At 44.8% G+C, this 144,179-nt stretch overlaps 1 protein-coding gene across 1 annotated transcript; it reads left to right on the top strand.

Annotated features, from left to right (window-relative positions):
- The first annotated feature begins 47,575 nt into the window (after positions 1 to 47,575).
- Positions 47,576 to 143,041, top strand: SPRED2 (sprouty related EVH1 domain containing 2). Its single transcript, XM_073553779.1, has 6 exons — positions 47,576 to 48,017; positions 93,319 to 93,493; positions 108,563 to 108,731; positions 111,503 to 111,567; positions 132,530 to 132,676; positions 133,464 to 143,041. The coding sequence occupies exons 1-6, from the start codon at positions 47,992 to 47,994 to the stop codon at positions 134,109 to 134,111; spliced, it is 1,230 nt and encodes a 409-aa protein (XP_073409880.1). The 5' UTR covers positions 47,576 to 47,991; the 3' UTR covers positions 134,112 to 143,041.
- The last annotated feature ends 1,138 nt before the right edge of the window (positions 143,042 to 144,179 follow it).

Here is a 144,179-nt window from a genome sequence, read left to right as displayed (position 1 = left end):
GGCTCAACAAACCTCTTCAACAGCAATTTGTGAAATATGTTATGGATCTTAAACGTAACTGGAAGAGCCAATCGAAAAGAAACAGGATTAAGAATCTCCAAAATCTTATAAGGTCCAATAAATCTTGGCTTGAACTTTGGAGACGCAACCTTCATAGAAATATTCTTGGACGACAACCAAACCATATCACCCACTTTAAACCGGGGACCAATGGTCATATGCCGGTTGGAAAACCGCTCGGCCTTTTCCTGAGAGAGTGACAAATTATCCACCACTTGGTCCCAAATCTGCCGTATTCTCTCTACCACAGTGTCCACACCTGGGCAGGCCGAAGATTCCACTTGCCCTGAAGAAAATCGAGGATGAAACCCAAAGTTACAGAAAAAGGGCGACATCAAAGTGGCAGAACTAGCTCAATTGTTTAGCGCGAATTCGGCCAAGGACAAAAATGAGACCCAGTCATCCTGATCAGCAGATATAAAACATCTCAAATAGGACTCCAAAGTCTGGTTTGTTCTTTCAGTCTGCTCAAATTGGTCTGAGGATGAAACGCAGAGGAGAAAGATATCTGAATTCCCAGATTGGAACAAAAGGCTTTCAAGAATCTGGAAACAAACTGGACTCCTCTGTCCCACACAATGTTCTCAGGAATCCCATGCAACCGAACCACCTGTTGTAAAGACAAGGGCACCAACTCTGAGGAAGATGGCAACTTTGGGAGTGGTACAAGATGGACCATCTTAGAAAATCTATCACAAATCACCCAGATAACAGTCATTCTCTGAGAGACAGGAAGATCAGAATTAAAATCCATTGAGATATGGATCCATGGCCTCTTGGGCACTGGCAGGGGCATCAACAACCCACTAGAACGAGAACAGGGTCTAGACCGAGAACAAGTCACACAGGACTGCACAAAATTCCTGACATCACGAGATAAGGCAGGCCACCAAAAAGACCGACTCACCAAATCTCTGGTACCCAAAATACCTGGATGACCAGCCAATGCGGTGCAATGAACTTCAGACATCACTCTCTTCCTCCACTGGTCAGGAACATACAATTTTCCCATAGGACAACGCTCAGGTTTATCCTCCTGAAATTCCTCCAGGGCTCGTCTCAAATCGGGCGAAATGGCAGAAAGAGCTACCCCCTCACCTAGGATGGTAGTAGGCTCGGTCACAATAAGAGAATCAGCAAAGAAACTCCTAGAAAGGGCGTCTGCCTTAACATTCTTAGTGCCTGGAAGAAAAGAGACCACAAAATTAAAACGTGTGAAAAACAAGGCCCACCTAGCCTGTCTAGGATTCAAGCGTTTGGCCGACTCCAGATAAATCAAATTCTTGTGGTCGGTGAGTACCACAACTTGATGTCTAGCTCCCTCCAACCAATGTCTCCACTCTTCAAATGCCCATTTCATGGCCAACAATTCCCGATTCCCCACCTCATAGTTGCGTTCAGATGGGGAGAACTTTTGAGAAAAAAAGGCACAGGGATTCATCTTAGAAGTCACAGGATGTTTTTGGGACAAAACAGCTCCTGCACCAATCTCAGAAGCATCTACCTCCACCTGAAATGGAAGTGAGACATCAGGTTGCCGTAAAACCGGAGCAGAAGTGAATCTTCGCTTCAGCTCCTGAAAGGAAGAAACAGCCTCCGGAGACCAATTCAGCACATCAGCACCCTTCCTAGTCAAATCCGTCAATGGCTTGGCAATACCAGAAAAATTAGCTATAAATTTCCGATAAAAATTAGCAAAACCCAAAAACTTCTGGAGGGCCTTCAAAGAAGTGGGCTGAACCCAATCATAAATGGCCTGTACCTTGGCCGGGTCCACTTCAATAGTCAACGGAGACCAAATAAATCCCAAAAATGAAATCCTCTGTACACCAAAGAGGCATTTCGATCCCTTAACAAACAGGGAATTCTCCCTCAAAATCTGGAACACAGTCCGGACATGTTCCACATGAGAATCCCAATCACTGGAAAAGATCAAAATATCATCCAGATAGATGATCAAAAACTTATCCACAAAGTCCCGGAATATATCGTTCATGAAGCACTGGAAGACAGAAGGGGCATTAGTGAGCCCAAAAGGCATCACCAGGTACTCAAAATGTCCCTCTGAAGTATTAAACGCCATCTTCCATTCATCCCCGTGCTTGATGCAAATAAGATTATACGCCCCCTGAGGTCAAGCTTAGTAAACCAGCAGGCACTTTTAACTTTGGAGAATAAATCAGACATCAGGGGTAACGGGTACTGATATTTAACCGTCATCTTGTTAAGGGAATGATAATCAATACAAGGTCTTAATGAACCATATTTCTTGGCCACAAGAAAAAAACCAGCACCTAAGGGTGAAGAGGATGGTCTAATATGACCCTTCTCCAACGACTCCTTAATATAGGATCGCATAGCATCATGTTCGGGTACTGATAAGTTGAAAAGCCGACCCTTGGGAAATTTACACCCAGGCATCAACTCAATTGCACAGTCATAACTCCTATGAGGAGGCAAAGACGCAGACTTACTCTCACTAAATACATCAGAAAAATCGGACAAATAATCAGGAATATCATGAGACTGAGGAGAGGTGGAGAAAACAGGAGTGTCCCTAAGAACACACTGACAACCCCAACTCACCACAAACACAAATTTGCAATCCAAAACTGGTTAACAGCAAGTGATCTTCTAGCTAGAAGACTCTATCTATACCAGCAAGCTAGAAAAATACCAAAAATAAAACTAATCTACTTTATTCAAAATTGAATTAAAAAGGACTTAGTCCATTCATAAAAATGTACATGTACAAAAAGACAAACACTTACAAAAACCGCTCAATCTGACGCGGTAAGACCAAATTTTCAAGCACCCTATCGGTATACCCTTGGTGTCTTTATCCAACTCACCATAGACACCCCCTCGGAGTATCCGCTTCGTGTGAATTTGTTTCAAAAAAACACTCTCATGGTGCTAGAAAAATGTCTTTCACAGATCTATTGTACTTTATGTGCCACTTCTGTGTAGCATACATAATCATCACTAACAATGATCTTGAACAAATATCATATTAACAGCCTTATATCAAATAGCCACCTAAAAAATAAGAAATGGCATGATAGACAATCTGTAATTATATATAACCAAGGTGTGAATCAAGGCATTTCCCTTTTTTGATCATACAATTCACCACCTTTACAGATTTTTTATGTCATTTGGTATATCATGGAAAGATCTCACCCGAATCTAGAGAAGGGAGCGTCACATGGAGGAACCCATGAATGTATAGATTCGGGTGAGATCTTTCCATGATATACCAAATGACATAAAAAATCTGTAAAGGTGGTGAATTGTATGATCAAAAAAGGGAAATGCCTTGATTCACACCTTGGTTATATATAATTACAGATTGTCTATCATGCCATTTCTTATTTTTTAGGTGGCTATTTGATATAAGGCTGTTAATATGATATTTGTTCAAGATCATTGTTAGTGATGATTATGTATGCTACACAGAAGTGGCACATAAAGTACAATAGATCTGTGAAAGACATTTTTCTAGCACCATGAGAGTGTTTTTTTGAAACAAATTCACACGAAGCGGATACTCCGAGGGGGTGTCTATGGTGAGTTGGATAAAGACACCAAGGGTATACCGATAGGGTGCTTGAAAATTTGGTCTTACCGCGTCAGATTGAGCGGTTTTTGTAAGTGTTTGTCTTTTTGTACATGTACATTTTTATGAATGGACTAAGTCCTTTTTAATTCAATTTTGAATAAAGTAGATTAGTTTTATTTTTAGATACAATCCAAAACTGGATTATGAGTTTGCAACCAGGGAAAACCCAGAACAATAGTATCATGCAAATTGTGCAGCACCAAAAATTTACAATTTTCTTGGTGGTCTGGGGCAACTCGCATTATCACCTGGGTCCAAAACTGAGGTTTATTCTCCACCAAAGGAGTAGCATCAATACCCCTCAAAGGAATAGGAGTCCGCAGAGGTATCATGGGAAAACCACAACGTTTAGCAAAGTCCAAATCCATCAGATTCAAAGCTGCTCCTGAATCTACAAAAGCCTTAGCGGAAAATGTGGATAAGGAGCAGATCAGAGTAATTTCCAAAAGGAACTTAGGTTGTACACTGCCCACAGCAAGTGTGTGCAAAACATTTCTCTCGTTTAGGGCAGACAGAAATAGTATGAGAGGCGTCTCCGCAGAAAAAACACAGCTTAATACGCCTTCTAAACTCCTGACGTTGCGCCCTAGACAAAACCCTATCACATTGCATAGGTTCAGATGTTTGTTCAAAAGGTGGCAATGCCTCTTGTGTAGTTTTACATTCACGTAAACACCAATCAACTTGAATGGCTAATGACAGAATCATCAAGACCAGAGGGAACAGGAAATCCCACCATAACATCTTTTATGGTCTCTGATAAACCCTTCCGAAAGAGAGCTGCCAATGCACCATCATTCCATGTAGTAAGGACTGCACACTTTCAGAATTTTTGACCGTATAACTCTGCAGAATCCTGACCCTGGTTCAATGCCAACAGGGTTTTCTAAGCTTGATCAACAGCATTAGGTTCATCATACTACAACCCCAAGGCTTGAAAAAATGCGTCCACATTAGTCAGGTGTCACAGAAAAAGCCCAATCCTGAGGTTCGCTGCGCAGCAAGGAGATGACAATTTTAATGTGCTGCACAGAGCTCCCTGATGAGTTAGGCTTCAAGGCAAGAAATAGTTTACAATTATTCTTAAAATTCAAAAATTTAGACCGATCCCGAGAAAACACATCAGGAGTAGGGATCTTTGGTTCAACAGCATGTGACTGAGTGAGATAGGCGGAAATTACCCGCACTTCAGCAGCGAGCTGCTCCACACGATCAGACAATTGCTTAATCTCCATTAGAAAAAAATCCTCCTGCGGCCCCAGAGAAAAAGAGGAAAAAATACATATAAAAAAAAAATTCTGACACTTTTTTTTTTTTTAACAATTCTTTCCTGCTTTTGAGTACCCTAGAATCTGCGGTATGGCTGGTGATTCTGTTATGATTGGGTCACCGAGGAGGAAAACAAGACCAAGCTAAGTCACAGAAAACCAGAGAGGATGGTAACTATGTGGATTGCAGACCCCTGATCCTAACCACACAACTAGCAGCAGCCGTGGAGCGTACCTACGATGATTCTAGATGCCTCGTCACAGCCGGAGGACTAAATAAGCCTAAAGCAAGAAAAGGGGAAATCTAAACTGCCCCAGAGCAGACCCCAAAGGAATAGACAGCCCCCACACAAGTATTGACAGTGAAACAAGATGAAAGCACAAACACAGGTAGGAAAATAGGCTGAGCAAACGATGGGGCCCACACTTACTAGAAAGGACAGGAAAGGAAAGATACTGTCTGCAATTACGCCAAAAAACCCTGCAAAAAATGTCCAACACTTCTGATAGCAAAAAAGAACCCTGAAGTCACTAGACTTCACCCACTATATCAGCATTTTGGAATATTCTGAAAACAGAGCAAAAAGAGGCCAATCTAATAAGGGACAAAAAGCAAACTGGCACATACAATAACAGCCGGGGCTGGCTGACCACACAAAAACTGAATACACAAAACCAAATCAAATGTGAACATTAACAGAGAAAACTTAGCTTGAGAAGACAGGAACTGAGCTGGAAACCAAGACCTCAGGAGGCAGGAAAAAATCACCAGCATGGAAATAGGGAGTCGGCTGTCTTAAATCCAGTCTGAGACTCCAGATGTCCAATCGTCGTCCTCATTATCAGGTGGCAGGTCTCTGTTAATTAGATCAGCTTCATTACATCCTGCCACCACCAGAGGGAGCCCGGAAAGAGAACTCACGACTCCTCTGTCAGCACAAACAGTTCCCTCACCAGAAACCAGAGGCAGACCAGAAAATGAGTTCACAACAGGGTTGGTTATACTGTCACGAAGTGACTGGCCCTGTGTGACACGACCCAGCAATCGGTCCGTCACCAAACAGCAAACAAGGGAACACCGGGGACACAATTACAATGTTGGGCCCTGCGTTAGGGAATGGGGAAATGGACACTTCCTGTACTTTCCTGAGGCTATGCCCTGGTCTATCCTGACGTCCCTATATGGCTTCTTTCAAACCGTTGATGAGCAGTATACCTTAGCCCTCACTTGCCCTGCACCTATCCCTCAGTAGGGAATTGGCAAGTGCAGACACTGGTCCCACTGCTGCACCAATACAACACCAAGGGAAAATATAACAGACAAGGTAAGACAAACAACACTTAGCTTTCTCTGCTGCAATGCACCACACAGCAGAATAAGGCACCCGATCACAGCATTCAACTGAAGCACCACTGCACCAGAAAGCTCCTGTCTTCAGCACAGTTGGTTTCCGAAAGGACCTGTATAACCAACAATCATCTGATGCACCAGGTGACCTGTTAGAGGAATGTGGGAGTCACGACCTGCATCAGCAAACTCACCTAACAATGCAATTACACCAACAGGCCACCGGAGGGAAAAACTGATATTAACCTCCGATGGCCTGAAAGGAAAAAAGTTTATATGTGAGAATACAGATCTGCCACAAATCCAAAAATGGATTGTGACAGTTGGGTCTGGTGTCTCTCATCTTCCTCTTGACAATACCCAATAGATTCTCTATGGGGTTAAGGTCAGACGAGTTTGCTGGCCAATCAAGTACAGTGATACTGTTGTTTTTGAACCAGGTATTGGTACTTTTGGCAGTGTGGACAGGTGCCAAGTCCTGCTGGAGACTGAAATTTCCATCTCCAAAAATTTTGTTGCCAGAGGGAAGCATGAAGTGCTCCAAAATTTCCTGGTAGATGGCTGCACTGACTTTGGTCTTGATAAAACACAGTGGACCTACACCAGCAGATGACATGGCTCCCCAAACCATTTCTGATTGTGTAAACTTCACACTAGACCTCCAGCAGCTTGGATTGTGGCCTCTCTAGTCTTCCTCCAGACTCTGGGAGCTTGATTTCCAAATGAAATGCAAAATTTACTTTCACCTGAAAACAACACCTTGCACCACTGAGCAACAGCCCAGTTCTTTTTCTCCTTGGCCCAGGTAAGATGCTTCTGGCATTGTCCATTGGTCATAAGTGGCTTGACACAAGGAATGTGACAGTTGTAGCCCATGTCCTGGATAGGTCTGTGTGTGGTTGCTCTTGAAGCTATGACTCCAGCAGCAGTCCACTCCTTGTGAATCTTCTCCATATTTTTTGATGACCTTGTCTTAACAATCCTTTCAAGGCTGCGGTTATCCCGGTTACTTGTGCAAAATTTTCTACCACACTTTTTCCTTCCACTCAACTCTCCATTAATATGCTTGGATACAGCCCTCTGTGTACAGTCAGCTTCTTTAGCAATGGCCTTTTGTGACTTACCCTCCCTGTGGAGTGGGTCAGTGACTGCCTTCTGGACATCTGTCAACTCAGCAGTCTTCCCCATGATTGTTGATCCTTCTGAAACAAACTAAGGGACCTTTTTAAACACTTAAGGGGGCTTTACACATAGCGATATCGCTAGCAATATTGCTAAAGCGTCACCGATTTTGTGACGCAGCAGCGATATTGCTAGCGATATCGGTACATGTGACACTTACCTCCGACCGGCTCCCCCGCTGGCTATCGTTGATCGCGCGAGATCGGCCTGGTCCATTTCTCGTCGGCAGCTTCCTGCTGGCGCCGACGAGCGACGCGTGGACACGGGCGGAGGACGTCATCAACGCTGCGTCTGACAGGTAACGACCGCTGCTGCGTCGCTGTTGAGATCTGACTGTTTGGCAGTTCATAGCGACCATTTAGCGATGCACCAGTGATCCTGACTGGGTCATATCTTGGTCGGGATCGCTGGTGCATCGCTAAATGTAACGGGGCCCTTAGGAAGCCTTTGCAGGTGTTTTTGCTAATTATTCTAATTTACTGAGATAATGACTTTTGGGTTTTCATTGGCTGTAATCCATAATCATCAACATTAACAGAAATAAACACTTGAAATAGATCACTCTGCTTGTAATGACTCTATATAATATGAGTATCAATTTCTGCATTGAAGAATTGAAACAAATTAACTTTTTGATTATGTTCTAATTTTTTGAGGAACGCCTGTAACACATGCAGATTCATAACCAAATCTGCAGCGGAAATTTTCTACAATGTGTGAACATAGCCTTACTACAGTCTTGATTACCTGTTACCTTCTGCTTATCCTTTTCAGACAACCCTCTGCTTTTTCCTTCTCTTTTTCACATCGAATGTAATAAGCACAGTGACGCAAAACAGCAGAGTGACTTTTCAGGTTTGTGTAAGTGTCAGTCACTGAAGCAATAAAAATGCCTTTCTAACAAGATAAAAACTAGGAAGGAAATTTCTGTGTGCCTTATCTCAGTAATCACACCATTTATTGTCTGTTCATTTGTTAGGCCATTTCCAGTGTAAGTGCACATTATATATTCCACGTGTTTAGAAGTCTTTTCAAACTTTCAGACTGTGGATCTGGAGTATAGGTTAAAGGTGGAGAAAGGTGCGGTCACTATTGGAAAGTTCCACCTATAAATGTCAATATGTGCCATTAGCCTCAAGATAAAACTCCTCTAGGGATAATTAGAGATTGATGAACCAGTAATAATGTTCACAGTCTTACTTTTCATATTTATACTGGTGTTTTATAATATGGGAATACCGTGAATCTGGCCTAGTGTATTTTTAACATTCTTGCGTAAAATAAAATAATCTTTACATAATAATAAATTTGGTTCCCATTAAGTTTTGTTTTACAAATTAGTTAAATTAATATAAGTGTGTGGACAGGTGTCTTTTATACTGGTAATGAGTTCAAACAGGCGCAATTAATCCAGGTAATGAGTGCAGAGTAGGAAAAATTAACAGATCCGTGAGAGCCAGAATTTTTGCATTTTGGTAGGTGAGCAACTACTTATTTCTTGCAATAAAATGCAAATTAATTATGTAAAAATCATGCAATGTGATTTTCTGGTTTTAAGTTTTAGATTCTGTCTCTCATAGTTGAAGTGTACCTAGGATAAAAATTACCAACCTCACCATGCTTTGTAAGTGTAAAAACTTGCAAAATCAGCAGTGTATCAAATACTTATTTCCCCACTGTAAATCTACATGTAAAAATGTATTTAGGACTGGGGTGGCTCGGACCATGTGTTGCATCGGGGCCCATCAGACTCAGTGAGTGCCGGGGTTTGATCTCTACACTTGGATTTTTGTAGTGAACTAGACATAGTCAGTCTTGTAGAAATTCTGCAGAGAATATAGGTTATTCTTTTGCAGATCAATTCCATCTTCTGCTGATGTCCCAAAAAGCCTTGCACCCATGGTCCAGGGGTTGGGACTTAGGTATGATTGTGTCCCACTGCAGACAGGGCACCGCAGCAGGGCCGGTTTTAGGCAAAGTGGGGCCCTAGGCAAAGTTTAAATTGGGGCCCCAAATGATAACATATAGCACATCACAGAAGCATTTCGATTGTATTTACATGTGCTGAGTTCAGTCCGCTAAATGAGTGTGATCGACAATACTAAAGAAGTCATTCAACACTTGTTTCCCGGCCTCTTTCCACCGTCTGAGAAAGAATGATGGGAACAGAACGATCACTAATGGATTGCTAAGGGTGTGTGCACACGTTGCGGTTTTTGCTGCGGATCCGCAGCGGATTTGGTCCTGCGGATCCGCAGCAGTTTCCATGCGGTTTACAGTACCATGTAATCCTATGGAAAACCAAATTCGCCATGCACATGCTGCGGAAAATTCCACACAGATTTGCTGCGGTTTATTTTCCACAGCATGTTACTTCTTTTTTGCGGAACCGCAGCTGCAGTGTACGTTCCGGGACATACAAATCAATCTCTCTCTCTCATCCGCACTGCCAAACCGCACTAGAACCTGCATCAAATCCACTGTACACATGCTAGGAATCCGCAGGAAAAATGCATGTGTTTTACCCTGCGGTTTCGGCCAAGATATATGGATTCTCTGCAGAAAAAGTCACAGACTAATCCCAAACGTGTGCACACACGCTAAGGGTATGTGCACACGCTGCGGATTCTGCTGCGGATTTGACCCTGCGGATCCGCAGCAGTTCCGCAGACAGCGTACATTACAGTGCAAGTCAATGGGTTTTCCAAATCGCAGTGCCCACGGTGCAGATTTTTCCATGTGGATTTGCTGCGGTTTTAAAACCGCAGCATGTCAATTCTTTCTGCGGATTCCGCAGCGGTTTGTCACCTGTTCCATTGTCCAGGTGTCAAACCGCAGGGGAAAACCGCAAGCAAATTTGCAGATAAACCACAGGTCACTTTACCAGCGGTTTTATCTGCGGATCCGCGCGGAAAAATCCGCAGGTGAATCCGCAGCGTGTGCACATAGCCTTACAGATACAGTACAGTATCATGTTATCAGCAGCACATCTACAGTTTACACCCCATAGTCCTCCATATAATATAATCTGCCCCATAGTCCTCCATATAGTATAATACACTCCTCAGTCCTCTATATAGTATAATAAACTTCTCATAGCCCTCCATATATTAAAATACACTGCTCAGTCCTCCATATAGTATAATACACTCGGCATAGTTCTCCATATAATATAATGCACCGCCATAGTCACCCATAGTTCTTCATATAATGTATTCCCCATAGTCCTCAATACAGTATAACGCAGCCCACATATAGTATAATGCAGCCACCCCATAGAGCATAATGCAGCCACCCCACAGAGTATAATGCAGCCCCGCCATAAAATATAATGTAACCCCCATAGAATATAATGCAGCCCACCTCTTATAGTATAATGCAGCCACCCCTTAGAGAATAATGCAGCTACCCCAGAGTATAATGCAGCCACTCCACAGAATATAATGTAACCCCCATAGAAAAAAATGCAGCCCCACCCCCATATAGTATAATGCAGCCCCTCCACAGAATATATGGCAACCCCCTCATAGGATATAACGCAGCCCCTTATATAGTATAATGTAGCCCCTCCATAGAATACAATGTAGCCCTCCTCATATAGTATAATGCAGCCTCCATCGAATATAATATAATACAGCCCCCCCATAGAATATAATGTAGCCCCAAATAGAATATAATACAGCCCACCTCCCCATAGAATATAATGTAGCCCCCCCATATTATATAACACAGCCTCCCCCTATAGAATATAATGTAAAATGTACCCCATGGTATATAACACAGCCACATAGTATATAGCCCAGCACCACATGCTATACAGCCCAGCCCACCATGGTATACAGCACAGCCCACCATGGTATACAGCCCACCATGGTATAATACAGCCCAGCATGGTATATAGCCCCCCAGAATGGAATAATACAGCCCAGTAGTATAATACAGCCCAGCATGGTGTATATCCCCCCAGCATGGTATAATATAGCCCAGCATGGTATATAGCCCCCTCAGAATGGTATAATACAGCCCAGTATGGTATATAGTCCCCCAGAATAGTATAATACAGCCCAACATGGTAGAATACAGCCAAGCATGGTATATAGCCCCCCAGAATGGTATAATACAGCCCAGCACGGTATAATACAGCCCAGCATGGTATATAGCCCCCCAGAATGGTATAATACAGCCCAGCATGGTATAATACAGCACAGCATGGTATATAGTCCCCCCAGAATGGTATAATACAGCCCAGCATGGTATATAGCCCCCCTAGAATGGTATAATACAGCCCAGCAAGGTATAATACAGCTCAGCATGGTATATAGCCCCCCAGAATGGTATAATACAGCCCAGCACGGTATAATACAGCCCAGCATGGTATATAGCCCCCCCAGAATGGTGTAATACAGCCCAGCATGGTATAATACCGCCCAGCATGGTATATAGCCCCCCAGCATGGTATGATACAGCCCAGCATGGTATATGGCCCCCCCAGAATGGTGTAATACAGCCCAGCATGATATAATACAGCCCAGCATGGTATATAGCGCCCCAGAATGGTGTAATACATCCCAGCTTGGTATAATACGGCCCAGCATGGTATATAGCCCCCCAGCATGGTATGATACAGCCCAGCATGGTTTATAGCCCCCCCAGAATGGTGTAATACAGCCCAGCATGATATAATACAGCCCAGCATGGTATATAGCGCCCCAGAATGGTGTAATACCTCCCAGCTTGGTATAATACGGCCCAGCATGGTATATAGCCCCCCCAGCATGGTATGATACAGCCCAGCATGGTATATGGCCCCCCCAGCATGGTATGATACAGCTGAGCATGGTATATAGCCCCCCCAGAGTGGCCCCACAGTCCAACACTCACACTGATTTAAAAAAAAAAAAAACACTCCTCACCTTCTCCTCGTGCCCGCGCTGCTGGCTCCTCCTGTCTCTTCCTGCTCTGTCTGGCACACAGTGAGAGCGCAATGACGTCATCGCGCCCCCGCTGTGTCAGAGGCAGAGCGGGGAATGATGGGAGAGGGAGCGTCAGCTGACGCTCTCTCCTCCATCACTGCCTCCTTCAATGCGGCGGCGGGAGTCGGCGCTGGGGGCGGGCAGGCCCCCCTGCCTCACAGGGGCCCCATAGCGGCTGTGTGATGTGCCGCTGGCTGGGGGCCCCTGGAGGAGCAGGGGCCCTAGGCAGCTGCCTGGTCTGCCTGCCCCTAACGCCGGCCCTGCACCACAGGAAGACTTGTGCTGCAGCTAGATGTCTTACAGACAGACACAGATCAGTGAGGAAGAGAAGGAGGGGGAACATGGCTGATCTCAGGAAACCAAAAAGATTTCTTTAAATATTTCTAAGTTTTAATACTATTAAAGGGAATCTGTCACCTATTTTTTGGACTATCAGCTGCCGGCACCACCATCAGGGGCTTATCTACAGCATTCTGTAATGCTGTAAATAAGCCCCCCCCCGGTGTAACCTGAAAGAGAAGAAAAACGAGTTAGATTATACTCACCCAGGGGCGGTCCGGGTCCAGTCTTGGTCCGATGGGTGTCGCGGTCCGATGCCTCCCATCTTCTAGCGGTGACGACCTCTTCTTTGCTTCCCATTGCGGCTCCTGCGCACTGCAGTACTCTGCTCTACAGGGCAGAGCAGTGCGCCTGCACAGGAGCAGCAACGGGAAGCAAAGAAGAGGACGTCATCATTAGAAGATGGGAGGCGCCGGACCAGACAACGTCACCCAACGGACCAAGACTGGACCCGTACCGCCCCAGGGTAAGTATAATATAACTCATTTTTCTTCTCTTTCAGGTTACATCAGGGGCTTATCTACAGCACTACAGAATGCTGTAGATAAGCCAGTGATGGTGGTGCCGGCAAAATAGGTGACAGATTCCTTTTAAAACACAAGAAAGGATCAAAGAAAACAGGAAAAAAAAGAGAGAAAGTACTTGGATATTTTTGTGCATCTTCTATGTTCACTATTCATTATAATATAGAGAGAATAATCAAGAGAATTAATGAGAGAAAAGGTTTTTGTTTTGGTTTTTTTTTTCAAAAAAGTATCACAAAAAATGTCAAACAGGGCCAAAAGCAATGCAATCATTTCCTAAACTTGGCAACGTCACAAGTTGTAGAGCAGGTGTACAGTCATTTCTGATTTCTACTTCCTAAATGTAGCCCACTACAGAGCTTGCACATCTGCTATCAATGGGAAGGTTTAGTCAGTACATGGAAATAGGGTCAAAGGTGCAAAGATTTTGACAGTTGAGAATATATTCGCTGTACAAGATTTTGATTAAGCAAAAAAGGAGAGAAGCCAGCGCTGCTTATGGTCAGAACTCAATACATAAAGTGCATATGCACATATCAATTTCTAACTGAATTCAAAATTAGATATTTGGCAAAAAATTGATCAATCATTTGAGCCACCCCGCCGCACCAAGGCAATCTCATATGGGGCAGTCCTACTCTACGTTTTTTATATTTGCTGAGCCATTACGGTCTCCAAAATGCATCAAAAACAAGACCATATTGAATGCAATCTGTACCTGAAACATTACTGAATCACTCCCATGGAGCCAAAAGAAGTGAGTGCAGCTAAAGGCCAACCAGGTCTGGATATAGACATCTCAGGTTTAACGTCCACACTCACCTGACCAGCAAACACAGATGAAGGGTGACACAGGTGCAGACACAGGTGCACAATTAAATAGAGCTTGGGGCAGGGCAGGGCTGCTGTGTGTGCAAGATTTTGATTGCCAGTAGAGTTGTGAGTATATTGAAACCAAAATTTTTTGATTGCCTCATTACCCTGATGAAGCCCGTAAGGGTGAAACATATTTAATAGCGATTTGCTCCTCTGACCATTAGACAGTACAAAATAGGATGCAATCGCTGATGGTTAGCTAATGGACGGCAGTCCTTTTGCTTTACGTTAGTTATACAAGTTGAGCCCATTAGAGTTGCACACCTATGTAGCTACAGATAGGTAGATCTATACATATGTACATTACAACTGAATGTAATATAAAACTAGTGCAGCAATTTGACTACTAGAGATACATCTAAACATAGGGCCAATAAGGAACAGATTGTAATTTTATTGTGCGCTTTAATATATGAATTTCAGTAGTTTAACAATTAAAAGCTATGTTTTATTTTTTATTGAATAAGGTTACAAGTATATACATAAACACCTTAGGTCTTAGGTTTCCAGATTCCAGATGTTGGGAATCGCTGGATGTCCCAAAGGTCAGATTACCAGCGATCATTTATCCACAGGACAAGGGATAACTTGTTATTTTGGCAACCTGTTAGTAGGATCAACCCACCTAAGCTGCCTATATGGGCACGTAGGTCTCACCGTATGGAAAAAAGAAGCAGAAAAAAGTTTTCGGTGATGAGGAGCCATTAGTGATTACATTAAAGAAACAACATTTTTGGGCATGTTTACATGTTTTGGTCATATTGTACTATTGCCCTGGTTTTTACAAACGTTTTCTGACAAAATGACAAAATAGTAGTATTTTACTGCAATCTTGGCACAAAATGGAATATCAGCACAATGTGTGACTAGACAAATTGGAGCCAATTCATAAAAGGGTTTAAGTGACGTAAAACAAGTTGAAAAGTGGCAAAATTTTTGCACAACGTGAAGTTGCACAAGAATTTGTGACTGGTGGCATTGCCATTCCTGGCCATCTCTGCCTCAGTGGACGAAGCATGAGTGGAATGGTACGTGGCAATGCCGCCTGGAAAGTTACAGCATAACTTACATTGGAATGGTTACCACAGTCGCTGAATGGAATATCATTTCTGTCGAGGTGCTCCCCACTGAGATGTGCTGAATTCATTTAGCTGCGTGTGCAATTCCCCTTAGTTAAGACTGTTGTCTACAATGCCAGTCTTAATTAATCGGGCCCTTAAGGGCCTGTCACACTAAGAGATATCGCTAGCAATATCGCTATAACTTGTGACGTTATAGCGATATTGCTAGCGATATCTCTGTGTCTGATACTTACCTACGACCCGCTCCCCCGCTGATTATCGCTGATCGCGCGAGAACAGGCTGGACTGTTTCTCGTCGTCAGCTTCCTGCGGCGCTTCCTGCTGTGACGACGAGCGACGCGTGGAGCCGGGCGGGAGGACGTCAGGATCGCCTAGTGTGACAGGTAAGTAGCGACCCCCGTCCCCAGCGATGTCGCTGGTGAGATCTGCCTATGTGGCAGCTCACTAGCGACTACTTAGCGATGTACCAGCGATCCTGACCACGTCATATCGCTGGTCGGGATCGCTGGTACATCGCTAAGTGTGACAGTACCTTCAGACTTTGAAGCTGATTAGTTTCAGATATTAGCTTTACATTATATGGCTGATAGTTGTTTAAAAAACTGAACAAAAGATCACAAAGATCGAGCTTACAGGAGACAGATCAAGAGACATCACATACTGTAAGAAGCACCGTCAGGTTTTGCGTTTTTTTTTTTGGCTACAGGTACATTCTGAAAATGATTAAAATGGATAGTGTCCCATTTCTTTCTCACCTGGGTACAAAGTGTCCGTGAACTAGTTTTCATCCCTAGTTGATGAAGCGAAGTGTAAAATCTAGTTCATATCGATGTCAATAGTCATACAGTACTCTTTCTGCAGCTTCAATGTTACTCTTCAAAGCTGGAAAAGATATCTAATTGTAGTCTGGTAATGAAATAGCTTTAGGTTGGAAAAGGGTCGGATGTTGAGACTGCCTCCAATTGCTAAAATAAAGTAGAATAAACGTTAAAGAGGTTGTTCACTACTTTTACATTGATGGCCTATACTTAGGTCATCAATGTCTGATCAGCCTGGGTTGCACATCTCCCTATTATTGATTTGTATTGGAGGCAGAAGTGTTGTGCCCTACAGCAGCCACTCCAAGAAGATGGCCAGCTCCGCAAGTAAGTACTTCTGGTCGGGGCAGGCACCAACAACAGCTGATCAGTGGAGGTGCCGGACGCCAGCCAATCAAACATTGATTACCTATCCTAAGGATAGGCCATCAATGTAAAAGTAATAGATAACCTCTTTAAGTTTAGAGCTGTTCTCCCCCAACACTGACTTCTCCCTGCCCCACTCCAGATTAACAGGTCTCTCCCATTTGTGAAAATGTGTGTACATTTAGAAAGACCTGTCAATCACCTGGAGTGATGCGGAGAGAATCTGGCCAGCTTTTCAAACTATGTTTTCTATAAAAAGCTGCAGTGGTTCAGAGATCAACCCACCTAACTTTAGTCGTGCAGCCAGGCTCTGGTTCATGATCATGGTCTGTAAGTAGACGTATGGAGCATCCATAAACACTGTATTTACCTCCTTAATACCAGAGATGATAACCTCTATATGCCAATCTAAGGCTGATACTTGATTTGGGGTTCACAGTTCATAACCATATGCTTGCTTTCCTTATGGGAAAACCATCTTGACTTATACTGAGGTCCATTGGGTGTCCATCTTGAGATGTCTTGCAGAGGTTCAAGACAGAGTTTTCCGACACAGATGTGAACAGAGTATAATACGTGCACACATACTGTAGGTGCAGTATGGGCCATTGGCTCAGTAATAAAACAAATGATACATTCATAATCAGACAAATTAGATTCTTGGTACTGAAGACATATTCACACTAAGATTGGTCAAATTGCAATTTATTTCTACTACAGATTTTTTTTTTCCAAAACTGTGGCAAACTTGTGCATTTCGCTGTGATTTCACAATAATTTTGCCAATTTGACAGTATCAAGTGAATATACCAAATATACCATAAAGGTCCAAGTGAACCTTATTTAGTCACAGAAGGATGAAGCAGGGAGAGACAACTTAAAACATTAGGGGGACAAGTCTCAAAGTATATGTCTCCACATAACCCTCCCCGTCACTACTTCAAATAAAATTATATATATACAATACATATATATAGCGTGGTTAATTGGCTCACTCGAGTGCTCACAGCGATAGACACAGGAACGTTTCTCATGTTCTACTGGTTTATTTAAAAGGTATGACATAAACCAGTGCAACGTTCAGCGAAATAAACACTGCCTTTCTGGCATAACAGCAAAACAAAACATAACATATAGCACAGTCCATGTGGCTTTGAGGATCAACCCGATCAGGGTAAACAACAAGGTTCAGCTCTCTTTCACATAAACACTGTCCTGGAACTTTTGTCTCCAGGCACACCGAACACTGAAGGATTCAGAAGGCTGACTATTTACCTTCTAAACCCACCCTACGGTGAAGTGATTACCCCTAAACCTAATAACTGGCCACCCTTAGCAGAAACAACTACAATCAAGCATTTGCAATAACTGGCAATAAGTCTTTTGTAATGCTCTGGAGGAAATATGGCCCACTCATCTTTGTAGAATTGTTGTAATTCAGCCATATTGGAGGGTTTCCGGGCATGAAATGCTTTTTTGAGGTCATGCCACAGCATCTCAATCGGATTAAGATCAGGACTTTGACTAGGCCACGGCAAAGTCTTAATTTTCTGCTTCTTAAGCCATTCAGAGGTAGACTTGCTGGTCTTGCTGTATAACCCAAGTGCACTTCAGCCTGAGGTCGCGAACAGATGGCAGGACATTCTCCTTCAGGATTTTTCGTAGACAGGAGAATTCATGGTTCCATTTATCTTCTTGAAGCAGCAAAAAGGCCTCAGACCACCACCATATTTTACTGTTGGCATGATGTTCCTTTCCTGAAATGCTGTATTACTTCTATGCCATATGTAATGGGACACACACCTTCCAAAAAGTTCAACTTTTGTCTCATCAGTCCACAGAGTATAGAGAAGTCTCCCAAAAGTCTTGGGAATCATTAAAATTGCAAAACTGAGATGAACTTTTATGATCTTATTGCTCAGCAGTAGTTTTCGTCTTGGAACTCTGCCATGCAGGACATTTTTGCCCAGTCACTTTCTTATGGTAGAGCCATGAACTCTGACCTTAATTTAGGCAAGTGAGGCCTGCAGTCTCTTGGATGTCGTTGTGGGGTCTTTTGTGACCTTTTGGTTGAGTTGTCGCTGCGCTCTTGGGGTAATTTTGGTTGGGGGCTACTCCTGGGAAGGTTCACCACTATTCCATGTTTTCGCCATATGTGAATAACGGCTCTCCCTGTGGTTAGTTGGAGTCTCAAAGCTTTAGCAATGGCTTTATAACCTTTTCCAGACTGATAGATCTCAATTGCTTTGTTTCTGATTTGTTTCAGAATTTGTTTGGATCGTGGCATTATGTCTAGCTTTTGAGTATCATTTGGTCTACCTCACTTTGTTATGCAGGTCCTATTTAAGTGATTTCTTGATTGAGAACACATGTGACAGTAATCAGGCCTGGGTGTGGCTAGGGAATTTGAACTGAGCTTCCCAAAGATGTGATAAATCACAGTTAATTTATGTTTTAAGGGTTGGAGGGGCAATCACTTTTTCCCACAGAGCCCTGTAGGTTTTGATTTCTTTTTCCCTTAATAATAAAGACCTTCATTTAAAAACTGTATTTTGTGTTTACTTGTGTTATCTTTGTCTAATATTTAAATTTGATTGGTGATCTAAAACATTTAAGTGTGTCAAACATGCAAAAGAATAGGAAATCAGGAAGGGCGCAAACACTTTTTGACACCTCTGAATCTCCCCTCCAGTACTTCGCCAGTGATTTTGTAACGCATTACACCTCTCTGGCCAAAGCCGGGGGTTTTGGCACCTTCAGTCAAAAAAGAAAGTATAGACAAGGCATCTGCATTACCGTGTAACTTCCCGGGCCTGTTCTCCACATGAAAGCTGAAATCCTGGAGCGCTAGAAACCACCTAGTCACCCTGGCATTCTTCCCTTTCCTTTCACTCACTCAAGGGCGCATGATCTGACACTAGCCTGAATTTCCAGCCTAACAGGCAGTACCTTAGCATGTCAACTGCTCATTTGATGGTCAAGCATTCATTTTCTAGGATAGCATAGTTTTTTTCACAGGTGGAGAGTTTCCTACTTAGGTATAGGATTGGATGTTCCTCCCATTTATCTCCTGGGACAACATGGCTCCCAACCCGACCTTAGAGGCGTCCGTCTGGACCACAAACTCCTTACTGAAGTCAGGTGCGTCCAAGACCAGCTGCTTACACAGGGTGAGCTTCAACTCCCTTCATGCCTCCCAGGCATTGCGCTCCTGCGCAGGAGCAGGATACCCGGGAGGTATGAAGCAAGCAGGAGGGCGGCGTCGCAAGAAGATGGGAGGCGCCAGACCTGACCTGAGATACCCATCAGACCAGACCGCACCAGACCTCCCCCGGGTGAGTATAATGAAACTTATTTTTCTTATCTTGCAGGTCGGATTGGGGGCTTATCTACAGCATTATAGAATGCTGTAGATAAGCCCTGAAAGGCGGTGGCTGCATCTTATTGCGGCCAAAACAGCTGACAAGTTCCCTTTAAGCATGGACTTCAAAGTCTTATTTAACCTCTTCACCAGGCCGGCCGTCTGCGAATGGTACAATGGCGAGTTGGGTTATCTGGAAGGCCTTATATAACTGTCACATTACTTTGGATATGAACAGCGTTCCTTCTTCCATCAGGATCTCTTTTGGCTGGCCCATTCGGTAGAAAATGTGAAACAGCTCTTGTGTCATACTCCTGGTGAAGGAGTTTGTTAGTGGTACTGCCTACGAGTACCGTGTTGCATAGTCCATGACAGTTTGTTAGTGATACCGCCTATGAGTACCGTGTTGTATAGTCCATGACCTCAAGGATATATTGGTGCCCTCTGGTGGACTTATCTAAGGGTCCAAGAAGGTCTGTTTCAATCTGGTCAAATGGGACCTCTATATTGAGTAGCGGCATTAGGGGACTGCAGAAGTGGGAGACAGGAGCAGTTAGCAGACAGGTAGGACAGGACCGTCAATAATTAACAATCTCTTGGTGACATCTAGGCCACTAGAACCTTTGCAAGACCCGATCTCTGGTTTTGTCTATGTCTAGATACCCACCCAAGACATGATAATTGGCCCAGTGTACTATTCTATGCCTATACGCCTATAGGGTCCTGGTACTAACAGCTGCTCTAATACTTCCCCTCTCCATTTAGTGACACAATATAGAAAATCCTTATTTACTGCAAAATATGGAAATCTGGTGTTGACCCTCGGATCTTGGGCAATCCCATATATCACAGTAATGTTGTCCAATGCCCCTTTTAACATAAGGTCCTTCATTTGAGCAATCCCCAAATTCCCCCCAGAAACCCCTATCTCAGGAATCTTGGCCTCATGGGTCACCGTCTCATCCTCGTAGCCGGGAGGGACACACATGGGGAATTCATCTGCCTCCAACTGCGATGGGGATTCTCCATAGTTGGATCGTCTCCTGTTTGAGTAACTTAACACCCCTGCCTTTCGCCATAAGTCCCAAAACAAGCTAAAGTCCCATACTATTATCACTGTGTGTGGTAGGACTTTAACTACTCTGACATCATGAGACTCAGTGTCACAGTTTGTTTTTATAGTTACTCTAGCAACAGTGTAGTCCTTGGCGTCCCCGTGAAAACAGCAGACACCCACGACTTTCTCGAGTATAAACTGATGGGGGATTGTAGCCCTTACCAGGGTCACCAAACTCCAAGTCCAAGAGTCCAGGCACCAGTACACCATTTATTGTCATATTGTCATAGGGCATGCCTGTGGCCCCTCCTCGGGTTGAGAGTCCACATTGTAGTCTGGATAGACATAATACGAACAGCGCTTCCCTACGCTGCAAACCATCTGTTCAGCAGAAGTAGGACAACGGACAGCTGTGTGACCTCGGCCATGACATCTCCAACAAATTAATACCTTACCAGTTGCCTTTGGCAACCCCTTAGTGACCCCTTAGGACTTTGGACTCTCCCCAGTTGTGGCTCTCTTACCCTTCTTTTGAGTGTCAGGGTCCTTCTGGGTACCCCAGTATGGGGATGCAACAATGCTTGGTTTCCTTCAGGACTTCTTGACTACCTGGTACCTATCCACTAGGCCAACTAGGTAGTCTGCATTCTGGCAAGCCAGATCTGCACTGGCCTAGGAAGTGGAAAAATCTGTCAATGACAACATGCTCAACTATCTGGGCTGGGGTGGAGGACTCCGGCTGCAACTGCTTTTGTACGAGATACAGTAAGTTGAACATTTGGGAGCTCGGGGGTTTGTCACCGCAATACACCCTGTGGTGGACCCTTTGTGCTCTAACAGACATAGTCACTCTTGAGCGTGCTAATATCTCAGTTTATAATTTGGCAAACTCTGGTGCGTCCTGTAAGGCCAGGTCATAATAAGCCTTTTCGAGCTCACCAATTAGGTGACTAGCACCTCCTCCCACTGCTCTGGAGGCAGCTTCTCCTGCTCTGCTATCCTTTCAAACACAGTCAAAAATGCCTCAACATCATCACCCAAGACATGCCGGTTATCCACAGCTATCACACGTGCTCCCTGGGTAATTTGCCCGAACTTCTAGCACCAACTGTGCTCAATTGGCTCACTCCACTGCTCATAGACGTAGATACAGGAACGTTTCTCGTCTTCTACTGCTTTATTTAAAAGGTATGGCATAAACCAGTGCAAAGTTCAGCAAAATAAACACAGCTTTTCTGGCATAACGGAAAACAAAAGATAATATATAGCACAATCCATTTGACTGTGGGGATCCGCCCACTCAGGGTAAACCACAAGGTTCACCTCACTTTCACATAAACACCTCTCTGGAGCACTCATCTCTAGGCACTCAAAACACTGAATGATTCAGAAGGCAGACTATTTACCTCAACCTGGGGTGGAGATATGGTGAACATCCTCCCACCCACTCTTCAGCTGTTCACTAAACCTGACCTTAACATGGCTGAGTAACCCCTCTCGCACTTAGTATGCCACACAGGTATGGTGATGCTTACAGCCTATTAATGATGCCCATAGTGTTAGATCAGGTGGGCTGTCCTGCACTATATGAGCGCACCCCACAAGGACAGATGCCTCAGTTCACCCAGCCAACAAAAAAGTGCCCAGGCACTTATTTTTCATTTTTTATTGCAGATTTTTCCATTTTTGCAGGATGTAGCCAGCTACATCCTGCAAGAATGGAAAAATATGCAATAAAAAATGAAAAATAATGTGTATGATAAATACATTAAATGAGGTATTGGTCAACATTCAAATCAAAAACAGCAACCTAAAGGACATAAATTTGAAAAATCCTGAAAAAAAAACAGCCTTACCAATATCAAGTCAGATCACAAAAGCACAAGCAAGAAGCAGCAGACCACCAAACATGCCGGTTATCCACAGCCAACACAAGTGCTCCCTGGGGAAATTGCCTGCGCTTCTTGCACCAACTGTGTTCGATTGGCTCATTCAGCTGCTCACAGAAGTAGACACAGGAACATTTCTCGTCTTCTACTGGTTTATTTAAAAGGTAAGGCATAAACCAGTGCAAAGTTCAGCAAAATAAACACAACGAAAAACAAAAGGAAATATATAGCACAGTCCATTTGGCTACGGCAATCCACCCGCTTAAGGTAAACAACAAGGTTCAGCTCTCTTTAAAGTAATCACTGCTCTGGAGCTCTCATCTCAAGGCACACCAAACAACGAATGATCCAAAAGGCTGACTATTTATCTTCTAAACCTCACCCTGGGGGTGGAGATATGGTGAACGGCCTCCCACCCACTCTTCAGCTGTTCAACAAACCTAGCCTTAACATGGCCAATTGACCCCTCTCAGAATTTAGTATGCTAGAGCATTTTCCTATGTTCATATCACTGAAACTAATAACCTCAGTGACACATATCTCCCCTCAAGTACTTTACCAAGGACTTTGTCACAATAGTTATCATATAATTGTGCTGCAGATAAATCAGGGCTAAATATTACCTACATTCTGTTATGAACAAAACCCTCTATAATTGGCCCACATAATGCAGCCACATCATGGACACTATCACTACATAGTCAATATCTAATATTACCATACTTCTACTGAACAAAACATATTGTACAAAGATCAATATTACCAATAAAAACACCACCATACACCTGCCACTATATAGTGACTGAAGTGTACTACCAAACTGTCGCTAATTAAAAATATACACTGTTGTGCTGGGGTTACATGGTGACTTTGGCTACGACATAGACTACATGGCCGCAGATTGCTGTATGCTGCCACAGCATAACGTGAGGGAGTGGGACCGCATTGCATCCTGCTGGGACCTGAAGTGCAACAAGCAAGTCTGAAAGAATGCAACTGGTTCTGACTTTTTGTTGCAGTGACGGTACCCAGCAAGTCACAATGCGACCCCATCCAATGGCATTATACTGTGATGTAACTCGTAGTACCAGCACAGAACAATCTGTGGCCACACGACTTGTGTTACAGCCAAAGTCACCGGGCGTATAGCTTGATGTTAAAAATGACCAAAATTTCCAATATGCAGCTCTGCCCACCATGTAAGTGATTGCAGTACAGCATGTACAGTGAGTGACACACATGTGACGTTCCTTCTCATTGGAGTTATTCACTTTTCCCATCTTCTCCATCTGGCTCAAACCATGATAACTTCTACCAAGCACAAGAAGGGCTGCTAACCGTTCAAAATTTCCCAGTCTGTAAAATTAGTGCACTTTTTTCTCCTGTCCATACACATTTTTTGATGTATCCGTGATTTTTTCAAAGCTTGAGAAACTTACAGAGATTATTTTGGCTGTAAACGGGATTTTACAGTTCACGGTGAGTGCGGATAAAGTTTTCAAATTCTGAGCTGTAGACATAAATCACTTAAAGCGGCTGTCAGGTGTCCATTTTTGATGACCTATCCTTAGGGAGGGAATGAATCCCGGTACCCCCACTGATCAGATGTTACTAGCTCTAGTGGCAGTAAGATGTCAACATTGAATAAAGCTGATCTGCAGTAGCTGACAATGGCTGTTACACAGTGAATGCCACTCTGTGGCTCACCTCCAGAGCTAATAACTGATCAGTGGGGGTACCGGACAATCCATTTAAAGTCTTAATTATGGTTTCCCAATGTGTACAGAAAAATGTTGGCTGTCTGATTTTTTTGATAAACTGGTAAAAAAAAAAAAATCAAGTTGGTAGCACTGACCACGTGCCTGTGCTGTACCATTTGCCCTATACTGCACCTGCTGTGCGGCACAGTGACCCCAATACTTTAAAAAGTGTGTCATTAGTAATAAATACTCATGTTCGAAAAAAGTATAATATATACAGTACCCCTGAAAACAATAGTGCCAGACAGACTGTGGCCCAAGAGGCGCAGTCAGACGGCTGTATAACGCGACAACGTGCACGGACTAGCCGGCAGCTCTCCTGACCGATCCTGACATCTGCATAGAAATACAGGCTGTCACCCTTGGGTCAGGAGAGCCGCCAGCCAGTCCTAGCATTGTAATGCTATCATCATCTGTGTTATACAGCCGTCCGACTGCGCCCCAAAAAGTAATAGTAGAGCATAGATCATATGTAATAATGCACCACACAGAAAATGGTAATGTTTGTACCCTAAACAGTAAAGTGTCATCTTTTCTGCCCCACACTTTAATAGTGCTCTCTACTGTCTGTTCTAGACACTAATTATCCCTGTGTGCCCTATATAAAGCATTAATTCCCCACTGTGCCCACTTGAAAGTAATAATGCCCCATGTGTGCATCCTATAGAGTAGTAAGGCTCCATGTGTGCATCCTAAAAAGTAATAATATCTCACGTGCTGTTTTAAGTTTATAATGTTCTGAATGCTCCATTAACCCCTTCCCAACATGGACAGTTTCCATTTTCATATTTTCGCTCTTTCCTCCCTTTCTTCCAAGAGCCATAACTTTTTTTTAAATTTTTCTGTCCACATAGACATATGAGGGCTTGCTTTTTGTAGGACGAGTTGTACTTTTCAATGACACCATCTATTCATCCATATAGTGTACTGGAAAATGTGGAAAAAAAAAATCCAAGTGTGGACAAAATTGCAAAAAAAACAACAATTCTGACATTTTTTGGGAATTTTTTTCACTGACTACATTGTGTGGTAAAAATGACCTGTCAATATAATTCTTCTCATCAGTGTGATTGCAGCGATACCAAACTTGTCCAGTTTTTCTCTTTATTTTATTGGTGAAACAAAATTTTAAATTTTGTAACAAAACAAAAAAAAATATATATATATATATCTATATATTGTACGCCATTTTCCCTGATCCCTAACATTTGATACAGCTGTGTGAGGGTTTTTTTTTTATTGCGGTGCAAGTCAACAATTTTATTAATGCCATTTTTGGATAGATATGATATTTTGATTGCTACTTATTCCATCTTGCGGTGACCAAATAAAAATGCAATTGATCAAGGTCAAATCCTATTGATCAGTTCATGGTTATAGGAAATGGGACAACCTGTCACTGGGATAATCATTGAATATTCACACGTGAAATTTTAAAATTGTTTTTCATGTTTTCAACTGTCTTAAACTTTCGGCTGTCCAATGTCTGGAAACGTGTGTCAAATCTGTACCATCTATCACTACTACTTGAACCAAATTCACAGTCATCTGTGCACGTTTTGGATTTGATGTAAATAAAAAGCATTTTGCAAAATTCCTTCAGTTTTTCTAGATACGGTATTTCTTTTTTAGAAGCTCCATTTCTCTCTCTCTATATATATATATATACCTTTATATATATATACAGTATATATATACAAATGTACATATACAGATACACTGTGTTGCTCAAATTGCTGTTTATTGAGTTGTGATGACCATTGTAATGCAGTAGGGGGCGCTGACATTATTTTCAAATGATGTACAGCGCAGGTTCCATGTTGTCCTCAGTAAAGGAGTTGTACTCTCTTTGCAAGAGGGTGAAATAAAAGAAGCAGTGTGTATGCTACATATTGCAGTTCTCCCAAGAAAGAAGTTCACTGGGAGCCATCTTTTCCCAGTCATGGGTCTCTTGAGCAGGCAGGTTTATAATCCGTATTTCATCTGTTGTTTTTTTGGCGAGAAAAAATATGGTGCTAATGTAAACGTGTACAGCCATTTTTTTATTCCCATTTTGTAAAAACGCAGCATGTGCTATTTTCATCTGTTTTCCGTATAACATATGCCCATTAAGGTCTATGGAGGTCTACCGCTCCTTCAGTGTATCGTTTGCTGGCTGCACTTCGTCTTCTCTTCCTCTCACTGTTGGGGTCCCTCAGGGCTCAGTCTTTGGCCCCCTTCTCTTTTCTCTCTTCATGACCCCAGTTGGACAGACCATCAGCAGATTTGGCTTTCAGTAACATCTTTATGCTGATGACACACAACTATACACGTCATCCCCTGCCCTTAACCCAGCTGTACTACAGAACGCCAGTGACTGTCCGCAGTCTCCAACATCTATGTACCTCCCTAAATTTGACATCTCCCTCTCCGTGGGTGGCACCACAATAACGCCTAGGCAGCAGGTATGCTGTCTGGGTGTTATATTTGACACCAATCTTTCCTTCACCTCATATATACAATCTCTTGCCTGCTCTTGTCGATTGCTCCTGAAGATCATCTCTAGAATCTGCCACTTTATTAATATGAAAGCAACAAAAACCCTCACTGTTGCCCTGATCAATTCCCGCCTCGACTACTGTAATTCTCTATTATTTCCCCTCTCCAGTCCATCCTTAATGCAGCAGCCAGGGTCATCTATCTGGCTTATCGGTACTCGGACACCTCGGCTCAGTGCCAGGCATTGCACTGGCTGCCCATACATTATAGGATCCAATTCAAACTGCTTGTTCTCACCCACAAAGCTCTCTATAGTGTAACACCCCCCTCCTACATCTCCTCCCTCATTTCTATCGGCCTACCTGCTCATTACACTAGAGACTTTCGACTAACATCCGCACTAATCCTTTCCTCCTACTCCCGGCTCCAAGACTCCTCACGAGCTGCATCTATTCTTTGGAATGCTCTACCCCAAGAAATTAGGATTAACCACAACTTACACAGTTTTAGACGCTCCCTAAAAACACATCTGTGTAGGGCAGCCTATCATGTTCTCTAATTGAAGTCCTTTTATATACAGTCATGGCCAAAAGTTTTGAGAATGACACAAATATTAATTTTTACAAAGTCTACTGCTTCATTTTTTCTAATGGCAATTTGCATATACTCCAGAATGTTATAAAGAGTGATCAGCTTAACAGCAATTACTTGCAAAGTCAATATTTGCCTAGAAAATGAACTTTATCCCCCAAAACACATTTCAACATCATTGCAGCCCTGCCTTAAAAGGACCAGCTAACATCATTTCAGTGATTGCTCCATTAACACAGGTGTGGGTGTTGATGAGGACAGGGCTGGAGATCAATCTGTCATGATTAAGTAAGAATGACACCACTGGACACTTTAAAAGGAGGCTGGTGCTTGGCATCATTGTTTCTCTTCTGTTAACCATGGTTATCTCTAAAGAAACACGTGCAGTCATCATTGCACTGCACAAAAATGGCCTAACAGGGAAGAGTATCGCAGCTAGAAAGATTGCACCTCAGTCAACAATCTATCGCATCAAGAACTTCAAGGAGAGAGGCTCCCTTGTTGCCAAAAAGGCTCCAGGGCGCCCAAGAAAGAACAGCAAGCGCCAGGACCATCTCTTAAAAGTGTTTCAGCTGTGGGATCGGGCTACCAGCAGTGCAGAGCTTGCTCAGGAATGGCAGCAGGCAGGTGTGAGTGCATCTGCACGCACTGTGAGGCAGAGACTCTTGGAGCAAGGCCTGGTCTCAAGGAGGGCAGCAAAGAAGCCACTTCTCTCCAGAAAAACATCATGGACAGACTGATATTCTGCAAGAGGTACAGGGAGTGGACTGCTGAGGACTGGGGTAAAGTCATTTTCTCTGATGAATCCCCTTTTCGATTGTTTGGGACATCTGGAAAACGGCTTATTCGGAGAAGACGAGGTGAGCGCTACCACCAGTCTTGTCTCATGTCAACTGTCAAGCATCCTGAAACCATTCATGTGTGGGGTGGCTTCTCAGCCAAGGGAATGGGCTCTCTCTCAGTCTTGCCTAAAAACACAGCCATGAATAAAGAATGGTACCAGAATGTCCTCCGAGAGCAACTTCTCCCAACCGTCCAAGAGCAGTTTGGCGATCAACAATGCCTTTTTCAACATGATGGAGCACCTTGCCATAAAGCAAAGGTGATAACTAAATGGCTCAGGGAACAAAACATAGAGATTTTGGGACCATGGCCTGGAAACTCCCCAGATCTTAATCCCATTGAGAACTTGTGGTCAATCAAGAGACAAACAAAAACCTTCAAATTCAGACAAAATAAAAGCATTGATTTTGCAAGAATGGACTGCTATCAGTCAGGATTTAATCCAGAAGTTGATTGAGAGCATGCCAGGGAGAACTGCTGAGGTCCTGAAGAAGAATGGTCAACACTGCAAATATTGACTTGCTGCATTAACTCATTCTGTCAATATAATCTTTTGTTACTCATAATATTGTTGCAATTATATTTCTGTATGTGATAAAAACATCTGACAAACACACATAAAAACCAGAGGCCAGCAGATCATGTGAAAATATAATATTTGTGTCATTCTCAAAACTTTTGGCCATGACTGTATAGCCCATTCACTATTTCTCTGATCATAACCCTCCAACAAACTCCACCAAACCCAAAAGCACCACAAATATTGGCTGGTGACTAACTCATGCAGACTTCATCTATCCCGATTTCCTCAAGATGGCTTAACCATCATTGTAAATAAGCACCTGTACTTTATGTCTCCCCACCTCATTGTAGATTGTAAGCTCTTACGAGCAAGGTCATCATTATCTTTGCTTTAACTATTGTATTATCTTTAAAGCGAACCTGTCACCAGGTTTGGCCCATACGAGTTATGGCCACCGCCTCTCAGGGGTAATCTACAGCATTCTATAACACAGTAGATAAGCCACCAATCCGACCTGCAAGAGAAGAAAAATAAGTTTTATTATACTCACCTGCGAGGCGGTCCGGTTCGATGGGTGTCGCAGGTCCTGGTCCAGCGCCTCCCCTCTTCTTGCGATGCCGACCTCCTGCTCGCTTCATCGCTCCCCGGCATCGCGCTCCTTCGCAGGCATACTTATCTGCCTTGTTGAGGGCAGAGGAAAGTACTGCAGTGCGCAGGGTCTCTCTGACCGTTCCTGGCACCTGCGCACTGCAGTACTTTGCTCTGTCCTCAACAGGGCACATAAGTACGCCTGCGCAGAAGTGCGATGACGGGGAGCCATGAAGCAAGTAAGAGGGTGGCATCGCAAGAAGATGGGAGGCGCCGGACCAGGACCTGCGACACCCATCGGACCGGACCACCCACTTGGTGAATATCATAAAACTTATTTTTCTTCTCTTGCAGGTCGGATCAGGGGCTTATGTACAGCATTATACAATGATGTAAATAAACCCTGAAACACGGTGGCAATATCTTATATTGGTCAAACAGGTGACAGGTTCGCTTTAACGTTGTTACTTATGACTGTTGTATATGAAGTGTTGAATTGTAAAGCGCAGCGGAATATGTTGGCGCTATATGAATAAAGATTATTATTATAATGGAGACTGCATAACCTAGAGTAACGTCCACACTCCATCAGTATTTGGATTGCTTGCATCATTATTAAAAGTAATGCATGTAAATAATGATTGGGTTGGGGATAGAGTTGGGGTTTGGATTTGGATTAGGGTTGGGATAAGGATTAGAGTTAGGGGTGTGTTAGGGTTATGGTTAGTGCTGGGATAAGGGTTAGGGGTGTGTTGGGGTTAGAGTTGGAGTTAGAATTGGGGGGTTTCCACTGTATAGGGACATCAGGGGCTCTCCAAATGCGACATGGCGTCTGATCTCAATCCCAGCTAATTCTGCGTTGAAAAAGTAAAACGGCGCTCCCTCCCTTCCGAGCTATGCTGTGCGCCCAAACAGTGCTTTACCTCCGCATATAGGGTATCAGCATACTCAGGACAAATTGGACAATTTTAGGGGTTCAATTTTTCCTCCCACCCTTTTGAAAATAAAAAATTGAGGGCGAAAAGATCATTTTTGTGAAAAAAAATATAGATTTTTTTTTACGGCTCTGTTATAAATTTCTGTGGGGTTCAAAGTGCTCACCATACATCTAAATTAGTTTCTTAGGTGGTTTCCAAATGATGTCACTTGTGGGGGGTTTCCACTGTTTAGGCACATCAGGGGCTCTCCAAACATGACATGGCGTCAAATCTCAATTCCAGCCAATTTTACACCAAAAAGTCAAACGGCGCTCCTTCCCTTCCGAGCTCTGCCATGCGCCCAGTGGTTTACCTGCATATATGGGGTATCTGCGTACTCAGGACAATTTCTCCTGTTACCGTTGGTAAAATAAAAAAAATTGGATTTGAAGTACATTTTTTGTGAAAAAAAATTAAATATTCATTTTTTTTAAACATTCCAAAAATACCTGTGAACCACCTGAAGGGTTAATAAACTTCTTGAATGTGGTTTTGAGCACCATCAGGGGTGCAGTTTTTAGAATGTTGTCACTTTTGGGTATTTTCTATCATATAGACCCCTCAAATGTAAAAATGTGAAATTGCTGGTCACCTTTTAACCCTTATAACTTCCTAAAAAAAATTTTGGTTCCAAAATTGTGCTGAAATGTTACTTATTAAGTATTTTGTGTGACATATCTCTGTGATTTAAGGGCATGAAAACTAAAAGTTGGAAAATAACGAAATTTTCAAAATTTTTGCCAAATTTCCATTTTTTTCACAAATAAACACAAGTCATATCAAATAAATTTTACCACTATCATGATGTACAATATGTCATGAGAAAACAATGTCATAATCACCAGGATCGATGGAAGCATTCCAGAGTTATTACCTCATAAAAGGACAGTGGTCAGAATTGTAAAAATTGGCCCTTCATTAATGTGCAAACCACCCTTGGGGGTAAAGGGGTTAAAGGGAACCTGTCAGCAGGATTGTGCAGTAACCTACAGACAGTGTCAGGTCGGTGCCGTTATACTGATTACAATATCTTGGTTGATGAAATCCGTCTTGTGGTTGTTGTTTAATCTTTATTTTTAGTTTTGAGTTAATGATATTGCTCGTGCCCCGGGGCGGCCTGTGGGGGGGGTCTTCATGTGATGCTCTGATTAGGTATTCATACTGATGGCTTCTGACTGGTCACTGATCCTCACTGACCTGCCCCCTAGTTTACAAAATGAATATTATATATGTATATATATACTGTATCTTGAAAAAAATCCCTTTCTGCAGGCAGGTGCCGGTGGCGGCGCCTGCACTGCAGCATGATCGCATCTATAATGTGTATGTAATTAATTTATTTGTTGTTATCCATAAATTCATGAAAAAATCAGTTTGAAAATGTCGTCGGCAATGCCTGCGCAGTAGCAGCTATCGGTGATCTGATAGCTGCTACAGCGCAGGCGCCGGCGGATGTCATCTTGCTAGAGAAAAAAAAATTGTCTCCACCATATATAGACTGCTCAAAAAATAAAGAGAACACTAAAATACCACACCCTAATATCACTGAATTAACTATTCCAGTCGCAAATCTTTATTCATTACAAAGTGTAATGCATTGAGAGCAATAAAACATAAAAATGATCAATGTTATGCAAAATTATTATCCCATGGAGGTCTGGATTTGGAATGATTCTCAAATTCAAAATTACAGGCTGATCTAACTTCAGTGGAAATGCCAAAAGGCAATGAAATGATGCTCAGTAGTGTGTGTGCCCTGTATGAACTCCCTACAATGCCTGGGCATGCTCCTGAAAAGGCGGCAGATGGTCTCCAGAGGGATCTCCTCCCAGACCTGGACTAAAGCATTAGTCAACTCTTGAACAGGCTGTGGTGCAACGTGGTGTTGGTGGATGGAACAAGATATGATGTCCCAGATGGGCTAGATTGGATTCAGGGGAAAGGCCAGTTCATAGCATCAATGCCTTCATCTTGCAGGAACTGCTGACACACTTCAGCTAAATGAAGCCTCGCATTATCATGCATCAGAAGGAACCCAGGGTCCACTGCACCTACATATAGTCTCACAATAGGTCTGAGGATTTCATACCGCTACCTAATGGTAGTCAGGGTACCTCTGGCTAGCACATGCAGGGCTGTGTGGCCCACTAAAGAAATTGCCATTACTGACCCATTGCCAAACCGGTCACGCTGGAGGATATCGCAAGCCGCAGAACGTTCTCCATGGCATATCCAGACTCTGCCATGTCCGTCACATGTGCTCAGTGAGAACCTGCTCTCATCCGCGAAGAGCACAGGGAGCGAATGTCGAATTTGCCAATCTTGGTGTTCTCTGGCAAATGCCAATTGCTCTGCAGGTCATTTTGCAGGGCTCTGGCACTGCTCCACCTGTTGCTCCTTGCACAAAGGAGGTGGTAGCAGTCCTACTGCAGGGTTGTTGACCTCCTATGGCCCCCTCCACGTCTCCTGGTGTTCTGGCTTGTCTCCTGTTATCTGCTCCATGCTCTCGACACTGTGCTGACAGACACAGCTACCCTTCTTGCCACAGCTCGCATTGATGTGCCATCCTTGATGAGCTGTACTACCTGAGCAACTTCTGCGGGTTGTAGATATCATTTCATGCTACTGTACAGTACCTCTAGGGGTGAGAGCAATGAAAAAAGGCAAAAGTGACCAAACCAACAGCCAAAAAGGATGAGAACAGAGAAATGGCCTGTGGGTCACCCCCTGCAGAACCACTGCTTTAAAGGGATTATCTTGCTAATTGCCTATCATTTCTACCTGTTGTCTGGTGCATTTGAACAACAGAAGGAGAAATTGATTCATAATTGGTGTTGATTCAAAACTGGACCGGTTGATTTCACAGAAGTGTGATTGACTTGGGTTACATTATATTGTTTGTGTTGCCTTTATTTTTTGTGCTGTGTATGTGTGTGTAACTCCAAGTCAATCACATATATATACAGTATAAGATTCTCCATTTTCTCCTAACAGTCCATGAAAAACATGGACAGCACTCATGCACAAAAAAATGATATCTGAATGAGTTCCTAGAATGTCATCAATATCAGTTCAGTGGGGGTGAGAAACCACGCACCCCTGTCAATCAGCTTTTGCAATACTGGCCATATGTGCTATGTTGTGGAGAACTACGCAGATCCATCAACTGTAAAGTGACAGCAGCCACTTGATAGGGGTGGATGTGCAGTATCCGGTCGTGGCCACTATGCAGTTGATGGAGCTGTGAATTTCCACTCCACAACTGAGCGCATACAGCCGCTGGCAGCACTGAAACACCTAATTGGCAGGGGTGTTGGACATCGTACCCTCAGCGACCGGATATTGATGACCTATGCTAAGGATTGGCCATCAATTAGAGATGAGCAGATCGATTTGCACAATTCCAGTCCAGCGTCCTGGTAAGTGGCACATGGCAGGTAGATGGGAGGCCCCCGTATCTCTCTCTGGCATCCCTGGAGCAGCTTTTTATTACCTGGAGTGGTGCGATGTTATCTGTACATCATATCACACAGATGATATAGCACCAGACCAGACCTGACAAATCAAATGCTGGGCCAGGGACACCAGAAGGCAAGATATTTGCGGGACTCCCATCTAGCCGCCATTTACTACTGTCCTGGATTCTGAACCAGAGTCCCGTGAGTCGATCCACTCACCTCTTCCATCAATATAAAGTTCCAGACAACATAATTAACACAAATAACTGCTGTTTCTTTGCTCTATAGTTCTCATCTATTACAATAATGCAAATTTGCATTTGATGTTTCCACCCTTTGTTTAGTCCAAATTAATCAGTTTTTGTTGAGATTTGTTAAATTTAGAAATAATTCTTTTTTTCTTTGGAGCTACTTTTTTTGGCTTCTGAATCCTTGACTGGGTAAACTTGTCGGAAATAGCAGAAGTGGCGCTCAGTCCCAGTGAGCCGAATCTCCATAAGTCTGAGATGAAGTCTCAGGAAGTAATTTTACTGTAGAATTTATCAGGAAGTCTGGGCGCTATTTATACATTCCTGGAGAACCCCTTTATTAATCAGAATGTTATTCATACGTTTCCTCAGTAAACAGGTCACGGTCTATAAAGACTACTCTGGTGAATAAACATAACTAATAAATGTTAATCATAGCTATTAACTCATCTTCTCATCATCGTAGAAATTATGCCCAGGAGTCCTAAGGACCCAGCCAATTTGGTATTTTAACGGGTTTTCCAACTCCAAAGAATCTTTAAATGTGTATTTAAATTAACAAAAAAAGTTTTAATGGCCTTTTGCTGAAACTAGAGCCATGGCGAATTGATGGACGAACAATCTGTAGGAAGACAGATGTTGTGCAGGTCTAGGTAGGTCCACCAGGGTTTCTCCACCGTTAGTATCAAGCCACTAGGTTGCTGACCATCCTCTTCGCCTTGTTCCTTCTATTCTTCTGACCATGATGACCTTCTCCAGAGATTGCTCTCTTCGTATGATGAGTCCAAAGTAGGCAAGTCGTAACTTGGTTAGCCTTGCTTCGAGTGACATGTCTGGCTCGAATTGTTCAAAATTGATGTTTATTCTTCTTGCCATCCATGGTATTGATAACATCCTTCCCCAGCACCACATTTCAAATTTGTCGATTCTAATTCTGCCTTGTTTCCTTATCATCCAAGTTTTGCATCCATATCTTACCACAGAAAAAAACAAACTACAGGTACTTCTCACAAAATTAGAATATCATTAAAAAGTTTATTTACTTCGGTTCTTCAATACAAAAAGTGAAACTCATATATTATATAGTCATTACAGAGTGATCTAGTTCTAGTGTTTATTTCTGAAAAAAAATATAAATATATACACCGGCGCTCCTCCTAATACAAGCTAAAGCTGCAGGTGCTTAGACAGCCTCCGTGCTGCTGGCTGGCTGGCAATAGAAAAGATACAAGAACAAAATGAGAGCACCCGCTAAAGTTGCTACTATGTATGCCAAGGGAGGGAGAGTGGAAGCGGAGCCATATATACAAGGGAGGGAGAGTGGAAGCAAAGCCATGTATACAGGATGGGAGAGTGGAAGCAGAGCCATGTATACAGGATGGGAGAGTGGAAGCAGAGCCATGTGTACAGGATGAGAGAGTGGAAGCAAAGCCATGTATACAGGATAGAAGAGTGGAAGCAGAGCCATGTATACAGGATGAGAGAGTGGAAGCAGAGCCATGTATACAGGATAGAAGAGTGGAAGCAGAGCCATGTATACAGGATGAGAGAGTGGAAGCAAAGCCATGTATACAGGATAGAAGAGTGGAAGCAGAGCCATGTATACAGGATGAGAGTGGAAGCAGAGCCATGTATATAGGATGGGAGAGTGGAAGCAGAGCCATGTATTTAGGATGGGAGAGTGGAAGCAGAGCCATGTATACAGGATGGGAGAGTGGAAGCAGAGCCACGTATACAGGATGGGAGAGTGGAAGCAGAGCCATGTATACAGGATGGGAGAGTGGAAGCAGAGCCATGTATACAGGATGAGAGAGTGGAAGCAGAGCCATGTATACAGGATGAGAGAGTGGAAGCAAAGCCATGTATACAGGATAGAAGAGTGGAAGCAGAGCCATGTATACAGGATGAGAGAGTGGAAGCAAAGCCATGTATACAGGATAGAAGAGTGGAAGCAGAGCCATGTATACAGGATGAGAGAGTGGAAGCAGAGCCATGTATACAGGATGAGAGTGGAAGCAGAGCCATGTATGCAGGATAGAAGAGTGGAAGCAGAGCCATGTATACAGGATGAGAGAGTGGAAGCAGAGCCATGTATACAGGATGAGAGTGGAAGCAGAGCCATGTATATAGGATGGGAGAGTGGAAGCAGAGCCATGTATATAGGATGGGAGAGTGGAAGCAGAGCCATGTATACAGGATGGGAGAGTGGAAGCAGAGTCATGTATACAGGATGGGAGAGTGGAAGCAGAGCCATGTATACAGGATGAGAGAGTGGAAGCAGAGCCATGTATATAGGATGGGAGAGTGGAAGCAGAGCCATGTATATAGGATGGGAGAGTGGAAGCAGAGCCATGTATACAGGATGGGAGAGTGGAAGCAGAGCCATGTATACAGGATTGGAGAGTGGGAGCAGAGCCATGTATACAGGATGGGAGAGTGGAAGCAGAGCCATGTATACAGGATGGGAGAGTGGAAGCAGAGCCATGTATACAGGATGGGAGAGTGGAAGCAGAGCCATGTATACAGGATGGGAGAGTGGAAGCAGAGCCATGTATACAGGATGGGAGAGTGGAAGCAGAGCCATGTATACAGGATTGGAGAGTGGGAGCAGAGCCATGTATACAGGATGGGAGAGTGGAAGCAGAGCCATGTATGCAGGATGGGAGAGTGGAAGCAGAGCCATGTATGCAGGATGGGAGAGTGGAAGCAGAGCCATGTATATAGGATGGGAGAGTGGAAGCAGAGCCATGTATATAGGATGGGAGAGTGGAAGCAGAGCCATGTATATAGGATGGGAGAGTGGAAGCAGAGCCATGTATGCAGGATGGGAGAGTGGAAGCAGAGCCATGTATATAGGATGGGAGAGTGGAAGCAGAGCCATGTATACAGGATGGGAGAGTGGAAGCAGAGCCATGTATATAGGATGGGAGAGTGGAAGCAGAGCTATGTATATAGGATGGGAGAGTGGAAGCAGAGCCATGTATACAGGATGGGAGAGTGGAAGCAGAGCCATGTATACAGGATTGGAGAGTGGGAGCAGAGCCATGTATACAGGATGGGAGAGTGGAAGCAGAGCCATGTATACAGGATGGGAGAGTGGAAGCAGAGCCATGTATGCAGGATGGGAGAGTGGAAGCAGAGCCATGTATACAGGATTGGAGAGTGGGAGCAGAGCCATGTATACAGGATGGGAGAGTGGAAGCAGAGCCATGTATACAGGATGGGAGAGTGGAAGCAGAGCCATGTATGCAGGATGGGAGAGTGGAAGCAGAGCCATGTATACAGGATGGGAGAGTGGAAGCAGAGCCATGTATACAGGATGGGAGAGTGGAAGCAGAGCCATGTATACTGGATGGGACAGGGGAGCCATATATACAAGGATGGGAGGATGGGAGCAGAGCCATGTTTACAGGATGGGAGAGTGGAAGCAGAGCCATGTATACAGGATGGGAGAGTGGAAGCAGAGCCATGTATACAGGATGGGAGAGTGGAAGCAGAGCCATGTATACAGGATGGGAGAGTGGAAGCAGAGCCATGTATACAGGATGGGAGAGTGGAAGCAGAGCCATGTATACAGGATGGGAGAGTGGAAGCAGAGCCATGTATACAGGATGGGAGAGTGGAAGCAGAGCCATGTATACAGGATGGGAGAGTGGAAGCAGAGCCATGTATACAGGATGGGAGAGTGAAAGCAGAGCCATGTATACTGGATGGGACAGGGGAGCCATATATACAAGGATGGGAGGATGGGAGCAGAGCCATGTTTACAAGGATGGGACAGGGGAGCCATGCATACAACAGGGGGAGCCACACAGAGCTGGACAGGACGGCGGGAACCACAGATACATTTTCTGATGATTAGAAAATAATCAGCATGTACAGTACTCCACTACAATTTTTCTTAAGTGCTCAATGCTCCATTTCCTTGTAGGTTCCAATCATCATTAGCAGTGACAGTCATCAGAAGTAGCCCAGTGCTCCCACTGAAACAGAGCAAGCCAGGTGCTCCCACTCATTCAAAACCTATGGTGAGTTGAGTCACATTATAAATGTTATAATTAAATAAGCATGCACTGCTAAACTACAACCGCGTCCATAGCCCCGCCCCCTTATGACCAAAGACCCACCCCTGTTACACCTCTATACCCGCCCTGACGGGTTATGGAAGAATGGTCTTGCTTGAAGCCGGTCCCTGGTTCTAAAAACGTTGGGGACCACTGCTCTAGATGACGTCACCCAGATCACGCCCCCCCACACTTCGGCACTGCCAGCGGGTCTCCCGGCCAGCACACGCCGTGTGCTTTCTACCTTCGGTGAGGGCTAAGGTGGGTTCTATTCAGGGGGGACGCTCCCCGGTCCCCATTCTCCCTTCACCGTGGTTGCACTTAATTTATCCTACGTGCCACTGTGGTCCAACGCAAGCACTGGTGAACTGTTCAGTGCACATCTTCCTGCTCCAGCGTCTAGGATCCCACTGTTGCAGCCACTCTTGTGGAGTAACCCGTGGGTTAGATACCCAGAAGTTTACCTTGCATGAACATTGAAATTTACACAAGCGTCATTGTCTTTGCTAGATTGTAGATCCACCCCAAGGTATGTAGGCATTTATTTGCAATTTAGAAGGACGTTACATTTTTATGACCTATATAAAAAAGTCATTGCTGTCTTGATTATAATTTGTTTGGGTATTTCTAGCGTACATAGTAGCAACTTTAGAGCGGTGCTCTCTTTTTGTTCTAGTGTTTATTTCTCTTAATGTTGATGATTATGGCTTACAGCCAATGAAAACCCAAAATTTATTATCTCAGTAAATTAGAATAATTAACAAAAAACTCCTGCAAAGGCTTCATAAGCATTTAAAAAGGTCCCTATGTCTGTTTCAGGAGGCTACACAATCATGGGGAAGACTGCTGACTTGACAGATGTCCAGAAGGCAGTCACTGACACACTCCAAAGGAGGGCAAGCCACAAAAGGCCATTGCTAAAGAAGCTGGCTGTTCACAGAGTGCTGTATCCAAGCATATTAATGGAAAATTGAGTGGAATAAAAATGTGTGATAGAAAAAAGTGCACAAGCAACCGGGATAACTGCCGCCTTGAAATGATTAAGAAAAGGCCATTCAAAAATTTGGGGGAGATTCACAAGGAGTGAGCTGCTGCTGGAGTCATTACTTCAAGAGCCACCACACAGACGTATCCAGGACATGGGCTACAGGTGTCAAGCCACTCATGACCAATAGACAACGCCAGAAGCGTCTTACCTGGCATTGGCAGTAAGCCATAATCATCAACATTAACCGAAATAAACACTTGAAATGGATCACTCTGTTTGTAATGTCTCTATATGAGTTTCACTTTTTGTATTGAAGAACTGAAAGAAATTAACTTTTGGATAATATTCTAATTTTGTGAGACGCACCTGTATGTACAAGCCGTGTCTTCGTCACTAATTCATGATAGAGATTCCTAATACATTTTAATTAAGACATTACAAATCCATTTCTCTTTTGTGTTCACAAGAGGAGAGAGCATCATGTGTTGGTATGTGATCGATCATTTTAAAAAAGACATCAACAAAGTGGAGCAAGTTCAGAAAAGAGCGACCAGAATGGTGACCGGTCTGCAAACCCTGTCTTATGAGGAAAGGTTGCAGGATTTGGGAATGTTTAGCTTGCAGAAGAGAAAACTGAGAGGAGACTTAATAGCTGTCTACAAATATCTCAAGGGCTGTCACATTGTAGAAGGATCATCTTTATTCTCATTTGCACAAGGAAAGACTAGAAGCAATGAGATGAAACTGAATGGGAGGAGACACAGATTAGATATTAGAAAAAACTTTTTGACAGAGTGATCAATGATTGGAACAAGCTGCCACGAGAGGTGGCGAGTTCTTCTTCAATAGAAGTCTTCAAACAGAGGCTGGACAGACACCTGTCTGAGATGAATCCTGCTTTGAGCAGGGGGTTGGACCAGATGGCCCAGGAGGTCCTTTCCAACTCTACGATTCTATGATCAGTGCTATGTGTGGAGGGGGCTGGCTGACTGCTCATTTCAATAGCTAAGCCTAACCCTTGTCTCGTCACAGTGGATGCAAAGAAAGAGGAGGATGGGTTAGCTAGTGAAATAAACCGGCCAGGCCCCTTCAACCTTCATAGCAATCCTAATGGGGTAATTTTTTTGCAATACAAGTTGTAGAATTCTATTTTAGTCACATTTTTAACTGTCCTATAACTTGTGAATCTAAAAAGCCCATATGTCTATTAGGTCTAACCTAAGGGAGGTATGCCTTACCTTGTAATGGACAGTTCTGGCACCTTTCTCCAGCCGTAGAGTGAACATCAGTCTTGGCAATGGCAAAGCTGTGGCTGGTAGTGAAAAATGGTTGTCCGCTCGCTTTGTCAGGACCGTGATCCTGATTGATTGATTGCGGTGCGCAGAAAGTTAAATGATTTGCCATTAGCATTTAATCTGATCCCAAAAGTTAGGGTTGGAGGGTGGATATCAATCGCAAGGGCACCGCTTCTATGCCCCATGCAATCACCACCATATACTGTACATGTACTTCAAGATGGGGGTGAAGGAGACCATTCCTCTGAAATAAGGGCAGGCGGATAATGACTTGTTTATGGCAAGAGACAATTTAAAGGGGATATCCCACAAACACCATTTAACACCTATCCATGGACATGTATGATCAGTCGGGGGGTCTAACAGGAGAATGTACCCTGTCTGAACAGAGCAGGAGTCCACATGCCTGATCCAAGAGAACTGTCCTGTCTCTCCGACAGTCCCATAGAAGTGATTATAATAATAATCTTTATTTTTTTATATAGCGCCAACATATTCCGCAGCGCTTTACAGTTTGCACACATCATCATCACTGTCCCCGATGGGGTTCACAATCTAAATTCCCTATTAGTATGTCTTTAGATTGTGGGAGGAAACCGGAGTGCCCGGAGGAAACCCACGCAAACACGGGGAGAACATACAAACTCCTTGCAGATGTTGTCCTTGGTGTGATTAGAACCCAGGACCCCAGCGCTGCAAGGCTGCAGTGCTAACCACTGAGCCACCGTGCCGCCCATCACATCGGTGGTCAGTGTCACTCATGTGCACCACCACTTTATTCATACAGGACTTTACATGGCTGCAGACAGAGATGGACTTTATAGAGATGTAAGCTTGAAGAGGACCTGCCGTTTCTTGCATTAATCAGCAACAATTATTACTCACGCCATCACTTCTTTACTCGATGCCACTGGGGACAGCAAATGATTCAGATTTATAGATTCTGTTCACAAAACTGTGAGATTTCTTATTGTTTAGGAGACAGAAACATGGAACTGGAAGTGCATACATGGAAACAGTCTGCGAATGCTGCATCAACACATGTGGACATTTCTCAGCCATATAATTAGGAGGGAACACTTAATTAAAAGCAGGAATAGCTGAATGAAGCGGCCCTGCTATTGTTTATACAATGTACTCTGACTTTATAGTCTGATCCATTGTGCCAAGTATACAAGACGTACGTTACGGGTCTCTGTCAGAATGGAGGATTGTCCGTCCATTGTGTGCCTTGTACTTGTATAATAAGCTAATAGTACCACCCTTTAGGGTTCAGGGACAGGGCCGTATTATAGCTCCATGCAAGGTCTCGGTTGTACGGCACCGTAATGTACAGCTCCCTCTACAGGACGGCACCATAACTGCAGAAGGTATTCCTAACATTTAAAGTTACCACCTATCCACAGAATGGGCCTCCGCAGAATCGAAAGGTGGTCATGCACGTTGAGAGGACGGAATCTAATCTCCAAGAACGCCAAAATACTCGGGAGACCTCCCGAGCAACGAGTATACTCGCTCATCACTACTCTTCGGCGTCCACCAATGGCATTCCAGAGCTGCGTCTTTGGGATCGGTGGGGATTTTTGCACAGATTTCGTGTAATGCACTCTGATTTCTCCAAACTTTTTCCGCTACGAATGCAAATCTCTAGTGAAAATCTGCGGCAATTTTGTCAGATTTTGAAGGGAACCTGTCATGTCCCGAAACGCCTGCAGATATAGGGTTAATCTGCAGGTGAAAAGCATTCCAATGCTGTCCACTGACTTACTGAAAGCGTGGCTACCGGGAGAGAATGAAGTTTATTCTTCATGGGAGTTACCGGCTTTCAGTCATAGTCGTACCTGGTCCAGCTACAGTTACTTCTCAGTACGCAGTGGGTGCTGGCTGTATCCACACCCTGGCACATGGACTGACAGCTCGCTCTGTACAGTGCTGGGGCATAAGTGGTGACTGGAATGGCACTGGGCACACCTCGATGACTGAAAGCCGACCTAGGAGGAAAAAAGTTCATTTTCTCCCACTTTCAGTAAAGTAACTGGATAACATTGTAGTTATTCGCGCAGATTAACCCTATATCTGCAGGTTACTAGACATGACAGATTTCATCTACCGTAAGTTCATGCTCAGATAACCGTATTTCCAAGCTGGAAAATCAGATGCTGATTTCAACAATAATCCAAGGCCGACACACGGATTTCTGCTGTGTGTGTGCACATCGATTAGCCAGGTGGTATAATAAGCGCAAAAAGCACCCAGTATGGCGGAAACAGAAGTGAAGACTTTTAGCTCAACTTTACTGCACATGCTGTACATGTATATAGTCCTACTGCACTCAATTAATTGGCATAGAGTAAGCACCCAAACTCCTTGGTGTATCGTTTGCATCAAGGTAAATGTATCACTCACTTCTGTACAGAATTATTAATTTGGGCCTAAACAGAATTTTCAGCCTGATGATCATAATAGGAGATAAACTTGAAACAAAAACATATTTTTCATGATACGATAATGGCATATAATCTAGACCAATCATTCTGTTTATGGTACCTGGTGTACATGCCTCACTCAGCAGGTTTTAGACACTGTTTGCATTTTCTTTATCCCTTCCCTGCTTTCTCCTTTTCCCTTCCTTGCTCCCATTCTCCCCGGCCAAGTCCCCCTGCTCTCCCCTTTCCCTGTATTCCTTGCTCTATCCCCTATCTTCAGGTTTGCACCCTTGCTCTCCCTTCTCTTTTTTCCAGCCCTGTACCCTTGGCTTTCCCCTTTCGGTTGTCATGTGCACCTGCTCTCTCTAGCCATGTCTTCCCACGCCATACACCCCGCTACTCCCCTCAGCCCTGTACCTCTGTTCTTCCTGAAACAGCAATCCCTCTCTCCTCCAGCTATGTACCCATGCTCTTGCCTGCCCTGTACCACTCCTCATCCCTTTCCCAGCCCTGCATAACTCGCTACTCCAGTCTTGTGCCCCTTTTCTGTTTGGTAACTCTCTACTCTAGTCTTATGCCTCCTTCCATTTGCCCTCTGCTCCTCAAGCTCTGTATCCATCCTCTCCAATGTTTCCCAGGCCCTGTACATCTGCTTATCCTTCTCCCTCGGCCCTGTACCGCTACTCTCCCTTACCCTGTAACCCCTGCTCTCCACTCTCTTTCACCAGGGTCTGTATCCCTGCCTTCCTTGGCACTGTCCCCCTGCTCTCCCCTTTCCCTGCCCTCCTTTCCCAGGCCTTGTCCCCTTTTTGCCGGCCCTGTTTCCCCTGCTGTCCCCTTTCCCAGGCCCAATTCCCTTACTCTCCCCTTTCCCTTTGCTCTACCCCTTCCCAGGCCCTGTCCCCCTGCTCTCTCCTTTCTCGACTCTGTCCCCTGCTCTCCCTTTTCCCTGACTCTGTCTCACTACTCTCCCTTTTCCCCGACCCTGTCCCCCTGCTCTTTCCCTTTCATCCTGCTTTCCTTAGCAATGTCCCCCTGCTATCTCCAACCCTGTTCCCATCCACTCGCCTTTCCCTGGTCCTGTCCCCCTGCTATCTCCGGCCCAGTTACCCTGCTCTCTCTGACCGTCCCCCCCCCCCTTTTCCCAACCCTCTCCCCTACTTTCCCATTTCTCCAGTCCTGTTCCTCTGCTTTCGCCTTTCCCCAGCCCTGTCCACCTGTTCTCACCTTTCTCTAGTCTTGTTCCTGGCTCTGCCCCCCTCCTCTTTTTTTCTTTTCCCTGGCCCTGTTCCCCTGCTCTCTCCTTTCCCTGGCCCTGACCCCTGCTCTCCTCTCCTAGGCCGTCACCCTGTTCCCCTCTCTAGCCTGTTCTAGGCCTTGTGCCCCTGCTCTCTCCTCAGCCCTGCCCCTTTGATCACTCCTCTCCATGGCCCTGTCCCTCCGCTTCTCTTTTCCCCGGCTCTGTCCCCTTGCTTTCCCCTCTCTCCGGTGCTGTCCCCCTTTTCTCAGCCCTGTCCCCCTGCTCTCTCCTCAGCACTGTCCACCTAATCTCTCCTCTTCTTGTCCCTGTCCCCCTGCTTCTTTATTTTCCCCGACCCTGTCCGCTTGCTCTCCCCCTCCGCGGCCCTGTCCTGTTGTGAATTCACTTTCTGACCTACCTCTGGTTACTAGTGAAGGTAGTGGAGCTGGTTATATTGACAGAGGGGTCGCGAGTTCTCTTTCCGGGCTCCCTCTGGTGGTTACAGGAGGTAATGGAGCTGATCTAATTAACAGAGGTCTGCCACCTGATAATGAGGAAGATTGGACTTCTGGAGTCTCAGACTGGATTTAAGACAGCCGACTCCCTCTATCCCTGCTGGTGATTTTTTCCTGCCTCTTGAGGTCTTAGCTCGAGCATGTAGGGACTGAGCTGGAAACTACATGTTCTTTTCCTATTGTTCACATTTGATTTGGTCTTGTCTGTTCAGTGTTCTGTGGTCAGCCAGCTCCGGCTGGGGCTGTGCTGAATTTCCACTCTTATGTTACTGCTTGTGCCAGTTTGTTTTTGTCTCTTATTAGATTGGCCTCTTTTTGCTCTGCTGTCAGAATATGCCAGAGTGCTGATATAGTGGGCGAACTCGAGTGACTTCAGAATTTTTCTATCAGACATGTTGGACATTTTTTGCAGGGTTTTTTGCGTGATTGCAGACAGTCTTTCCTTTCCTGTCTAGTTAGTGTGGGCCCCATCGTTTGCTCAGTCTATTTTCCTACCTGCGTTTATGTTTTCATCTTGTCTCACCGACAATATATGTTTGGGGGTTATCTATTCCTTTGGGGTCTGCTTTGGGGCAGTTTAGATTTCCCCTTTCTTGCTTTAGGCTTATTTAGCTCTACGGCTGTGTCGAGGTGTCTAGAATCATTGTAGGTACGCTCCACGGCTACTGCAAGTTGTGTGGATAGGATCAGGGGTCTGCAATCCGCTTAGTTACCAACATCTCTAGTCTTCTGTGGCTTAGCTTGGTCTTGCTTTCCTCCTCGGTGACGCAATCATAACACTGTCCCCCTGCTCTTCTCTCTCCCGCCTCTCCGAGGCCCTGTCCCCCTACTCACTCCAGTCCCTCCTGCTCTCCCCGTTCCCCTCTCCTCCCTCCTTAGCCCTGTCCCCCTGCTCTCCCCAGCCCTGTCCCCCTGCTCACTCCTAGGCCTTGTCTCATGTTCTCTCCTAGGTTCTGTCCCCCTGCTCTCACCTCTCTCTGCTAAGCCATTTCCCCATGCTCTCTCCCTGACCCTGTCCCTCTTCTCTCCCCAGCCCTGTCCCCCTGTTCTCCCCTCTCCTTGTCTCCCCTCACCCTACTCTCCCCTAAGTCCTGCCCCCCTTTTCTTCCCAGCCCTCTCTTCTACCTGCTCTCTCCTAGGCCGTGTCCTCGTGCTCTCCCCTAGGCTCTGTCCCCCTGCTTTCTCCCCTCTCCCTCCTAGGTCCTGTCTCTCCCTCGCCCTGCTCTCACCTAGGTCCTGTCCCCCTTCTCTCCCCAGCCCTTTCCCTCTGCTCTCCCCTCTCCCTCCTAGGCCCTGTCCCCCCTTCCCCTGCTCCCTCCCCAGCTATTTCCCCCTGCTCTCCCTCCTAGGCCCTGTCCCCCTGCTCTCCCCTCTCTCGTAGGCTCTGTCCCCCCCTCGCCCTGCTCTCTCCTAGGCCATGTCCCCTTGCTCTCCCCAGCCCTTTCCCCCTGCTCTCCCCGAGGCCCTGTCCCCCCCCTCCCTCTCTCCCTCTGCTCTTTCCCCCTTCTCTCCCTCCTAGGTCCTGTCCCCCTTCTCTCCTGAGCCCTTTCCCCCTGCTCTCCCTCCTAGGCCCTGTCCTCCTCTCCGCAGCCCTTTCCCCCTTCTCTCCTTCTTAGGCCCTGTCCCCCTTCTCTCCGCAGCCCTTTCCCCCTTCTCTCCCTCCTAGGCCCTTCCCCCCTTCTCTCCCTCTTAGGCCCTGTCCCCCTTATCTCCGCAGCCCTTTCCCCCTTCGCTCCCTCCTAGGCCCCGTCCCCCTTCTCTCCGCAGCCCTGTCCCCCTTCTCTCCCTCCTAGGCCCTGTCCCCCTTCTCTCCCTCCTAGGCCCTGTCCCCCTTCTCTCCGCAGCCCTGTCCTCCTTCTCTCCGCAGCCCTTTCCCGTCCCCCTTCCCCGTCCCCCAGCCCGTCCCCCTTCTTTCCCCCTTCTCTCCCTCCTAGGCCCTTCCCCCCTTCTCTCCCTCTTAGGCCCTGTCCCCCTTATCTCCGCAGCCCTTTCCCCCTTCGCTCCCTCCTAGGCCCCGTCCCCCTTCTCTCCGCAGCCCTGTCCCCCTTCTCTCCCTCCTAGGCCCTGTCCCCCTTCTCTCCGCAGCCCTGTCCTCCTTCTCTCCGCAGCCCTTTCCCCCTTCTCTCCCTCTTAGGCCCTGTCCCCCTTCTCTCCGCAGCCCTTTCCCCCTTCTCTCCGCAGCCCTGTCCCCCTTCTCTCCCCAGCCCTTTCCCCCTTCGCTCCCTCCTAGGTCCTGTCCCCCTTCTCTCCGCAGCCCTTTCCCCCTGCTCTCCCTCCTAGGCCCTTTCCCCCTTCGCTCTCTCCTAGGCCCCGTCCCCCTTCTCTCCGCAGCCCTGTCCCCCTTCTCTCCGCAGCCCTTTCCCCCTTCTCTCCCTCTTAGGCCCTGTCCCCCTTCTCTCCGCAGCCCTGTCCCCCTTCTCTCCGCAGCCCTGTCCCCCTTCTCTCCCCAGCCCTTTCCCCCTTCACTCCCTCCTAGGTCCTGTCCCCCTTCTCTCCGCAGCCCTTTCCCCCTTCTCTCCCTCCTAGGCCCTTTCCCCCTTCTCTCCCTCCTAGGCCCTTTCCCCCTTCTCTCCCTCTTAGGCCCTGTCCCCCTTCTCTCCGCAGCCCTTTCCCCCTTCTCTCTGCAGCCCTGTCCCCTTTCTCTCCCCAGCCCTTTCCCCCTTCGCTCCCTCCTAGGTCCTGTCCCCCTTCTCTCCGCAGCCCTTTCCCCCTCCTAGGCCCTTTCCCCCTTCGCTCCCTCCTAGGCCCCGTCCCCCTTCTCTCCTAGGCCCCGTCCCCCTTCTCTCCCCAGCCTTTTCCCCCTGCTCTCCCTCCCCCCGTGCGGTGTCTGCGCTCTTCCCTCCTCCCCGTGTCCTCGCAGCTGCTTGTTGCTGGGGAGGGTGACGTCATCGCTTCCGCCCCACTTCCTCTCGTCTCCCTCTCTCCTCCTCGTCCCTGCGGCGGGTGAGAGGCGCTCACACACACACAGCACGTAGTGACTGCCAGACCCGGAGCCAACATGGAGTAACAGGAGATGGGGCTCGGACGGGGCCACCACCAGCAGCCACACGGGCGGGGCGCAGCAGCCGCCTGCTTATAATAAGCCAGTCCCCGGGAGGTACACGCCGCTCGTACACGGGAGGAGGGAGCACGACTGCACAAGCCGGGGGATAGCGAGTCATACACCGCCTGGGAAAGATGAGCAGCTCGGAGCCCCCCGAGGCGGGTGCAAGACGACGGTGATCGGTGCAAGATGAGCGAGGAAGCCCCCCCTGAGGAGTAAGTGGCGGCCCGGGGGGTGCAGGGGGTGGGCAGGCGGCGGGCTCCCCACCTGGGCTGAGCTGCACGGCTGCAGATGTGGAGCTCAGAGAGCGGGCAGCATGGCACAGTGTGCCGCCCGGGGCATGCAGCGTCCGCCTGCAGAGCTGTGGGCATCAGATGGAAACCTGTGGCTGCAGCTTCTGCATTCCTGCAGGCTGGTGCCCAGACTATGGTGGCAGAGCCAAGGCCATGGACACGGACTGATTCTTAGTAATGCTACAAAGTTGGTGTTGTTGGCTCATGAGCGACAGGTGAGCCCTGCACTATAGCGCGTAGTCGTGCGCTATGTGTTGCCTATGTGGACACAGATGCCCCCCCAAAAAAAATACATTTCTGCTTTATTTTTATGCGAACTGTGCCAAATGACATCTGCCATTGTACGCCGAAACCGGCAGAGCGCCTACATCTATCGGGGTCCCGCGTCAGTGCAGTGCTTTGTAAGTGTCCCCTATGGGGAACAGACCGACCGTAGAAATCCTGTTACTCCAAGCTCATCGTAAAAGGAAAAAAAAGGCCAACAATTGTGCGATTAGCAAGAATTTGTGATTGATCGAGCGATCTCATAAGTGGTCGAATTTCTGCAAAATACCAAACCAGTGATTATTATAAGTCATGCAGACGTTGAAACTTGCTTTGACAATCATCATTTTATTTTTTTCCCCAAATATATCACGTGTAAAAGGGTCCTTGCTGCATCAAGTATTGATGCGTATTTACAATGTGTGGAATGGAACTGTGCTGCTGCAGAACCTCTTATGAGACTGAAATACCAGTGTTTACAGTTCTTGACAAGTAGTCATAACTTTGGTGTGCCTGGAGGGGTCTCGCTCGTCTGTTGGGCAGTGGGAATTCATTCATGTTGGTGATGAGTATCTCAATGTGCAACTATTTGGTTATACGTTGGCATCCATGTGCCCTATTATGGCTATTAGCGCATGCGTGTTCTAGAATAAACTGTGTGAAATAAATATATATATATATTATTTTATGGCAGACTGTCAGCATTGTTATGTAATGTGACATGTATGGGCTATACCTGGCAGGGCCGCTCTGCTGACGGCGGTGCACGGTCGGGTTGTGGGTCCAGCGTTGCGTATTCCTGTGCACCATATTGATGTCATCTCCCCTACACTCATTAATATATCACTCGCTTGTTACTGTCATTGTACCCGCTTATATATTTTTTATGACTTTTGATATACCCAACATGTCTGCTTAATACATTGACATATAGAGATGTCTCATTTACGTCGATGCCCCGTGTCCTCTGCCAGGTTAATGGTTGATACTCAGTGCCGATCTTGGGGTCCATTACATTCATTGTGCATGTGTCATTTCTACATAGGTTGCTTCTCGCCATTACGTTTGTGGATATGTGGTTGTATGTTTGAAAATAATCGCTGCCGTTCGTCATTTTGAAAAGTATGGGGGCGTAGTTCCAAAGTATTCCTTCCCGAATGTAAAAGTCTTATTATACAAGCAAAACTATTAATCCTGCATCGTTAAGTCTGGGGCTACACGGCAGCTTGGCCTGCATGGTACAGCTGAATGGGGGCACGTTGCGACCTGCTAACAGGCAAGGTAGCCAACGGTCTGAGTTTTTGCGTCTCGCTTGTCGCGGTGCCTTGCGATTTGCAATGCGAGCCATATCACCGTAGCTGCGACATTCAGCGATCATTGGCCGCTCGGATATAGTCGCTGTGGAGTTCCTGCTTAAACACTTGACGTTGCCAAAAGTGGCGACCGATACATCCAGCTCCCATTCCATTTGGTGCTTCCTAATGAAGCGACTACCTGAGGTCATGATGCTTGAATTCCGGCAATTATGTTTCTACAAAAACATAAGTTAACGTCAAATCTGCACCAAAAACCCGTAAAAAACCCACATTATTCAGAGCAGAGTGTGATTGTTTTGGAGAGAACACCTGCAGAAAAAGCCCAAATTCACGTGTATGAAGATGCCGTGGGAGCATTTGGTGTTCGGGGTTCTTGGAAAGCTGGGTAACATCCGCGGAGTGAGCGGTAGTGTGGGCCATATGACCGGATACCCTGTTTTTACAAGCGTCGGTTTTGGGATTTGTATTCATACGAGTAGACGATTTAGTGACTTGTATATCCTGTGATTTTTACTTTTGTGTGGGAAATCTAGTTGTGTATCATCTAGTTCTGTATCAGGTGTGGTAAATGCGACTTTACCTCAGGAAGTGAACTTAGACCAAACACAGAGCAAAGCAGCCACCGCCATTCACAAAAAGATGTCAGATTACAGCGGAGCTGCTGCAGAGTAATGGCCTGTGTGCAGAACTCTGCCATTCCAGGCATTGTTTCGGCTGGCATTGTCCCTCCTGTCCAGGTGCAGGACCTTGTGTTTGGGTTACCTGTAGGCCCTCCATTCAGGACGAGCATTTGGTTACCGTGTAATTATGAACCATTCATTGGGCTCGGTGCATGGAGAGCCCCTGAGGGGAGATATTGTGCGACTTGTCATTAATGAAATGTCTGTCCTCTTTTCTGATTGTTCTCGTGTGAAGTTCTTCTGGCTGGTGAAACAATGATTATCACGATGTGCTTGGCCTCAAGGAGCCTTATAGTGAGGGTCATTCAAGGCCGGAGAAATCCCTAGGGACATGTAGCCAATGTGCCAGCAAGTTTGCTGCCGGTGCCTAAGTGGTTTGCTTATTCTTCTGCTTTCTGGTTTGTCCGTCTCCATTCATTAAGATAAAATTCTGCTTAAATAAAACCTCAAAGGGATTGTCCACCTTTATAGGGATACATGTTGTGTTTTTTTTTGTCATCGGTATTTTGTGCTTTGCTTGTTTTTTTGGACAGTAGAGCGTGTCACTTCTTTCAGCGTTTTTTCCAGCGTTCTTCACCCATTGAATGGAAAAAACAGACCAAAACCTGCGTTTTTGCCGCAGCATCTTTCCTGCCAATCACTCATGTTTTGCTGCAGAAAAAAATGACCAGTGTGAACTTAGCTTTAGGGTTACAAACTCCCCGTTAGACCGTCATAATCCGCTGACTGACAGATTCTCAGTTATCTCATTCTGCAGCCAGCAATGGACAGTGCAACACAGAAGCTATAAAAGGCAAACTGGAACATTATTTTTTTATTTTTCTTTTTAATGAAACCCAATATCAAAATTAATTTTTTTTTCTCCCCCCAAATACGTGCATTTACGTTAAAAGAAATCGCCCTCAAAAGGTAGACTCCTTATGGTTGAAAACCAGCACAGAGAAAATGTATAGGATTACCAAATATTGAACTATTATTTGGCTTTCCTATATATATATATATATATTACACAGTACAATAGTATCCTGTGTGTGAATGCCCAGAACGTACATTGGAGGTATGCAGGCGCAAATCATCCAACAAGAGGTCCAAACGTAAAAGTATTGTATACAGCCTACCTGTAATACGGGTGTAGCTAAGTTTGGTATTACTTGTGTTACACCAGGCAGTGATGGAGTAAAGCGCCTACGTAAATCTTATTTGTGTTACGTCGTTGTTTGTGTTACACTTGTAGTGCGCTGAGCAGTGATTTTGGATAGTGCCTACATAGGCCGTCCTATGGGTGTTGAGTGCCGGGGGGGCTCTAACAAGCATCTCGCCTGGGCCGATGTTTTTAGGTATACGGTTAGGACAGTGCATAACCTTCTACTGCTATGCCTATACATTGGAATACTCCCCACATAAAAATTCTAGAATAGCCAAATATCCATTAAGGATTGGTCTCCATACAGTGTGTGCACCTTGGCATGTATGACGGCGTGCATCATAGCCTTGTAGGTTCTATGTATGCACCGCTACGCACCCCAAACTTCATCAGTGCATATAGAGGAACAGTCAAGCCAAACTAGCCATGTTTTGTGAGTGACCAGTTTGTCTCTTCTCCTACGTTTCCTTCTTCTTGGTCATTGAAGTTTAAATTGTCTTTTTTGACTCCTGATTCTATTTTTTGAAAATAAGGACAAAGAGAAATCTTAACAGTTAGAGGTGGTATTTTAGAAATAATCCCTTTTAGGCTGTGTGCCCACGATGCGATTTTTAAGCGTTTTCGGCGCGAAAATCTTGTACAGAACACCCCCCATGCATTCCTATGGCATTCCGCACATGCTGTGCTAATGCTGCGCTTTTTTCCACGGTGGAATCGCATTGCAGAAAAAATCGCAGCATGCTCATTCTTTTGTGCGGAATCGCAAAGAATGCATGAGAATCGCTTACTTCCCGCATGTGGCTATGCCCACCATGCGCGAAGTTAATCGTCTCATGTGCGGTTGGTACCCACGGTGTGGAGGAGAGGAGACTGTCCTCCAGGCCCTGGGCACCATACCCCTGTAAAAAAAGAAGAAAAAATAAAAAAATCGGGGTATATTTACCTTCCGATGTCCCGCGCTGCATTCCCGGCCTAGCGTTCCCAGTAATGCCTTGCGGCAAGGTCCTGTAATGACGTAGTCTCGCGTGACTCTAGCGGTCTCATGAGATCGCTATAGCAACGCGAGACCAACGTCATCACAGGTCTCGCAAGACATTACTGGGAACACTGAGGCCCGGGATGGCAGCGCGGGACGTCGGAAGGTAAATATACCCCGATTTTTTTTTTTTATTTTTTTTTTTTTTTTTTTAATTATTTTTTGCATTCTTTCTTTTACTATGCGGCCCCAATAGTAAAAAGCTGCTCACACTTGTCAAACACTCTGTTTGATGAGTGTGACCAACCTGTCAATCACCTTCCAAGCGATGCTTCAAATCGCTTGGAAAGTGCTTGAGAAAATCGCGGCAAAATCGCGAACAGAATCGCGGTGAAATCGCGCGGAAAAAAACGCGTGATTTCTGGGAAGGAGTCCGGTTTTCAGTGTGCGTTTTAACACGCAACGTGGGCACACAGCCTTAATGTAAGTTTTAGGGTGGCATATACAGTTAGGTCCATATATATTTGGACAGACAACATTTTTCTAATCTTGGTTCTAGACATTACCACAGTGAATTATAAACAAAACAATTCAGATGCAGTTGAAGTTCAGACTTTCAGCTTTTATTTGAGGGTATCCACATTAAAATTGGATTAAGGGTTTAGGAGTTTCAGCTCCTTAACATGTGTCACCCAGTTTTTAAAGGGACCAAAAGTAATTGGACAATTGACTCCAAGGCTATTTCATGGACAGGTGTGGGCAATCCCTTCGTTATGTCATTCTCAATTAAGCAGATAAAAGGCCTGGAGTTGATTTGAGGTGTGGTGCTTGCATTTGGAAGGTTTTGCTGTGAAGGAAACATGCGGTCAAAGGAGCTCTCCATGCAGGTGAAACAGGCCATTCTTAAGCTGCAAAAACAGAAAAAACCCATCCGAGAAATTGCTACAACATTAGGACTGGCAAAATCTACAGTTCGGTACATCCTAAGAAAGAAAGAAAGCACTGGTGAACTCATCAATGCAAAAAGACCTGGGCACCCACGGAAGACAACAGTGGTGGATGATCGCAGAATAATCTCCATGGTGAAGAGAAACCCCTTCACAACAGCCAACCAAGTGACCAACACTCTCCAGGAGGTAGGCGTATCAATATCCAAATCTACCATAAAGAGAAGACTGCTTGAAAGTAAATACAGAGGGTTCACTGCACGGTGCAAGCCACTCATAAGCATCAAGAATCAAAAGGCTAGACTGGACTTTGCTAAAAAAAAAAAAATCTAAAAAAGCCAGCACAGTTCTGGAAGAACATTCTTTGGACAGATGAAACCAAGATCAACCTCTACCAGAATGATGGAAAGAGAAAAGTATGGTGAAGGCGTGGTACAGCTCATGATCCAAAGCATACCACATCATCTGTAAAACACGGCGGAGGCAGTGTGATGGCTTGGGCATGCATGGCTGCCAGTGGCACTGGGTCACTAGTGTTTATTGATGATGTGACACAGGACAGAAGCAGCCGAATGACTTCTGAGGTATTCAGAGCCATACTGTGTGCTCAGATCCAGCCAAATGCAGCCAAACTGATTGGTTGTCGTTTCATACTACAGATGGGCAATGACCCAAAACATAAAGCCAAAGCAACCCAGGAGTTTATTAAAGCAAAGAAGTGGAATATTCTAGAATGGCCAAATCAGTCACCTGATCTCAACCCAATTGAGCATGCATTTCACTTGTTAAAGACTAAACTTTAGACAGAAAGGCCCACAAACAAACAGCAACTGAAAACCACCGCAGTGAAGGCCTGGCAGAGCCCAAAAAGGAGGAAACACAGCGTCTGGTGAGGTTCATGAGTTCAAGACTTCAGGCAGTCATTGCCAACAAAGGGTTTTCAACCAAGTACTAGAAATGAACATTTTATTTACAATTATTTAATCTGTCCAATTACTTTTGGTCCCTTTAAAAACAGGGTGGCACATGTTAAGGAGCTGAAACTCCTAAACCCTTCATCCAATTTTAATGTGGATACCCTCAAATAAAAGCTGAAAGTCTGAACTTCAGCTGCATCTGAATTGTTTTGTTTAAAATTCATTGTGGTAATGTCTAGAACCAAAATTAGAAAAATGTTGTCTGTCCAAATATATATATGGACCTAACTGTACCAGGCTGAGCAGCGAATTACTGCTGTTTATTGTCCACCTGATTTTACAGCTAAAGCACTAATTAGAATTTAGCAGTAAAAAAAAAGCTGCATTAAAGCTATATGGCACGCTACAGCGGTGTATACGTGCTATCCATAGCCCATATGTAGCGGCCTTGTTGTGGCAAAAAAAAAGAAAAATCGCAGCGGCGATTATTTAACAAGCAATCGCCTGATTTTTGCAGGGGAACAGCCATTTCACCCATGAAACCATATGACCGACTATTGCTCTGCAAAATCGAGTGATTATTTTACAAGCAATTTAAACGTCTCCATTTGGCCTTGGGGCTCACACTCCGCAGCGTAAATAAAATCGGCCCAATGATGTTCCTAAAAAGCAGGGCGAGTGTCAAGTGAGTACAATGCAATTTTTTTTTGTTTTTTGCATCCGTATGCAACGTGTTTTTTTGTTTTTTTTTCTCTGCAACTATTCTACAATCATTTACAGTGTACTGTTACAGAATGTGAAAAATGGACGGCATACATATTGTCCATGTGCCCTCCGTTCTTTTTCTCGCGCTCGTCGACTTACATTGGTGAGCCTTGTCTTATGTACGTGACCACTTGCAGCATGCGGAAATATATACCGGTAATTTTTTTTTTTCTCATCTCTATTCCAGCTGAGAGAGAAATTTGCAGACTAGCGCTAAATCAGTGATTAACATTAAGGCCCCTTTACATTTAGCGATGCACCAGCGATCCCGACCACGATATGACTCGGTCAGGATCGCTGGTGCATCGCTAAATGGTCGCTAGTGAGCTGCCAAACAGGCAGATCTCACTAGCGACGCAGCGATGCTCGGCGGTCGCACTTGCCTTTCAGACGCGGCGAGGGTGTCCGTCTTCCGCCTGCATCCATGGCTTGCTCGTCGGCGCCACCAGGAAGCCGACGACGAGAAATGGGCCAGGCCGATCTTGCGCGATCAGCGATAACCAGCGGGGGAGCCGGTCGGAGGTAAGTATCGCATGTAGCGATATCGCTGCTGCGTCACAAAATCGGTGACGCTTTAGCGATATCACTATATGTAAAGGGCCCTTTAGTCGGAGTGCAATCCGGATCTTTTTATCAGATCGCACTCATCCGATTTATGCGCAGATGAGTACGAGCCCTTGGGTACATATCTTGATCCCTATACAGACAGGAATTTCCGGACATGCAGGGAAAGTTTTCACTTTGCAGAGTTTAAATTTACAGCGGGAGCATTTCTGCAACAACATCTGCAGCGTTTTTTCACTATGGAAATTCCAATGAGAGAAGTCCACTAAGTCCACGTTCAGTATTTGGTCAGTATTTGTAAGCTAAAGCCAGGAGTGGGAGATAAATCCAGAAGTGGTGACGTGTTTCTATTATACTTTTCCTCAGATTGTTCTTTCCTGATTTGGGCTAACAAATACTGATGTAAAATACTGAATCTGTGAACGTGGCCTAATAGTGATTATATTGGTTGTCTCCCAGATTTTCCAGAAAAACCACAGTACACATTGAGGACGTCTATTGACTCTAATAACTTAATTTTAGGTATAACTATTGAAATATTAGACATTTTGGTGACTGTGACAAGTGCCCTGGCATTCGGATGTGGGTGTTGCGTACAGCTCAGTGGCAGGGCACCGCTATGTGATCGCCTGGGAGGCCTTGAATGAACATCTGGCAATAAAGTGGTCGGAGAAACATCCCCCTCCATTTCCAGCTCTTTATATATGGAAATGAACTATGCTAAACTTTGTAGGAAGTCAGAATTCCAGCCTCATCCCCGTGTTATGTTCATTCTCGCAAAAATACTACAATGCAGCCACAGACGCCTCTATTCTATGTATTCATCAAGGCGCCTGTGTGTGATACATTACTGAAGAGTGGGGGTCAAATTTGTTTTGGAAATTAGGGACTTGTCACTTCTTGTGGTGTGAGGTTTTTGTTTTTTTACTTGCATTTTTTGGCCTTTTTTATTTTGTTTAACTCTAGCCAGCAAAGAAGATACCCCCTAGTGTTTTTTTTCAAGCAAAAGCTCCTGGAAAGCATCTTCCCGGTGTCTTTTGAGCCTTCACATTGACTCGTCTTCAGTATACAGCATCTTCGGAGCGGAGTCTTCGGAAACCAGCATCAGTTAAAATACGCTTAAAAGAAATAGCAATGCATATGTTCATTCATTTTTGGGTTCTCAGAGAGCTTTCTCAGGTGGGTTTTGGAACGGAATCCACCTGAAAAAGGTGTGTGCGCGTAACATTATAAGGGATGTTTTTGGGGGAGCTTTGTGTCTCCTGAAATAGTTTTGAATAGTTTTTGAAGTTCTCTTTTGCAATCATTTACTTGGACCATACCTATTTTGTAGCATTTTCTGCCAGGAGCCGCTTCCAAGTAGTGACATTCACTTTCTTTTCTCCAGCCAAGTGTTTTGCAAAGCCTGGAGCGTTTAATAAGCACAGCAAGTTGTTTTTGCATAGAAATGAAATAAGATAATTTTGAGGATTTTGTGAGTACTTTTTTCCAGCATTTTCGGAACGAAGGTGCCCCTTAAGGGCACATACGCACAGCGTTGTATTTCACCAGGAAACACCGCATTGGATTCCGCCTGGAACCACCTGAAATAGCGCTCAACCCCACCACTAAAATTAAACACTGCACAGCAATGTAAAACCGGCATTGCTGTACCCATGTTTCATCTTTTGCTGCTACTTTTAATCTCCTTCAGGGATCGGAAACCATTAGGGGATTGAAAGACGTAGCATGCACATACTTTGAGCGGCTTCTACTGTAGTGGAGGGTACAGAGAACAAACACCGGCAGCAAAACAGCTAGCGAAGCTCAGGGAAATGCTGGTGGTCTTTTTCTTGAAGTTGACTTTCGGGGGGGGGGGGGAATAGGCGTCTTGTGCATATACACTAAGAATACTAAGGTTGATGGGCTTTTCAGCTGCATAAACAAAGACAGTTTTTACCCTGAAGTGTCCTGTGGGTAATCCCTTTGTATGGGGTGTCCAGGACTCTCTTCACAGGTCAATCCCCGTCCCCTCCTCTTTTCTGAGTTATGTTTCCAGTGTCCACCAAGGAGAGTGCCTGAGGAGCCGGAGTGCGTGCCCTGATGACAGGCCTGGGCACGTCGCATGAAGAGAATGCCCCCGACACTTGCAGTTGCGTGGGTTAAAGCTCATTTTCCTTGGTCAAGCACCTTGACTGACCTTCAGCCTCGATACGTGATGCTGATACCCCGTCTATCCAGTGCTGTCTGCAGTTTTGAAGGTTTAAAACTACAGAAAGGTTGCATTTAAAGGGGTTGTCCATGCTGTCCGGCATCTGAGCATCATACAGGTGTGGGTCACGTGGATGCCCTGACCCGCGTCTAGACGTTGCAGAGGTATGATCATGCCTTGCAGACGTTTCCGCACATGCATTGGGTTGTTTCACATGTACATGAATGGGACAGGCACAGAGATTTCTGCTACAAATCTTATAAATTGGCTCTGTGTAAATCAGTTTCTGCTTTTTACCCCCAAAAGTGTTGGTCTCTATTCGCATACGGCACATATTCAGTAGGCACATTTGAAGTGTGTGTCCCCAGATATTTGCACCCAGACTTGAAGGGGTTATCCAAGATTAGAAAAACATGGCCGCTTTCTTTCAGAAATGGCGTCCCGCCTGGCCATGGGTTCCGTCTGCTTGAAGTTATTGGAGCCAAGATGTAATGCCTGATGCAGCCTGTGGTCAGGGGTGTAGCTGTTTCTGAAAGAATACAGCCCTGTTTTCCAAATCCTGAATACCCCTTTTAAGGCGCCCCAAAATGTAACATTGCTGCCTGCTGAAGTCCCGCATTATCAGACATATGTGCGCTTGGACGCTTTTTCAATTTGCCGACGTGGGCAGTATTATGGATGTAGTTATTCCTGTTCGGCTATTTAACACGTGGAACGGTACATCGGCCAATGCTGTATGGTCGTGTACAATAATTTTTAGGCCCAGTCCACCATGCGATCCATCCACGGTCATTCTGCCAGTTAGTCAACTGGGAGGGGGGGCATACTGGACACAAAAAAGAAAATAGGGGGGGAAGCCAGCACTGCTTAAGGTTAGAACTTATAAATTGAAGTGCATATGCACATGATATCCAGCTGTATTCAAAAATGAGATATTTGGCAAAAAAATTGATCAATTCAATTGAGCCACCCCGCCACGCCAAGGCAATCTCATGTGGGGGGTCCTACTCTACATTTATAATAAATACTGTGCCATTACGGCCTCCTAAGAGCATCATACTTTTTATGTGTCCTTCAGCATACACTGTATATGGCGCTGGTATATAAGGTGTGTGGAGGAGGCGCAATTTCTGATAGTCCATGTGAGCGGTATATATGACTGTAGCCGCGTATACACTTGAGAGGGCAGTGCGCGGTATACTGTGACTGTCGTATACACTCGGGAGGAAGGTGCGCGGTATATACTGTGGCTGTTGTATACACTCGGGAGGGCGGTGCGCGGTATATACTATGGCTGTCATATACACTCGGGAGGGCGGTGCGCGGTATATACTATGGCTGTCATATACACTCGGGAGGGCGGTGCGCAGTATATACTATGGCTGTCGTATACACTCGGGAGGGCGGTGCGCGGTATATACTATGGCTGTCGTATACACTCGGGAGGGCGGTGCGCGGTATATACTATGGCTGTCGTATACACTCGGGAGGGCGGTGCGCGATATACAGGAGCTGTCGTATACTCGGTATACAGTGGCTGTCGTGTACACTCAGGAGGGCGGTGCGCGATATACAGCGGCTGTCGTATACACTCGGTATACAGCGGCTGTCTTATACACTCGGGATGGCGGTGCGCGATATACAGCGGCTGTCGTATACACTTGGAATACAGCGGCTGTCGTGTACACTCGGGAGGGCGGTGCGCGATATACAGGGGCTGTCGTATACTCGGTATACAGTGGCTGTCGTGTACACTCAGGAGGGCGGTGCGCGATATACAGCGGCTGTCGTATACACTTGGTATACAGCGGCTGTCGTATACACTCGGGAGGGCGGTGCGCGATATACTGCGGCTGTCGTATACACTTGGTATACAGCGGCTGTCGTATACACTCGGGAGGGCGGTGCGCGATATACAGCGGCTGTCGTATACACTCGGTATATAGCGGCTGTCTTACACACTCGGGAGGGCGGTGCGCGATATACAGCGGCTGTCGTATACACTTGGAATACAGCGGCTGTCGTGTACACTCGGGAGGGCGGTGCGCGATATACAGGGGCTGTCGTATACTCGGTATACAGTGGCTGTCGTGTACACTCAGGAGGGCGGTGCGCGATATACAGCGGCTGTCGTATACACTTGGTATACAGCGGCTGTCGTATACACTCGGGAGGGCGGTGCGCGATATACAGCGGCTGTCGTATACACTTGGTATACAGCGGCTGTCGTATACACTCGGGAGGGCGGTGCGCGATATACAGCGGCTGTCGTATACACTCGGGAGGGCGGTGCGCGATATACAGCGGCTGTCGTATACACTCGGGAGGGCGGTGCGCGATATACAGCGGCTGTCGTATACACTTGGTATACAGCGGCTGTCGTGTACACTCGGGAGGGCGGCGCGCGATATACAGCGGCTGTCGTATACACTTGGTATACAGCGGCTGTCGTATACACTCGGGAGGGCGGTGCGCGATATACAGCGGCTGTCGTATACACTCAGGAGGGCGGTGCGCGATATACAGCGGCTGTCGTATACACTTGGTATACAGCGGCTGTCGTATACACTCGGGAGGGCGGTGCGCGATATACAGCGGCTGTCGTATACACTTGGTATACAGCGGCTGTCGTATACACTCGGGAGGGCGGTGCGCGATATACAGCGGCTGTCGTATACACTCGGGAGGGCGGTGCGCGATATACAGCGGCTGTCGTATACACTCGGGAGGGCGGTGCGCGATATACAGCGGCTGTCGTATACACTCGGGAGGGCGGTGCGCGATATACAGCGGCTGTCGTGTACACTCGGGAGGGCGGTGCGCGATATACAGCGGCTGTCGTATACACTCGGGAGGGCGGTGCGCGATATACAGCGGCTGTCGTATACACTCGGGAGGGCGGTGCGCGATATACAGCGGCTGTCGTATACACTCGGGAGGGCGGTGCGCGATATACAGCGGCTGTCGTATACACTCGGGAGGGCGGTGCGCGATATACAGCGGCTGTCGTGTACACTCGGGAGGGCGGTGCGCGATATACAGCGGCTGTCGTATACACTCGGGAGGGCGGTGCGCGATATACAGCGGCTGTCGTATACACTCGGGAGGGCGGTGCGCGATATACAGCGGCTGTCGTATACACTTGGTATACAGCGGCTGTCGTGTACACTCGGGAGGGCGGCGCGCGATATACAGCGGCTGTCGTATACACTTGGTATACAGCGGCTGTCGTATACACTCGGGAGGGCGGTGCGCGATATACAGCGGCTGTCGTATACACTCGGGAGGGCGGTGCGCGATATACAGCGGCTGTCGTATACACTCGGGAGGGCGGTGCGCGATATACAGCGGCTGTCGTATACACTCGGGAGGGCGGTGCGCGATATACAGCGGCTGTCGTATACACTCGGGAGGGCGGTGCGCGATATACAGCGGCTGTCGTATACACTCGGGAGGGCGGTGCGCGATATACAGCGGCTGTCGTATACACTCGGGAGGGCGGTGCGCGATATACAGCGGCTGTCGTATACACTCGGGAGGGCGGTGCGCGATATACAGCGGCTGTCGTATACACTTGGTATACAGCGGCTGTCGTGTACACTCGGGAGGGCGGCGCGCGATATACAGCGGCTGTCGTATACACTTGGTATACAGCGGCTGTCGTATACACTCGGGAGGGCGGTGCGCGATATACAGCGGCTGTCGTATACACTCAGGAGGGCGGTGCGCGATATACAGCGGCTGTCGTATACACTTGGTATACAGCGGCTGTCGTATACACTCGGGAGGGCGGTGCGCGATATACAGCGGCTGTCGTATACACTTGGTATACAGCGGCTGTCGTATACACTCGGGAGGGCGGTGCGCGATATACAGCGGCTGTCGTATACACTCGGGAGGGCGGTGCGCGATATACAGCGGCTGTCGTATACACTCGGGAGGGCGGTGCGCGATATACAGCGGCTGTCGTATACACTCGGGAGGGCGGTGCGCGATATACAGCGGCTGTCGTGTACACTCGGGAGGGCGGTGCGCGATATACAGCGGCTGTCGTATACACTCGGGAGGGCGGTGCGCGATATACAGCGGCTGTCGTATACACTCGGGAGGGCGGTGCGCGATATACAGCGGCTGTCGTATACACTCGGGAGGGCGGTGCGCGATATACAGCGGCTGTCGTATACACTCGGGAGGGCGGTGCGCGATATACAGCGGCTGTCGTGTACACTCGGGAGGGCGGTGCGCGATATACAGCGGCTGTCGTATACACTCGGGAGGGCGGTGCGCGATATACAGCGGCTGTCGTATACACTCGGGAGGGCGGTGCGCGATATACAGCGGCTGTCGTATACACTTGGTATACAGCGGCTGTCGTGTACACTCGGGAGGGCGGCGCGCGATATACAGCGGCTGTCGTATACACTTGGTATACAGCGGCTGTCGTATACACTCGGGAGGGCGGTGCGCGATATACAGCGGCTGTCGTATACACTCGGGAGGGCGGTGCGCGATATACAGCGGCTGTCGTATACACTCGGGAGGGCGGTGCGCGATATACAGCGGCTGTCGTATACACTCGGGAGGGCGGTGCGCGATATACAGCGGCTGTCGTATACACTCGGGAGGGCGGTGCGCGATATACAGCGGCTGTCGTATACACTCGGGAGGGCGGTGCGCGATATACAGCGGCTGTCGTATACACTCGGGAGGGCGGTGCGCGATATACAGCGGCTGTCGTATACACTCGGGAGGGCGGTGCGCGATATACAGCGGCTGTCGTATACACTCGGGAGGGCGGTGCGCGATATACAGCGGCTGTCGTATACACTCGGGAGGGCGGTGCGCGATATACTGCGGCTGTCGCCCATGTTTGTAAGCAGACAACCTCCTCTGTGGCTTGTCACCCCCGCCCGCACAAAGCCGCCATCTTTTCTTTATTGATTTGCATGCTGCACTTCTCATTCATAAAAACCCACGCACACAACACAGGCAAAGAGGACGCCTGCAGCTGCAGCCTCCCAGGCCGCCTCCTCGCCTCCCCCACCCGGCTGTGTCACGGTGACCATGTCCGGAGCGCACACAGTCCGGGGTGAGGAGGAGGAGGCCGGCCTGTGTCTGCAGCCGCGGCCCCGGATTTATGAATAGAGCGGAGTCTCCCGGTCACATGACCGCGGCCATTCATAAATCCTGCGGCCTGCTCCCAGCCTGCACCGCGCCGTGTTATTGTCCTCTCTCCGCCGGGCGCGTTCTATATCGGGCGGGCGTGTCTACCGCATGCCTCCAGTGCACGTACAGACGGTGCTGGCCGCAGCGACAAGACGCAGACGTGCGAACAGGGCGCACCCTGGCTCTGCGTCTGACTTCAGCCTCCTTCCCTTTCTGTAAATTCCATATAACAAAAGAGTAAAGATAAAACCGATGATAAAACCCACCTACACACTTTTATGGCAGCGGTTTTGAACAAAAGAAATTAAAAATCTTTCACAAATATTTTTGTTGCATATTTTCTTTGTCCTCTTTAGGTTGTGCTGACATCACTTCCTACTAGAGATCTTTTTGAAGAAAGTTCTGCGATTCTGCGCTAATCACGGAATTCATGTGAAGTGAACCGACAATCAGTCTTTTGATGGATTTAATAATTTTTTTTTTTTAAATTGTGTTTTTATTTTTGTAATGTTTGTTACAAAAAAAAAAAATCAACGTCTTATTGTTGCTACTGGCAAGGGGGCATTTACTTGGCCAAATATTGGGAGTGAGCTCTGTTATGCCGGTGGGTGAAATAATTTAGATTTTCCTTAAGGCTTTGTTCACACGTTGCGTTTTTGCTGCTTTTTTTTATACAAATTTTTAGCCGGGTTTCACAGTGCCAACGAGATGGTTTTTGTTTTCTGACTGTTTTTTGAAAAATGCAGCATGTTATTTTTTTGTTTTAATGCGTCTTTGCAGCATTTTTCACCAATTGAAAGCAATGGGTCGTGCCAAAAACGCTGCAAAAACACAGGGATCAGGTTTTCGGTACCAAAGCCTTGATGATGCTGACTCGGTTTTTTTTTTTAATGCACTAAACTTTATCAGCATGCACAAGAGAGAAATGTGCCAGTAATAAAAACACAGTAAAAAATGCAAATGTGAGAACATGGCCTTAGGGCACATTCAGTATTTGAGGTTTTTTTTACCTCAGTATTTGTAAGCCAAAACCAGGTGCGGAACGATAAGGCTGTGTGCACGCGCTGCGGAATTGCCGCAGAGATTTCCGCGGGAATTCCGGAATTCCATTCCGTGGAAATATGCGAAAGAAGCGCATTTTATTTCCCGCGTTAAAGCTAGCGATTTGCGAGCGTAATTAGCTTGCAGAATATTAGCGTTTTCTAAGCAATCTGTAGCATCACTTGGAAAACTGATTGACAGGTTGGTCACACTCGTCAAACATAATGCGACGCCATCAAAGGTCATTGTCGCAATGCATCACTGGGAACGGGAGCTGCCGCGTGTATCGCTGAGGCCTGAAGAACCAGCAATGCCAAGTTCCCCCAACGTGTGTTTCGCTTATAGCTTTGTCTGGGGGTTCCCCAGATGTATAGGTTTATATATGACTACACGTTGTATCCATACCCAAGACTTTATTTTTGGTCTTCTTTGAATAATTACGGTTGATCATGGTGTTTTGCAGGTATATGTGGGGAAACCTTCCTGTCATATGCTTTTGAGGGAAGCTTAGCATGTGGCCTAGGCATAAGAGCAGGAAAATTTAGACTTCAAATTTCACTTTAGAATCACCAGCTAATTGTGTGTGTATATATAACCGCTTAGCCCAGTAGTGACATGTTTGTCCAAAATTGTAGGCTGGTGGCTTGTAGTGTAGAGCAGGGACCCATCAGAGGGCGGTCACCTTGCCATGGTTGATGGGCTTAGGGTACCGTTACACCTAGCGATGCACCAGCGATCCCGACCAGCGATATGACGCGGTCAGGATCGCTGGTGCGTCGCTAGTGAGCTGCCACTCAGGCAGATCTCACCAGCGACATCGCTGGGGACGGGGGTCGCTACTTGCCTGTCAGACGAGGCGATCCTGCGTCCTCCCGCCCGCGTCCACACGTCGCTCGTCTCAGCAGGAAGCGACCGACGAGGAACGGTCCAGGAGCTTCTCGCGCGATCAGCGATAATCAGCGGGGGAGCCGGTCGGAGGTAAGTATCACATGCAGCGTTATCGCTAGCAATATCGCTATAACGTCACAAAATCGGTGACTTTACAGCAATGTTGCTAGCGATATCGCAGTGTGTAACGGGGGCTTTACATGGATTGGCCAATTTGTGCACTAAACCTTCATTTTCATCTATTACTGTAATTAGTATATACCGTATATATATTTTTTTTAATTGTTTAGACTAGAGTTTCTAAATCCCATTCATTCATAATGTCCAGTTGCGGATTTAGGGTGTGTGCACAAGGATCAGATACGCTGTGGATTTCCTTTGGATTTCACTTTTGGAAATTCACACCATTTCCCCTATAAAAGTCAGGAGATTTTTTTTATTAGACAGATGTGGGTTCTGCTGACTTCCCTACAATTAGGCCTGTTTCACCAAGTTTTTTATATGTGTTCTATCCATTATTTTTGTGCAGAGAATCACGATCATGGACCAGTTTATGCCTAGATGCTCAGCGTGACTACTATACAGAAACAAACAAAAAAATGCCCCACAGCTGCAATGTGTGAACATAGCCTGAGGGTGCAAACATACAGCATCTTAACAGGGGCTTCGTCAGAGGTTATCAGTTGGTTTTGTTGCACCGTTCTTGTGGACCGTCTTCCGTGTCCTTTTCTCACTGCTCAGGGTTTTTTCGTGGTGCGGCAGTCGTTTCTACCCGTCCTCCTCCTCCACTGACCTGTATTGACTCGCGGCACGTTATTGCTCGGCTTCCCCTATTTATAGTGAAATGCTCATAGCAGCCCACTGTCCTCACCGCTATTTATACGAACAGTCTGGATCTTTCATGATTACAGGTTGGAGACATACAGAAGCCTCGCTTTCACATGTGTTTGCACAGTTTATTTCTCCCCGGGCTTCTTTTCACTGATTTCCACACCTACTATCACCTTCTGACAAGTTTCTTCAAGTTCTAGCTCCTGGGAAACACAATCTCCCGTATTTCTGTAGCTTTTTTTTTTTTTGGTAAAATCCCGGTGGAAGCGTGCAATTGTACACTGACTGTTCAGGGAAGACGTGATGCTGCGGTCTGATACCGGCTGTGTACACCCCGGGGCATGATGATTGTGGCAAAACAGATATTTGTACGTTTCATAAAAGCGTCCACTTTCGGTGTGTAAAACCCCTAAATCCGGGTCTGCGCATGGCTGAAGTGTTACAGAATATGGTAGTACTCCTTTTATAAGAGTTGTCCCATAAACCTAATAGATTACGTATCATATGCATAGGCGATCAATTATGATTCGTGGGGGTCCGACCGTTGGGACCCTGTCCGAACACAAGGACGTCCCCTGCATAATTGGAGCAGTAGTCACCGCTCCCAATCCGCTCGTTCACTGTTTTATAGGATCAGTGGTTCCATATTTGCGCTGTCGCTTTATTCACACAATGGACTTTGATAATCCTGTTTTGGTAATTGGTCAGGGCCTACAGATCTCCTGTGTATAATGTCACTTATGGTAATATTAGTATTGTTTCTTTTTGTTTTTTTTAAATAATAATCAGTATTGTAGTATTCAGTCACGGTGGTGGTAATATATGGTCCGGCTATGGGGTGGTGGTATTTGTTCCTTGTATGTGGTATTATAGGTCACTATGTGGTGGTAATATGTTGTCTGGTCATGGTGTGGTGGTATGTTTCCCTTGTATGTGGTATTATTCGGTCACTGTGGTGGTAATATGTGATCTGGTCATGGTGTGGTGGTATTTGTTCCTTGTATGTGGTATTATTGGTCATTGAAACATTGAAAAATAAAAATATACCTAAATTTTATTGGATATTTTAACAAATGATTAGTAGGTTAGAGTAGAGATCGGCCAAAAGAGTCAACCTTGTCGTGGTGGCGGATTAAAAAATGTTTGGCCAAAACAAAAGCTCCTGGCTATGTATGTCATCTGGTGATGGGAACTGTTAATGTGTGACTGGTGAGGTCATGGTGCAGAAATTGAGTTTTTCCAAGAGAGGGCAGTGGGACTGTGGACAGTTTGAGGGGTGGAGCCTGGGCAAAGTGTCAAGGGGGCCCCCAAAATTTTGCCAGTATGGGACCCCGAAATTCCTAGTGGCAGCCCCGCCTGCGTTTTTTCACCACCCATTACTTTCAGTGGGATTTTTTACAGTCCACAGTGTGAATCCGCTGCCTGTAAGTTCCGCCTGAAACTCTTGAACTGGACGCAGAAAGTCCGAGGATTTGATGAGGGGGTTTAGGCATGACAGTCCCACTAAAATCCTCACCAAATACTGTGTGAACTCGTCATTAGTAGCATTTTTTTGTCCAGTAATCTACAATATTTTATATATGGCCTCTGTCTTTTGTATTTGATGCCAAATGCATATTCTTTATGGGCGGCATATTTATTGGCAAGCTGTGGATAGCGAAAACTGACCAAATAGGCTGTCTGCTGGCCATCATGCTCTAGTAATACGATGATAGGAGTCAAAGGGTCAAAATGCTCAATCAAGGTCTTATCCCAATTTTTATGTGATTAGTGGAGGGAGGATCATTCAGTGTTGTATGTTGTTAGCAAAAGCCCCCAAAGAATTAGACTAAAGTTGTCCAAACCTGCTAATATCGGCTGGGTCTGCTTACAATGTAATGAGTCCGGGGGCAAAGAAGGATCCGGCATGTTGATCTGTCCAAGTGTTATTGAATATAGGGGAATCTGGACTGATGGTTTTTGGCCAAAGAACCATTTGACCAACAGCTATCTAATGTGCATGCAGGCCTTAAAGGGAATCTGTCAGTGGGCTCAACCCTTTTAAGCCAACTATATGGGCATGCAGGCCATTGGAAGCTGACTAGAATGATACATTGATATCTGCGATCCGATGTCTTATTCCAGAGAAGTCCACATTTTTCTTAATGTAAATTGCCAGTTAAGATCTATAGTCCAGATGTAGATCTCCCCGAGCATCTGCCTCCAGAGCTTATTTTAAATGTGTGTTACCAATGTGAACATGTAGATCAGGAGAGCAGGCTGTCAATCATTACATGTCTCACACTGGTAACGCCCCTTCTCATTTGAAATAAGCTCCGGAGGCAGATTCTCAGGGAGATCTATGTCCATCCCATAGATCTCAAGAGCTCATTTACATATTAAGAATAAAGCTTGGAATTCTCGAGAATAAAACATCGGAGTGCAGATATCAAGGTGTCATTTTATTCAGCTTCCTGTTACCTACATGCCCATGTAGACGGCTTCGAAGGGTTGAACCTACGATTCCCTTTGTCAGGTTGTCATGCTATGACTGATGGTAGGTTATCTTAGAATAAGTCAAGGCGCTTCAAGGTTTACACTTATCCTTTGTGGGAGAATTAGGAAGATTGCAACTCTTAGGTTTATGTACACTTCACAATCCCTCTATAGGCACACACCGTCTGCCCATCAGCCCTTTTTTGTGTGCCTTCATATTCTGGCTTGCGCCCACCTGTGTGTAGCTCGATATAGAAGCCCTGACTTGGGCCATGTTCACACTATCAGTACTTGTAAGCCAAAACCGGGAGTGGGTGATAAAAACAGAAGTGGTGACGGGTTTCTATTATACTTTTCCTCTGATTGTTCCTCTCCTGGTTTTGGCTTATAAATACTGGTGTAAAATACTGATGGGTTCGTAATAAGGCTAGAGTCACACTATCTCCAGAAAAGTACTAATTTGGGTGTTGGTGTTAGCAGTGTGGTGAATTTTTGATAGAATTCTTGTTCTACTTGTATCCGGTTTTGCTTCCAGGCGTTGTGTACTTTTTCGTTCTTGAATCATCTGCTGATATCTAAAATTTATGTGAATGGCCACCGGATGGAACGCTTCAGCCTTGATGATTATACAGTCAGGTCAAAGAAATGATTGGAGTACAAAAGGGGGCGAGCGTCTGCCTGCGGCGTCCCAGGTCATGCCTCAGAGTAGTAATTGCTTACAGTCCTCACCGCGCTGTATGGTCACAGTCTGGAAGTAGCAGACCCCTTATCTCCAGCTGGAAGGCAGCAATCCTTACAAGAAAAGCTGTGCCGCTTTCCTTATAGATCTGCTCCACGTGAATCGCCACCTTCATCTTCTTGTTGATTTTTAACTATCAGAACTCTGAATTTTGGCAACTGGCTAATTTTACTGGAGGAAGCAGCAACTAGCCAGAGGCGATATTCACTGCTTGAACAAGTTTTCCTTAAATTCTGTAGTTTACCATGGAAACTTAAAAAAAAAAAAAACCTATACTCCTCCGCTGTATCCAGAAATGTTGGCTCTAGGTTTCCCGTCATGTGCGTGGCATAAGGGTGTCACACAAATGCTGGAGGACATCAGACGAGGCATGTGTGTGTTTTTTTTTTTTGTTTTTTTTTTTCATACGGGAACTACAGCATTTAATAAGGGGGTGCCCACGTGCCAACAGCGAATTAAATCCTGGAATGGACGCTGCACAACAGATTATAAGTGTTACACGTGACCCAACTTTGGCTCCTAGCTTTGGAGTTCCTCTTTGAGGTCCCATCTTTAACGTTCTTATAAAGGGGTTGCCTCAAGTTCTTTAATTGATAAAATTGCAAGTTTTGTAAGTTACTTATTAAAAATCCTCTATCCAGGGGGAAAAAAAAAATTATTATTTTTTTTTACTTGTGAAGTTTGCCAAATCACTGGACTGCACGGTTATCTCCTGATCCAGCCCCCTTCAGTGTCCCGGCGCTTCTCCGATGCAGCAGTGGCAAAGCCGCTTCTGTGAGCAGCATCGGAGAGTGCACAGTTCGGGCCAACAGCGCAACGAGGCCACCGGTGCAAACTCTCAATCAAGCAGGAGAGCACTGGCCCCCCCAGGAAGAAAACAGCCAGGGGAGCTGTGCGCTCCTGCAGAAATCCTAAAAAGATGCATAGAGGAGATGTGTTGAAATAAAGTGTGTATGTATGTATGTGTGTGTATGTATATATATATATATATATATATATATATATATTATATTAATGATTACAGCATTGGGTTATAAATGGACAGAAAAATGGGAGATCCTAAGTCTACCAATTTGAATGGAGCAGTGGCAACGTCTGCAACTCTGCTCTAGATATAATCTACGTGACTGGCAAAGATGGCCGAGTGCTGAATTACGGGACGAGGATTTGGACCCCCATGCTCCGGTGCCGGGTCACAGGTTGCTTTTGTTAGACCATGGGGGCTCCAGTGTTGATTGCCTATAATAGTACAATGGGTGAAACCTGTCTGAGTGTAGGAAATCCGTAGACTAAAGACCCAGAATTTCTAAAGTCGCCGGCTTCTGCCTGGTAAACGATTGTTTGTGCCCGGGACGTTAATGACATCTGTGCAGAATTACATCTACTTAAAGAAAACCCCGGCATTTTTGCAGAGTCTTTAATTTCTGCCAGAGGTTGGTTCTAATCTCGCAGACACCGTAATTAAAGCGGAACGCGAAAAACACAGGAAATGAAATCACTTAAAATACCCAGCAATTTTTTTTTTTTTTTTTTTTGTTTTTCCTCCCCGCAGGGATCACATATAATTATCTTGTGATCGATAGATAAGCCTTATTGCTTCCTGACAGACTTTGTCCTCCTGAAATGCAGGATGCTGTGTTAAGCATGGCGACAATAATCAGAGGAATGTGCTCCGGCTGGGTTTAGTCTCTGCTTAGTCTGGATTCGCGTTAAGTCATTTTTTTTTTTTTACCTTGATGGAAATCTACATGGAATCATCTTAAATGTTTTATTATATATATAATCTTTTTTTTTTGTTTTATTTTTAGGTATACTTTAAAAAAAAAATTATCCTACAGAATGTTAATGTTTTCTATTATTATTTGGGCTGCACCCATTACTCTAGCACTTAGGCGTAAGATAGGATAAAAAAAAAAGTACCAATAGACAATTTCTGAAACTTTGGCTTCCAGTAATTTGCTTATTGTGGCCGCACCAATAAAGGTAATGACTGCAGATTGCCCAATCCTGACTGTGTGCAAGGTACACACCATCAGGATTCCCCTGTATTTCCAGTTCAAGCAAGCAGTCACTTGATTGCTAGTATGTCATATCCGGTCATATGCCAACTAGTTTCTTATCTCGGGGATTTTACTGAGAGAAGAGGATGAAGAGCCAGTCAACATATGAGCATGAGCTTGCAAATCTCATACCTGCTGTATTCGGGCTGCCAACTGTCCAGAAATACCTGGAGAAGTCCGTAAAGCAAAAAAAAAATTCAGCTGGAGTGATTGTACAGATTCTTATAACTGCATTTATCACACTTTTACAGTGAATGCAGCTCATGTCGTCATATAGGATTTATTGTCTGTAGACATATTTCTTTTATAATCTGATTTATTATGGTCATCTAATGTGTCCATAAAAAAAGTTGTCTGCTTTATTTTTTTGAGATGCTGTCCAGAAAAAAAAAAAAAAATGAAGTTGGCGACCCTAGACTTAGCATGACCGTGGAAAAAAAAGGGAATCCTGATATTGCACACTTTTAGTTACACATAGTGACTAGATAAAAATAGTTAGAGGTTTCTGGGCTTAACATAGATTTCAGCTGTTTTTGTTTTCTCATTGCAGAATAATTCTTATTCTATTGACTATTACAGGGGCAGCCATCTTACCCTGTGTACTGTAAACAGCGTTCATAGATTAGTTTTACAGCGCCCATGTGGACCATTTAAAAGAAATCTGTCAGCAGGTTTTTGCTACCTCATCTGACAGCAGCCTGGTGTAGGCAAAGAAAAGCTGAATCTAACGATGTATCACTTAGATTACTGGGTGCAGCGGTTCTCACATAATCAGAGCTTTTAGATGTGCCAATGCAGCAGAGCTGAGAAAGCTAATCCCGCCCACACCAGGCCCTCCATATACAGTGTCCATAGACAGTGAGGTACCTGTCACAGGAGGGGGCGGAGTTGGACCAGGAGGTCTCAGCAATGATAAGCTCCTGGTGCTAAAATAATGATTGCAGGCAAACAAAACCTGCAGCCTGATGAGAGAGGCATCTCTGAAATCTGTGGTTCAACCCCTACAGCACGTGATAGCAAAAACCTACTGACTGATTCCCTTTTAACATGTGGAATTGTTCAATGACCTTTCTAGGAGGGTATCCTTTGGGGTCTATGTAGAGGTTATTGTGCAATAAGAAGGGAGAGGAGGTAAATCATGACATTACCTATTGTGAATGGTGAATCCTGTGTTATCTACTGTAGGTATAGGTGTTATCTGTCATTGTAATCATTCCTGTGATGATAATGAGACTGCTGAAAATTGATCTCTGCGTAACAGGAAGTGTCAGATTCTTATGACATTGAGTGGTCAAAGTGAAAACTGCAAGACTTCAGGACTTTTTGGCATTTGATCGTATGTATGCAAATCGAATACATGTGGTCACCCACCTACCCGTTCCCGGCATCTGAGAATTTTGAAAGCGTGCGCTGTGAGGTTTCACAAGCCTGCAGTCTTCTCCAAACCTGGACAGCCCCTTTTAGGGGTTCTGCAAATCAATTTGACATCTCTAGTGTCAGCTTACAAAATGTGCAAAAACTCCCAGATGAACAACCTGTACAGATTGAAGAGCGTCCAGCTGAATTTCTGCATGTAGAAGAAAAAAAAAACATTTTGACTATGCAGTTGTCCGAGATGAGTACATCAAGTATGCGTGGTTTCTAAAGCTTGCCGAGTGTTTGAATGAACTGTGGTTTATCACATCTTTGGGAGGCAGAGTTCAAATTCCCTAGCCTGATTACTGCCACATCTGTTCTCAATCAAGAAATCACTTAAATAGGACCCGCCTGACAAAGTGAAGTAGACCAAATGCTAGACATCATACCATGGTCCAAAGAAATTCTGAACAAATGAGAAACAAAGTAATTGATAGCTATTAGTTGGGGAAAGGTTATGAAGTCATTTCTAAAGCTTTAGGACTCCAGCGAACCACAGTAAGAGCCATTATCCACAAATGGCAAAAACATGGAACAATGCTGAACCATCCCATGAGTGGCCAGACGACCAACATTACCCCATTAACGCAGCGACGAAACAGGCCCAACACACAGGCTCTCCATGCATGTGTCGTGACTGTCACACAGCCCCGACACAGCTGATCAACCGGTGTGATCCAGGAAGCCGGGTTCCCAATGCAGCTTATTCGATAAGTGCTATGGCTGGCTGAACAATCCCTGACCCGATCAAATTCGCTTGTCTCTAGTCCTGACCTTAAGGCCCCTTTACATTTAGCGATGGACCAGCGATCCGACCCGGTCAGGATCGCTGGTGCATTGCTAAATGATCGCTAGTGAGCTGTCACACAGGCAGACCTCACAGCGATGCAGCAGCGATGCAGCAGCGATGCAGCGCACGATACTCACCTTTCACAGACAGCGTTCCTGACGTCCTCCTGCCCGCCTCCACGCGTCGCTCGTCGGCGCCAGCAGGAAGCGCCCGACGAGAAATGTAGCCAGACATTCTTGTGCGATCAGCGATGGACAGCGGGGGAGCCGGTCAGAGGTAAGTATCACACATAGCGATATCGCTAGCGATATCGCTATGTGTAAAACCCCCTTTAATCTGCTTAAGATGCTGTGGCATGACCTTAAAAAGGTGGTTCATTATCTCAAACCTTCCAATATGGCTGAATTACAACAATTCTGCAAAGATGAGTGGGCCAAAATTCCTCCAGAGCGTTGTAAAAGACTCATTGCCAGTTACTGCAAACGCTAGATTGCAATTGTTGCTGCTAAAGGGTGGCCCCACCAGTTATTAGTATTAGGGTTCAATCACTTTTTCACACAGGGCCCTGAAGGTTTGGATTTCTATTTCCCTTACTAATGAACTGCATTTTGTGATTACTTGTGTAATCTTGGTCTAATATTTAAATATGTTTGGTGATCTGAAATATTTAAGTGTGACAAGCATGCAAAAGAATAGGAAATCGGGAAGGGGCAAAACACTTTTTCACACAACTGTATCTACCCCTTGTGAACATTAGGCTGGAAGTGCAACACCAGACCAACTCCATCTTTTCCAGACTGCACTAGCTGCTGGATGCTAATGTTCTTTACAAAGTTTCAGAGATTTGAGATTTTTAGGATTTGATCAGTCACGATGTCTAGGTCCCGTTTTACGGGAGGTCTTTTGAGAGCATCTCCAGATATCCACAGTGTGATGCGGTTACCGTATACGATGAGACCGAATTCTTGGGAAGTGTGACATTGCAGGAGTTCTCTGCGCTCTCAGACAGAACCATGCTCATTATATGTTCCTAATTATATATACCTTTTAATTTGTGCCCCCCATTAGCTGGTGTTCAGATAGATGTCCAGTCTGTATTTACTGAAGTCCTGTGTAACCTACATACGAGAGTTGAACGTATTATATAAACGGTTTGTTTTTTTCAGAAAATACAAATGGTATATCTCTTTTTAGATATGCTAATATATATTATATAAAACTCTTTTTTTCAGCTATGTTTGTCCACCATTGAGTTCCTTTTTAAAGGCGTTACGCCATTAATATTATCCATCCACAAACTAAGGTCTTACTAAAGCTGGCGTGCAAATGATCGTTCACCACACCGCCCCTATACACAGGAATATTCGGCCTAGCCGAGCGCTCCTGTGTCCTCTATGGGAAAGCTGGGGCTAGTCTCCCCTGGCCGCAGCTTATCTCCCCGAAAACAAAAGGATCTGCCTTTAGAATTAATTTTTCTGGGGGTAGTCAGGAGGCCCCCATACCCGGTACAATATTGGCCAATCCTGCTAATATCAAGTGCAGCAAACTTCCTAATATGTGTGGGGGTTTTAAAGGGGTTTTCCATTTTTGGAGAACACCTTTTCCCTAGATTTTTTTTTTAAACTTTATGCACCATCCCCAGGTCCATCACTGAGTCTCCACCACTGATCCCGGTGTCTTTTAATGTCTGCAACGTTGACATCACGTGGACGGCGGTGCAGCCAGTATTTGCCGCTGAGCTCACTGCAGCCGGAGAACAGCGATTTACCCAAAAACAGAAATCCCCTTAAGGAAGGAGTGAAGGTGCTGCAATTTGATCTCTGCAGATTTTCTTGAATTAGACCAAAACATTTTTACATTTGAATGCTCTTGGGTCTCCCCAGAGCATGATAAATATGGGTAAAACAATATTCTACTCTCCTCACTACTCTGCTTCTAAGATGCCAGAAGCTGGAGGAAGACACAACATCCAACAGAAAAAGATTGCATTACAGTGAAAAAAAGACCACTAGGCCTCACGCGATGTCATAATGTGGGATTATAGGGGGCTGGGAAAGTATTAAAGTAAAAATCAACTTCAGTCCTGTGTGGACTCTTCTGGCTCATGGCATCTTCTTCTAGGCCCAGCGCCGTCACCATGTTCCTCCGACACATTCTAGTCCTCACACAACGTTGGGTCAGCACCAAAAATGTCATGAGTTGGAGAAGACACCGAACAGAGGAAGAAGCCACACTGTTCCATAGAAGACCACCAGATTTTTTTTGTGACGCGCACAAAGCAATTTGAGCAAATTCAATTTTTTTTTTCTTGTATAATCAGAGGTGATTTTTTTTTTTTAAATTTGCCTCAAATTTTCTCAAGGTCTGACCCTATGACATCAGGGTCCAAAAGTCCCTTGTGAATGGATCGGTGGTGATCATTTGCACTATTGCTTCAACAGTCACACCGATGTGATCACATGCACACAATCACAATGGGACTTTGGACCCCCCCGTTGTCATGATCAATGATGGTCCCAGTGGTCAGACCCTTAGCGAATCTTGACGTAGACATCTAGTAAAGACGGCCAGAAATGGAATTGGTGCCAAGTCATAAAGTTCTGATCATCATTTTTTGTCTCACAGTTTTGGTAAATGTTAGTATTGATGATTATTGTGTACATAGGATTAATCTTCAGAAAAAAATGTATTCGTACATGGTCTGCGGAATATGTTGGTACTATAGAAATGAAATTATTTTATTATTATGGTCTCTGTTAAAGTGAGTGGATGACTATGTAGTATATGATCTTGCCGAATCTCCCAAAGCCTGGGCTGCTATGATGACCATAGCCCTTAATGGCGTCTATGGCCACGGGTCGTCCTAATGGGCAGTGGTAATCTCTGCTGCTAATGTGAAGGCCCAGAGTAGAGGCTTCTGCTGTTCGTAATTGTTTCCAGTGGTCCAAAGGTTTATCAGAATTGCTTAAAAACGTTTGTTGCTAGTTTCAATCATGGCGTTAATGGTTAAACAGGATGAATGGTGTCCAGCAAGGGGAGAAGTAATTGCAGCAATCTTGAACCATCAGAGCACGCTAGGGTTGTAAATCCAAAAGTTAGGAAAGAAAAATTAAGAGGTAGGAAGTAACCGACTTTAACGACCTTCTGACAAAAGATGAAGAACAAAAGCAATATGTCCTGCAAGTTGTAAGCAAATGCCGAGCATTATATTCTGACGTTTCAAAAACTACTTTAACAAAGGCTCTAGAATAGATTAGATAACTATGTAAAATTATCAACTCATGTAGGTTAGCGTGCTCTGATGGTTCATCTGTGCTACTGAGCAATTTATTAGCCATTAACAACTTTTCATTGTCTGTAATGGTGGGATCAAAAAACGATAATCCCACCAACTCTGCATTCAAATACCACAAATGGTTCGAAAATTTGGTCAGGGCTATTTCTGCAATGTTGTTGTCACATTCTTTATAGTCTAACAGACTATGCAAAATACCTAAATCTTAAAATACCTCAATTTGGATTTTTTCAAACTTTGAGCGACGAGCGGCACGGGTTAACGTCGATCGAGCTCAAATTTTGGCTCTCTCAATATCTGGAAAGGGGAATCATTTTGTGGGGTCCAGACGAACAAGATTCTGACATTTTTTCCCCCCCATATGAGATCCGGTCACCCTATCCATAGTATAAAGTCGGTGGTAGTACGACTGCTCTGATTCAATTCTGCCACTTTCTAAAATGGTACAGATCTGAAAGGTGACCCAATCTGCAACTTCACGCTATGTTTTGGGGTCCCAGCAGACTCGTTCCCGATTTGTCCGACATATGACATTTCCTGTGTCACATGAGCGGTCAAGCAGCCCCCTTTACACACCGTGCTTGTACCTGAGACATGATATAGTTGATATAGTAGCATGTTAGAAAAACATAATTTAAGCACATTGACTAGTGGTTTTGTAGCTAGACAAACCCTTTAATGTGGACTTTATCGCCAGCATTTTCAGTACAAACTGTATACATTATTAGATAGATCTTAGACCTGATGAGACTTGTATACTTACTGTGAAAATTCAGGTCATAATGCTTGAATAGAGTCTTAACCGTAGATTAAGTTGGCTCATGAGTCCGAGTATTCAGTCTCCGGCCACCCATCCTGACAGCTGCAGCTTGTACTGAGCAGTGTGAGATCTCAGCAGCAGGAGGAGGGACACTGAGGAGCTGTGGTCTGTGATTGAGTTGAACTTTAATAAAGGATTATACAGCCTTTCTGATATGTTTGGGTGTTTGTTTTTTTAAGTATATACTCCAGCATCATCAGGTCTAACATCAACTTAGTAATGTATGCAGTTTTCCTTGCAAAATCTGGTGACAGATATGTTTTTAAGACACTTGAAAAGGTATTTTGTTCGTTGACACACAAGGTTGGTTACTGGAAACCAAGCTGGCTACCACTCGTGCCATTTGGCTATAGCTCTTTTATGGTACTGCTAAGACCTGAAGTTTTGGCATGTCTGATTCCCGTTTGAAGTTATGGGATTTTGACGTTCTGGGTTGCCCATGTGAAGTGCTTCTATATCTGAGACGCCTGTCACCATGAAGAGACCTAGAAGATTAGTGGGGGTCATATACTATCACTTTATTTGTAAACCCCTTTAGGGTCTGAGATTTGTTTCGGTTGTCACGTCAGATTTCGGCAAAATTGTGCAGCTAATAAATTACAACTTTTTTTTTTTTTTTAAGTATTTATTTTTATGTTTTTATCCCAAAGCAAAAATAGTTTAGTTTAGTTCAGAAACCCAGTGCATGTGTTTTTGATTAAGAATCCCCTAAAGATATGTCTTTGAAGTGAGGAAATGTCGGGGCAGCGTGATTATTATTGCATATGGTGTACAACCTTGAGAGCAGATGCAGCTCCGCTCCTCCTCTGTCTCAGCCTGCAAAATGCGGTCACAGAAATAGGGAGAAAACGTTTTAGCTTTAAATATATAGAAGAGAATGGTTACCTCCAGCTTTATTTTATGTAGTGACTGATTCGCTTATGTTATTTTATGTAACGATTGGCACATGTAATACAGAATATAGAGGTATAGGATTTTTCCGGGATTTACATTTATAGCCTATTTTTAGGATTCGCTTTCAATATGTGATCGAGGGGAATCCTGGGATTTTGCCTTCCGTAATGCAAACCCAACTGCAGTATGGACGTCAGTGACGGTGGTAGGGTACTGTATTGTGGCCCCCTCATTTTGTTGAGTTGACATAAGTGTAGAGCTGTAGCCGCACCCCCGTCACTGACTGACGACTCGCTGCCGTTCTCTATACACAGAGCGGTAACTGAACTGGCGCCACCCCCAATGGCGCTGGACGAGAGTCCCTGACTTATTTAGGAGTGTTTCTGTAGTCTTTTTACTTATTTTGGTAATGGTGGGCCTATAACACAGAAGTTTACACCCTATTTTCGCATCTATAGTACGTTCGACCATGTACTGATGGGTCTGAGCTTTGGGGTGGGGGGGACTCTAATTGTAATTGTGATGTTGGGACAGTCTTGGTGTATTGCTGGCGGCCAGTGGTTCCCGTCCCCCTTTTGGTTGTAGTACAGCTGGCGGCACAATACTGATTATTACCGTACTTGGATCATTTCCCTAGGGCACATAATTGCACCCTGGGAGAGGCACAAAACACAGGTGGTAGATGGTTTTGTGAAATTGCCTATTATTAGGGTTCCCATAAGACCGTTCAGACCTAGTATGGTGGTTTATTTTCTATGTCGTGGCGCCCTTTTGCCTCATTGTAGGGTTTGGAGCCTTGTTTTTCCTCATACAGCCACAAGTTATTAGGATGAAACCCGTCTAGCATGTTAGTTTGTAACCCACCCAAAAGTGATAAAAATAAGCTTCCCGCTCTTCCTGTTTTCATAGCTTGCCTATTTCCTCCACATTACGTCTTTTTGTCAGTATTGCTGCCTTTGTAGACAATAAGGACATGAGAAATCCTTCCGGCCAATGTTGTTCTTAAAATATCTCCTCTTGAACCTGCGGCTGAAACATCCCCTGGTCCTATGTCGCCCAGATAACACCGAACACCAGAGAGCAGCTCGAAGTCTGGCCACGGTTCAGTGGCGGCTTTGTTGCATTGTATTGAAATGAACCACCTGGATAGGCATCTCCGCGAGCACATGCTCGACAAAGCGGGAAAGATGACTTGTGTAATTACGTCACATAAGCCTCGAGGGTTTCTTAGAAATTTTTAACCAAATTTTTGTCTCCGAGGATCACTTATATGGATCGTTGTACAAGGTCCACGCTTTCAGCAATGCCAACCCCCAAGAGCTGAGCCTTCAAAATGCAGCTCGTGTTTACACCAGCCGGTAATTGGGAATGGGCGTACTTGTAGATGCCGATCAGCCTGGTTAAAATGGGAGTGTACGGTTGTGAACGCAATTTTGGATAAGAGATAAGGCGTAATGGGGTTATCCCATCTGTGATGTTTATGGCATGTCCATAGAATACGTAAAGTCTGAGATCCATATCAAGCTACAAAATGGGTCTCGCCTTTCACAACCAGGAATGAGGTTGTTACACAAAACCACTAACAGTTCTTTGGGGGCCACTTATGTCCTGCTTATGTGCAACAACGTCAGCAATGCTGCACTACCTGAACCCACAAGCATTTTGGCAGTTTTAAGAAAGTCCTTTGTCCTGGCCAACAGAAACGACACCGCTGTACGCCGAGAAAAAAAAAGTAGTAAATACTGTCGAACACCTTGAATTGGCATAGCACACTTGTATTGTCAAGGGAGGTATCCATTGTAGTAGGTTACAATGGCCGTCATCTGCATGTGCTCTAGGAGGCTCTGTCACCTCCCTTTTCTATGTAGGAATTTATGGTCCATGTAGATATTCTGATGCTGGAAATTCCACAGGTCGTGGCTAAGGGGCAGCTTGCACTGCTGTCCTTCCATCTTATTAAATGCTGAGCAGCTGTTGTGACCTGATTACTTATACCATGTACAGTCAAGCGATCTTCAGGTCACAACAGCCGCAAAAGCAAAACTGTAGTTAGATTGTACTGGTCTGTGTTCTGGATGTAATATATCTGCCCACTTGGCTGACAAAATAGTTTTAGGCCCAGATTGTGATTATAATTTTTGGAGTAGGTTTCTTATTGCATTCGAGGTCTAAGGGGTATCGTCTCTCCTTGTAGAGAATAACATGCTAGTGTAGGGAGACATTTATAGATCAAGCAGTCCTAAAAGTCAATACCAACTTTAACAAGTTTTGCCACGTGACAAACCAGATACTGTATTTTCAAACACATGTTTCAGGAGGCTTGCCCTTCCTCAGTGCAAAGCAAGAAATCTGATTGAACTGTATGGGAGCCCTCTGACTGGAGTCTGAGGGGTAAATTTGCATATTTATTACCTTCATAAATTTGCTATCCCGATTTTGCTCATACTGGTTTCATGACTGGCGTTTAGAACAGTTTAAGACTGACCAATCATATGACTGATACGAAAAAAATTAGATGAACCCTATTTACTTATATAAAGGGATAGAGTAGCTCTTTGTGCCAAAAGTGACTTGAGCCTTGATAGGACAGTAACGTACAGGCCCAATGCAAATGTGAGCAGATGTGTAAAAATCTTATCCATTACTTAACAGTTTTTTTTTTTTTGTTGTGTTTTTTTAATAAATTATCCCTGAGGTTCTTCAGAAATAGACCGTATTCCTCTACCAGACCGGTCTCTCTTCCCCATTCTGTTGCCTGCTTCTTCCTGGCTTCCTCTGATGACTGGTGGCATCAAGTGACTGCTGCAGCCAATCGGTGGCTGTTGTTGGAACCGACTGATCAACCAATTTGGATGAAGCCCCCTCAACTCTACCATAACAAAGAGAGAGATTGGTCAGTTGGATTTCAACATGTCCCATCATTTTGTTATAAGGGGCGGTAAGCTGCCGTCAGAAGTGTCAGGCAGCCACTTGCTCCCCTCTCTTCCTACAGAACATGCGCGCTTGCCGGAGCCAGCCATGTACATGTATGGGGGATCGGGACAGAGGGATCACAGCCGACAGATTTGTAAAGCGGTCGTACATCTTGTGCATGGCCGGTCTTAGAGAGTGGTACACAGGGCAATACAAGGTTGACAGATTACTGATCTAGAGGGGAAGTATGTCCCTTATGGATCTGTTTACACAGGATCCTTCTTAAGAGAATGCCGTTTTTTTTTTTTATCCTTTTGTGGTCCCTTTTCCATGTAGCGCCATAGACCTACAGTGACCACGTCTACATATGGGCATGTAATCCAGGCTGGCGATGAATCCTTCACATGCCACTCTTTGTTGCTTGAGGATGTAGAATTGCACTGAGGAAGGAGGCCCTATTCTCAAAGCCGGGTTTTATGGTGGCTGTTACAGTACTGCTGTGACATCCATCCCAGTGACACTACTGGTACCACAATCATCCCTGGAGGCCATTGTTTTTCACGGGGTCTCTAATAGTTGCTCCATCGGTTCCTCTTTCTGGAATGTTATGTATATCCTAGAAACCTCCTCCCCCTACTACCACTTTTTTCTAACTTTTGGGTCTTTTGTATTCACTTTTCAAGACGCCATTATCCCCATAATCCGGCTAATCCTCCGGATTTATCGCTATATCTCTGTAGCGAGCCGCTTCGTGCAGCCTGACATGCAAGAACCTGAACACAGTTCAAGCCATCAGGCGGCTTTTGTAGCCTCGTACGCTATGTCCCATCGTGTGCTTACTATGTTTCACCTTTTGGGATTACATTTTCATTACGTTTCCCCCCCCCCCATGTCTCTGAGAAGAAGACTAAACCCACCTGTAAAAATCGCTGTCAAACGTATATTATAAGCTACATATAAAAATTAAACATCAACCTGCAGGGCAAAACTGACAAAATAGTCAGTGCATATAAATGCTACTGCTGTTCAGCACTATTATTAGGAGAGACCTATAAACCTGCTGCCAGGTAGTCCAACCCCGCCTCCCACTGCTGATTGGCAGCTTTCTGCCTATGCACAGTGTCCACAGAAAGCTGCCAATCAGTGATGTGGGTGGGATTTTACAGGGCTCAGCATTCAGAGAGAACTGCTTTTAAACAAAAACTACAGCACACAGTAAAGTAAGCGATGCATCATTGGAATCAGGGTCCTTTACTCTACATTATGCTGCTCTCAGATGGAGGAGCAAAAACCTGGTGACAGATTCCTTTTGAAAAGGCCTCTGACATTTTGACATATCCAGAGCATATGCTATGTATGCCATGAATGTCTAAAAGATGCGATTCCAACATTTGGGACTAGCCCTGATTTCAAGAATAGAGTCCAATCTTGCAGCTGTAAATGGTGAAGTGCCTAACTCTCTCTCCATTAATTTCCATGGGAGTTCTGAAAAGATTGTGGGATTGCGATCGAAACGCGTCGCCTTATCCTTCGGACATCGTTGCTGGTTAAAAATTGTTATATGGTCTAAATAAATTCCGTATTAGATTCTAAGGAGCCGGAACATAGATCTGGAGTTTTTTTTTTTCCAGTAGCTAATCACGTCTCATGAAGACGGCGTTCCGAGCTCCTGCTACAGTCGTTGGTGAACAGACTTTTTTTTTTTCCCCCCACGTTGGTTTCTGAACATAGTCGAGCAAGCGCAGGCACCTGGAACTCTGATAGAAATAATTGAAGAGCGACACTTATGCACGGCCACCTCTCCAGGCGCAGTGACAAGATGGGACCCTGTTCAGCCATAGTTCTCAATTTTTAAGCTCCATATACACGGAACAGTGGATCAACAGAACAAGCGTCTGTTCTCAATCATTGTGCATGGTTGTTGTTGTTTGCGGGCATATAAATCACATCCCGTTCTGCTGACAATAATGTAACATGTATATAATTCCCGATCACAAGTGTGAGCACCCTCCGCCTTCTGAGCATTGCCCTGTAAGACTATGTTCACACAGGACATTTTTGTTGCGTTTTTTTAATGCTAATTTTCAGGTGTGTTTTACAGCAGCGGCTATGTCTGAGAATTCTGAAATCTCATGCACACAAGTTTTTTGGGGCTTTTTTTTTTTTTTTTTTTTTTTTGTCGTCAGGATTTTGTGCTTTGCAGGCTTTGGTTTTTTTTTTTAGACATAAAGCATGTCACTTCTTTAAGGGTCTGTGCACACGTTGCTGATTCTGCTGCGGTGTACAGTACCATTTTAACCAATGGAATCTAAAAAACACTGTGCACATGCTGCGGAAAATTCCGTGGTTTTGAATCCGCAGCATGTCACTTCTTTGTGTGGAATCCGCAGCGTTTTTACACCTGCTCCATTATAGAAATCCACAGGTGTATAGACGCAGGCGAAATCCGCAGGTAAAACGCATGTCCTTTTACCTGCGGATTTAGCAAAATCTGCAACGTATCCACATACCCTAAGGATTTCTGCAGCGGTTTTCACCCATTGACTTGAATGGGTGGTGAAAAAACGCTGCAAAAACGCAGCTATAATTTTGTGCCAAAACCTTGTTGTTTGGAATAAGACTTTTTTTCTTCAATACTACATTTTATCAGCATGCACAAGAGACAAATCAACATGCCAAAACCGCTATAAAAACAAGGAAAACATGTTATTTTTTTCTGCACCTTCTATCCTGCCAAGCAATCAGGTTTTGCTGCAGAAAAAAACGCAGCAGGAAAAAACGCAGCAAAAAGGCCCAGTGTGAACTTAGCCTAAAAGTAAGAAAATGTCAATTTGATCCTCGTTAGGGCCAAGAACTAAAGAAACGTTAGAATTTACCTGAATTCAACAGTGCTATGATATCAGGTTCCCTTTTATTGGATAAATTGGAGGATTTTTATATACACCCCTTTTTTTTTTTTTTTTTTCCCCGTATTTATTCCTCCACTTTCTCAGTGGTTCACTCTGAACTACTCCCTGACCTTTCTCTCCATGCCGTAAACATCGCTGTCTTTCTACTTTTTAATGTCTAAACATGTCTGTCCTTTCAGCTCTGACAGGTAGCTGTTTTATGTGACTAATCCTTGTAGACAGGTTATTTTAACCCATGCCCTGACAGAGTAGACCTGGTGTTTTCTGAATTTGTGGCTTAAGATAGAAACCTTCATTGGGGGAAATAATAGCGTAACGCAGCCGTCGCCTGCCCGGTTTGTTGTTGTTGACCCCTTTAAGCACCCTGACATACATGTATATCAGTGTCAGGTTGCGCATGTTGAGTTCTCTACATTCAGTTCTGGTGCCGCCTGTTATATACAGCCGACACCTGCGACTAACAGCAGAGACTGGAGCTACCTCTGACCGCTTTACACACCCTTGGCATTCTTTCAAGTAGTCAAGTCTAATGGCTTCCAACAGTCTTGAAGATGCTCCCCAGTGGGACTGAGCACTTGTTATCTGTTTTGCCTTAACTCTGGGGTCCAACTCATTCCTAACCATCTCAATTGGGTTCAGGATGGGTGATTGTGTCCATGTCTTCTGACACAGTCTCCATCTCTCTCCGTCTTGATCACATAGCCCTTACATAACCTGGAGGCGTTTAGGATCATTGTCCAGTTGCAACACAAATGATGGTCCCGCTAAGTGCAAACCAGATAGGCTGTCGTCATTGCAGAATGCTGGGGTAGCCATACTGGGTAAGTGTGCCTCCAGATTTGAATAAAATCAACAGTGTTATCAGCAGAGCACCCTCACGCTATCACATCTCCATGTTTCACAGTAGACACCAACACATAGATACAATTCTCATAAATCAAAGGTAGTTGGTACCAAAAACCTCACATTTTGTCTCATCAGACCACAGTACAGATTTCTGTTTCATCTATTGCCGCCCAGTTCTTGTTTTGCTCTGCCCAAATAATTCTCTTTTCCAGGACGTCCCTCCCGACAGCACCAGTGAGGACGTCCTTCACCTCCTTGCAGGGACAGGAAGAGCACACAAGAGGTTATAAACAGTCTCCACCCACATTCCCTCAGTGTTTCTTCCTGTCCCTGCATGGAGGGACGCACAAGAGGATTCATCTTACCAGAGGGGTCCAAGGGGATCGGACGGCCCAGCCAAACCTTCCTCCTGCGAAGTGGCCCCAACGCTGAAACCCTCATGGGTGGGGGTCCCTCAGCTACAGAGACCAGAGGAAGGACGAGCCTCCTGGGTAGAGCTGCTTCCTCCCGCAGCGGAGGCTCTCAGCTCCGACTCCGGCAGCAGCGTGGGGACAGGAAGTCGCGTGGAGTGAGACCGCGGCGCACTTCCGATGATGTCAGAGCGCCGTAAACACTGGCCGGCGGCGGGCGCTCTGAAGGAGCAGAGCGCGGCATCAGCGAGACAGGCAGCAGCAGCCTTCCTGACCTCGCAAAGGCTCACAGCACGGAATGGAGAACCAGGGCAGAGTCGACCTGGATGGGGTAAGTACACTCAGCGCAAACCGACCGAGACCCTGACGGCCCAGACCAGAGCCTGACTGTCCCTCTCTTGCACTATGCAGGAGAAAAGGAACAACCTACAGCGCCCATGACCAAGCAGACGGAAAAGGACCCAGAGAAACCCAATAAGTGTCCCGTATGCCAGGTTAAAATCCACAGCAAGCACAAGAAGTTATTGTGCGACACCTGTATGGCCAAAGTAATGAAGGGCGAACAGCTGTCCCTCCTATCGGAGATGAGATCGCTGATTCGAGAGGAGGTCCAGGCTTCCATGGCCACCTTTTCCCAGCCACAACCAGCCAGTCCAGGTCCCAGTACCAAGTGGACCAGACAGGAGATGGAGCTTAACTCAGAGGAAGATTTCTACTCCTCGGAGTCGATCAGGAAGAAGGCGAGGTGTGCGCTAATGAACCAGATTACGGGAAAAGATACTTCTTTTCCTCGGACAATACGGACAATCTGATACAGGCGGTCAGAGACACATTGCATATTGAGGAGGTCCAGAAACCTCAGTGCAGACAGGACATGATGTTTGGGGGGGCCTTAGGGCGCAGAGGGAATTAGTATTCCCAGTGAACGACCATGTGCGAGCTATGGTCCTGGAGGAACGGGAGGAGGCGGAAAAGTGTCCTGGGACTTAATAGACGTCTCCCCTTAGACCCCGAGGACATTAAAGTGTGGGATGAAGTTCCAAGATTGATGTCCCTGTGGCAAAAGTTGCCAAGAAAACAGCTATCCCCTTCGAGGACGCCTCTAGCCTGAAGGACCCCATTGATAGGAAGGTGGATAACCTATTAAGTCGGACCTGGGATACATCAGCAGCCTTAATTAAAACAAACCGTAGCAGCTACTTCGGTAGCAAGATCTATGTTTTTATGGCTGGGGCAGTTAGAGGAGCACTTGACTAATAAAACCCAAAGGGAGGAAATCATAGATTCACTCCCGATTTATGAAGTCAGCCACAGCTTTTCTAGCCGACGAATCGGCAGAATCTGAGATTTTCTGCCCGAAATGGCTTTGGACCTGGACAGGGGACGGAGCCTCTAAAAACAAACAGAGGACAAGAAACCTAGGGATCAGCCCTTTCGTAGACCCGGTGGATATGCAAGACAGCAGTACTATAGATACCAGGGGAGCTCTCAGAGGGGTTCCTACGGTAGCACCCACTCTAGAGCCGGAAGATCTAGAGCCCCCCTCTTCTGGATCACATACTAGATCCAGAAGGACATGACTATACCAACATAGGGGGTCGACTCAGAGAATTCAGTTCCCAGTGGTGTAGGATCACAAAAGATCAGTGGGTACTGAGAACAATAGCAGAGGGTTACCAAATAGAATTTTCATCCCTTCCCCCCCGAAAGGTCCATTTCTCCCCTCAGAATAAAAGACGACTCCCAGATGTGGGTAGACGTAACGGATCAGGCAAACTCTGGCATGATAATTCCGGTTTCCCCGGGCAGAAATTGGGGCAGGCCACTTCGTCTCTATTTGCCATCAGGAAACTATCCGGAGAATCCTGTACCATTATAAACTTAAAACCCTTAAAGGCCTGGGTCGCGTACAAAAGATTTCGAATGGAGTCAATCAGATCCACAGTCCATCTGATAGACAAGAATGCCCTGATGTGTATCCTAGACCTGAAAAGTGCCTAATATCAGGTGTCAATTCACCCAACATCACAGAGATTCCTGAGGTTTGCAGTAAGACTTCAGAATCGGACCTGCCACTTTCAATTCCAGTGTCTTCCGTTTGGTCTGGCCTCGGCGCCTCGAGTCTTTACGAAGCTAATCGCGGAGGTGGTAGCATTCCTAAGAAATCAGGGAATAATCATCATTCCATATCTAGACGACATCCTCCTGGTGGCAAGATCAACAGAGGAACTGCGCCGGCACAAGGAGAAGACAATAGAGGTTCTAGAGTTCCTGGGCTGGATCATACACAGAAAAATTGGGCTTGGCGCCAGAAAAAAGGAGAAAATTTTTGGGAGTACTACTGGACTCCAGAAGCAGAACTTCCTTCTTACCACCAGAGAAACAGACGAAGATACAAGACCGCATGAAGGAACTTCAAAGAGGCCGCGTTTCCATCAGAGTAGCAATGCGCGGTCTGGGCCTCATGACATCCTGCATCCCTTGTGTCCGATGGCCATTCAAGAACCCTTCAAAAAGAGGTACTTGCCGCCTGGGATCGTCACCAGGCCTCCCTAGACAGGAAGATATCCTTGTCTCCAGCAGGAAGAAGATCCCTGGGGTGGTGGATGCAGCAAGAAAACCTGAGGAAGGGTGTCCCCTGGATCACCTCCCCTTGCGTCGTAATCCCCACAGACGCCAGCAAATGGGGCTGGGGGGGGGGCGCATCTATAAGGCAGAATTCTTCAAGGGGAATGGCCACCAAACATGCGGTCCGCTTCCTCCAACTACAAGGAACTTTACACCACATGGGAGGCCCTAAGAAGAAATCAGGACCGACTGAAAATCCAACACGTCAAGATTCTATCGGACAATGTGACGGCGGTGTCCTTCCTGCGGCATCAAGGGGGAACCAGGCATGGGAGACTCCAGGACCTGTCAAAGAAGGTTTTTTTTTTTTTTTTTTCCTGGGCAAAGAAGACCGTTATATCAGTAACAGCCGTCCACCTCGAAGGATCCCAAAATACAGTGGCGGATTATTTAAGCAGGCAGAAGATCTGTCCCACGGAGTGGGAGCTGAACACAGAGATCTTCTAGAACCTATGCCAGCACTGGGGAAGACCACACATAGACCTCTTTGCAACCAGGAAAAATGCCAAGATGTACAGGTTTTTTTCTCTGAATCCGTTGGACAATCCAGAAGGGGTAGACGCTCTAAGCCAGAAGTGGGGACTGGCTGTCTCCTACGCATTTCCCCCCGATAGCTCTCATTCCAGCCATTCTCAGGAAGATTCCGGAAGATCAGGCAAGAGTGCTACTGATAGCACCTTATTGGCCGAAAACAAGCGCTATCGATCCGAGATCCATATCTCTGAATCTGGGAGGATCGAATAATCATGAGACTAGACTCCACCTTCTTGCCCAAAGTTGCGTCAGTCAAATCTAAACCAGGAGATAATCTTGCCTTCCTTTTGCGAGAACCCCTCAAATGATAAATAAAGGGCCCTGCACGAATTAGACTTACGCCAGGCAGTTATTGATTACATCAGGGCCACGCAGGGTTGGAGACAGGACCATAACCTATTTTTACTCTTTGGGGGAAAAAATAAAGGGAGGAAGGCCTCAAAAGCCTCCATCGCGAGATGGATAACATCGCTAATCAGTTTAGCCTACGTGTCTCAGGGGGTTCCCCCCCCCCCAGAAGGGTTGAAAGCCCACTCAACACGAGCATTATCAGTTTCCTGGGCAGAAAGTGCAAGGGCTTTGGTAAACCAAATCTGTAAGGCCGCAACCTTGTCCAGGTTGGACAATTCTGTAAACATTACAAATTAGATGTGTTGTCTAACCAGTAGACTGCTTTTGGGAGAATGGTCCTCCAAGCAGTCATACCACCCTAAGGGGATACTTTGGTATTCTCCCTGGTGCGGTCAGGAGGGATGTCCTGGAAAATAGGCATTAGACCTACCGGTAATTATGTTTCCAGGAGTCCATCCTGACAGCACGGATAGTTCCCTTCCCGAATTAACTGTGTCATATGTCATAATATGATTCTGTAAATAAAGTGTTCAGTTGCATCGGTGTGGTACTTGGAAAAACACTGAGGGAATGTGGGTGGAGACTGTTTTTAACCTCTTGTGTGCTCTTCCTGTCCCTGCAAGGAGGCGAAGGATGTCCTCCCTGGTGCTGTCAGGATGGACTCCTGGAAACATAATTACCGGTAGGTCTAATGCCTATTTTCTTCTCAATTGGTCCTCAGTTGTGGCTTCTTTGCTGTAATTTGACCATAAAGGCCTACTCTGGTGGTTGATGTTGAGATGTGTCTGCTACTTGTCTGTGCATCATTTTATGAAGGCTGTTACCAGAGGTTTTGTCAATTTGCAATTTCTGAGGCTGGTAACTGATGAACTACTCCTCTGCAGCAGAAGTAATTCTCAAGTCGTCTTTTATTGGGGTGGTCACAATGACAGCCAGTTTCATTATAGAGATTGATGGTTTCATGACTGTACTTCAGACTCTAGTAATTTTCTAGATCGACAGACTTTCATGTTTTAAAGTAATGATACTGTCGTGTATCTTAGTTGAGTGGTTCTTGACTTAGTATGGCTTAGAACAGTTATGGATTAGTGCTCCGCGCTATATGGAATTGAACTGTGTGCCAACACTGCATCTGATAAACACACCTGATGGTCACAAACCTCTTCTGAAGACCGGTGATTCCACAGACTAAAAGAAGTTGTCCACTACTTGGACAACTCCTTCTCATACCCCATGCTTGTCCCGATAAAATGAAAAGACATACTCCCGTGCCGGCGGCTTTCCAGCTGTGTCGGCACTCTCGCTTCCCGGGTCTCCCATGCAGTCGTTGTGACACGTGAGTGCGGTGCTCGATAAGCACTGGCGTCACTGTCCCCGCCTTCTGTCGAATTGAACAAGAAGAGGAAGTCAGAGATCAGCTGCAGCCTGGATTTCTTCTTCATATTAAATTCGACAGAAAGCGGGGACAGTGATGCCACCACTGATTGGGTGCTGGGCTCATGTGTCATAACGGCGTGAGAGCACCGGGACCGTGAATTCAGACACCTCTGGAACGGCGCCGGCACTGGAGGTGAGAATAGGCTTTTTTATTTTATTGAGGCCAAATATTTAGATCAAGAAGGGGTTGTCCTAGTAGTGGACAACTTATTTATCTCTTTCCGAGGCATACCTGTGCATTGGAAGCTACTCCAGGCTACTGAACTGGACCAACGAAGCTGCTTAAGAAAATGCCAAGGGGGTGTAAATCTCTCATCGGAGGAAAAGGAGGGGACTTTGGGGAATCAAAAGTTTAACGCCTAAAGAAACATTTGACGTTCTTTCCTTTAGAAAGTACTACACATTCCCATGGGATATTTTCAATATTGCAGCGTAGCACAATTGCTCTGGGTGATACTGAGCACAGCTCGTGTTTGCACTGCCGGTGTCCGGCTGCCTCCATGCTTCTCATTGTGCAGCAGTCTGCTTCCCTTTCAGAGGTTACAGCCTGTATTCTGCTGCCGGACTGGAGCTAGTGTAAATGGCTCTAATTTAGCCATGTAACTGTCCTAATCATTATTCAGACTAACTGTGCTCGGGGTTTGCATTTTTAAGTAGTATCCAGTTTGCACTCACTTTGTGATTGTCTACAGACGTTGGATGAGATGTCTAATGATCCGTGGGTGACCACATCATTCTGTATTCTTGTTTTACTGCTCCGTGAGAGCAATGGTGGAGCCGAACCCCATGTTACTTTCCTATGGGAAGGCTTCATGGTCTGCTCTGCACACATTGGCCCTCATTATACAGTCTGTATGTTCCTTGCAGCTCTTTACCGCTCTCGGGCCGGGTGACATTTCTGTGCACACCTCCGGCAATGTTGTTGAGCAGCTGCTTTTACAAAACACTTTTAGTTTTTGTAATCCTTAATTTCCTGGCGCTCTCAATGGGGGAGTGTCTCTGTTCTGTACAAAAAAAAAAACCTCCTTTGTGTGTACAGGGTGCGGAAATATAGTGGCAAACACTTGATAGGGGACTGGCCCGTAAAAGTAGTCATGCTAGTTTTCTGGACGAAACTTGGTATTAGTATATGTTCACATGGAGGTTTTTGGGTTTCTTCAATGTGGATTTTAAAGCAGATTATTCTTCAAACTTCTCATGAAAAATTGCTTCAAATACTCTGAAAATGTTTATTCGTTTCAATGGGAAAACATGCCTTTTGTTCCACATGGTTATTTATCACATTTTCCCCAAAAAATCAGCACACTGTGCAAGATCTTGAATGGTAGGGCTTGTTCGATTTATAAAATCGCTGTGCTTTAAACTGAGCATATTCTCTTTCCAGTGCAGCCATACTGGCTCTGTAAGCGAAGCCTGCTCTGCTCAGAAGGGAGAGGACTGCAGCAGCCTGTGATTAACTGCAGCGGTCAGGTTACTAGAAGAAGCCATCATCAGCGAAACATCTGGCCTTTGTATAGCGCTGTGATCAGGATTGTCATGCAAAATCACAACAATAAGGGCTCGTTCACACGAGCGGATAACACAGCTGAGTGCTATGGGATGTTTTATGGGATAGCACTCGGCCCAAGGTTATACTATGGGACAGTGCAGATCTGTGTTTTGTTATGGTTTTTTTTTTGGTTTGCTCCTACTGGTTTGGTATGCTGAGAGTGGCTCCAACATTCGGTTCACGTGCAAACATACAAGTCTGTATAGGTGTGTGTGAAACACCGGACTGCACTCTGATATCATTCAAGTGCAGTCAGACATTCGCGGACACAGACCATGGAGAAATTAAGTTCTCCGGGCCTGTGCTGCTATTCTCTAATGCCACAGAATGCGATCACACGAAGGTGACACACGTGATCACACTGTGACAGTTTGATTCTAGTGTGACTAGCATAATCAGCCCAGGATACTTTCCCACAATGAGATTTTTGTGAATTTTTTTATGCAGGTGTACTGCAACATTAAGTAAAATAGGTTACAGGCATTTTTTAAAAAAATATGCAGTGTTAAAAAAAAAACTCACCAAAAACCCATCATGGGAACGTAGCCTAACAGAACGTCACAAGTGGCATCTGTGCAAAGACTGGTAGCACTAGGGGTACATTTGAAGACTTTTAATACATGCTATGCAATTTGGATATTTAATATTACATGTATTATTAGCTCTTATGATGTAGAGCGCATCGGTGATTTTGGTAAACCGGCCACATGTCTGCGTTAACTTGCACATTTCATTAATTTCAATGGCTGCCGGGTTCACGTGCCAATAACAGATGATTACATGGGATGTCCCGCACGCTAAGAGTTTAGGATGAGTCTGTCCGTTCTATAATTGTCCCGCACCCTAAGAGTTTGGGATGAGTCTGTCCGTTCTATAATTGTCCCGCACCCTAAGAGTTTGGAATGAGTCTGTCCGTTCCTATAATTGTCCCGCGCCCTAAGAGTTTGGGATGAGTCTGTCCGTTCCTAGAATTGTCCCGCACCCTAAGAGTTTGGGATGAGTGTCCGTTCCTATAATTGTCCCGCGCCCTAAGAGTTTGGGATGAGTCTGTCCGTTCCTATAATTGTCCCGCACCCTAAGAGTTTGGGATGAGTCTGCCCGTTCCTATAATTGTCCCGCGCCCTAAGAGTTTGGGATGAGTCTGTCCGTTCCTATAATTGTCCCGCACCCTAAGAGTTTGGGATGAGTCTGTCCGTTCCTATAATTGTCCCGCGCCCTAAGAGTTTGGGATGAGTCTGTCCGTTCCTATAATTGTCCCGCGCCCTAAGAGTTTGGAATGAGTCTGTCCGTTCCTATAATTGTCCCGCGCCCTAAGAGTCTGTCCGTTCCTGTAATTCACAGTTGTGCTGCATCATCGCCATTGCTGGGGACTGGGATTATCTTTATATGGTGTATCTGTTCACATCCGTATACATCGCATCTGCTCCCGTTACTAATTTTGTAATTTTTCTTTCCCCTCTTTCACAGTGACAACTACATAGTGCGTGTGAAGGCTGTGGTTATGAGCAGAGATGACTCTAGCGGGGGTTGGTTACCACATGAAGGCGGTGGAATTAGTCGGGTTGGAGTCTCAAAAGTGTACCCAGAAGGCACCGGAAGAAGTGACTTTCTTATTCATGGGGAACGAATAAAAGATAAACTGGTAATGGAAACTTTTTTTTTTTTCCTTTCTTTCTTGAATCTTCCCATTCAGAGGTGGCCTTTATAGTGGTGCTGCTTTCACCAAATGCTGTGTTATTTTTGTTGTGCTTTTTTGTTCCTCCTTCCATAGTTTCCCTCTGTGTCCAAATCAAACATAGTTATACATTTTTGGCACCCATGTGCTCCCTGGCTACAGTTGTATCCTGTTCAGGGAGCGTAGCAGAGCTGTTTCATAACACTCCATTGTGCATGATAATAGAAATGTTCGGGTTAAAGGCGCGGAAGGTAAAATAAAACGGTGTGTTAAGTAACCATCCAGGAGGACGTAAGCCATTTAATTACAACATTCTGTTTCTGAGTTGGCAACGACTCAACGATTGAGCTCGGGGTGACTTTTCTTCTCTCCTGACCCTGCAAGTAATCTGCAAACTTTGCATCACCGCTTCTGAAGAAGAACGATCCGCGCTGCCGACATACACGTTGTAATAAATGCTGGCATTCCCCATGCAGTTACCAATCTGGAGCATCGGCTCTTGTAACTCTACTTTGTGCTGTTCCTCTGTTACTCCTCCTGGAAGTGTAAGTATAACCGGACACTTGGGTGTCACCATTCCCTCTTCTGTACCGTCTGATACTGACCATTCTGATTGGGCAGCCCAACCGGTAAGACCCAGGTATCCATTTATTCATAGGAGGGGTTACAGAGGAATGGTACAATGGAGCACTGGTAAAATAATCATCCCAAACTGTTACATTATGGGGACTCTAAGCCTTTTTCCAAGGCTGATGGCTCCTATTTAAAGAAGCCCTTCCGGCAAAATGTTTATCCTCAACTCTATCCTAAACATGTATGCGATGTAGTGTAGATGCATTAAAATATCTGCCAAACTCCGTTTTCTCCTGTTTACAGGTCTGCTCCGCTTTTCTTTTGGGTCACCTGAGGGTTCATTGTCGGGACCACAGACTTACACTGTGAAATTGATTTCCGGTTTACACCCACGCCTCTGTGTGATCTGGAATCGTGTGATCCAGAAGAGGAGCGGAGCAGCGCTGGATACTGGAGAAGGTGGCGTTTGGTATTTTAAAGGGAACCTGCTGGCAGTATAAATCGCAGCCTGGCTGCACAATTTTGCTCCGAAATGCTCTGGGGTTTCAAAGAAAACTTACTTTGAAGATCCAGCAGGGAATCATAGCTGAAGAAGAAACTAGTCCAGCTCTGATCTCTGCCTACGATCCCCAGCCGGATCTTCAGTGTATATTATCTCTGAAACACCAAAGAATCTCAGTGTATTATTAATCTGACTGCATTCCGGATGTGATCCATGATGCCCAAGTTTTGGGCGGCATAAGTAGTCTTGACAGGCTCCTCTTAAAGGGGTTGTCTGGGACTTTAAAACTGATGAACTATCTTTAGGATAGGTGATCAATGTCTGATCGGTGGGATGTGACACCCGGTGCCCCCGCCGATCATCTGTTCCCAGTGGCCGGAACTGCTCAGTTGTGTAGCTGGGCAGCTCCATTGACTGTACTGTACATTCACCCCCCTATTGATTTCAATAGGGGGCAGATGTGCAGTATCTGGCTGCGGCCACTGTACAGTCAATGGAGCTGAGCAGTTACGGCCGACACCGGTAAGGTAACAGCTGATTGGCGGGGATGCAAGGGGAGGATGTGGCATCGGCAGCATTATGGCGGCGTGGTGACCTTTAACCTTTATATTTCCCGTGCCGTTCTGCACAAACAAGGGAAGAAGCAGCGAATAAGTGATCTGCAGTAAAACATGGACACTTCTTTACACAGGGCCATTTTTGCTGCATTTGAATCTGCAGCAAATCTCCATGATTGATCCTCACCGCACTGGTGCAGATTCCAGTCTGTGTGTAACGACGAAGGTAAAATTGGCCAGCCGTCTGCCTCAGATTACAGCATGTCCATGCTGATCTGTGCGGATGTTTTCCACTGCTCTGACATCCCCTGTGACCATAACCGTAGTGCGGATCCACTGCGAACACAAGGTCTGCTAAACAAGAACAGGATGTTTAATCTCTACCAGATGAATGCCGTGCGGAGCTTTGCAGCAGGCTCCTTCTAGTTTCATAGATTGGACTAGTATTTCAGCCTGCGTAACTCGCTCCCTGAATCCGGCCCATTCATACCGTTCTCATCTCCCAAATCCCATTGTTTTTTGCTCCCCTGTCGGTCTTTTAAAGGTGGTAATCCTCAAACAATGCAGTAGCTATTAGACATGACGTCAGGTATAGGGGTTGTAGACATGAGAAGATGGAAGAATTGCTGAACTCCGCCGAGATTGTACAACTCTCTGCAGTCCTGTCTATTCCACCAATAGCATTTTTGAGCTTACAAAGGTCCAAATGTATACAGGTAACTTATAGGTTATGCGGTATGGTGCAAAAGGTTTTTGGCAGGTGTGGAGAAAAAAGGATCCCAAGTAAGAATGCTTAAAAAAAAAAAAAGTTTCTTTTCATCAGTTACCAAAATACAAAGTGAATGAACAAAAGAGAAATCTAACTCCAATTAACATTTGGTGAAAGGCAGGCCGATACACAGGTTTTGTAGGAAGTCTGCAGGGAGGTTGTTCCAAACATCTTGGAGAACCAACCACAGATCATCTGTGGATTGGGCAAATCCTTTTGTCTCTTCATATAATCCCAGACAGTCTTGGAGGATGATCAAGAGTAATTCTTAATATGTTTTAATGCTCCGTTAGGAACGTCTGTGCACACTCCCATTGACTGAATACATGGAGGGAGAGGAACCTACAACCCCTTTAGACTCCTTTCACCATTCAGATTGCACATACGAGGAGTGACACACATATCAAAGAAATTTAGTAACTTCAAGGATGTTTTTTTTTTTTTTTTTAACATTCTACCAGTGGAGATATGGTGTATACATGGGAGAATGTTAATGGCTATTGTTAGTAGGGAATAATTGATTCTACATAAAAAGTAAATGGCCAAAAAAAGTGCTGTCTGTACATAAAAATATGTAAACTTTATTAGTACATATATGATAAGGCAAGTCGAGGTTAAACACAAAGTGAGTCATCCAAGAGAAAGGTGAAACAAGGTGGAAGGAGATGAGAAAAAGTAACACTCATTTCAAGTCTGAAATATCAACAACTATATGCAAAAAATAAAGTTATGCAGAGTAATGTTCACTCTAAGGATATACAAAGTAGAAGATAAGTGATCAAGCAGACAAGCAAAGCAGATTATCAGGATGCGGCCAAAATGTCATAGATTAAATAAAAAAAAAAGTAGTTGTACAGGTTGGACTGCTGTGTGTCCCCTCTTGGGTCCGGTATACGGATAAGATAGTGATTCTCTATGGATCGGGCCATGTGCTCATACACACGGTGCAGATCATGAAACGTCTCGAACGTTTCATGTTGCCTTTGTAGTTCCAGCGAAGACAGAAATCCGCATAGTATAAATGCGTTTTACACGCCCAGTTTGGAATCTGTTGCGTCATAGTGTCACTAAACAGAATACTTGGCTCTGTAGGTCGTAGAGACGCAGGTTTGTGCCTCCCTCTATGGCCCCCAAAGTGATGTGCCATGGAAGACTGCTATTGAGTCTGGATATGCGTTGGGGTGGCCAGCTGGCTAGGACCGCTATTACATCGGCACATCTCTTTGGAGATATTCATGAAATTGTACCTCTATGACCTAAACGGCAATATCTTTGGTTTAGCTTTACTACACGACCCGAGAGACAGAAGCGCTTCCCTCCTATGTGTACGGGTATTCTGTCTGTCGGCATGCTAGTGACACCCTGGGCGGGAGCAGATTCCAGAACGGACTCCATAGTTTTCTGTTGGATTGGTCAAAGATGAAAAGTACTTTGCATGCAGAGGGGTGTTCTGTATTGGTGTATGGTCATTGGATCAGTATGGAGAGTGCAAAAATCCATTCACCGTGGTTTGTTGACTTGATCGGATGCGATCTCTGCTCTCTTCTGGTGCCTGAGTTCCCCACCGATCACAGGAGTGGGTATCCCACAGGTAATTAGATTCTGTCCACTTTACATTTGGGGTACAACCACCTGTGTCCAAATGCTTCAGATTTGCTACAGATTCAACCTTTGTATTGCAAGGGATGTAATCCGCTGTGAAAATCCACATCCTAAATTGAAGTTGCAAATCTGCAGCGTAGGTCCATCTTCAGTGTGGATTTTTCTACATGTGGATGAGAGTTCTCAAAACTTCCATTTCCTGTAATGCGCAAATCCGCTTTGGAAAATTGGCCATGTTAGTCCTGTGTAGACGTACGTGTGTATGACTGAACATGTGGTTTGTAGTGATGAGCGAACATGCTGGGATGAGGTGTTATCTGAGCATGCTTGGGTGCTAACAGTGTGTCTTCGGCATGCTCGAATATTATGTTGAGTCCCCCCAGCTGTTTGACAGATGCAATACATGCAGGGATTGTCTAACAAACATGCAGCCGCTGGGACTCGAACATGTTTTTCAAGCACACCGAAGGCACTTATTAGCTCATCACTAGTGGTTTGCAATTTTTTTTTAATCCCTTATATTTCAACATTATATTCCAAAGCGCTTTACAGACCTGGTATATTGTCTGTCCCCATTGGGGCTCACAATATAAATTCACTATTGGTATGTCTTCTGATGTATGGAGCAATACAGCCTATAGTTTCCATATGTAGCCCATACAATAAAAACTTCCTTTCTTTAGGAGCTCAACTGTGTGGGAAAGCCAGTAAAAACACAATAATTCCATCTCGGTGAATGACCCTCAAGTCATAGGCGCCCCATAAATAAAGAACTACCCGCAGGGCACAGTGTGAACAGGGGTTTATGTCCAGATCGGGTTCAGTAAAATCCTATTTTTGGATTGCTGCTCGGAGCGCCAGGCAGACCAGTAAGGATCGTTAGCGCTGTATACGGGGTGCGATCTGCACCAGAAATGACTTCTAAACTGTCATAGAACAGAATGCGACACTGATAAAGCGTTGGGCTGTTTTTCCTCTATACAGCGTCTTGTCCTCCGGTGTTGGTTACACAACGTGCCGCACGACACATGCGTGCCCAGCGAGATCCGTGTCAGCACTTTGTACATAGTTTGTGTGTTTTGCAGTATAATAGAAAGGTATCTCTGCTAAGTAGAAGGGCTAAAGTATAATTCTGCCTTCAGGATTATTCATGTGTCAGAACGTAACCAGAATATTACACACACCCTAGGTGTGGGCTGCTGTTGAACCCTAAGGGCGAGTGATTTTGACTTGACACACCCCACCTTTAATATCCTTTATTTAGTAACCTAACCTATAGCAGGAGCAAGTATTTTTCTTGCCTGTAGCCATTCTTTGCTGCTGTGTGTTGTTCCTTTCTTGCTTCGTCATTTACTATGATTGTTCTGCAGTGCTGAACTTGTTTTCACTGGAGAGCCCCTTTATTGCCTGTCTGCAGGCTGATCGCTGGGGGTCTGACCGCCGGCATCTGCATTGATCGACACAACAGGGCGTTTTTATCCTTGTTACAAACTAGAGCTCGACTGCCGCTCCATTCATTCTCTGTGAAACGTCAAAGCGTGGCACTCAGCGCCTCCATAGGGAATGAATGGAGCGGCGGTGGAGCATGCCTTGTTCTGAAGGTCCCACCCATCGGACCCCACCGATCAATAAGTTATCACCGTCTCATGTGGATGGATAGCTTGTTTTCTCCTTCACCTCATTGGGGGCCACAGATACTGTGGGGTGTATGCTTCTGCCGCTAGGAGGCTGACACTAAGTGAAAAAAAAGGTTAGCTCCTCCTCCGTCGTATACACCCTCGCCCCTATTGCGGGCGGAACTCAGTTTTTTGCTTAGTGTCCATGGAGGCACACACGTCTGGATTTGCTCCAGACTTTTTCTTTTTTTTTTTTCCCATGAAGATGAGACAGGGGCGACGGACCCTATTGAAAGGGTCCGATCTCCCCAAACTATCAACGGGCGAGCACGTGTTGGGTATCGTCTCCACGTATCCTCTCCCGCACCGTGGGACATATCTGGGCCATTTTCCCCAGACCTTTTTTTATTTTATTTTTACCGTTTATGAAGCTGAGACAGGGGCAACGGATCCTATTGAAAGGGTCCGATTTCCCCAAACCATCAACAGGCGAGCACGTGAGAGTGTCCCTCCACGTATCCTCTCCCGCAATGTGGGACACAATGCCGGACTTAGCCCTGACCACCCCCTAGGTATTGAAACCATGGGCTGTACAGAGGCACAAGACTAGTCTGTGCGGCCCCCACTGCTCCACCAATGCTTAGACTGCGGTGCTGCAAGGTGGCGGACGGTCCCTCTCCTCACCCCCTGAAGGGGTTAGATGGAGCTAGGGTGCCTGCACTGTCCTATTTTGTCAGGGCCCCCTCACATACCTGAGCTGGGAAGCTGAAGAGGATCGTCAGTGAGGAGAGGGCCTGGGAGGGCTCCTGCGGCGAAGATCCAGGGCTGGAGCCCTTAGCTGTCAGATGCCAGCGGCTGCAGAGCGGTGCGGAGAAACCCGCGCCAGTAAGTAGCGCCATTTTTTTGTGGCGCCATGGAGTCGTTCCCCCCCCCCCCCGTCGCGGGCAGGGGATAAATTGAGGCCGAAGCCAGGCCGCGACCGGAAGTTCCGCCTCCGGGCCATGCGTCACTTCCGGCGGCTCGCCCCCCAGGCCTGGGCGGCGGGGGATAAATTTAGTCCCCGGCTTCGGAGCGCGGCTAGGCTGCAGACCCGGAAGTCCCGCCCCTGGACTGGTTTATATGCTGGCGGTCCGCCCCACAGCTGGTGGCGCGCGATTTTTGTGCGGAGGCGTCCAGGAATGGGGGGGCACAGGACTGGGGTAAGTGCTGCCCGGGAGACCACAGGGAAAACGAGGTGCTACCTCTTTCCCCCTATCCCCAGCAGCGGACAGATACAGCATGTCTGAAGAAGCAGCATGCATCTCTTGTCCGGCTGCGTTTCCGCGGACGCAGAGCAAGCAATTATGCAAAGCCGGCGACTCCAAACGCGCCCAGGAGCCCTCCCCTGCGACCGAACCCACAATGCTGGTGTGGGCAGACTGCAGAGGACAAGGCTCGGGATTCCCGCTGTGCAGCGCCCGGAACCCGACGCCTAACAGAAACTGTGTCCGTCCTCCCCTGCGACCGCGACCAATGTGCCAAGCCCCCCAGAGTGGGTCCTATCACTGTCACAGTTCATGCAATTGAGTCCCTTCAGGCCTCAGATGGGGGCAGGGACAGTGGCTCGCCGGCCTTAGAGGGGACCTCCACCTCACAAGAGCCTCTCTCCTGCAGGAGCCGCGCTCACTCCAGGCAGACCCGAGGGAAACTAATCCACACTGTGTCGTCCAGTCCATCCGGTGCCTTGGCATCCGTAGTTTCTGCTGCTCGCTCCCCGTCACCAGTGGTTGATAGCGAGCAGACCTCAGAATTCGACTCAGACGAGCCCCTTGACCTGGATACTCCAGTGTCACGTGAAAGAGTGGACAGCCTCATTGAAGCCGTCAATCAGACCTTGGGGATTGAGGATGATCCCTCAGCGGCTACGGGGCATGAAGTGGCATTTAAGCAAGTGAAGCACCCGCACAGAATTTTTTCCTCTTACCCGGAGTTTGAGGACATAGTGCAGCGGCACAGAAAACGTCCAGACAGGTGTTTCTCGGGTCAAAAGGCACTCGACACAAGGTATCCGTTTGCTCCGGACCTCTGTAAAAAATGGATGGAATCCCCAATGGTGGATCCTCCGGTTTCGCGCCTAGCCACTAAGACCCTGCTATCCGTCCCTAGTGTTTCCTCAATTAAGGATCCCACAGATCGCCTTATAGAGAGCTTAGCTCGCTCAGTATAGGAGGCGTCAGGGTCAGCGCTCGCTCCCTCATTCGCAGTAACTTGGGTAGCCAAGGCTATGACATCATGGTCAGAAACATTAAACAAGGTCGCGCAGGATCTACCTGCAGAGATTTCGCAGGTCAGATGGCGATGGCCGGAGACTATGTAATCAATGCATCTTTGGATGCGGACAATTGCTCGGCACTTGCTGTCGCTAATGCAGTTTCTATCAGAAGAGCCCTATGGTTAAGGACATGTCGAGCCGATTCTACTTCTAAGAAGTCCTTGACTTCCCTGCCGTATCAGTGCACCCACCTATTTGGGAAGAAGTTGGATCAACTTTTCTCCCTCAACAAAAGGTCAAAACGCTTTTTCGTCACCCGTTTTCAGGCACGTTTTCGGGCCTTTCGCAACCCCGGGTGGACTACAGCGGCCAATTCCGCCGCCTCAGTCCGCCCCAGCCAGGATAGGGAGCGATAGGTCTCATATAGAGCTAACCCATTGGGGAGAATGCATACTCAGCAGCCCAGATCAAGGGGATCCATATCCCAAAGATCGTCCGCCAAATGACTCGAGGCCTTTACCAGACGACACCGGCAAGGTGGGCGGCCGCCTACTCTGGTTTCACCACGTCTGGCTCAGTGTCGCTCACGACGCATGGGGAAAGGAATTGGTGGCCTCAGGTTACAAAATAGAATGTCAGATATCCTCCAAGACGATTTTTTTTTCCCGGCTTCCCATGGTGGATACCCAGGCAAGGGTTCTATTGGGAGCCATCAAATCGCTCGAGCACAGCGGAGTCATTGTTCCAGTGCCGGAACACGAAAGAGCTCAGGGGTTCTATTCCAGCCTTTTTGCGGTTCCCAAAAAGGATAGGTCTGTCAGGCCTCTTTTGGACCTGAAGCTTCTGAACAAATTCATCAGGATCAGACATTTCCGGATGGAGTCTCTCCGTTCAGTCATATTGGCCATGGAGCAGTGAGAATACTTGGCCTCAATAGACATCCATGACGCATATCTGCATATTCCCATTTTTCCTCATCAGAGGTTTCTACGCTTCACCATCGATGATCAACATTTTCAGTTTGTAGCGCTACCCTTCGGGCTAGCCATGGCTCCCAGAGTGTTCACAAAGGTTATGGCAGTTGTCATGGCCACACTGCATTCTCGAGGCATAGTCGTCTTGCCTTATCTGGACAACCTCTTGGTCAAGGGCCCGTCAATACGGGCATGCGAGGAAAAGGTCAACATCACGCTAGATACTCTTGCCCGCTTAGGATGGCTGGCAATGCAAAGAAGTCATCTCTTGTGCCAGCTCAGAGGATCTCCTTCCTAGGAATGATCTAAGGACACTTGCCGAGGGTTGGTAATTCTCCTTCAGGAAAAGACGCTAGCTCTCCGGCAGGGAGTCTGGACACTTCGCCAACCAGTCCCTCATACCATCCGATCCGGGATGAGGATTCTAGGGAAAATGGTGGCAGCAATGGAAGCGCTACCTGTCGCTCAGTTCCACCTTCGCCCCCTGCAGCACGCCCTCTTGTCAGCCTGGGACAAGAATCCTTTCACGCTTGATCGGCGGTGCCGACTGTCCTCTCAAGTCAGGCAGTCGCTCGGATAGTGGATAACCAGTTCCTCTCTGGCCCAGGGGAAACCTTTCCCCCCAGATCACTGGCTGGTAATGACAACCGACGCCAATCTCCTCGGTGGGGGAGCCGTGTTTCGCCATCACACTACCCAGGAACGGTGGTCGCCACAGGAGGCACGCCTCCCGATCAACTTATTGGAGATACGAGCAATTCGGCTGGCTCTGCAGAAGTTTCATCACTTTCTAACAGGCCGCCCTGTTGGACAACGCCACGGCGGTGGCTTACATAAATCATCAAGGGGGCACCCGCAGCAGAGCAACCATGTGCGAGGTGGGGCTCGTTCTTCAGTGGGCTGAAGTAAACCACTCAGTGATTTCGGCTGTCCACATTCCGGGACATGGAAAATTGTGCTGCAGACTTTCTCAGCCAGCAGGGTCTTGCGTCCGGAGAGTGGTCTCTACATCCCGAAGTTTTTCAGCAGATTTGTCAACTGTGGGGAGCTCCGGATGTGGACCTGATGGCTTCCAGAGTGAATGCCAAGGTGCCCACAAATGTCGCTCAGGCCAGGGACCCGCAAGCATTCGCGGTGGCCGCGTTGGTTCTGCCATGGAACCAGTTTCGCCTCCTACATCTATTTCCCCCACTGCCACTACTTCCGAGAGTCATCAAAAAAATCAAGACGGAAGGGGGGCCTGAGATTCTTCTGGCCCCGTCGAGCGTGGGACGCAGATCTAATGCAGCTGCTCGCCGACGTTCCTTGGCGCCTGCCAGAGCGCCCAGATCTACTGTCTCAAGGGCCGATTTGCCACCCGAACTCGGGCCCTGTGTTTGACGGCATGTCCGTTGAAACTTGGATTGTAACCCAGGCAGGGTTCGGGAGCGAGGTGGTCGCTACAATGATTAGCGCCCGGAAGCCTGCTTCAGCACGAATTTACCACCACACCTGGAAGGTGTTCTTTGCTTGGTGTCGAGGCCACGGTGTTTCTCCGCTGAGATTCTCGATCCCCAACATCTTGGCTTTTCTCCAGTCGGGCTTAGAGAGCCCGGATAGCTCAGTCTGTAGAGCATTAGACTCGGGCTTTGCCCCAAGCTCCCTCAGGAGACAAATATCGGCCTTATCCGTCCTGTTCCTGCGCAGAATTGCTACCAATTTGCAGGTGAAGACTTTTCATTCAGAGAGTCTCCCACTTGGTACCTCCCTATAAGGCGCCTATGGACGCCTGGGACCTTAATATGGTCCTAAATGTTCTGCAGGAAGCTCCATTTGAACCGCTTCAGGATATCTCTTTGCGGTACCTTTCCTGGAAAGTGGTGTTCCTAGTGGCCATCACTTCCATCAGGTGGGCATCAGAGCTGGCGGCCCTATCCTGCCGAGCTCCGTTCCTCACTTTCCATAAGGATAAGGTGGTTCTCAGACCAGCCCCTCCTTTTCTGCCGAAAGTCGTGTCCTCTTTTCACATTAATGAAGATGTTGTTTTGCCTTCATTTTGTCCACCACCGGTGCACCGTGTGGAAAAGGCTCTTCACACGTTAGACCTGGTAAGAGCCCTCCAGAGGTACGTGTCGCGGATGGCACCCTTTCGTCAGATGGACACGCTGTTCGTGCTCCCCGAAGGGCGCAGGAAGGGACTCGCTGCCTCAAAATCGATCATAGCCAGATGGATTCGTTTGACTATTCAGGAGTCCTACTGCATCAGAGGCACGCCGATTCCAGCAGGGATCAGAGCGCATTCTACCCGGGCAGTGGGCGCCTCTTGGGCGCTTCAGCACCAGGCTTCTACGGAACAGGTTTGCAAGGCAGCAACCTGGTCCTGCCTGCACACATTTGCCAAACATAATATCCATGCTCAGGCCTCGGCGGATGCGAGCCTGGGTAGAAGGATTCTCCAAGCAGCGGTGGCACACCTTTTAAACAAGAGTTGCATGTCGCTTGGATCGGTGAGTCAATCTCCCACCCAGGGACTGCTTTAGGACGTCCCACAGTATCTGTGTCCCCCAATGAGGCGAAGGAGAAACATGGATTTTTGTGGTAACTCACCGCAAAATCCTTTTCTCCGAGATTGGGGGACACAGCACCCACCCTATTAGCCAGTTGGCTCTGTTTTTGTTTAGTTAATACGCATTTATTTATGTGATGTAAGGGTGGTCCTTTTCTGGACATGTTGTACCTGTATTAAGGCTGACTTTGTTGTCCTCCTACTGCTTTGGCACCAAACTGAGTTCCGCCCGCAATAGGGGCGAGGGTGTATACGACAGAGGAGGAGCTAACCTCTTTTTTTCACTTAGTGTCAGCCTCCTAGCGGCAGAAGCATACACCCCACAGTATCTGTGTCCCACAATGAGCGTCTCGGAGAAAAGGATTTTACGGTGAGTTATCACAAAAATCCATGTTTCTCTGCACAGTCCTTTTTAAGACATGAGGTGCCCTTACCATCATCATCATGCAATGTGTTCTTTTTTTCTGTCTTTTTAATAGGGTTTTTCCCTTCCCTTGCCCAGAAACTTTCACATTTTAAAGCTGTCCATGCAGACAAATGGGAGGAAAGCTGTGACTGGGAGCCACCAAAAAAATGTTGACCCCACAATAGTTTGACAAGTTGCCCATAAAAACAAGAAGTTTGACAAAGATGCCTGGGAAAAAAAGCTACAGAGGAGCACAATGAGCTGCCATTCCTTACCCATAGACAATAGATAAGCAGTTGTGTTAGGCACTACTACAAAGGAGGCTTTGATATCAGTGAGTCGCTGAATCTCCAACCGTCACGGATGGACAGCCATAACTATATACATAGCAAGATGAGATGGGGCAATCAGTCACTGAGAGCCAGCCAATCATGAATATAAGGAGCACTTTTTGAGAATTAACTCTGCAGGACATGTAAGGTGCTACGTAGATTTGTTTAGAAGATGTAAACGATAGGTTTCCATTCATTGATAAATTCCTCACTCCCTGCAGCTGTCCCTATAGGGAACGGAGGAGCAGACAGTGTGATGGTATCTTGTTAATTTCCTTCTCAAGAGTTCAGGGCTTTTTAATTCTTTAGTTTACATCTGGTCGCCAAGGTTGCCAGCCACCTCAGAGGCGGACAGTTTTCTAGACTAGGAGCACGCAAGCTGTATAGCCATTAAGTAACTGCTTGCAAGTAGAGATAGACAAACCCAAACGTAAAAGTTCGGGGTTCATACCGGATAGTTAGTGTCTGATGCTTAATGCAGAACACGGACTTCTCCTGGAAGTCCATTGCAATGTTCGGAGTTCTGGCCCACTCATCCCTACTTGCAAGCCATGTTCTTTCCAGCCTCAGACATAATGCTATCCTCTCATACTGCCTGTGTTCTCCAGCTACGGAGTGTGCACAGTTTGGGCTGACTGCTCAGCCTTGCAGCCGGCTCGAGCTGACAATCTTCAGGAGCGCAGTGCCACCTTCCTCATTATTTCCTCCGGGAAGCAGGAAGTGGAGAGCTGTGTGCTCCTGATGATACAACATTACACAAACCTACCCCTGGGAAGAGGGGAGCTGTGTGCTCTTGATGATACAACCTGACACAAACCTACCCCCGGGAAGAGGGGAGCGGTCTGCTCCTGATGATACAACATGACACAAAACCTACCCCCTGGGAAGTGGGGAGTTCTGTGCTCCTGATGATACAACATGATACAAATCTACCCGTGGAATTGGGGAGCTGTGTGCTCCTGATGATACAACATGACACAAACCTACCCCCGGGAAGTGGGGAGCTGTGTGTTCCTGATGATACAACATGATGCAAACCTATCCCCAGGAAGGGGAGCTGTCTGCTCCTGATACAACATGACACAAACCTACCCCCCGGGAAGTGGGGAGCTGTCCCCTCCTGATGATACAACATGACGCAAACCTACCCCCAGGAAGTGGGGAGCTGTCTGCTCCTGATGATACCTCTTATCCACGGTTGTACACGTAGCATCCATGGTCTGCGCACACACCACCATGTCCAGACCAGATGCAGGTCTCCAGACCTGAACTTGTCATAATTGAGTTAGACCAAAAATACATCTTTAGCGAAGCCATAGGAATAAAGCATAAAATCTTCTTTATTGAATAACAATTTGTTTTGACAGAGGTCACATAAATGAGAGCCTACACGTTTCAAGTGACTTGCGTGCTCTTAATTATGGTGACCATTCATGGCAATGTAGTCCGATTTCGGACTGTGAATGTCAGAGGTTTGAAAATGGCTTTATGTGAAAACTTTATTTTAACAATTGGTATTTTTTTAAATAAAACATTAAGTATAACACCATTTTCCCTTTTTTCTCCACTTCTCTGTAAATTGTGATGCATCTAAGAATTGTTCGGAGTTAAATTTAAAAAAAATTATATATATATATATATATATATATATATATATATATATATATATATATATATATTTATATTTAAAATCCTATTCCGTCCCTGGAGCCTTAATGCAGCTCTGCAAGGGGTCTTAAAACTGCCATTTGCACAGGGACGAAGTTCCGCAAATATTTTGATTCCATTTTTTGGGGGTATTTGTTTTCTTTGGGTTTGTTTTGTGAGGCGTCCGTTTTATCTTATAGCCTTTTCCTGCTTTGTGGGCCTCCACCATTTTCATTTTCAGAGTGCTAGGAAGATTATAAAAAGAACCCATGGCTGCTGTTTTTTGGCACAAGGTTAGAGGAGGCTGGGTCTTTATAACGCTGGGAAATTTGCATCACCTGGCCTTTCCTAGCTATGGTGAACAAGCCATAACCCTAACAGGCTATTGAAGGTCTGAAACCTCGGTCAAAGTTATCAGAGCACACAAATCTCCAAGGGTGCCCAATCTTTTGCATCAGCCCATTCATTTTCCAATTTTTATATTGTTCAATTGGCTTTACAACCCCTGCTTTTCCCCAGTCTATGTGCCTGCTTTTACCCAAATTGATATAGTATGCTCATTTGGAGTACAGATGATTGCAGTGAAAGTTTCTGCTCAGCTCCTGTGTCTCACTATCTCTGGGGACAAGCTTTTGCAAGAGATTGTTCTGATAAGCATAACACTGAGAGGAGGAGACTGGTGCTGACAACTTCACTGCCATCATCTGTACTCCAAATCCGTATGTTCTGATATCAATGCAGATAAACGCAGGGCAATAGACTGGGGAAGCCACTTGCGTGCAAGGTTTTTTTTTTTTTTTTTTTTTTTTTTTCTCCGCAATTAAAGTAATTTTCAAGGTTACCTAAATTTCCATGCTGGACAAAATATATTAATAGTGTGTGTGTATGTATGTGTGTGTGTATATATATATATATATATATATATATATATATATATATATATATATATAATGTTGCAATACTTACATTTCTGCAATTGCTAGCGGTGGCGTTACAAATGAAACACTTTTTGCCTTGTTTTACCCTTAAATTACCGCTAATTGCAGGCAGATAATTTAAATTCCCTTATCAAGTAAACCCTCCTAACAATATGTCATCATGTAAAAAAAAAAAAAAAAAAATGGAGAGCGCCTTTAAACATCACCGTTCTAAAGATTTTTTTATATTCTGATTTTCTGTCCGGTTAGTAAGTGCGTTATCTTTTTTTTTTTTTTTTCAGGCCTGTTCTATATTGACATGCTTCTCTTTGTTTTCGCTGCTAGGTGTTGCTGGAATGCTACTTAAAGAAGGACTTGGTGTATCAGAAGGCAACCCCAACTTTCCACCACTGGTCTGTTGACGACAGGAGGTTTGGTCTCACCTTTCAGAGTCCCGCTGATGCGCGAGCCTTTGACAGAGGAGTACGGAAGGCAATTGAAGACCTCACAGAAGGTAAATGTAACTTAAGACCTGCATTCCTTCTATTCTTTGCCTTGGGGTGTGGAGCTCGCATGAGCCGTCACATTCCGCAGTTCCTTTTTCTTTTTTTTTTTCTTTTTTTTTTTTAATGCTGGTGATCCCATAAGAGCCCTGAAGCTGGATGAACCTTTATTTATTTTTATTTTTTTTTCCAATTTGTCCGAAGTCATCTACGTGTATTTATGACAGAGGTTGAGTAAACACAAATTCCTCAAAATTGGAGGTCAACCAGGGCCAATTCATCTTTTCTGGTGCCAGCTCTGAGTATTAACACAATTTTCCTGGAAGTATACCTCCTTTATGGAAGTACGCAGGTTCGTATGTTTACACAGGCAAATTTCCTGTCCACCTCAAATTTCAAGTAACTTTGGGGGCTCAATATGATGCGAAATACACAAAAGTCGCACCACTCTAATAACTGCACCCCCTCAAGGTGGGCTAAACCACATTCAGGAAGTTTATTAACCCTTCAGGTGCTTCACGAGAACTAAAGCAATGTGGAAGGAAAAAATGAACAGTTTACTTTTTTCACAAAAAAATTAATTTAGATTCAAACTTAATTATTTTCACAAGGGTATCAAGAGAAAATGGACCACAAAATTTGTTGTGCAATTTCTCCTCAGTACACTGATATCCCATATGTGGGGGAAAGCCACAGTTTGGGCGCATGGCAGGGCTCAGAAGGGAGGGAGCACCATTTGACTTTTTGAACGCAAAAATGGAATCGATGGTGGCGCCATTTCGCTTTTGGAGACCCCCTGATGTGCCTATACAGTGAAAAAAAAAAAAACAATCCTAACTCCAATTCTAACAGCCCAAACCCCCAACACTCCCAAAACCATAACCCCAATTTTGCCGAATGGGAAAAAATTTAAAAAAAATGCACTTTTGCTTTTTACTTATTTTATTATAGCAGGGTTTTTTTCATTTTGTCTTTTGCAGATTTTGTATGCTTTTTGGCCATGTGAACATGCATTTATATGCTGCATGTGTACCAACTCAAACCAAGCTCAATTTTTGTGTTTTTTTTTTTAAATAAAAAAACTGATTATTTTTTCCCCTAACTAATGGGGTGATAAAGGGGGGGGGGGGGTTGATTTACCATTTTTTTTATTTTGTTTACTGTGTTAGACCCTATCACAGTGATCAAAATGAACCAATAGGAAAAATCTCTTAGTGTTGGCGGGTGCCGGCTGGCAGATCTCGGCAGATATGCTAGATCACATCAGAGGAGAGAGAAATGAATGGAAACTCAGACCTTTTTTTGTGTGAATAACGGCGATCACATGACTGTGGACAGTAAATACCGACCCGAGTCATGTTGGGTAGCCGAGACCCTGGAGATTTTCCTGACGCTGAGGGGTGCTATACCCTTGTTTCTCGGCGCCGTTAAAAAGCGGCGCTGAGGAATAAGTACCCTTAACTGCCACCATTAAAAGGTGTATTGGCGGTCGTTAAGGGGTTAATTCCTCATCTACTCAGCTCATACTGTATTGCAATGTATATTTTTCATGCAGAAAATTTGCACCAAATACTCTGTGCATTTACCCCGACATCACCATATTGAGATTAGTTAATTTGCAACGAAGGACAGCGAATGCCCAAATCCGTAGATCACCGGCAAAAATCCCGACTTGCTGGAGTTCAACTCGACCACATTGGCCATCGCTAGCACCGTTGGTAAAGATGCAACGATTGTAATGTTACTGTTAGGCCTGTTTCACATATCAGTTTTTTGTGTCAGTTAAAATCCGCCAAAAAGGCGGAAAGCGGATCCGCTCCTAACTGATGTGAACGGATGCCACCGGAGCCTTTTTTTTTTTTTTTTTTTTTTTTTTTTTTTTTTTTGACGGATCCGCTGAACGAAGAATTTTAAAGGAACCGCTGCCCGGGAAAGAGAGAGAGAGAGACTTTTTTCTGTCCGCCAGAAATGATTTCAGGGTTAAATTTCCGCCTAACATCATTCCTCCGGGCATGCGCACTATAAAAATGCGGATCCTTCAGCACAAAAAACGTTACATGGTCCGTCCAGGCATCTCGGCGGACGCAAAAAAAAATTGACGGATCCGCAAAAAAACGGATCCAACGGATAGCCATCCGTCAAGATCCGCCGGTAATGCAAATCAATGGGGAAAAAACGGATCCGCCAAAAAAAATGGCGAATCCATTTTTTCGCAAAAACTGCGGATTTTGACTGATGCTCAAAAACGGAAGTGTGAAACAGGCCTTAAAGTTGCCGTGTACATAGACTAAGAAGTAAATGTTTTCAACACAGCTGCAACAAGTGATGAATGCAGAAGAATCCGGAAATAAGTCAGGGAATCTTTAGACGTCGTATGGGCACAAGTGCATTTCCTTGTGGTGTTTGTTCTTGTTCACACAGTTTCCGTTTCTGTATTTCGGGTTACTTGTGTACACTGGGCAGTATGCCATGACTTGCCCTGCAGGTATCAGATTGCTAAAAAATACTGTTTGTAGTTCTATATATACCACACCCTAGTTTAGCAATGAGAAGGATTGTTCCTTAATGAGTAACCGTCGGTTTAATTTTTTATTTCATAAATCAATCGTACACCTGAAAATAAGCCACTCTGTAATATACCTTATCCGAGAAATCTGCTTCTTTCTGTGCCAGAAATGAAGACAGACAAGGTGCAAAAGAGTGTTTTTATTTCAGCTTGTACATTTTTTTTCCCCCATTGAGAAGTCATTTATTTTTAATCTTTTTCTTTTTGTTTTTTTAGGATCCACCACTTCATCTTCCACGATCCATAATGAAGCTGAGCTTGGAGATGATGACGTTTTTGCAGTAAGTTATTACCAGGTTTTAAATACGTTTTTGTTCTGGAAGGAACATCTTGGCAAGCTGCTTGTTAAAATTGCTTGGCCCCTGGATTAGCCTTCATTAGCGTAGATGGCGCTTTCAAAACCTGAGCGCTCTATCCGGCTGAGCGTGCGTATTTATGGGTTGTCCAACCCTGTGAGATTTTTGTAAAAATTGGTGTAAAATGGCAATAGTTCACCTCACCCCCAGCAGCCTAAAAAGTGACCCCTGCAGCCAATCGCCTTGTCGTTGCGGTGACGCATCAATGCATCTGAAGTCGTCGCTGCTGCCGATTATGGAATTCAGCTGTGAAATGCATCAACACATCATCCATGGGGTCGAGGGATTGATGGGGGAGTGACCAGGAATTGTGACTGTTACTGCTTTCCTTTTTTTACACCATTTAAGCCTTAAGTTTTATGATCATTTGGCTATAAATCCCTTTTAAGGCTATTTTCCCACTGTGAGTACTTAGTGAGTTTGTGATGTTGCAGATTTTCTGCACAATTTCTTATTATGTAAATTAAATTACTTGCCTTTTTTATCAATTTTTTTTTTGTACTTTTTGTGTCTCTTTAGTATGTCAGGTTTTAAATAAAGCTGTGTGTTTTTGACACTTCCTGGTATTTTGGTTTTTACAAAACGTTGATAGTCATGTGTGGACTACTTGCGTTTCTGCAGCGGACTCTTCCTAGTGTGCATGTGTGTTTTTTTTTTTTTTTTTACCTGCGGATTTTCCACATCAAATGCAATCCTATAGGGAAAATCCACACCTAAAGCTCAGCGCACCTGCATGTTTTGTACAGTAAAAGTATGCAGCATCAAAAACTCATCGAGGGGACTTAAAGGGTACCTGGCAGTGGGATCAACTCTTGAAAACAGTCTATATAGGCATGTAGGTCATAGAAAGCTCAATAAAATGATACCTTGATATCTGCAATCCGATGGTTCACTCCAAACAAATCCTCTGTTTTCTTAATATGTAAATGAGCTGTTAAGATCTATGAATGGGGACACAGATCTCCCTGAGAATCTGCCTCCAGAGCTTATATTAAGTGAAAGGAGGCGTTATCAGTGTTTGAGACATGTCGATCAGGATAGCAGACTGTCAGTCATTACATGTCTCACACTGGTAAGACCGCTGACAATCACCATAATCTCTGGAGGCAGATCCTCATGTAGATCAGTGTCCGGCCCATGGCCATGAACAGCTCATTTACATCCAAGAAAAATGTGGATTTCTCTGGAGTAAGACATCGGATCGTAGCTATCAAGTTATCGTTTTATTCAGTTTCCTATGACCTACATGCCTATATAGATGGCTGATCCTACTGACAGATTCCCTTTAAGTACTGATCGGTTGATTGGTTTGCTAGATCTTGGATTGAGGATTTTTCTGCGGGAACACTATCCACGTAAATAGCCTTTATAGTCAGCCTGGAATCCTGTGCAAACTTGGTAACTCGGCAGTAGATGACAATGCTTCTGCCTGTAAAGCCGCATCACATTTCCCCTCCACCACCGTAGTAGATGAATCATTGAAAAGCTGAAGTGAACATGATCTTAATGGTCAGATCAACCAAGGTCAAGGCAATACAAGGGAGGAGCGTATTATCTGTATTGTTGAATCAGTGAGTCATCCGCTTCCTTCTCCATGTAACACCCTTTCTTCCTCAGCAGGCATATCAAATACACTTGAAAGGATAGAGAGAGACTACTGCATAACTAACCAATAATTCATTAGCCTGCTTGTATTAGCAAGTGCACGGCAGGCGGGGAGAGCGGGGGTCCTGGTGTGGTGACACTGAGAGGTGCGGGTTAGAGGGTCCTTTCAGGATCCTAGCCCTCGCTGACCACATTCTTTCAGCAGTTGGCATTCTCTTCCCATCTGTTCTTTTGTCCCAGTTTTAAAAGACAAACAACAGCAGGCTGGGTTAAAAGGTGACTTCCTCTGCTCCAGAGTTAAGCTATCATTAGCAGCTGCTTCCCAGTTACCTGCCAGATTGATTTATGGGACCCTATAGGGGAGGGGATGGAGCACTCTCCTAGATCTACGCTGCCTCCACAGCTCTCAACCCCTCTGAATTCTACCACTCCCAGCTCTGACGTGTAAACCGGCACTTCACTAGTTTTATTCGTTCTCCATCGTAGTCGGCCATTATTGTTTCATTTTGGAGAGGGAATTTGAGAAAGATCTAGATGTTTGTAATAATTTCCTACATAGAACCACTAGCGTTCCTTTGTGAACCTTGCAAAAAATTGTTTAATCTCCCAGCAACGCCTCCGCAGGGGAAATGAAGCATTGCCTAAAGTCCGTTCAAATCCTTAAGTGGTTTGTGGAATGCAGGGCCAGAAAAGACCTCCAAAAAGTAAGATGTTCCTTGTATTCGTTCTCAATTAGATAAATATTGTTAACAAAAGATGCCCCTAAAAACTCAGAGTTCCCTATAGGGTATGGTCACACAGATTTTTTTTTTTTTCTTAAGGAGAATCTTTTTGAAGTGGTTCCACTCCAAAATCCATATCAAAGACCACTTTAAGGATGCTTTGAATAATCCTTTTCATTTGACTGATAAATCCACTTTACTGTTCATACAAGTATTTTGAGCATTTTTTTTTCTTCTTTCCAACAATGGTATGAAAACCTCGCCACAGGAAGCAAAGAAATATGTCACTTCTTTGAGGAGGATTCCTCCAACCTTGATGTTGTGAAATCAAAAGGTCACAAAATGCAGTATGTTAAAAAAAAAAAAACTCTTCAAAACTTTTTTAAAGAAATAAATTTGCTTCAAGAAACTCTGCTTATTTTTGTTTTCTTTTCGGAAGGTTTACATTTTAAGTTGGTTCCTATTGAGATATTAATCAGCTTTTTCAAGCTCCACATGACCATAGCCATAAGACCCTCATACTCGTAAACCTCACCAAAAGTCACCGGTTTGACTGACAAGTCTAATTTATATGGGGGACTCCCGACTCCCTTCTCCAGAAGATGATTTCGTGGTAAGGAAGGATTCTGCATGTCCGATTTCGAATTGGCCATCCTTTTGGTCTCCTAAAGCCCCCTTCACACATAGCGATATCGCTAGCAATCTCGCTACATGTGATGCGTACCTCCGACCCGGCCCCCCGCTGGAAATCGCTGATCGCGCGAGAACGGGATGGTCCATTTCTCATTGTCAGCTTCCTGCTGGCGCCGACGAGCGACTCCATGGACGCGGGCGGAAGACGTCACCCTCGCTGCGTGTGACAGGTAAGTGACGACCGCCAACCGCTGCTGCATCGCTGGTGAGATCTGTCTTTTAGGCGGCTCACTAGTGACCATTTAGCGATGCACCAGCGATCCTGACCGGGTCGTATCGTTGTTGGTATCGCTGGTGCATCGCTAAATGTAACGGGACCTTAAGCGAGAAGCTGTCTCCAGAGATGTCTGGGAGGACACAGGAGCGTTGGGCTTTCTCATGTACAGGAAAAGCAGCAGTGATGGCTGATGGCCCAACAATTGGTCAGGTGATTGGTTAGTTGTCTGATATATAAAGTGTATGAGGGACTTCTAGGGTATATAAAATGATCATATTTATGGTGTGCTAGAAATTGGAATAAATGATCTAAAGGTGAGCCACGCGTTCAGCGATGGTCTTTAGATACATGCTATCTGGTCCAATTGACCATTCATCAAACCTCAATATATGGTGGCTCAGTGGTTAGCACTATTGCTTTATAACGCTAGTGTCCTAGATTCAAATCCCACCAAAGACAACATCTTCATGGAGTTTACGTTCTCCCTGTAATTGTCTGGGTTTCCTCAATATTCTTCACTTTTTCCCCCACTCCAAACAAAAACACACTGATGGGGAATTTAGATTGTGACTGATGATATCTGTAAAGCGCTGCAGAATATGTTGGCGCTATATGACCAAACATAATAATTAAGCACGCATAATAAATACTAGGACATTGATGAGGAAAAGCACCTGTCCCATCTCCACAACCCCATCATTAGCCGATCCACAGGACATTTTGGAATGTGGCAATTGTATTAGCTTGGCTTATAATTAGTTGGACTGAAAGTAAGCTTTTGTCTTTTTTTTTTTTTCTTCATAAATGTCCTATTTGACCAACAATATCTGCAGCCCATCCCGCAGATCTTCCTTTTACTTTTCTAGTGATTGATGCCGGTGGTGGTAGTATTGGTTCTTGACTTCTCATTGAAGTCAGTGGTTGTGAGGATCCCACCAGACATCCTTCTCGGAACATCCTGTACATCTCCAGCTTCGCTCCTGGATTTGTGAGATTTCAGCCCTATTGTCTTTCTCTGCTTAAAGCTGATGAAGCAACTCACTGTTCTGTGTCTCTGGAGTCTTTGAAGCAGAAGGCTCCATGAATAGGCCAGTGTTTCCTTATGCAAACAGCATAAAAAGTAAACTTGCAGTGGGGCCGAGCTGGCCTTTTTGTGTGTGTGTCAGGCCAGGATTTCGTTCAAGTCACGCACAAAATCTTTTGAGTAATGGCGACCTAAAATTGGATGTACTCTATGTATACAGCACTGCCTTACGCTGCCAGAAGATCTTTTTGCTTGTTTGCGAGACTCATCGTTTTCCTCCTTTAGACTATTGGCCATTTTGTATGGTGGATCCTAGTAGCGTGTGAGGCGTGAGGGATATTATGCCGTTATTTTATCATTGGATGGCTGCAACTTGATTTTGACAGTGAGCCAGGCTTCCAGCTCATGCAGAAGCTGTCTTCAGTGACCGGTCTACAAAAATGTTAGGGTCTGTTCATTTGGGTGTCCACTACTTTAGTATTGATGGCCTATCCTTAGGGTAGGTCATCAATGTCTGATCAGTGGGAATCCGACACCCAGCACTCCCACCAATCAGCTGCTATTGGTGGCAGCGGCTGCCGGCCCGAGGTGCTCACTTACCGAGCTGCTACGTCGTCCTGTAGTGGGCGCTACAGGGTACTGCTTATCCACCTCTTATTCAAATCAATAGGAGGCGGAAGTGTAGTACCCTGCGGTGGCCACTGCCAACTCTGCAAGTGAGTATTTCTGGCCACCGACCCCGATAACAGCTGATCAGAGAGGGTGCTGGATGTTGGACCCCAACTAATCAGACATTGTTGACATCCTGAGGATAGCTTATCAGTGCTAAAGTAATGGACAACCTCTTTAAGGGATTGTCCAGCTTAAAAAAAGTGAGGAAAAAATGTTTATGCTTAGACGAGTAAGTTTGTTACTTGCCAATAATCACATCTGAAAGGTGCCCCAGTCTTCAGTTATAAGTTCCGGGCCCCTGCAAGCCCTTTTCTAGTTTGTATACAACACAAGACATTTCCTGCGTTCACATGTGGCTGTAGCGCTGTGCGAAGGGGGCTGGCTGCTCATTTCAATAGCTAGCCAGCCTCCTCCTCTGTCTGTGTTAACTGGGTTATCTAGTGCTTAGCTTTTAGACCCATAATAAAAAAAAAAATCCGCCAAGTAGGTGCTAACTAGACATGAGCGAATATCGTCGGATTCCTCCTTATTCGGCTCGCTAATAGAGCTTACCGAATAGCTGAAGCGGGAACCCAGATACCTGGAGCGCTCCCGATAATCAGGTGCCCAGCGCCGCAGCTGCATATGTCGCGGCTGTGTGACGGTCACAGATACACAGGCTCTCCATACAGCCTCAAAACCTGATGAAGCCAGTTTAACTGGTGAAACATGTCGGGGAGGACTAGGAGTTGATTTTAATAGCTAGTGGAGTGTGTATAAATTCCTAATGAGAGTAGTGGTAGTGGCTGCACCAACTCTATGGAATAAATAAGAATACATAGGATATTGGAGAGAAATCCAGAGGATTAGACAATTAATGTATCAATATCCTAATAGTGGATACCCACTAGCTTATCAGATTTTCAGATTTCTTTAATAGTTTGAATTAAAAGTTAAGACCTTTAGTTGGGGTCTAATTGCTTATGGCAAATTGTAATTATCGTGTTTACCCTACGCTGTTTTTTTTTTGGGGTTTTTGAATAGCTATTGTATATCAGTTACCAGTGTAAGACATGCTATGGCTGATCATTTTGCTCTCATGATCTCGCTGCAGAGCAGTGTGTGATTAAAACTCACACAAACATGTTATCATTACAGGCACATTTGCAGCTCTCTTCTCTCAGAGGTACAGCTCTGCTGTACTGCCCCTCCATCCACACTGGCTGCCTGTGAGATAGAAGCTGAAGCGCTGAGAGGACATCTGTCTCTCAAACGTATTTGTAATGTGACAAAGTTCAGTTCTGCAATACTGTGTTAGTTAGACTCAGGCACAACTCTGCAGTTAGATCAGGAGTGTGTCAGTCATTATCAGGGAGATCTATTTCCGGCCCATAGATCTTAACAGCTCATTTACATATTAAGAAAGAATTGGTTTTCTCTGGAATAAGACATCATATTAAGGTGTAATTTTATTTAACTCTCTATGACCCGCATTTTACCGCAACCACATTTAATATTTTTCTTTTTTATTGTTCGCATGGCTTCAGTGTAGATGACAGTTGAAATTTTTAGCAGCCTTGTCCTTTGTAACACAGGAGAGCAGATTACATATCCGCTTTCCAATTCCATATCTCACTGTATAGCATACGTGAATAATTGTCATACTCTAAGCCCAGGTTATTTGTAGCCTGAGCAGGAGGATTTCCTGAAGGTGCAGGAAATTATACAGGATCAACAGTCATGTGAAGCAGGAAAGGGTGTCATCCAGTCCAATTTTGCAGCAAGAGCCGGTTGGGTTGGTGGATTCCGGGAAGAGACAATGCAATCTGCTGTCAGGATTATGTTTTCCATAAGACTTATTTTATTTACTCAGTGCTAGCTGCACACAGTCCTTTATGGAGGTAAAATAAAAATGTAATCCAATACAGCAAAGAAAACACAGGTGGGACCATATAGCTAGGACAGAATAAAGAGCTACTTGTATCGCCTCCTAAAATGCAACTTTACACCTGTCCATGTGGGTGCAACACTCCTGCTGGGTATCCATTATGTCAGTACACTGTAATGGTACCATTATCTGGCTTATTCTATAGTATAGACTGTACGGGGTTGGCTTGTTTGCTTGCACAGGACTAAATGAAAAAGGCCAACAGTAATATCTGGTATTTTATAGCATTTATTTGGAAGGATTTTCCAGCCTAAATAGTTATTGCCTATCTTACTGCTGGTGTCGCCACCAAAAGCCACATTTAGAAAATGTATCCGACATGCAAACTGAACTATTAAGTCTGACACTGAACATTGCCCAGGGTGGCTCTTGGCTATTTTCATGCGTTTCATAGACTTGATTAGAGTGGAAGAGCAAATGTGCTGCTCCGTTCAATTCCTCCCAGGGAAGCGGAGGGGAAAATCCTCTTGTATTGTCCCAGTGCAACTAAAAGAGAAGGACCAACTTTTTAAATACTGTTGATTAAAAAATATACCATCGATTTTTGCATGCAGCTTCTACAGTGGGGCAAAAAAGTATTTAGTCAGTCAGCAATAGTGCAAGTTCCACCACTTAAAAAGATGAGAGGCGTCTGTAATTTACATCATAGGTAGACCTCAACTATGGGAGACAAACTGAGAAAAAAAAATCCAGAAAATCACATTGTCTGTTTTTGTTTCATTTTATTTGCATATTATGGTGGAAAATAAGTATTTGGTCAGAAACAAAATTTCATCTCAATACTTTGTGATATATCCTTTGTTGGCAATGACAGAGGTCAAACGTTTTCTGTAAGTCTTCACAAGGTTGCCACACACTGTTGTTGGTATGTTGGCCCATTCCTCCATGCAGATCTCCTCTAGAGCAGTGATGTTTTTGGCTTTTCGCTTGTCAACACGGACTTTCAACTCCCTCCAAAGGTTTTCTATAGGGTTGAGATCTGGAGACTGGCTAGGCCACTCCAGGACCTTGAAATGCTTCTTACGAAGCCACTCCTTCGTTGCCCTGGCGGTGTGCTTTGGATCATTGTCATGTTGAAAGACCCAGCCACGTTTCATATTCAATGCCCTTGCTGATGGAAGGAGGTTTGCACTCAAAATCTCACGATACATGGCCCCATTCATTCTTTCATGTACCCGGATCAGTCGTCCTGGCCCCTTTGCAGAGAAACAGCCCCAAAGCATGATGTTTCCACCACCATGCTTTACAGTAGGTATGGTGTTTGATGGATGCAACTCAGTATTCTTTTTCCTCCAAACACGACAAGTTGTGTTTCTACCAAACAGTTCCAGTTTGGTTTCATCAGACCATAGGACATTCTCCCAAAACTCCTCTGGATCATCCAAATGCTCTCTAGCAAACTTCAGATGGGCCCGGACATGTACAGGCTTAAGCAGTGGGACACGTCTGGCACTGCAGGATCTGAGTCCATGGTAGCGTAGTGTGTTACTTATGGTAGGCCTTGTTACATTGGTCCCAGCTCTCTGCAGTTCATTCACTAGGTTCCCCCGCGTGGTTCTGGGATTTTTGCTCACCGTTCTAGTGATCATTCTGACTCCACGGGGTGGGATTTTGCGTGGAGCACCAGATCGAGGGAGATTATCAGTGGTCTTGTATGTCTTCCATTTTCTAATTATTGCTCCCACAGTTGATTTCTTCACTCCAAGCTGGTTGGCTATTGCAGATTCAGTCTTCCCAGCCTGGTGCAGGGCTACAATTTTGTTTCTGGTGTCCTTTGACAGCTCTTTGGTCTTCACCATAGTGGAGTTTGGAGTCAGACTGTTTGAGGGTGTGCACAGGTGTCTTTTTATACTGATAACAAGTTTAAACAGGTGCCATTACTACAGGTAATGAGTGGAGGAAAGAGGAGACTCTTAAAGAAGAAGTTACAGGTCTGTGAGAGCCAGAAATCTTGATTGCTTGTTTCTGACCAAATACTTATTTTCCACCATAATATGCAAATAAAATGAAAAAAAAAAAACAGACAATGTGATTTTCTGGATTTTTTTTTCTCAGTTTGTCTCCCATAGTTGAGGTCTACCTATGATATAAATTACAGACGCCTCTCATCTTTTTAAGTGGTGGAACTTGCACTATTGCTGACTGACTAAATACTTTTTTGCCCCACTGTATGTAGACTCGTGTTTTCATGGCTATAGACTCGAAATAAAGCACGTTCCAAATAGCCTATCGGTGATTACAAGAAAAATAAGTTTTTTTTCGGGGGGGGGGGGGGGGGGGTAGAGATTGTAGACCCAATATGTTAATGTACTGTTAATCGAGATTGTTTGCAAAAATTGCTTCATTTTTTTCTTTTAGCTTTGAATTTGTAGTCGTGGGTTTATTTCACATTTAGACTTTTTGACCTAATAGAGGGGGGCCTCACTCTTTTTTTTTCTTTACAGGAGCAACGGATACCTGTGTTTTATAGTTTACAACAATGAGGCTTCCCTGCGGTCATGATGGGTCCTAATAGTTCATCTGATCAATGTGCCATATATTTTGACTTAAACCTCTAATCAGGGCCAAATACACAATCTGGCTTGCCAAAGCCGCTGTTGACTGGATTGTATGAAGTACTATTTCTTGACGTTACAAATGGATAAAATATTGTAAAAACAAAATGTCCAGCTCGACAGCTGACTGCCAAACTAACCTACAAAGTAGTCCGCCTGACCCCCTGCTGGATAAAGCTTGTTTACGACCCCACATCTCCCGCCAATGACCTCAGATGGTATCCACATCACCCGCTCCAGCAGGCGACACTTGTTATGTGACTTGTCTTTGTTTCTATTAACTCTGTTACTAAACATCCTGTTTTCTCCAACAGCTTTTTTTTTTTTTTTCTTTTTATATTATTATTCCAGTTTGTGCTGTTTTGGCTTCAGCAGCTGCAGTTTTCTAAAAATGACCCAAGTCTATGTCCCGGAGTATTGCACAAAGGCGTTCTGAATTCTAAAAAGAAATATGATCATAGGCCCCAAAATAAAAGTAGAAGAGGCCCTGACACATAGAAGATAGTTGGCATGCATTTATGTATCCACTAAAATTTTACCCAATTTACCCATAAGAAAATCCCATTAGCATTGTGTTCTGGATGAAGCATTTTGCCTTGAAAAAAATGGTATAGTTACTTTTTCCCCTTTATTTTCTATTTAATAGTGATGCTAGTATATTTTTTTTTATTGCCATAATATGTATACATACACACGCCAATCCATAGACATGTATATATACAGCTCTGGCAAAAATTAAGAGACCACTGTAAAATTTCCAGTTTGTCTGATTTTTCTCTTTATAGATACATTTTTTAGTAAAATGTAAATTGCTCTTTTATTCTATTAACTACTGACATGTCTTCGAATTTCCAAGCACTACATTTTGTATTTATTGTCAGAAAATTAGAAATGGTCAAAATAGCAAAAAATGCAGTACTTGCAGAACGCAAATAATGCTAAGAAAACAAGTTCATAATCATTTAGAAACAACAATACTAATGTTTTAACTCAGGAAGAGTTCAGAAATCAATATTTTGTGGAATAACTATGATTTTTAATCACAGCTTTCATGCGTCTTGGCATGCTTTCCACCAGTCTTTCACACTGCTTTTGGGTGACCTTATGCCACTCCTGGTACAAAAATTTAAGCAGATCTTCTTTATTTGATGGCTTGTGACTATCCATCTTCCTCTTGATTACATTCCAGAGGTTTTCAGTGGGGTTCAGGTCTGGAGATTGGGCTGCCCATGACAGGGATTTGATGTGGTGGTCCTTCATCCACACATTGATTGACCTAGCTTAGTGGCATGACGCATTGTCCTGCTGGAAAAACCAGTCCTCAGAGTTGGGATCATTGGATGAGCAAAAGGAATCAACTGTTTTTCCAGGATAACCTTGTATGCGGCTTGATTCATACTTCCTTCGCAAAGATTAACCTACCCAATTCCAGCCTTGCTGAAGCATCCCCAGATCATCACCGATCCTCCACCAAATTTCACGGTGGGTGCAAGACACTGTGGCTTGTACGCCTCTCCAGGTCTCCGTCTAACCATTAGATGACCAGATGTTGGGCAAAGCTGAAAATTCGACACATCAGAGAAGATTACCTTACTCCAGTCCTCTATGGTCCAATCCTTATCGTCTTTGGAAAACTTCAGCCTGGATCTCCTTTGCTTCTCATTGATGAAAGGCTTTTTTCTAGCTTTACATGACTTGAGCCCTGCCTCTAGGAGCCTATTACAAAATGTTCTTGCCGTGCACTTCACCCCAGCTGCCATTTGACATTCCTTTTGTAGGTCACTTGATGTCATCCTGCGGTTGCTGAGTGACATTCGACTAAAATGACGGTCATCCTGGTCAGTAGAGAGTCGTTTTCGCCCTCTGCCGGTCTGTAGCTTTGTTGTCCCCAGTGTCTGCTGCTTGACCTTGTTGTAATGGACTGCCATCTTAAAAATTTTAAGGATGGAGGCAACATGACGCTCACCGTATCCCTCTGCTAGTAAAGCTAGAATTGAGCCCTTCTTTTCCTCACTTAAGACTTTTTTTTTTCTTTTCAACTCTTCTGGCATGGTTAAAAGTTATTTTTTCATTCCTATTACTTTTGGGATATTACTAGCACTTGTTTTGCCATTTGGTTCAGGTGATCACCTAATCAGAAGAACATTAAGTAGAATGAGGTGTACTCTGGTTGGAATTCAACTGACAATGGAATGGCTGTCAGACATGTAGAGACTCTGACTTTTATATAACTGTGCATTGGTCTCTTAATTTTTGCCAGAGCTGTATATACGTATATATGCATGTATGTGTGTGTATATGTATGTGTGTGTGTGTGTGTGTGTGTATATATATATATATATATATATATATATATATATATATATATAGTGCCTACAAGTAGTATTCAACCCCCTGCAGATTTAGCAGGTTTACACATTCGGAATTAACTTGGCATTGTGACATTTGGACTGTAGATCAGCCTGGAAGTGTGAAATGCACTGCAGCAAAAAAGAATGTTATTTCTTTGTTTAATTTTTTTTTTAAATTGTGAAAAGTTTATTCAGAGGGTCATTTATTATTCAACCCCTCAAACCACCAGAATTCTGTTTGGATCCCCTGAAGTATTAAGAAGTATTTCAGGCACAAAGAACAATGAGCTTCACATGTTTGGATTAATTATCTCTTTTTCCAGCCTTTTCTGACTATTCAAGACCCTCCCCAAACTTGTGAACAGCACTCATACATGGTCAACATGGGAAAGACAGAGGAGCATTCCAAGGCCATCAGAGACAAGATCGTGGAGGGTCACAAGGCTGGCAAGGGGTACAAAACCCTTTCCAAGGAGTTGGGCCTACTTGTCTCCACTGTTGGGAGCATCATCCGGAAGTTTAGGGCTTATGGAACTACTGTTGGCCTTCCACGGCCTGGACAGCCTTTGAAAGTTTCCTCCCGTGCCGAGGCCAGGCTTCTCCGAAGAGTCAAGGCTAACCCAAGGACAACAAGGAAGGAGCTCCGGGAAGATCTCATGGCAGTGGGGACATTGGTTTCAGTCAATACCATAAGTAACATACGCCACCGCAATGGTCTCCGTTCCAGACGAGTCCGTAAGGTACCTTTACTTTCAAAGCGTCATGTCAAGGCTCGTCTACAGTTTGCTCATGATCACTTGGAGGACTCTGAGACAGACTGGTTCAAGGTTCTCTGGTCTGATGAAACCAAGATCGAGATCTTTGGTGCCAACCACACACGTGACGTTTGGAGACTGGATGGCACTGCATACGACCCCAAGAATACCATCCCTACAGTCAAGCATGGTGGTGGCAGCATCCTGCTGTGGGGCTGTTTCTCAGCCAAGGGGCCTGGCCATCTGGTCCGCATCCATGGGAAGATGGATAGCACGGCCTACCTGGAGATTTTGGCCAAGAACCTCCGCTCCTCCATCAAGGATCTTAAGATGGGTCGTCATTTCATCTTCCAACAAGACAACGACCCAAAGCACATAGCCAAGAAAACCAAGGCCTGGTTCAAGAGGCAAAAAATCAAGGTGTTGGAGTGGCCTAGTCAGTCTCCTGACCTTAACCCAATTGAAAACTTGTGGAAGGAGCTCAAGATTAAAGTCCACATGAGACACCCAAAGAACCTAGATAACTTGGAGAAGATCTGCATGGAGGAGTGGGCCAAGATAACTCCAGAGACCTGTGCCGGCCTGATCAGGTCTTATAAAAGACGATTATTAGCTGCAATTGCAAACAAGGGTTATTCCACAAAATATTAAACCTAGGGGTTGAATAATAATTGACCCACACTTGTATGTTTAAAATTTATTAAAATTTAACTGAGCTACATAACTTTTTGGTTTGTAAGATGTATGCATCTGTTAATAAATCCTGCTCTTGTGTGAAGTTTGAAGGCTCTAACTTATTTGCATCTTATCAAACCTGCTAAATCTGCAGGGGGTTGAATACTACTTGTAGGCACTGTATATTGTATAATACACACACACTCTCACACATTCGCACGTGCGTATTGGGCAGATTGTCTTAAAGTGAACGTAATAGTGTTGCAGAGCTGTCTGACCACCTTACTGAAAGTGCAGCTTCTGGGAAAAAATTTACTTTATTCTTCCCAGAGGCCACTGGGAAGTTGCGGTTGTAAGCACACCCCAGCACTGTGATTGACGGCTATCTCTGCAGCACATCTGACTGTAATTACTCTGGGCATGCCTCTGACTGAAAGCCGGAAGCTCCTGGGAGGAAAGTTAATTTTTTTCCAGTGCCCGAACACAATGTGACATGCAGATTAACCCTTTATCTTCAAGTTAATGGGGACAGAACAGGTTTGCTTTAATCATTAAATTCAGGTTTATCATTGATTTGCATCGCCCCCGGTGTATAACGTTCGGCCCCTCACCATGTCATCTGTCTTTACTAACATTTGTGACTGGCTCATTCCAAAGGGCTCACCGATACCAGCGCGGTCCTTTTAAATAAGATCTCCATTATAACACACGCCAGTTCTTACCTTTTGGAAAGAGTTTGGGGACCCCACCTTGTCTGTTCCCCTGTGTACAAAGCAAAGTCCATAAAGCCAAGGGTGGGGGAGCGTTTGGTGTGGAAGAACATAGTCGGCCGCTTTGAGCCTTGACCTCAACCCCAACAATCAACTTTTGGATGAACTAGAATGGAGATTGTGAGCCCAGCCGTCTCCTCCAACATCAGTGTCTGACCTAACAAATGCTCTTCTTGATGAATGGACAAAAATTCTCACACACCTACAAAATCTGGTAGAAAGTCTTCCCAATTGAGTGAAAGCTGTTATAGTGACGGATCCCATATTCATGGCTATGGATGTAGAACTGGAGGTCACAGAAGCTTCTGTAGGTGTAATGTGGAGGGGGGTCTCGATACTTTATCCCCTATCGAGTATGTAAGGCTCTGGTCATAGAACCTCCTGTAGATGTAATATGGAGGTGTTCAGATACTTTTGCCTGTATAGTGTATGTAACGTTCTGGTTATAGAAGGAGATCCACAAAATTGAGGAGAGGTTAGATCCATGACATGACACAGACCAATAGCGCCCAACAGACCCCAGTAACTTGTAATGGGATCCATATGGTTTCCATTATGGTGTCTGCTCTTCTTTTGGAAAAAATATTGAAGTATGCTTCACTAATCTTTTCCAGTAAATGACAGAATGGAGCGCAGCCTCCAACACTGATGTGAGAGCAGAGTACAATAACAGAGACACATGGGGCCTCCGTTATCTAAACTGTTTAATAGTAAAGCGGTCTTTGTTGCCCGTAGCAACCAGATCTGAGTTTTAATTTCTTAAAGGCCTTGTGTAAAATTAAAGCTTTTTCTTTTATTATTGGTTGCTATAGGCAGCAAAGCTTTTTGTTAAACCATTTTCATAAATCTGTCCTATTATGAAGACCTCATTTGCCTATTTTACATTTCTATTTATGACCGGCATCTCAACTTTGTGCCATAAATTTTAGATTTTAGTTATTTTGTGGAAAATTTGCTCTAGTCGTCCCTTTCCAAAAACTAATCTGTTCATGTATATTGCTGAAAATTCTAGCGTGAGACCAACTAGACCAAAGTATAATTGTTCGTGACATCGGACGTCCTTGGCTGGTTGACGTTCACCGGTGCAGGCAATTGGGCGACATTGGTAACTGGTCTTGTCTTATATAGGGTACTGTTGGGTCAGTATATGCTATACAGTATAGAAAAGTTGAGGATCACCTTACATTTGCCCAGATACAAGTTCAGAACAACCATGAGCACAGATCTGTCTGCTGATTTTGGTGAAGATTGCAGAAAAATCTGCACCCTTAAGGTCCCCGTTAAAAGATTGTATTCTGCCGTTGTGAAGGTGACACTTTGCACAGGCCCTGCATACAGTTACTGTGAGCAGTGGATGCTGGCCCGGTGACAGCGGGATGATTGACAACTTCCTGTTAGCAGATTAGACCTGCTTTTCAGTGCGCGGAGCAGCAGCGGCCAGAGAGGGAGTAGAAGAGCTATAGGAATGCCAGAATCTCTCCTCTATGTACATATTGCATCATTGGATCAAGCAGCAGTGTGCACTTTGGCCCACAGAACTAAACTGCACTCCCCAGTTGTGTGGAAAGACGCTTAGACATCTGGATCTTGGAAAACAGTGTGCCGCTGTCTCTCCCCAGACATTGAACATTAGTTTGCTCTGTTAAAGCGCTAGCAGCTATGTGTTTTTGGCTCGTCGAAAACAGTTTTTGCAAATAACTGGGCGTTTGGGGATTCAGATTTTGCAATATTATGACTCTTTGCAGGGTGTATCCAGAAGCGGACATGTCAAGGACCCAAGAAGCGACAGGGTCATTTCGAACTCCAAAGCAGGTGCAATTGTGAATTATGATTGGACGGCAAATGGCCCATATACTGTTCTTGCACAGGGGCCCCTTTCTGTCTGCCCATTACTGGCTATAACAATAGTGGGGCACAGAGGTTTGGAGCCACACCTGGGTAACTAGAGCCTCAGAGAGGACAAAAAGCCCCTCCACTTATTTGGAGGAGACCAGCGCTATGAAGCGAGGCATGATTGAGTGTCCTTTAGGCTGGGTTGGCAAAACCGCTCTTGGCTTTGTGATTTTTTTTTTATTTTTTTTTCATCAAGCACATAAAAAAAAAAAAAAACATGCGCCAAAAGTCCAGATCGAGCACACGACATTTTTTTTTTTTTTTTTCCCCTACATCACCTAGATATGATGTAGGTGGTTTTCTTTGTGGTTCTCGACGACAAAACCCACTGTGTCCCACAAATACCACAGGAAAATGCACCCTTAGGGCACGTGCAAACGACTGCTATCCATCCATGGTAGTATTCGTACACATGTTCTTTTATGGGGCGGTGCACACGCCCTAAGAGAGGAATAAGCTGCTGTCAGACACATCTGGTAGCACTTTCTCCCACGGGAACAAAAGATTGGCCTTGATGAAATCTGACATGCCCAATACGTTTTCCCCATATAGCTGCCATTGGGGGCAGATTTGAGACAATTCCATTCATATTAGTCAGCAGGTCCCAAAAATAAACTGCCTGTGGGTTTGGATGGCTTACATTTAAGGGAATGGGCACCCTTGCCTTTCTATATTCTTCCCATATTGACTATTAGCCAGCACTTTTTTCGGTAAAGCCCATTTTGCCTGCACAGACATGAAATGCAGGATGCACTCCAGTATGAACGAAGAGCAGTGCGGGGTATTATGTTCCAGGGACAGACGCTTTGGTGGTGAGTAATGTAATTCCCATTGGGCTAGTGAGCTGGCAGTCTGGTTCACAGCACCGTGAATATGAAAATATCTTGTGTTCCACTTGGCATTGTTCAGTAAAACTATTTCCTCTGGTTTAAAATCGGAGTACGAGTATATTTTAAGCATTTCGGGTTGCATCAGCTGTTGCTTTCTATTTTAAGGTTTGCCAAGTGAAAATACAGGGTAGTGATCTCAGCCCTCCATAAGTGACCACTGGCAGACCTTAAAATACCACCTCTGCTTGCAGTGTGGGAAATGCCTGTGTCGAGAAGCTTTTAGAAGTCGCCACAGATTTGTTTTTATATCGGTCTGAAGGACATTGAGTCCTTTTAGTCGCGTAACTCAAATGGTAACTAATAATTTACCGCTTTTCTTTTCAGACTGTTTTTTAAAAATCCTCATAGAGGAGCTGCTTTTCCTCCTCCTTTTTTTCTTTTTTTTTTACAGACTGAAATCTTCATAGGCTTTAATGTATCTTATTTAGTATAGTCTAGATATGGGAAGTTTCAGGGAGAGACTGTTATCTTGCCGCATTAGGGTCCTGGATCCTAATCCGACCAAGGAAGACCTGCCTCTTCCGACAAGCCTACAACCTGCAGTAACCACCGATCCACCAAACCGCTGCACGACCAGCTCTACCCTCGCCTACTGTATCCTCACCCATTACTTTAGATTGTGAGACCTCGCGGGCAGGGTCCTCTCTCCTCCTGTACCAGTTGGGACTTGTATTGTTTAAGATTGCTGTACTTGTATGTATTATGTATACCCTTCCTCACATGTAAAGCGCCATGGAATAAATGGCACTATAATAATAAATAATAATAATAATCTGTTCATTCTTCTTGTGATTGTATGAGTTTCCTTCTGTTACTGTGGTTTCCACCTACACACACAAATTACAATCAATGTCGACTCTTTAACGAGCCTTGTTGCATGACTTGGGATAAAAGCCAAAACCAGAATCTAAATTTGCAGACACTGTGTTTCAGGGTATTGCCCCCTCATCAGTGCAAAGTCTGAGAACTAGTTTGACTGGGTGAGAGGCATCTGACTAGGATCCAAGGGGTATCGTTTCTCCTTGCGGAGACGGACATGTCAAGCAAGGGCTACTTCCTATAGGTGGCACTAAAGTTGTAGTCCTCTTCCTCTCTGAAGAGACAATTTTGCATATTTCCTAGAGGAGCATTGAGGCGGAAAAGTCTCATCCGCTCGGCATGCTTGACATGTCCCTCTCCGTAAGAAGAAACGATACCCCTTGTAATTTAATTCACATCTTCATATTGATAATCATGACAGCATGTGCAAACCGCCAACGCGTTTCAGGCTTAGAGTAAGCCTTGTTTATAGCATGCCATGAAGATGAGAATAAAGTTCCAAAAATTTGCTGGACTACTATATATTTTTTGGGGGATTAAAAGTGATCACCTATCCACAGAATAATTGATAATTTGGTGATCGGTTTGGGTTTGACCTCTGTGAGCTGCACTGATCCTATGGACAGCGCTCTGAAATTGCTTGAATACTTTTGACCTAGTACAAGAACATTAGCTGGGAAATTTAGCAAGTTTTGAAAAAATTGGAGGGTTTACAGGGAGATATGTAAGGTGTATAAAAATGATCTAGCTGTACATCATAAAAAAAAAAATGATATAGATTATTATTTAGCTCCATTAGACCCCATGAGGCTTTAAAAAATCCGTCAGAATGGCAGCACGTTAAAATGAGAATTTTAAGAGTCCATCAAAGATCTCATGAGTCCCAAGTGTATTCAGTCTTCGCCCACCCAACCTGACTGACAGCTGCAGGTTATACTGAGCAGTGTGAGATTTGTGATGTGATCTGGTTAGATCAAGGCACAGACACACATCTGTATGCAAAACAGGTAGGGTACAGACAGCACAATGACCAATGCAAGCCAACGTGGTAGTTTACGTAAACGTTCTACACACGACCGTGTAAAAAATAAATAAATTTCATCTTGCACTCCTTTGATTCAAATTCTAAATCGCTCACCCATTAGAAGTCTATTGGGGTGCCCAAAATCACGTGGGCTATCATCTGCATGTCATTCGTTTACTATAAAGATATGAAACTGGATTTTTCATGTATTAATAATTAAATTATTTATGTAAAAAAAAACAAAAAAAAAACGAAACGGGTGGACATGACAGACATTAGAAATGGACACAGATGACATACAGATGTCAACATGCAGTAAAAATTGTCTTTTATTTCTGGATGTAACAGATGATTTTGCACCTGCTCGTGTAAATTGGTTTTAAGTGGGATATTAACAGCCTGCTCTAAAAGCAACACAAAATCACAGTAGTAAAAAATACTGCAACAGTTAAATGGCCACAATACCATGTATAAACATGCAGCGATCTGGTATTCATGTCATACTGAGGTCTGTAAGTATATCGAGGAGTGTACTTGCTGGCAGCTGAATCCCAAATTGTAGGATATTTTGGCTCATTCAGGTTATTTTCGATAATCCCGTTCCTTGTTTACCAGGACCTCAGCTATCATTATGGGAGGGGGTGGACGCTTCCTGGTCTCTGCTGGTGGCCAGAGCCTCAGATCTTCTTATAGATGGTAGCGGGATTTTTTTTGTAAATGCAGGCAGTGATTCATAGTTTGCAAGCTGCAGATGTCTACCCAACGTCTGTTCTCCTTGCTCTTTGATAAATGCTGGAATGTGAATGCGTCCTCAATGACTGGCATCTTGAAACTCATTATCGCTCATTTTACAATTGCAGAAATGTCTGCTGGCTGCAAATGGGGGTCAAGCATGTGTGGAATTGCTGATATTAGATGGGCAATTTTGCTGTTCAGAAGTAGTGGTCTACTCTTCAGCCTATGGTTATATGACCTTTAATGACTACTTCAAAGAATATGGTGCTCCACAGAGGACGTCTTGCCCCTTCTCTATCAAATGCAGTCAAGTCACCACTGCACATGGACCAATATATCTTTTTATACAGGAGTATAGGCTCTCAAAGTCTTCCTGTTATTCCCTATCACTACTAATAATGGTTAAGATGAACTTTTTAAATAAATTCTTAGATTTTATCCTTTAGATTCTCTGGTGGGAACAGGTTCTGACCCAAAAATAATACCCACTTGGCCGGTGATCTTTATTGGAGGACAACCCAGCTTCACATTCTCAATAGCTACTGATACATGGTGTGTATGTGATGTTCAATGCACTAAGAAGCAGGCATTCACTTATCCTGTATCCAATGTACCCAAGCCTAATGGTAAAGGTGGCCATATACCCTTAGTCTATGGTGACATGTCTGTTTGCACTTTTAGGAACATGCAGACCGAATAAGTGATCCATAGCATTAGTTATTCAAACTGAAGCAGATGGGCCCAATGACTATTATTGGCTTTGTCTGGGCTCACATTGGTGCCCATATTTTTGGGATGGGGGAAAAAATACCTTCTTTTCTTCCATCCTAAAAAAAAAAAAAAAAAGTTTCCTAAAAATAATCAGAGGCTCTCTCTTCCATTTACCTAACTGTGATAACAGATATGATTCCATTTGTCTGTTCCTAAAAAAGAGCAAACTGGACATATAAATGGGCATGTGAGCTTAACCTTTAGATGATTGCCAGCCGAACCACCACCATTACTCAGAATCTTCTCATACACATGTATGCTCTCAGCCAAGTGGTGCATATTTGAAAAATGGATAGAGGAGGGAATAAGTAACCCCGAGACTGTTGGTTATCTCTCTGGGACAGCCCTATGTATATTAGATGGTCAGTAAAATTGGCTGACTGACGTTCACCTAGAGTGTTTGGGCAGTCGTAAGGACTATCTATGCAGCAGCCACAAAAAGGAGATCCTGTGTTGGCGAGGAAAGGTCAAGTATCTGATTATCTTGTAACTCTACTATACTCTAACATGTGGTTGATACCTTTTTAAGCGTTTACATATTTTCTTGTGGTCGGTGATGTTCTTGGGTGTCTGTCTTCCATGGATGGTCTTCTGGTTACTCCTGTTTTCTCACTGATACCTATAAATCTACTTGACCATTACTATTGATATTTGACTATTGTCCGCATAAGTTTTGGCTACAAAATCAAAACTGCTTTGGAAGCTAATTTGTTAATTTAATTTGCAGAGCACTATAAAATGTTTCTGGCCTAAAAATGTAATGTTTGGGTTTTTTTTTTCTCACTTTAGACTGGTACAGATAGCTCCTCCAACTCATCACAGAAAAGAGAGCCACCAGTGAGGACCATCTCATCTCCTATGATGGGTGGAGGTTGTCGCTACAGCACGTTGAGTCACATTGATTTCTACAGCACTGAACACTATCCTCCAGAACAAGTGAGTTTCCCGTTTCTAATTAAATATCTATAGAAACATAGGGCATTATGAATGCTATGGTAACAGTCCACCTTCAACACCAGTTTTCTATGATTCTTCTACTGCATCTTTAAATAAAGAAACCCAGGGCTGTGGAGTGTGAGTTGGTGTCCCTTTTGGTGGAGTTGGTATAAAACGGACCGACTCCTAAAATTATATAATGCATTGGGTACAGTAGTACAATGCAAGATATGCTGTAAATATTTTCATAAGAATTTGGGAAAGTTATGAAATGTCCTTTAAATGTCTGTCCTTTTCCTGATCTAAGGATCTCAGCTTTTAGTTGAGATGAATCTGTGCTGCACTTTATGCACATGCTCAGTAGTGACCAGTGCTGTGGGGTCGGAGTGGAGATCAATCTGTGCTGCACTTTATGTACATGCTCAGTAGTGACCAGTGCTGTGGGGTCGTAGGTGAGATGAATCTGTGCTGCACTTTATGTCCATGCTCAGTAGTGAGGCAGGGCTGTGGAGTCGGAAGTCAGGGTGTAATTGAGGAGTCGGGGGGGGTTCTATGCAGATTTCTAGGTCTCCATGGTAACAGACTACAAACAGATGCACTATAGTCTGATCCTACCTTCTGGGCAATTGAACAGATGGCAATGTGACTGTAAGATCACACCATACATTTTATCTTGTACCATGGTGACAGTCTACATAAAGGTTATAGACACAAAGCTATAATGCATTTAATACTAAAAGCTCTTACACCAATATCCATGTTCCTGACCATGGTGTCTCTCCTTCAGTCATTACCTAGGCCACCTCGACATGTCAGCTTTCCAGATGACGACGATGAGATTGTTCGCATCAACCCAAGGGAAAGAAACTGGCTCACCGGTTATGAGGATTACCGCCAGGCACCAGTCCAACGCAAATACCTGGAAACCGAGAACGCGGACTCATACGTTCGGTTCGCCAAAAACGAATCCTCGAAACACGACTACAACTATCCTTACGTAGACCACACAGACTTTGGAACGTGCAAGGACCTGAAAGGCCCCGTTATAAATACGCAGCCTAGCCGATGTAAGTCCAGGAGAAAAGAGGGTGAAAGGTCCAGATGTGTTTATTGCAGAGACATGTTTAACCATGACGAGAACGGCCGGGGGAAATGTCAGGATGCTCCAGACTCAGTCCGAAACTGCATCCGCCGCGTGAGCTGCATGGGATTCGCAGACTGTGTCCTTTACCACTGCATGTCTGACTCAGAAGGGGACTACACAGATGCTTGTTCATGTGATACCAGTGATGAAAAGTTTTGCCTCCGGTGGATGCTTCTCGTCCCCTTGTCAATCATTGCTCCTGGCATGTGCTGTTACCTCCCACTACGAGCTTGCTATAACTGTGGTGTCATGTGTGGGTGCTGTGGTGGCAAACACAAAGCGATGGGGTGACCGAGCACAAGACCAGGACATTCTACCATGTGTTTCCAGTAGCTGTTTGCTAGGAAGCATTTTGGCACCAAACACTCCCAACAATTTTGGGTGCCAGTGGCCCAAGCTTCTAAGCCAGCTGCACCGAGCCTCAAAAATTTCAGTGGAGGCTCCTAGCGAACTCGCTTTGAGCTTGAAAAGCTGCATTACTAAACACGTAGCGAGAGCTAAGCTGTGTGGATGGAATGCGGACATGTTAATTCTGTCAAGCCATTTTTGGCAGTGTAACGTCACCTGTAAATAGTCTTGGCACTTCCAGAGATGTGGTATCCAAACGCCATATGTGAGAGGGGAGGATTGCAGAGCCCTGGAAGGAAAATGGTTAATGTTGAACTGATGAGTATTTTAGTCTGCAGCCAGGTATTCTGTGCTTATAACCGACAGTAACCGGAGTACCATCTTGCAGTATTGCTATTTCTCTTTTATGCCAAAACCAATTTATTTATGCATATGTATTATTTGATGTCCTTTACCATTTCTTTTTTCTTTCCCTCGTACTTTACGTTAATTTAAAATCCCAGATTTTCTCAATATATACAGGATGTGTTGGTGAATTGGAAGAACCAAAACACTCTTTTAACATGAACCTGTCAGGACGATTTTACTAATCATCTTGGTGGTCCTTTTTTTTTTTTTTTTTTTCTTTTTAATTTTGCAATCCGATGTGCCAGCTCTTAGCAATCAAGCTTTGAAGCCACATGTAGATATGCCTGGATGTGCATTGGTGCATCAACACATCCCCAATGCGCTCCTAGACCAAATTGCTGTTGAATTACCATAAATTCTTGATCTCTCTGCGCTGACACATCGCATTAGTACAACACATGTGGATTAGGACCCATACAGCCACACCATTAGATGTAGTAGTAAAATCATCCTTACAGGTTCCTTTTCCTTTTAAGGGTTTTCTGGGATTTTGCAAATCCTGGCCACGAATAGGGAATGCTAAGAAATAAATGACCATTATTTTGTTGTATGATGTTCCATCACTTCTCTGCCCCGCATCAGTCCTTGAATAATCACATGTTATGCTTTATGCGCCTGACCCCTGCAGCCAATCACTGGCTTTTCACATGTCGTATGCGCAAACTTCACCGCTGAGGTCAAAGTATGATGTACAGCTTGTGTTTAGTCATGAGCGAGCGTGCTCGTATTAGATGTTATCCAAGCATGCTTCTGTGCTAACTGGGTGTCTTCGCCATGCTCGAAAAAGATGTTCGAGTTCCCACGGCTGCATGTCTCGCCGCGGCTGGTTGCCGACCGCAACACATGCAGGATTGCCTAGCAAACATGCCGCGAGACATGCAGCCGCGGGAACATATGTTTCGAGCACACTGTAGTGACTCGGTTAGCACATGAGCATGCCCCGATAACACCTTATCCAAGCACGTTCGCTCATTCCTACTTGTAATCACTCCGGAACAACCGGCGCGGCAGGGAGTTCAGCATTCCTTATGTTTTGGCCAAATTTTGTAAAAACCTCAAAAACTCTTTTTAATTATTTAGGGGTTTAGGATATATTTGGCGTTGTCATACATAGAATTTGACGTTCATTTCCTATTACTATTAGTAATTATTTCCCTTCTTTATAGTCTCATAGCCATGGTGACTACATAAGGAGGTTTTCTTATGGCTCAACCAAACTTGTGATTTTGTTTGTTTTTTTTATAGTTTATTACGTAAAGGGAACGGAATATCCTAATATTTTTCTAAACCAGTTATCCATTTATTTTCTTTTATTATTATTTTGTCCTATTCCATTTGTTTGCAACCTGTATAGGGTCTGTTTGTCTTTCCACTTTTTTTTTTTTTTCCCTGACAGACACTACAATTTCATTATATTAGTATAAGTTATGTTGCAAAAAAGGTAAAATGGCAGCTGCATTAAAAAAAAAAGCTATTGTAGATAAGACATGTATTCTGCAGTTTGTATAATAGACTTTTCTCATCCCTTCCCTCCCCCCCACACTTCCTAAAGACTCGTGAGGCGGACCAGAATTAAGGAACAACCTTTGCTGGTGTAGCCAAATTACTTGTTCTTATATTAAGAGAATGTGTTACTGTTCACAGTCCTTTATGTAAAAAAATGTACTTATATCAACAGTCTTTATGAGTCTTTATAGTTTGGAATTTTCCTTTTGCATTTCTTTTTACCCCTCCTTCCCGTACACTGTGGGGAAGATTTATGATAAATGGCGCAAAGAGGATCTGGCGTGTAGCGGCCAATCAAATCTCTGTTTTCTTTTAATCTGCCTTAGATTAATGAAAGCTGGAGCCCCATTGGTTGTCGTTGGCTCCCATTTTCACTTGCGACCGCCATTTTTGTGCACCTCGCGTTCTGTCATTCTAGTGCTCTTCTTTGCGTTATCTAGTAATACGCTACAAAGAGGTGCCGACGGCACAAGTTGCCTTTTTTCTTTTTTTTTTTTTTTTTTTTTTTTTTATAGTATCCAGTCTATTTTATCGAGAGTTTTCAACAATTCTTAGGTCCCAACTTTTCTATTCTAGACGAGCTTCTCGTAGTTTAAGACACTAACTTGTAAATAATTGCCTTACGATAATGGTCCAGCATACGATGATACAGTGGGTTTGCTTTGCACTGCTCCTGGGTTTTTGCTGCAAGATTTTATACTGAGACTTTTTTTCCTGGCTTCCCGGGTTTACCATCAGCCCTCACATTATGGCGCGGTATAGCACTTTTAATAATCTGCCTTGGGTCGCATGGTGGTCTGAACCCTGACAATGGTTCGATAGTGAAGGAGCATGGTGAGGGTGTACCGAGCTGTCTGCTCTATCGCCATAGTGTCTTCTCCTTAAATATTGGAGAGGGTTTGGAGAAAGAATGTGTCCTCTTCAATGTTCTCACCTCCGTGGACTGGACGTGCCAGGTTGATTTAGGGTGTGCCTTCATTCTACTGAGACATGATGGATGGGACCACACCAACTGCAATCGGCATCGACCGGAGATTTGGAAATCTGTGACCTGCGAGCCAAGTACAGAACCACCGACTCCTTTCTACTAATTGATAGGAGTCGTCGTTCATGACTTGTCTTGTCTCAATGATCACAAAAAAAAAAAGAGGCACGCTTTAAAGCACCCTTAAAGGAAAACTTTTGCTGAGGTCCCTGTGCTGCAGTTCACTTGTGATTTTCCTGGGCACTCGACCAGAACCTGTTGGTAACAATAAAACTCTATGGTTGGTGGCTGCACGGCAACTTTGGGCGCGATGTCATAGATTGCCAGAATGCAATGTAAAAAGTGATTGCAGTCACAACACTCATGTCGCTGGATTTCTTGTGACGTGTGCGCCGTGCCAACTTGTAAGGTCACATTGTGGCCACCTTGACCCATCATGACCATGTGCTGCGATCTTTGATCATATGTGGCGCCAAAGATGCCATGTTGTCACAGACTGAACTAGTAGCCGCCTTCTTGATGCTCTTATTAATTTTTAATAAAGCTCATGATTCAATAGTGTAAAGCACCAAGTCCATTATTAACAAAATTAACACATTTTTATTACCTTGTGCCCAACAAATAAAATTTTTGGACATTTTGAAGAGCCTCAATTTCTTCTTAGATTTCCAACCATGACTTCCGTGTGCAGCCGGTATACAGGACACGTAGCTTCAGTTCCACAATGTACGTGCCAGGTTTTGCTATAAAAGATCACGCAGTGGCTAAAATGGGCGCACTTCGGCTTATATTGTGGGCAAGCAGAGAGCTCCTTTATATCCGCCCATACACACTGCAGTAATCAGTTACCCAATAGTTATTGCAGGAAACGCAAAAGAGGAATCCCTTACTGTGTGATGTAGACCCCTATATATTGTGGCTGAAGTCAGCCACTTATCATTGACACCCGATGGAGACCCCACAAATGCTCTGTATTGTCCTTTGGGGTTACATGAGATTAGATTATGTCCCCCCCACCCTCCTCCCAAAAAATAAAAAAAGCAATTCTTTTCTTTTTCGTCGGCCTGATCTGGAATTTAAGCTATTCCAGAGTGGTGCTGTTTCTGGACAGCCACCAAGCCCTGTCTTGTGTTCTCATCCAGCCGAGCACCTCCAATGGCGCTGACGTTCCCGCCCGCAGACAGACCTTCCAATCTGTTGGCATCCTTTGTGATTTAAAGGGACACTAAGCCTATCCTGCACATTTCTATTCAATCTCTGCAAATGGCCTTTAACAGGGTCAGTGAAGGCCAGAAAAGTATCTGCCCCCCATCATCACTACTTATCCCCTAATTCTGAGACCCTTACATTCATGGAGCTTGTATGTTAATCTTCCAACTTTAGGTGTATTGACCCCTTTTTAATTGTGGTGCGAGATTTCTTCCATGGTCTGGGCAAACTACGGCTCTCCAGCTATTTAGGAACTACAAATACCAGCAGGTCCTGTCAGACTGCCGGGATCCCGCAGTGATGGTCAGCTGTGCACAATGTATCTGGAGCGAATACCGTCCATAAGGGTGAGAACAATGGCGCACACAGACGAATGTTATTGTGATTTAACCCATGTTGGTCTGACATCTTTGAGGCCTGTATATGACGGGCACAGGGGGGGGGGGGGAGTGGAAAAGTGATTTATTTTATTTTTTTTTTTTATGAAAATTATATTGCAAGATTAGCCAAATAATTTTTGTATCTTGAAAGTATAACTATACCTATAAATCTATATAAATCTATATATCGTGAGACGGCTCTAGCTTACTAGCATAGTACAATCTGAATATTACGAGGCAGCTGGGGACTGGCTTCCTAAAGTTGGCATTTCTGTTCCTGCCATAAACTTCTCTTTGCAGTAAATTGCCAGCGGGTGCATGCCTTTCCCCATCCTCTGATTGCACATTGACATTATTCTTAAGAGATTCTTTTGTTTTATGCCAAGTAGATTTGATTTCCCATTAGAAAGATCTGTATAAGATCAGTGGTCCGTTTTAACCCCCCATTCGTCACTGACTGCAGTATGATGTTTTTTTGTGATTGCCTTGATGGTGGGTTTTTTTTTTTTTATTTTTAAGGCTAGGGTTACATGACATGACGACATTGGTTCCGCCATCCAATATATTTGTGCAACTTACTATCATATATTTTAGGAAAAAAAGTCAATTTTACTGGCAGGTTGCCTGTGACTTCCAATAAAGTCTCAAGGGGGCCAAATTTTGCAACCCCAATCGACAATCATTAAATGCGATGCCGCAGTGGAACACCATGGTCTTCATGTCACCCTAGCCTAAATTTAGGTAACTCGTGCCTCCAGCAGTCGAACTCCATTACCCAACCATGGTGCCTGGCTGGAGCTTAGCGTACACCTAAAAGCTCTCCCGAAATATATGTTTAGCAAATACTTGTATTCTGCCTCAGTTCTGGTTATTCCTTCCGAAAATCTATCAGTGAATTGCCATTCCAATCCAATTGCCACTACCCTGGTCCGGCATCTGCTCCAGTACTCCGTGGCAGCAAAACCGGGGCTGTGCACTCGAATGTCGGCATCCTGGACTCTACTAGGGTTGTGTGACCCTATCGGAGTCTGTAGGGAATTTTAAGTGGGGGATACAGTAATGGTCATCAGTATATTTTTACATTTTCCAGGAGGAATAACTGAGACACAACGTAGAGGCTTAAGAAAAAGACACTCCAAAATATTTCACGGGGAATACAAATATTTCCAAAGCCGGTACGAGCTTCTCAGTCCCCTTTTACACTTTCACTGCCAGAATGATCCGCTTTATAACTCCATCTTGAAATGCAAATTTCCTCTTGGAAATGGTTTTTGGTGTTAGAATGAACCTGCGAATGTTAGACTCCCCATTGGAAATACCGTATATCTCCTATTCCCCTGACATCAGACAAAATCTTTAATGTCCTCTTTGAGTTTTAATTTCACTGTGTGTCCTGAACTGAACTTCTGAGTTATGTAATATTAAGGGCAAACTTCTGTTTCAAAAACAGCGCCACTCTCATCCATAAGGGCGGTGCCGGTATTGCAGCTCAGACTCGACCAATCGATAACAGTGGTGCTGTTTTTGGGAGAAGAGATAATTTTCTGATCTCACACAACACAACCCCATTAATTTAAGGGGAACAACACTAAGCCGGTTGGGTTTGTCTATATCCCCCATCATATCCCAGATGAGATTATTTGTTCTGACTAGTGCAATGTCCTCTCCTCCATACAGTGTAAGCAAGGCTGTGCTGATCATATGGCAGTGATGGTGCCACAAGGCTTACCGGAAGGGGTAGGCTATCGTTTGCACTACAATTGTTGTCACGTTTCCCTCTACTTCTGCCAGTCACCGGTTGCCTATCCCCGGCTCAGGCTGTGTTTCCATTTCCATTTGTATTATAGTTTTCGGAATCTTTTTTCAATTATCAGAATAATGGAAATAAAACCCATTTACTGCCTTTTTTTTTTTTTTTTTAAGTAAAAAGGGCCTTCATTATGTATCTATACTGTCTATTTTCCATTTTTTTTGGCCAAACCCCCCAAAATTTCCTTTAATGTTTTGAGGCAAAAAAAAAAAAAAGTCTATAGGAAACGGAGAGACGCCTATAGTAAAAAAATAATCCTGTCAAAACCGAATAAAAGCCGGTTCCCACAGATGAGTTGTGTGTTTTGTTCCTTCCATTTTTAAGCCGAACTGGATCCGTTATTGCAAACTGATTCCAAATGAAAATGTGAACATAGCCTTAATTTAAAGGGGTTGTCCACTTTAAAAATAAAATAAAATTATACAGAAATGTGCTTAAAATATTAAGGTATACAACTTAAAGGGAATCTTTCAGCAGTTTTTTTTGCTATGGAATCTGAGAGCAGCATGATGTAGGAGCAGATAACTTGATTCCAGCGATGTGTCACTTACTGGGCTGCTTGGTGCAGTTTTGATATAATCCCAGTTTTTTATAATCCCTTTAGTTTCTTCTGTAGATGTAGCAGTGCTATGACTGCTGAGCTGTGGACAACTCCGCCTACCTCACTGATTGGCAGCTTGCAGCCACAGCAATTTACCAATCAGTTTTGGGGGTGGAATTAAACAATTATCTGGACTACCTACCCAGGACACAGAGTCCTCTATTGATAATTTCCTTTTGATAAAACACTTGTATTGAAACTATAGCAAATTTCTGAGCAAGTGACACATCGCTGGAATCGGGCTCTCTGTCCCTACATCAGGCTGCTATCAAATTAAATAGCAAAAGCCTGCTGACAGATTCCCTTTAAATCTACTTATCCATTGTGCCCAGTTCTTTTGATAATCTGTATGGACCCTGGCGGCTCCACTGCTGTGTATGAAGGAGGCTGGCTGATTGTCACGTTAGACAGTAAAGGGCCATGGAAATGAGTCAGAGAGGACGGGGGGCGGCTTAGGTATTGATATTGGCCAACTTCCCACACCGCACTAATAACGTGCTGACACAAAAAAAAAAAACTTTCTCCTCTATCAAGCTGGAAGTAGAGCTCCCTTGATTGTTAGGGATGTGTAGAGATGATCTTTTAAGTTCAGGGTCCGTTCAAGACAGTGTCCAATGCTAAACGCCGAGCATGTCTTATTCTGGAAGTCCGTTGCAATGTTCGGAATTCCGAGGGAAGTCCAATTTTTTTTTCCCAGATCTAAAGTTCGGATCTCCATTGTTTTAAATGGGGTTCTGGTTAAAGGTCTGGTACCCGAACCGAAATTTGGACTAAAGTTCAGGTCTGGTACCAGAACCCGAACGTCGATGGGTCCGCTTATCTCTAGGCGTGTGCAAAGATCGGGGCATCATGGATAAGTAAAATGTTAGTAACTTATACAGTTTAGAATTATCAGCACACTTCACACTTCTTTTGAAAATTGGACAACCCGTTTATAAACTCCACTCATAGTAACACTGTAATAACAAATCTCTATAAAGGAGAAGTGAAGGCGCTCCTACCGAGGCACAAGGTCGGCTACTTAATAACTGGGAGTGTTTTTGGTTTTGGCATCTATTATGAAGGCAGCTGTTATCTGGGCAAATTTTTTGACCAGCATAGTCAAAAAAAACGAAGACGAGAATGATTGACAAAAAAGTATTTTTCTCGCAGAATTGTAAAGATTGCAGACCTGAGACCCCCGGTTCTCTAAGAGAAGACGGAAGGTCACTGCTAATATATTACAATGAGTGGAGTTGCTCTTCCACATTAATGTGGGATTTAATTTGTCATTTCCTTTTTTTTTATTTTTTGTTTTTGCTTTTTTTTTAAAGTTCCGCAAAAAAGACTGGTGACTCCATAATATCTTTTGAATCCGTTTCATCTGCTTTCCTGCACCTTTCAGAACCATTTGATTTTCTTTTGTATCTGTGGTAAGGGATTAACCAGTTTCATTCACAGTTGGTGTCTTGAACATGCTTCTTTTTTTTTGGGGGGGGGTGGAGGTTTAGGGTTTGGGTGGTGGGGGTTATGTTTTGGGTTTTTTTTCCATTTTTTCTCCCTCAGCTATTGCTTAACATTAACAAATGAAAGTGCCTAAAGTATATTCACTATGTATCTGTATTCTTAAGAAACAAAAAAGTCAAACCTGTTGTGGTAATTTTATATGCCTTTTTACCTCTGTGTAAGGAAAAAAAAGCAACCAAAAAAAAAACGAAAACGAAAAAAAGCAAACAAAAATCTATACAAGTGTAATGATGTACATTTTTAGTTAACTTTTTTTAATTGTTTCTAATATGTATGATCAACATAGTTACTGCTTTACCATGTAAATATAAATACATAATATGACAAATGTTTGTCTTAAGTTTTTATTGACAAATCTCAAGTTTGGTGACTATTAAGTTTATGTACAAATGTATAGTAATTTTAGGTGCCTCTTCTATTGGCAACGTGTATTGAAGTTGCAATAAAGTGTAAGCACTCCAACTGAAATGATGTTTCTTTGATTTGCAGTGTGTCCACATCAAGCCATTGAGAGAGGATCATTTTCTGGGTGTAGTAAGGAAATACAGACATGGATGATCCATGCGAAGAAGCTTAGAGAAATCACAATTAAATGCCGAGTAGAATCCACAATGTGTGGATCCTAACCATGAGATTCCCATTTTTCATGATGACCTACTTGTCCTCCTTTTGATATTGACACACTACGTATAGGTCTACTAAAATGATGGGGTTATGCCACCAGAGGCATTTATGGTGATTTCCAAGGACATTACAAAAATGTCTTGCAGATATTGATCCTTTCAAGAACGAGTTGTAGGCCATGTGTGACGTTTTACCTGTGTCAAGTAAACGGAGAGAATTTCGCATGCCCGGCCACCTTTCGATACCCAATCGCGCGAGATGGAGATTTAGGCAGAGATGCAGACCCCATCACTTGGGCTGAGATGAGAATACCCCTTTTAAAGTTTTAACGGGCTGTCAGCGTCAATAACAGACCTCGATTCATTAAGGCTGGCATTCTCTAACAGAGCGCTAGAGAAAGGAGCGCCAAATTCATTGAAGCATGCACCTTCTTGAATTTGGCACATTCTTCAACCTCTATGCACCACCGCCAGAAAGGAACACCACCTCTCTGCCCTAAATTAGGATGAAATTGCCAGGCTTACTTGGTCATCCCCTGTCCTGCCTGAGCTCTGTCCATTTTTCAAAGATTTGATGAAACTGGATAGGACTGGCGTTAAAAAAAAAAAAAAAAAAAAAAAAAAGTGTTTCTCACATTGAACAAAAAATTTCCAATACTTCAAGATGTTTTACACCAGAATTCTAGCAAAAACTGTCTTATGATTTGTAGCCATAGAGAAAGCTTCTGTCTGTTTGGTACCAGGTGTATAGATACTCCTCAACTTTGAAATTGTAGCACCGAGGAGTAGTCCCGGAGATACGGAAATCACAGTATTGGATAGCTTTGTTAATGATGTGGCAAAGGTGGGAACAAAATGTATGATGTCCAGGCACTTACACACCTTGGCATCCTATCGGTGAAGTTTTTTTGTGGGGTTTCCAGTACTTTTTTATATTGATAGACTATTCTTAGGATAGATCATCAATATCAGATCGGTAGTGG

The sequence above is a fragment of the Dendrobates tinctorius genome, unplaced genomic scaffold, assembly GCF_039654945.1.
Source record: "Dendrobates tinctorius isolate UK_male_01 unplaced genomic scaffold, ASM3965494v1 ptg000203l, whole genome shotgun sequence".
Taxonomy (NCBI): domain Eukaryota; kingdom Metazoa; phylum Chordata; class Amphibia; order Anura; family Dendrobatidae; genus Dendrobates; species Dendrobates tinctorius.
The sequence above is the reverse complement of the archived record's forward strand: the minus strand, read 5'-3'. Positions and strand labels throughout refer to the sequence as shown.

Bases quoted from the DNA above. Each gene is read 5' to 3' on its own strand.
- SPRED2 (XM_073553779.1), top strand. From the start codon at position 47,992: ATGAGCGAGGAAGCCCCCCCTGAGGA. The intron at 108,732-111,502 runs GTAAATGTAACT...TTGTTTTTTTAG, and splicing joins AATTGAAGACCTCACAGAAG to GATCCACCACTTCATCTTCC. The intron at 111,568-132,529 runs GTAAGTTATTAC...TTCTCACTTTAG, and splicing joins GAGATGATGACGTTTTTGCA to ACTGGTACAGATAGCTCCTC.